General features: G+C 39.3%; 2 protein-coding genes across 4 annotated transcripts; both read left to right on the top strand.

The window, feature by feature from the left end:
* Positions 1 to 37,899: 37,899 nt before the first annotated feature.
* On the top strand, positions 37,900 to 63,174 carry API5 (apoptosis inhibitor 5). The gene is made up of 14 exons (XM_081936116.1): positions 37,900 to 38,129; positions 41,323 to 41,484; positions 41,864 to 41,957; positions 42,712 to 42,777; positions 43,397 to 43,548; positions 46,868 to 47,074; positions 49,409 to 49,513; positions 49,917 to 50,006; positions 50,413 to 50,594; positions 52,238 to 52,331; positions 58,403 to 58,459; positions 58,754 to 58,830; positions 59,640 to 59,776; positions 61,299 to 63,174. Exons 1-14 carry the CDS (start codon positions 38,061 to 38,063, stop codon positions 61,376 to 61,378), a joined length of 1,572 nt encoding a protein of 523 aa, XP_081792242.1. The 5' UTR covers positions 37,900 to 38,060; the 3' UTR covers positions 61,379 to 63,174.
* Positions 63,175 to 64,835: 1,661 nt separating this feature from the next.
* TTC17 (tetratricopeptide repeat domain 17) lies at positions 64,836 to 112,260 on the top strand. Of its 3 annotated transcripts, none has more exons than XM_081936113.1 (26): positions 64,836 to 65,253; positions 75,864 to 75,953; positions 76,636 to 76,805; positions 77,090 to 77,201; positions 79,178 to 79,309; positions 79,842 to 79,951; positions 80,987 to 81,131; positions 81,417 to 81,556; positions 81,909 to 82,069; positions 83,023 to 83,135; positions 84,384 to 84,530; positions 84,655 to 84,770; positions 85,126 to 85,300; positions 86,494 to 86,571; positions 88,769 to 88,993; positions 90,414 to 90,600; positions 96,272 to 96,442; positions 98,786 to 99,048; positions 99,462 to 99,627; positions 100,705 to 100,740; positions 100,856 to 100,976; positions 103,151 to 103,310; positions 104,036 to 104,119; positions 108,809 to 108,928; positions 109,664 to 109,807; positions 111,207 to 112,260. In XM_081936113.1, the coding sequence occupies exons 1-26, from the start codon at positions 65,092 to 65,094 to the stop codon at positions 111,336 to 111,338; spliced, it is 3,660 nt and encodes a 1,219-aa protein (XP_081792239.1). In that variant the 5' UTR covers positions 64,836 to 65,091; the 3' UTR covers positions 111,339 to 112,260. The 3 variants fall into 3 exon arrangements, with proteins under 3 accessions (XP_081792239.1, XP_081792240.1, XP_081792241.1); XM_081936115.1 differs by lacking the exon at positions 64,836 to 65,253 and adding an exon at positions 65,310 to 65,428; XM_081936114.1 differs by lacking the exon at positions 100,705 to 100,740.
* Positions 112,261 to 144,179: the final 31,919 nt, after the last annotated feature.

Here is a 144,179-nt window from a genome sequence, read left to right as displayed (position 1 = left end):
CATTATGAGACAATTTGCTTAGAAATAACCCATATAAATACTCCAACATAGGGAGGAAAGGAGGGAGGGAGGGAGGGAGGGAGGGAGGAAGGTTATTTTCATTATTATGTTTGAAATATGACAATCACATTACGTTGCAATATTTTCATTAAGCTGGTTCACTCAACAATTTTTAAGCCATTCAGGACAAGACTGTGGAACAAACATTACCAATTTAACTTCACTAAGTCCCACTTGTACCAATGGGCTGCATCAGTTGAAAAGTACAGTTACCCCTGGATAAGCAAAGGTCACTGAACCTGTAACAGCTGTGATAACAAAGCCATCTTCCTCATAATTAAGGATGGAAATTCCAAAATGTATTTCAGTCAGAGAACATTGGTGAGATCTGCCAAAATGGATTCCCTCATGTGTTAGATGAGCCTGAAAAAGAACTACTTCTGACAGTTGCATATTGAGTGGGATAGCTGAGGAGAAAAAAAAGATCTGAGGTTGAATAAATAAAAAAGCTCGCAATGGGGAAATTTATGTAACCAAGAATACTCTCAAGAACATTTGGCAGTTTTTGAGGAGGAGCCAACGTCGCAACAATACAGACGTGAGGCCTCGATGCTCCGAGACCGCAGCCAATTCTTTTGCCACTGGATGGTCCTATCGGACCTAAACCGTCCCGCAGAGATGGTGAACAAGAAAAATATGTCTTGCTGATCTCAGGGACATTGCAAAGTCCCTGATCGATCCAAGAGAAGTTCTTCAAGCCGGCAACAAAAAATCCAGCCATTAGGCTGATGAAGTCGGGGCGACTCCATAATGGAAGGATACGGAAAGAGAAAGTGTTTCCAGCTGGTGAGAAATTTTTACCGTTTTAAGAGAAACTGCCTATAAAAAAAACTTAAAGTTAATTTAAATTGGAGAACAGAAGAAATAAACAGCAGAATTAAGTTTGGAATGATTTTGGACAGTGGGTTATCTTACTTTTTAAATGCTACATTCATGGATGGAATTTATTCAGGCCTTTTAAAATGAATGGATTAAGTTTTCTTCTATTTTTTTCTTTCATTATTCTTTGAAACCTATGGACTAAAATTCTCCTTCTTCACTACTGCAGGTGTGTTTCCCCCTTTCGTCACTAAGTCATTCAAGAATTTGACTTTTTTAAACTTGGAATATAAAAAGGATACAAAAGGAAACAAAGAAAATTGTAACAACAGAGGGAAAGAAAAACACCAGTACTTGGAGACTGGAGGTTTGTGTATTGGAAACAAAACACTCTTACTTTCCTCACTGATTATTCTGACTTGGCACTTCAAGGTCTCACTGTTTGTTTATAGAGAGTGATAAGAAGAAAAGCATACAGATGTTCCTTTGAAGTATATCTTTAACAGACAAAAGTGAAAATAAGACCTTATTGTGAATTTATGCTTAATCTTGTAAAAACCTTCCAAGCCAAAGCATCAGTGTTTGTCAGCTGGAGATAATGGCACAATTTCAACATCAGAAAGAAACTTTAAGCCTGCAAAAGATATTCTTAGAAATTCAGAAATTATCAAACACATTTGAGAGGATGGAGAAGAAGTTGGAAGACTTAGAGCATCAAACAGTAAAATATGATGAAGAAGTTGGAGATGTTTATCAAGTGGAAAAAGTGGAGGTTAGAGTCCTAAAAACCGAACAAGAAAATGACCATAAAGAAATTAAATCCACCGATATCTATGGTGATTGGTTTGTTTCTGGAAATGGAAAGAGTGGAAGAAGAAGAAGAAAAAACAGAAGAAGAAAAAGCAAAAGAATTTATGAATTTAAAGAGATAAATTTTATTAGCAACATCATTGATAAAACTACTGACAATTAAAGATAAGCTGATTAAGGAAACAGAAGAAGGGCATCGAAATTACATGAGAGACTTAATACGTAATGAGTTGCTAAGAGGAGTCCATACAAATTTGATTAAGGAGATGATTAGAGGACTGATACCACAAAGGGCAGAAGATATGAGACTATTTTGCTACTGGAAAGATACAGGTTGATAGATGGAAGTGTACAATTTAAAAGTAGTTAAACTTAGTGAAATTTAGAGACAATAGATATAGTCAAACAAATAATTGATAATGATAATAATGTATACAATGTGTAGTGTTATGATAAATAATAATTTGATATGAATATTGAATGGTACCCTTGAAGGGAAGATTAGAAATCTTTTTGGTTATATATAAAGGCTAATAAAAAAGAACTAAGTTAAATTTAGTTAATTTTTGATTATTGGGGGGAAATGTTATGATACAGGATATAGTCAAATAAAGAAGGGATAATGATAACAACGTGTTTATATGTATGGGTTCAACATAAGGAAACTGGATGTAAATTGTAAACAGTGTGTCAGGCCTGTAGTTGTTTCTTTTAGGATCTTTGGCCTGCCACACTTTCTTATAATTTCCTATGTGTTTCATTAGTGTAGCAGTTGGGAGGGGGGAATAGAAAGGAGTAGAATTGTGGAATGTATTGTTGTCATTCTTTTATAGAAGCTCAAGGTCATCTTTTGTCTCCGCACCTCAACACCTGACCGGAAGCAGAGGGGTGTAGATGCCAGCGTGGAAGATGATGATTGGAACATGTAATGGATTATGGGGTGTGGGGATAGATCATGAACTTTCAACTGGGTGGAATTCCAGGAAGAACATTAGAGTTGGAATTCCATAGATGTGCTAACTTGCCTGTATGAATAAATTGGAACTTTAAGGATGATTCTGCCTTGGTCTCTGATTGATTTCATGCATGGTATTTAGAACATTGACATTATTCCAACTCTGCCTTTAAAATGAAAGAGCTAGCACCCCCCCCCTCACCCGGGGGGGGGGGGCTGGTGATGCGGGGTGCTGAATTCCCAACGCTGACCGGGACAGCATAAAATATCAGCGAAGAATTATGAGAAAGCTTTTGGAGATAAGAAGCTGAGAAAAACGCTTCTCTGTATACTTCAAAGGCAAAGGAATCCGCTTCAAGATTTATTGCATCTGGCAAGAGGACGGAGTGGGCTGGAAAAGACTTTTCTACACCCGGTTAGAAGTTGAAAGGAAAGGAGATTCAAGCCATCCCCATGAAGTCATCTCTGATGGGCTTCCCGGACCATCTCGGACAACTAAATGTGAGTGCATGCTCCCCCTCCTTCCCCCCAGCTTGGAAGCAAGGCTTGGAAAAAAACCCTGGAGTGGAGGTTTTGACTCCTTCCAGACAGCAATAAATGAAATGGCTTATTACCCTGCAACTGAGTGGGAGACAGATTCCCTATCAAAATGGGAATTTCAACCCAGCCAGCATCTTTCACTTGCCAGCCACAACTTGGGCTGCAACCAGTGAATGAAGCACCACCAGAATGGGTTTTCTTCCCAGAGTATGGATGGATAAGGTGCTACTGGGCAACTCCTTTGCCATCAACATGGGAAAATGCTCCAAGCCAGCAGAGGGCACCTACTTGGCCCATAACTCCTCCAAGCCAGTAGGAGGGTCCTTGGCACATAACCCCCCCTAGCCAGCCATCATTGGTTCAGCTGCAACCTGTGAAGCAGGCAACCCCGGGATGGGTCTTAACCCCAGGTCATGGATGGGAGGAATGCCAGTGGGCACCTGCCCTCCCTCAGCAGATGGCACCATGGCAGAAAACTGGGCAGTGGCCAACCGAAGGATTGACCTCCCCACCGGTTACAGTCTCCCCTGCAATGCCCCAAGAGGTTCTTACCCCACCTTCCTACAGAGAAGCAATCTCCACCACGGAAGAAGGGTTTACCAAGGGGGAAGCTGCAAGTTGGAGAGCAAGCCAATGTGATGAAACAGTTCCTAATGTTAGAGATGTAACTAGGTTCCATTCCTCAGGGGGGCCAATAAAATGCCACCATTGTTGTCAACTTGGCCACAGAGCGTCAGAGTGCTTGGCTCCAGCCCCAATGCCACAAACGTGTGCACCAACCACCACAGCAGTAAAGAGAGGGCCCCAGATGCCACCACAGAAGAGTCATCTGGGCCAACAACCTCTGGAAGAGGATCCCCAACTTAAGGTGACGAAGTGTCCTACCAAGGGGGAGGCCTCGGAAGAGGAAAAGGGCAAACAATCTCCGGAGGAAGATCCCCAACTTAAGGCAACAAAGAGTCCAACTAAGGGGGAGGCCTTGGAGGGGGAAAAGCCCAAACAACTGCTGGAAGAGGATCCCCAACTTAAGGTGACAAAAAGTCCTACCAAGGGGGAGGCCTCAGAGGAGGGAGTTGCTGAAGAACAAACGTGTGTACCAATCGCCACTGTGGTAAAGAGAGGGCCCCAGATGCCACCACAAAAGAGTCATCTGGGCCACCAACCTCTGGAAGAGGATCCCCAACTACAGGTGACAAAGAGTCCTACCAAGGGGGAGGCCTCGGAGGAGGAAAAGGGCCAGCCGTGGATGATTGAATCCAAGAGCCCTCAACCTGCAGCACCTGCAGCAGAGAGCCTTAACCGACCATGGGAAGAGGTCGCAATGGACTTCATCGTGGAACTCCCAGACAACAGTGGGAATAGAGTAATCTGGACAGTTATTGATTTGGTTTCTAAGCAGGCACACTTCATTGCTTGCTCAGGATTGCCATCCGCAAAGAAATTAGTGAAAATGTTTGTGAAACACATTTATCGCCTGCACAGAGTACCCAAGAGAATCATTTCAGACCGCGGAGTCCAGTTCACAGCCAAGTTCTGGAGAGAGGTCCTGAGATCCATTGGGTCCTCACAAGAAATGAGCTCAGAGGTTCATCCCAGCATGAACTGCGCAGCAGAGAGAGCCAATGCGGTGGTGGAACAATACATCCGGTGTTTTGTGGACTATCAACAAGACAACTGGTCGAACTTGCTACCCTTTGCCGAAGTGGCGTACAACAATGCGGTCCACAGCAGCACAGGATTAGCAGGTTTCCAGATTACCAGTGGTATGGAAATTGTTGCCACACCTGAGCTGCCGAGAGAACCACCCTCCTCCATGCCTTTGAATGAATGGATGGACACGCAAAAGAAAGGATGGGAGAATACGAAGAAGTCTCTAGCAATTGTGGCAGAAGCCTACAAGAAGCAAGCTGATCAATATCGCTCGCTCCAAAACCTCTTCCTTTTGCGGGACAAAGTTTTTGTACTACCAAATACATAAGATTAGGAATGCCTAGTAAGGAATTGGGTCCAAAATTTCTAGGTCCATTCCCAATAGTGAAGATAGTTAACCCAGTTACAGTTCAACTCAGTCTACCCAGAAGTCTAGGAGAAATTGACCCAGATTTTCATTGTAGCTTGTTGAAACCAGTAATTGGGTCTAGCATGAGAGCATCCACACAAGCTCAGACTTTTCCTATAGAAATAGAAGGGGAAACACAATCTGAGGTGGAAAATATTGTAGACTCCAGGCTGAATAGGGGTCGCTTACAGTATTTAGTGCATTGGAAGGGTTACCCTTGGTCTGAAGCTACTTGGGTGAACAGTGGGAACCTAAAAGTGGAGAAGTTAGTAAAGCAATTTCATGAGAAGTTTCCCGATAAGTCAAATGGTCCCCTTGGGGGGAGGAGTGGGGGTTAATTTTGTTATGTTAACTTTTATGTTATTCTCTTTTCAGGAAACGTTTTTCTTCTGAGGAGAGGCCGCCTGTCAGGCCTGTAGTTATGTTTCTTTTAGGATCTTTGGCCTGCCACACTTTCTTATAATTTCCTATGTGTTTCATTAGTATAGCAGTTGGGAGGGGGAATAGAAAGGAGTAGAATTGTGGAATGTATTGTTGTCATTCTTTTATAGAAGGTCAAAGTCATCTTTTGTCTCCGCACCTCTACACCTGAACGGAAGCAGAGGGGTGTAGATGCCAGCGTGGAAGATGATGATTGGAACATGTCCTTTCCTTTCCTTTATTTTGATTTTTATACCGCCCCCTCTCCCCAAAGGGACTCGTGATGGATTATGGGGTGTGGGGATAGATCATGAACTTTCAACTGGGTGAAATTCCAGGAAGAACATTAGAGTTGGAATTCCATAGACGTGCTAACATGCCTGTATGATTAAATTGGAACTTTAAGGATGATTCTGCCTTGGTCTTTGATTGATTTCATGCATGGTATTTAGAACGTTGACACAGTGATTTGGAAAGAAGGATTAGAAGTTTTCATTACTAAATATTATGGATGTTTAGCTAGAATAGGTCATAAGGATTCAGTGTTATTGGAGGATTTTAGAAATAGCAAATGAAATGCCAGTATGTGGTTATGTTTTAAATCTTGATATATTTTATGATGAAGGACGTTTAAATAATTGTAGTGAAATGAAAATGGAGGTATGATGATGGTAATATGTCTAAATATCTGAGTTAAAATACTTGAGTTAATATGAATTATGATTGATGACCGTGGAAGAGATGCACAAAAGTCTTTTGTAACCAACTGATACACTTTCTACAGTATGTAAAGAAGGAGGATTCTTTGTGTTGTGTTTCTTTTGAAAATTAAAAATGAAAAAAAAATTATTAAAAAAAGAACTTTTGGCAGTTTTTAAAAAATGTCTCTCTGAGAATTTACAATGCAAACCAAAGGGTATTGCTTATAAAGTTCTATATGAAGAAAATCCATGAACAAAATCAAATGTTTTTAACAAATATTTCAAAAAGAAAACCCACAGAAAACCTGATGGACTGAAATATAAAGCTAGACAATAAAAAGGAGTAGATTTATAGCGATCCATATGTTCCTAACTGTTGAAGTCTGGTCAGAGCAAGGAGGCAGAACACACAGCATTGTAAACGTAAAGGCTTTTATTCCTTCCATTAAAAAAACAGCGGCTGTGGCACCGACGGCTCCTATTATACAGGGAGCTGTCCAGCATTTCAGCCACTGACATCATTTCATTCTCCCGCCTTGGAGAATGGACCAGAGAGGGGAAAGGTATATGTCACAGCTCACTAATATTCAACACTAACCATTTCCATCATTTATTTTTATTTATTTATTAAACATTATTTTATGTCTGCCCAACTCACACAGGTGACTTGAGGCAGCTTGCAACATTAAAATCTACAACATAAAAGCCTACCCCCCATCCTTCACCGCCTCCATGGCAGCAACAACACAAGCGAATTAACCACTTGATCAGCTCCAACTGCATTCATAGTTCCCAGGTCTACTGACAAAACCACATCTTCAAGGCCTTCACATCTTCAGGGCCTTTTGAAAAAGTGACAAGGCGGGGGTCAAATCATATCTTGTGAGGAATAATGTGCCACAGACAAGAGGCCCTTTTTCATAGTCCCATCAGATTACAATCACTAATAGATGAGACCCACAACATACCTTCCTTTCCCCTTCCATGCTTTTCTTCAAATGAAAAAATAATAATTTTAACACATTTATATAGCTGTCTATCTCACAAATGTGTACAACAAAATACACCATAGAATAACCATGAAAGCACAATAAATATGCATAACAAGACCATGGGAACAAAATTAATACATAATAGAGCCATTTCATTAGATTTATATCCCACCTTTTTTCCGATGTTACTCAATGGTGTAAATTTGTGGTCCTACCTCTATTTTTTTCCCATTAACAACAATCCTGTGAGGTGGATTTAGCTGAGAAAAAATGATTGGTCCCAAATCACCTAGCTACCTTTCATGCCTAATGCAGGGCTAGAGGTCATTACCTCAGTTTTTAGCCAAGTCCTCAAACCACCACATCAAACTGTCAGTCTATGCTTAGTTACCTTTCCTTTTTCTCTTGAAACAAAAATATGATTCAATGGTAGTTGTATTTTTAAACAGGAGATATACATGTGGGAGTGCTGAAATATAAGCAATTAACAGCAACTGTAACATAAACCAGGAGAAGACGTTAGGCCATCAGAGTTATAGAGACATGGTTGACTCGCGGTATGATTACAATTAAAATAAAACAATTTCATAAGCATTTAAAGCAAAGCAATGTAATGCTGAAATCAGTTTCAAGCTGCAACTTTAGATTTTTTTCCAGTAACTCAAAAGAGTGAAAGAAATCAGGCAGATTTTGTTAGGCGTGAACAAACAAATCTACATGTGAAGAGTTCAATTAGCTACTTTATCACTCTTGCCTATTTCACAGGAGTCTTCCCAGACTGGCAGATAAGGTTCAATAGCATTCAAGAGGATCAAACCTTGCCCTCTTGTACCTACCTAAAGATTCCAGACTAATTCCCCACTTGACTTTTTCCCCTGACTCTCTCCAACAGATTTATGATATCAATGTTTCTGGGATGTTCATTCCTACAAACCATATCTGTTTAGAATTCATTTTAGAATAATTATTGAGTGTCCTTATTGATGTATACTAGTCCTTGACTATTTCTCCAGAGAAGGATGCAAAAATTCTCAGGGCCAAAAAATGTTCTTCCACAAATTCAAGAAAAAAAGATAAACATACAATGTGGAACTCTACCATTGGGCCTTGTATGGCACTGTTTGTCTTATCATTGAAAAACAGACAATTCCCATGTCCCTTTCTCTTATTGGTCATCTTAATCTTCACAGAATTTTGTTCCCTTTAATCATCTCTTTGGGCCTTTTTTTCTACCACTAATTAACTAAAATTGTCTTCATAACCAACTACTGAATCACACATCACAATGCACTTCTTAGCCGATGCGAAACCCTCTTCCTGGATATAATTATCTGGTAAAGAATGTCTCCTGGTGCACAATCTATTGAATTCAGCTTCATAATGCATATCCCTAGATTGAATAACACATTCAAAGTCATAGAACAAGGGTTCGGGTTTATAAATACTAAAGTAGAATTGTTTATTTTATAAGCTTGTTAATATAGACCTCATCATCCTCTGTTAATTGACATGTGAGGAACATCTGAAATTATATTTGTACTTTTGCTTCATTTTTTAGTTTAAAGTGGGGGGAAGAGGGAATGTAGGTGTGCATGTGTGACCTATCATTATCACACTCCATTTCTTTTTTAAAAATATTTTTTATTGTTTTATTTTCAAAACAAACACAACACATAAAATCTTTATTCTTTACATACTGTACAAAGTGTATCAGTTGGTTACAAAAGGCTTTCGTGCATCTCTTCCACAGTCATCAATCATAATTCATATTAACTCAAGTATTTTAACTCAGATATTTATACATGTTACCATCATCATACCTCCATTTTCATTTGACTATAATTGTTTAAACATCCTTCACCATAAAATATACCAAGATGTAATACATAACCACATACTGGCATTTCATTTACTATTTCTAAAATCCTCCAATAACACTGAATCCTTATGTCTTATTCTAGCTAAACATCCATAATATTTAGTAACAAAATTTTCTAAACCTCCTTTCAAAATCACTGTTTACAATTTACCTCCAGTTTCCTTATGTTGTATCCATACATATATATACGTTGTTATCATCATTCCTCCTTTATTTGACTATATCCTGTATCATAACATTTTCCCCCCTAATAATCAAGACTTACCTGAATCTAACTAAGTTCTTTTTTATTAACCTTTATATATAATCCAAAAGGATTTCTAATCTTCCTTTCATGGGTACCATTCAATATTCATATCCAATTATTACTTATCATAACACTACACATTGTATACATTATTATCATTATCAATTATTTATTTAACTATATCTATTGTCACTAAATTTCACTAAGTTTAACTAGCTTTACATTATACACTTCCATCTATCAACCTGTATCTTTCCAGTAGAAAAACAGTCTAATGTCTTCTGCCCTTTGTGGTGTCAGTCCTCTAATCATCTCCTTAATCAAATTTGTATGGACTCCTCTTAGCAACTCCCTGCTTATAAAATCTCTCATGTAATTTCGATGCCCTTCTTCTGTTTCCTTAATCAGCTTATCTTTAATTGTCAGTAGCATTATCAATGATGTTGCTAATAAAATTTCTCTCTTTAAATCCATAAATTCTTTTGTTTTTTCTTCTTCTGTGTCTTGCCATCTGGATAGAGTTCCCCTCCATTTAATTCCTCTTTCAGTATTCCACTTTTTCCATTTCCAGAAACAAACCAATCACCATAAATATCAGCAAATTTAATTTCTTTATATTCATTTTCCTCTTCGATTTTTCGGATTCTAACCTCCACTTTTTCCACTTGATAAACATCTCCAACTTCTTCATCATATTTTACTGTTAGATGCTCTAAGTCTTCCAACTTCTTCTCCGTCCTCTCAAATGTGTTTGATAATTTCTGAATTTCTAAGAATATCTTTTGCAGTCTTAAAGTTTTTTTCTGCTGTTGAAATTGTGCCATTATCTCCAGCTAACCAACACTGCTGCTCTAGCTTGGAAGGTTTTTACAAGATTAAGCATAGATTCACAATAACGTTTTGTTTCCACTTTTCTCTGGTTGAAGATATACTTCAAAGGGACATCTGTATGCTTTTCTTCTTATCATTCTCTGTAACAAGCAGTGAGACCTTGGAGTGCCAAGCCAGGATAATCAGTAAGAAAAGTAAAAGTGTTTCATTTCCAATACACAAATCTCCAGCCTCCGAGTAGCAGTGTTATTGTTGCAATTTTCTTTGTTTCTTTTTGTATCTTTTTGTATTTCAAGTTTTAAAAAAGGTTCTCCAATTTAAATTAACTTTAAGTTTTTTATAGGCAGTCTCTTTTAAAACGGTAAAAATTCCTCACCAGCTGGAAACACTTTCTCTTTCCATATCCTTCCATTTTGGAGCCACCCTGACTTCATCAGCCTTGACTGGATTTTTTGTCGCCGGCTTGAAGAACTTCTCTTGCATCGATCAGGGACTTTGCGATGTCCCTGAGATCAGCAAGACATATTCTTCCTGTTCACTGTCTCTGCGGGACGGTTTAGGTCCGATAGGACCACCCAGCGGCAAAAGAATTGGCTGCGGTCTCAGAGCATCGAGACTGCACGTCTGTATCATCGCGATGTTGCCTCCTCCTCTTCCCACACTCCATTCCTAAAGGAGTACCAATGGCAATGGTTGAACCAAACACTAATGAGTGAATAGCACTGACAGGGGGAAACAAAGATATAATGCTTTCATGATTTACTCAGCAAAACGTGAGGAATTGCTAATGTATTTCCGACCTGCTACCATGGAGAAAACCTTCAATCATATTGCCAGAATCCATGTTTGAACACAAATGGCTTACTCAATCACTTTTATTTATTTGTTCACTTAATATCAACAAAGCTTCATTAAGGAAACTATGAATCATTTGCATTCGCTTCATCAAATGTTCTGTAAGAACTCTCCACTGCTTTTTAGAACAGAATTGAACCAAGTTAAGTCATATAACAAAGGCTAAATCAGAACCAAGAAAATGAAGTCTACCTGATCTAACTTTCATCTATATACTAAATGCCACCGAAGCCACCACACCCCAATTTTTTTTTAAAAAATGGAGTAGTACTATTTTAAAAATTGCAAGTGAGAAGTCTTTTTGAACAATGGATATTTTGCTCTTCTAGTCACCTTATATCTCTTTCTTCAATTTTGTTCTCCAAATTACTCAATAAGGGTTGTAAGTCATATTTTGCATTAAAAAAATAACTGCTAGGTTAAATGTGGGACAAAAGATGGTGTATATCTTTACCCTGTTTTCTATCAGAACATGCCCTGCTACTCTTATTTTGATTTTTTTTTAAATTCAAGGTCTTAGTTAAGAGAATTGCAAAATCTATTTGTATTTGTGGCATTTATACATAATCCTAAAATGGCATTTGTTTGTTGAACAACTCTGGCTTGCATATAACATAAAGCCAAAATGTTTTGTGCATGATATTAAGCCAAAAGCAACTGTACTGTATCATTGTCTACAAAACAACTTACAGCCTGTTCCACGTGATTTGACTCTCCAGTAAATGAGTTTAAGATTCTAGCCTAAACTCCAATCCACATGTTTATTAAATATTCCACGGTTGCAAATAATTACTGAGGCAATCATAGCAGTCAACAGGTTGTTTAATCAATAGTAACAGCAGAACACAGAACAGAATCAAACATGCCTGGTTTGACAGCTATTTATATGGTAGCTGTCAAATCGGCAACCAATTAGAGCTTTGCCATTCTCCCACAGGAACGCCCATTCGCCTGAACCAATGGTGATGGCCTCTCGGCTTGACTAACACCTGGCAATCGTAACTCAGTACACAACAATGTTCACCTTAGAAACGCACATCAGCATTCAGTTTATATCATTATCAAATTAATTAAGCATTTCCCATCTTCTTTACCAAACAAGTAAAATCAAGAGAGGCTCATCAATATATATGCACTTCCCTAGGCAAACAGCAATGAAACAGTCTTGTTACTGCATCTGCACTCTATGTTGTTTTATGTACTTGAAAGTGAGGGAAGCCTCCCCTCCTAGAAGAATGAAATATTTTGACGAATATTTTAAAAGGGCAGATTATTATATTTCCAAAAGGGAGACATGGAGAAACATGGGGGGTTTTTTTGAGGCAGAAAGCAACCTCCACTTTCTTAAATAGCCCAAAGCAGATGTCAGCACTTAAGACGTAAAGAGCTTATTGAAAACTAGGTAGCTCTATTCATAGGAAAAGCAAATACTGCAGGCAGAAATCCATTCAAGACAGGATATTTTGAAACTCCCTGCAGCAAAGACTGAACAAAGGCAGAATGATAGGATTAGCCCTCACTCAAGATCCAACACAGGGCTAAGCCATTAAGCCACAATAAAATTGCATCACCCTCAGAGTACACCAAACTTCAACCAAACTTAGCTCAGTCAAACACCTAGGATTGGTACTTTGCCTATAGAGCCAGATATGACCTCTACATAACCCCTACATGGTCCCTACATAGAATAGTGTTCTTGCACAGGAACAGAAAGCTCAAATGCAAAGCTCAAAGGTCTAAAAATCCTTCACTCTCAACTCCATTTTGTCAGCTGCACGAGAATCATGTGCTTGGTGGTTCTGTTCATCATTAAATCTTCTTTACAGCCAGCCTCCATGTTTCCAGTGTCTTTGTCCCAGCTTGGAAATGAACCAGATGGATATTTCTTCCCACAAAAGTAAAAACTATTTAACAAAAGTTATAATTACCTAGATGGCATAAACTATCAATACATTAGGAGTGAGCATAATATATCATGCAACAGTGATAACATTGCATGTTGCAATATACTTTGGGGCTACCTTTCCCATGATAGTCTGAACCTGTTTTAGCATGGTAATTTTAATATACAACATTAGTCTCAAAATGCTCTGGTATAAAAATGATATTCTTAGTTGCTCACATCTGCCAGATAACCCTCCATGTGTTGTTGCAATGCTGTCCTTAGAACACCTGGTGTCTGTAATTGGGGGGGGAGATGTAACCCAGCTTCATTCTCTAAGAAAAATCAGCTCCTTTGGAAGTGATTGCCCTTGAAAGCCTTTACTATGTACTGGTTGAATCCCTACTGATAAACACAACTCCCGCAAAGAAACCTATGAGCTCTGGCTGCATGTGAGTTGTGAGTGTAAAGATCCAGCTAGCAAAGAAACAGCCAAAGGCCGAAATGGTTGAGATGTTTTTGCTACCAAAAAAAAAAAGTTTTTCTCATTAGTCTTTTCAGCTCTAGTGATGCGCTCTTCCTTATCCCCAGCACCTACTGTTTAACCTAGCCAATCCAGTAATCATTTCCAGTGGCCACCGATTAATGATGTTCAGCACATGAAATGGAATCAGAGATAACCAAAAGATGGAACACTAAACAAGAGTTGCCATAAGACACTAGGAGGCTCATAAGGAAAACCACATATTGCAAGGAAATATACATCCTTCCAGTATACTGTATAAAAAGGATTTTATTTTTCCCCAAAACTATTGGGAAAGATTGCCAAAGAGAGTTCTGTAAAGGCTTAAAATATATTTTAGCTGAAAGGAACAAATGGTTTGTGCATCATGACCACTGTCATTCTTACAAAAATGTTTTGCTTTGTTTTCGATACATGAAGCCAAAGTCTAGTTACTTTTGATATTCAACTTAACTACTGTCCCAAATGGAACAGTAATCATCCAATTTAACAAGTATTCATGTGTAGGGAAAATCCCCAGATCAGATTTTGAGGATAGTAGGGGATTATCAGAGAAAAAGAAGTGAGTTTTTTTGATATCAGTGACTGCCATCATTACTGTTTCATTTTGGAACAAAACATAGTTGCTTCCAAAATTCTAGATACCCTGCTCATATTGTATTTTTATTGATCCCAGTAAACAAAAAGCCTACTGTTACAGAAGCTTACAATCTCTACATGGTACAGAGCTACACATATTTTTCTACACATTGTTACAGCTTCAAAGTAAGAAGATAGTAAGCACAACAGATGCACATGTCAGAATAGCCTTCAGACCAATATTGTTATGCATTTTCCCCACTATTTTTTACCAAAATCTTGCAGCTCAAAAATATTTTTAAAGATTCCTTTACCCCAACAAAATATTCACCCAGTAATAATTGACACAATGAACTATTTCATGAGGTTTGGGGAGGGGGATCATTATAGGTGTAACAATATTTTGAAGGGTTCAATTTTATCCAAAACATTTGGCTTGCTACTTTTATATAACACATAACTGATCCCTGCATCAAGATTCTTCATATACTCTATAAAGCTGGAACACTGTATAGTTCTAATGCAGCCTCCTTTTGCACTGAGCTCTTGCTTAGCAGCGGTTCAGAAACAAAACATATTGTGGCTGCAAAATTCCTGCCAAATTACAGCAAGGTGATTTCTAACAAGGGAAAAAAAGCCTGTTGGTTGACAAGCAGCTACAAAAGATGTTGGGCTACTGAGTTCTTTCACATGCTGGTTCATTCCCACCCCCTTTCCATTGAATTGGACACTAATTGGACATTATGCTTTTAATTCCAAGCTATTTTGTAATTCTGTATTGTTTCAAAGCACTTAGGAATCCTGTTGCTTACTGAATTTGCAACATGTTTTTGTATTCATTTTTAGGGACAGACAACAGACAGCAGAGAATCTTGTCAACATTCTATTGGCAGGGCTTTCACTTAGACTTGACTGAAAAATTGTAAGGCTGCTCGGTGCCCTCAGAAGAGTGATTAGAAAACACAGAGTTTAGAATTTAGATAATCTACCTCCATTGTATATTAGAAATGGGTAGGTTTTTGGATTCAATCAACCAAGAACCTGCACCACTGCATTGTTGCTCAGGCAAGCTTCCTGCACACTTGACTCTGAAAAAGGATGACTTTCAGTATTGCAGAAAGATAATAAGTGCATACTCCCTGAATCAGAGTTGGTATTCAGCCGGTTCTGACTGGTTTTGGTGAACCGGTAACGGAAATTTTGAGTAGTTTGGAAAATCACCAAATACCACCTCTGGCTGACTCTGCCCCATCTATTCACTGCCTCCTGAGTCCTAGCTGATCAGCATCCCAGCTGATCTTCTTCTGTTGCCCTGCACAGGAGAATGGAGCTGGAAAGTAGGTTAGTAGAGTAGGAAGGGAATGGGGATTTTACAGTATCCTTGCCCTGGGGTAGGGTGGAAATAGAGATCATACAGTATCTTTCCCCTGCACGCCCATCAAGCCACACCCACCAAGCCACGCCATGCCCACAAAGCCAGTAGTAAAAAAAATTGAATTCCAGCACTGCCCTGAATCATATTCTCTAACGGCAACCAGAACTGCTGTACAGCTCTAATGTAGTTTATTCCCCACTATACACAGTGAATTAATTCTCCAAATGCCAATCAGTTACGGCCAAAATATTGCTATCTACATACAGGAATAAAAAAATCAAACTCAGAAGGCCCTAAGATTAGCAGAACTCCCCTCAAAAAGTTCATGAAGGGAACACTTCCGGTTCCGGCGGCTACGGCGATGGGCAAGGAGTTTGCCCGCTCCCGCTCTTCGGTGGGCTTCCCCCGCCTTCAGGGGGGCACAGGACGCCCCGAAGAGGCGCCCTGCCGAAGGAGCGGCTCGCGGAAGGCTCTGGCACCGGCGGCGGCTGGTGGGGGCTTTTCCGCTTTGCTCCAGGCACCGGGGAGCAGTTTTGGAGGACGCGCCTGCGTCTCGCCCCATGCCGATCGGAGAATGCAAAACTGAAGGAAGCAGCGGCGGTGCGGTGAGATGCTTCCTCTCTTCATCCCCTTACTTTTGAATTGATAGACTTTTCAGTAATTTTAAAAAGTTAACCTTTCGGATTTACTCTTTGAGGAGCGGCTAGAGGGGAGGGGGATTCCCCCCCCTTGGACAAGCGGCTTGTTAAAATTCTGCTCTCGCCCCCTGGGGAAGGAGGAGGGGGGAGAGCCAACTAACGATGCCTCACTCCAGTAAAAGTGCTTTTCATGGGACATAGATCCAGAACTTATTGATGACCTGAGAACTTTTTGAACTTTTAAAATTTTTTCTATGCCTCTGAGCCCAAAGCTGGCAGGGCAAGATGGCACACTTCCGTTGTCTTCATGAACTGTGAAACCTGACTCCACCTTTAAAATTCAGGCTTCCGGTCTTTGTCTCCGAGTCACCCAGAGGAATCTCTTGTGGATTGTTATTTCCTGAACTCTTTGGAGAAAAAACTTTCATCTATTGCTAGAGTGACTAAAGAAACTCCCACCTGTTTGGATCCTCTGCCTTCTGGACTCGCCTGCCTGCTCTACTTCTCCAGCTGCCCAGTTTCTACACTGACTGATCTCTTTGTTTTATAAACCATGTCTCCAAAAAGACCACCTCCTGGAAAACCTGGCTTTGCCACTTCTGCTCCAACATCTGCAACATCCAGTCCAGCCACACAGTCAAAGATAACAGAACTGATGCAACCTAAGACTACAGAGATAGACCTTCAACAAATGCTTCAACAAATTTTACAGGGCCAGGAGGAAATCAAGAAACAGCTAAGGGAAATGAAAGATGAAATTAAAGAGAATCAAGTTCAAATTTATAAGAACTCACAGAGACTGGACCTTGTGGAGGGTGGGGTGGTGGAGGCGAAAGGGGGGGGTAGAGGCTTTACAGAAGGGGAACAAAGAACTTGATATCCAACAAATGAAAACAGAGTTTGAGAGAATGTCCTTTTATCTTAGATTTCAAAATGTAATAGAAGCAGATGGGGAAAACATAAGGGACATTATGACTAATATTCTAGCTGAATACATACACAAAGATAAACAGCAGATGGAATGGGAGATAGATCTGGTCTATAGAGTGAATTCAGCATATGCCAGAACACACAATGTACCCAGGGAGGTTCATATTAAATTCCTTAGGAAACGCACAAGAGATGAAATTCTGGGTGTGCAAAGGGGGCAAACACTGACATACCATGACAGGGAGATAACCATTCTGAAGCAGATTCCCAAAAAAATTAGGGAGAAAAGGAAAAACTATTCGCAATTGGCGAATAAACTATACCAGAAGGGGGTGTGGTTTAGATGGTTGATGCCTGAAGGTATGCTGATATTCTGGGAGGAGACAAGAATCAGAATCAACACACCCATAGAGGCACAGCCCTTTATGGAAAAAAATAAAGCGAACCTAGAAAAAACAGAAGATACCACAATGGTCACACAGGACATGGGAGGGGCCGGAGCTCTGCTAGCGGGGGGTGAAGGGGCAACACCAAGAAAGCTCAGATCACAAAAATGAATAAGAAAACCACAATGTTATAAACAGACCGAAAGTAATAATGAAATTATATCTAGACTATATATCATAACTATATAAACTGATTGAAAATTATTTTTTCTAGAATTAATATGCTGATTTTTTATGATTATGTATTAATGTTTGATATTTAGATGTAACCTATGAGTTTGGAGGGAGGGGGCGTCTGCCACACTTGCAACTGCCAAAATTTGTAACCATTCCACTTACCCTTTTCCTTATAAATGTTTTAAAAAAACCAATAAAACTTTTTGAAAAAAAAAAAGTTCATGAAGGAATCTAGTGATAGCACTCTCAGCTGTGGAATGATAGCTGACCACATTCACCGGCTATGAAATGCTAACTGGCTGGCTGGCATCTTGAATAGGAGCATTCCACATTTCACAAAACCAGAATTGAGAAGACATCAATTTTCTCTGGAAAGAAAATGAAGAAACAGGACTCCCTAGTTAGCTGTTGCAAGAAGGTGATTGCATAGTCTGATGCAAGTAGCAACAGTGGTGCATTGGAGGATCTGCAAGAAACACATTTGCGTGCAAGCAAAAACTAGTGGGACCACAAAACAGACAAAATAATAAAAAGTGACAAAGCTAAAGTGCTCTGGGACTTCAGAATTCAAACATACAAGCACCTGCCACACAATACCACCCCAGACTTAACAACTGTCAATAAAAAAAGCAAAAAAATTTCCAGATAGTGGACTTGGCAATACCTGGAGATAGCAAAAAAGAAGAGAAAAAACTGGAGAAAATTATCTCTCTCAGTAGCTAATGTACATAATACTGTGACTAAGCCATACAGATGGTAACCTCTCTTCTGGGGTTCCAAAAAGCACTTAAAACATGACTCTAACCCCAAATCTTTGAATAACGTGTTTAGGTGTTTATGTTCTGCTTTATTTTAATGAGTATTTTTAGTTCAGGCCATTTGTTTTAATCTGGCATTATATTTTGAGTCTGTTGGAGTGGGCAGGTATAATGTATGTAATTAAATAAATAATGTCCTGGGCAGAGAGATTCAAAAGAGGCTTCTTATTTGAAAGCTAGTTAGATGTTAGGCCCGAATCGAAAAGCGAAGTACATGCCTCTTGCAGCTGTACTTTACACATCTAGAATGATGAGCAAAGGATAAGAAACAACAACAACAACAAAATAATAATAATAATTATATTATTATTATTATTATTATTATTATTATTATTATTATTATTATTATTATTATTATTATTATTATTATTATTTATTTATTTATTTATTTATTTATTTATTTATTAATTAAATTTCTAGCCCGCCCCCTCTCTGGGACGTCTTCTGTATTAACCACAAACAGTTAAAGCTGTTAAGTCCTTCCCAATCTTACCTTTCCCCCACCTGATTTCTTACTTTTCGATCCCATTTTCCTACCAATTTTATCTTGTTCTTCTGTTTTACTGCTCAGTTTTACTCTTAAACAAGAAAAGACGAGAGGAAGGTAAATAATAAAAGGGCATCAGAAAAGCAAACCGTGAAGTAAAGATGATTCTGCAACTTTCCCCCTGCAATCCCTTCAAACCAAATGCCAATTCACAGAGGAGCATGATGGTAAAATGCTGAGTTGAAACTAGTCTGATCCAACTTTGAAAAGTAGTTGGAGAAAATTGAACACATTTTGACACAGCTCTAGTAAAAGCAATCACAGATTTACTTCATTTCTTTGCTTGCCTTTCATGTGGACTTCCAGTTCAAAATAGATGTCCTAATGGCTTACAATTAAACATGGTACTAGACCTTCATTATCTCCTGTGAAAAATGACAGCACTACCATATCTATGTTTCTAAATTTGCATATGTTTTAGCATATACTTTTTACCTCTATACATTAACATAAGTACTAGGTGAAATGTTGACTTAAAGTTAACATTGACCATTTCCACCAAATTAAGTTTCCAATCTTAGCTTCTGTTTCTCCAAAGGGTTAAAAAAAAGACATAGAAAATGATCATTAAAAGCAAAAAGGAAAAATTATTATGTTTGGGGTTCTTTAACCTATGGAATGAATGAAAATATGGGAAGAAAAGTGTATTGTCTTGTCATATAGATGAAACCTAGGAATATCCAATAAAATTGAGAATAGGATACTCAGGGGAGATAAAAAGAAATACTTCTTCACACATGTATGTTTAAAGTAAGGAATTTGCCACCGTACTCTAAAAGATAGTGATGTTTATCAGCTTAGGAAGCTTTGAAATGTAGGTCTATCAGATCCAAAAGCAAGATGACCACTTTTAAGATTTAAGATTAGGATTATACCTCAAAGTTCTGAAGGATATGGCAGATGTGATCTCAGAACCATTGAACTATATCTTTCAAAGATCCTGGAGCACCAGGGAACTGCCAAAGGACTTAAAAAGAGTGATGTAGTTCCCATCTTCAAAAAAGGTAGCTTTATAAAAATGAAGAGTACTACTATCAATGGCTAAAAGTTATGATAGTATTATTTCAGGATCACAGGTATAGACTGTGTTTCGCTGAAAATAAGACCTATTACAATACAATACAATACAATACAATACAATACAATACAATACAATAAAATAGTAGAGTTGGAAGGGACCTTGGAGGTCTTCTAGTCCAACCCCCTGCCTAGGCAGGAAACCCTATACCGTTTCAGACAAATAGCTATCCAAAATCTTCTTAAAGACTTCCAGTGTTGGGGCATTCCCAACCTCTGGAGACAAGCAGTTCTCACTGTCAGGAAATTTCTCCTCAGTTCTAAGTTGCTTATCTCCTTGATTAGTTTCCACCCATTGCTTCTTGTTCTACCCTCAGGTGCTTTGGAGAATAGTTTGATTCCTTCTTCTTTGTGGCAACCTCTGAGATATTGGAACAATGCTATCATGTCTCCCCTAGCCCTTCTTTCTCTTAAGCTAAACATACCCAGTTCCTGCAACCGTTCTTCATACGTTTTAGTCTCCAGTCCCCTAATCATCTTTGTTGCTCTTCTCTGCACTCTTTCTAGAATCTCCACATCTTTTTTACATCGTGGCGACCAGAACTGAATGCAGTATTCCAAGTGTGGCCTTACCAAGGCATTATAAAGTGGTATTAACACTTCACGTGATCTTGATTCTATCCGTCTGTTGATGCAGCCTAGAACTGTGTTGGCTGTGTTGGCTTTTTTGGCAGCTGCTGCACACTGCTGGCTCATATTTAAATGGTTGTCCACTAGGACTCCAAGATCCCTTTCACAGTTACTACTACTGAGCAAGGTATCACCTATACTGTACCTGTGCATTCCATTTTTGTTGCCTAAATGTAGAACCTTACTCTTATTCTGAAAGTAAGCCCTAGCTTGATTTTACGTTTGCACCTAATATAAGCCTTACCCCCAAAATAAGCCCTAGTTAGGGCCCTGCCCACTCTGTCCCACCACCCAGTTGTACGAGGTGGGGCGAGACACATGAATAATAATCAAGATAGGGCAGAGGTGGCCATACACCCTGCATCTGCTTACCTTAGGGCCACAGCAGCAAAGCCACCCACGTCCTGACACATGCCGTTCTGCTGCCCGACTTCTTCTGTAGTCATTTGCAGCCAATCATGGCTGGAACCACATGGCACATCACGCTGGTGCCATTGCTTGTGGCAGGAGGCTACATGCCACATTGTGTCAGTGCCTCCGCTTGCAGCAGGATGCCATGTGCTGTGCTGCACTGGTGCCACTGCTTATGTGTGCAATGGTACAATACACCACACAGCCTCCTGCCACAAGTGGAGGCACCAGCGCAATGAACCACATAGCATCCTGCTACAAGTGGTGATACTGGCACAATGTGCAATGTGGCCTCTGGCCCTGTTAAATGGGTAAGACATTCATCCCTAACCCCAAAATAAAACCTGGTGCCTCTTTTGGAAATATGTATGTATGTATGTATGTATGTATGTATGTATGTATGTATGTATGTATATAAAAGACGGGGTCTTATACCCATTACAGTTGCTTGTCATGACTGTTATTAGCTGAAGCTTCTCACTAACAACCCCACCATTCCTGCTCTCTCCAATGAATTGTTAAGTGAGTGCAATGGTTGTTAAATGGAGCACAGGGAGTTCATGCCCACCTGCCCTGGCCCTCCCAAGGCTTCCGTTACCCTCCAAGGTGCTTTGTGGCCCACTTCCTGACCCTTGGGTCCCCACAAGCCTTTTCCCACTCCTACTGGCCCCCCCAAGGCCTTAGGCCTGATTCGTTCTCACCCCCCCAGGCCAAACACCCTCCTCCCCCCTTATCTTTTGAAGATGTCTCTGAGGTCTTCTAGAGTGCTCAGATTGATTGCATTATGCCCCATTTCTGGTTTTCGGTTTTCCAAGTAATAATTACATAAGTCTGATTCAACGTGATTCTTTTTATGTTATCCCTTGCAAAACAAAACAGCTGAGGAGGTGTAGTTTATATCCATAAAGTTATCTAAGTTGTAAGGAAGACTGAGACAACCACTTTCTATCCTACTGTTGATACTTTAATGAAATTCACAATTCCTCTAGAATTTCTTTAACTCAGAATTAAGCTATTATGAAAAACTATTACAGATAAACTACAATAAGAACTTCTCTCCCTCTCCCTCTTTCTCTCTTAACACACACACACTGAACTACAGCCTCACCATTTAATTTAGTAAATTCACATGAACCCACCTTGTGTAGGTAATGCTATAGTGTGACATAAAATTGTCCTGGAGTAACCACTGTACACAGGTGGTCCTCAATTTAAAATCACAATTGAGACCAGAATTTTTGGTCTTAAAGAAGCCAATTGTTAAGTAAGCCAAGCTCGATTTTAGGATCTTTCTTGCCACTGTTGTTAAGAGAATCATAGCAGTTGTTAACTGAACTGAGAAATCGTAAAGGGGGAATCCTTATTTCCCCACTGATTTTGCTTGCCAGAGAATAGATGGGAAAGTCACAAAGGGTGTTCATGTGGTTGCAGATATTGCAACCTTTAGAAATACATACTAGTTATTAAGGACCCAAATTTTGAACATGTGACCATGGAGATGCTATGATGGTTGTAAGTATGAGGACTGGTTGTAGGTTGCTTTTTTTTCAATGCCGTTGTAACTTTTAACGGTCACTGGTTGTAAGACAAGAACTACCTGTAGTTATGAACAAATATAAATTAGAAACGAAACAATGCATGCTTTGTTTTTAAGGAAAAATTGTAAATGCCACTAGGGACTATATTTAGGATATAGGGACTATATTTAGGATTATAAAGTCAATAAAAAGTATTGTACAATTTTATATTAAGGGTGGTACATTACATTTAACAAAATAAAGCATACAAAAACAATAAGTTGCCATTACAGAATCAAAATTTATTCTAAGATTCTGTCATTCCTTTCACACAGAACATTGTTGTGGAGCTGCCTACCAAGAAAAAAAGAACAGATTGACAAAATCTACCCACTTATAAAAAACATATTATAAAGCTAGCTGGTTTTGTAAAAATTGTCATATTATAATGCAAAGAAAAAAAAGAAGGGAAGCTAACACACAGAAATACCCTCAAATAAACTGTAACAATTAGCTAATTGTACTAAATTGTACAATCTAATGTTATAAAGTTGTGCAAAACAACCCATACAATTCATCAGTGCAGATTTGTTGATATTCTGAATAGTTTCTTATGGTTTCCCATTTATTCCTTTTTCTACCATAAGTCTTTCTCCCCTGCCAAGGATCAATTATAATTATAATTAGACTTTTCATAGGTTTTATGTTTGCCCTGCAGGTGTTATCCCCAGGAACTATCACCTCTCCTTTATATCCCCCTAGTAATTTGAATCAGGTTTTTCATATTACAGATATATCCCTTTTCCTAACTCATTCATCTCTGTAAATAAAGATCTGTTGGCTCCTTGATTGGGCATTTAATTAGAATTGCTAAAGGAGGTCACTACCTAGGAGATTAATTATCACAGAGGGAATTCAATCAATTGTTAGAATGACAGAGGAGGAAAAATAAGTCAGAGGAAGAGAATTGATATACCTCTGGTAACAGAAATATCAGGAAAACTCTTGAGCAGAAAAAAATGTTGTATTATTGGTATGAAGAACAAAAGAGAGCCCTAACATAAAAGAGACCCATATTAATAATTGTAAAGATTATTTGATGAGCACAACTGTCATCCTGTAAAAACCTTCTTCAGTTTTTTACTCTAGATACTGTATGTTGGACCCTACAACTCCAAGACAGCATCTGAGTTTGTTCTGTTAATTGGGTATCATGAGACTTGAGGTTTGTCAAATCTAGACAGCATCAAGTTGGAAAGACAGCAGCTTTTTAAATTGTTATTCTTTCTGATTTCTTTGAAGGGAACAGGCCACCATACTATATTTGGGTTAAATATGAAGTCAAATATTGTTTCTAATAATGCACTGATATTTAAGGATTATTGGTACCGCATTACAAGATAGCCTTAGCTTCTTATTCATTCCAAGTTTGGATAACCTTTTTTTTCATGCTATAGATATGCATCAATCTCTTTGGAGAAAAAAACCAGTATTTTGTGAGTATGTGTATTGAATGTCATCTGCTGGGCAAAGAAGGAACAACGTATCAGTAAAGAGTCCTATTTTAACCAAATAGTTTTGAGAGCCCAACGCCCAAACTAGCTAATCTAAATTCCTTGATTTAAGATTATATTTTCATTAAGTCGCAATGGCATTAATCCAGTTTAAATTCCATAGTTGTATCACAGAAATGGATAAATGCACTGTCTTGGAAATAAACTTTATTAAACCCAATATAAATTACTACTATGAAGCACACACAAGACGATGACTATTAACAGAAATCCGGAATAAATTGATAAATAAATAGCTCTAGTTTTTTAGGAATCAAATTTTGAATCTTCTTAGAGAAAAACCCAATGAAGGGATTCATTCAATGGATGTGCAGTCAATAATTGGTTGCATTAATCAAGAAGATAGGTAAACATAAGCAAAATATTACAGGCTGAGATATGAGTTTATATTGTGCCTTCACTCTGAATTTGGTCACATTCGTAGTATGAATAGCATATCTACAGAGAAAGTTAACAGCAGTTATTGGAAGCACTAGAGAGAAAAGGAACACAATTATTGTTTACAATGAGGCAAGTTGGCATAGCTAGAGCATATTTTATAAGCTCTACAATCTTGTGACTGACCACAATTATAGAATTATTGGAGTCATTTAACACATTTATTATGTAAATATGTGTTCCTAAGCATTAGTTAAAAATACAAGCCTACCATTTCTGCACTACCAAAAAAATCTGATCACTAGAAGGAAGAAATAGAGGTTTCTATATCTATTTGTTATCCTCTAGCAGTTGTTTGGATTTGTGCCCTACCAGAAGCCCTGTATCACAGTAATATTTCCTCCGTGCTGTTCCACAGCATTCAGCCAGAGAGAAATACAAAAGGAAGTTTTTAAAAGAAATACTGAGATGTGTACCCAGCTGGCATGTACAAATCTGTTCATGACAGCCAATCAGTTGATGGGCTTCAGCTTCATAGAGCACTTTATTAGAATATAAATTTCTAATTCAATCTGTGTCTTGATTACCGAAATAAACAAATTGTCAGGGTTCCAAGTAACATTAATGAAAGAAGACTCCGTGGCTTGAAGTTCTTCAAAGTTCCATTTTATTAGAGATGTCATCTGAAAGCTTCCAGTTTTCCCCACCCAAATGAAAGTCCAAGATCCTGCCCAGCACCAACATGTCCATCACATGCACCAATCAAGCACTGTCCCAACTGGAGATGCCTCCCAGTCACACCTCTCCAGGTGCAGAGCAAGATGTCCTTGACTCTCTGAGAAAGGAAAGTTATTATGACTATATATATTTCCCATACTCCATATAATCCCCCCTCTCATTTTCTCACAGCATTAAATGTGACAGTCCTGAAGGCCCAATGCAAAAGATGGCTTCCAGGCCTGACACAAATGCAATATTTAGGCAATTGAATTTATAAATTTTCACATTGGTGTTCTGTACTAACGCTGGAATATAATTCTGGAACTAGGGAGAGTGTAGCATTAAATCAGATACATCCAGGGGTGGGTTTCAAAATTTTTTAGAACCTATTCTGTAGGTGTGGCCTGTTTTGTGGGAGTGGCCCGGTGGTCATGTGATTGGGTGGGCGTGCTTGGTGGGCGTGTGACTGGGTGGGCGTGGCCAACTTGGAAAATGTGGTGAAACTCACTTAACAATGCTCTTGCTTAGCAACCAAAATTTTGACCTCAATTGTGGTCGTAAGTTCTCTTTCTTTCTTTCTTTCTTTCTTTCTTTCTTTCTTTCTTTTTTCTTTCTTTCTTTCTTTCTTTCCTTTTGTCTCTCTCCCCCTTTCTTTCTTTCTTCTCTCTCCCACTTCCTTTTTCTTTCTTTCTTTCTCTTTCTAAGTTTGTCTCTCTTTTTTCTCTCACTCTCCCTTCCTTCCTTCCTTCCTTCCTTTCTTGTGTGTATCTCTTCCTTTCTTGTGTGTATCTCTCCCCCTTCCTTCCTTCCTTCCTTCCTTTTGGAACGGGTTCCAAAAGGTACACTAAATTTCACGAACCGGTTCTGGCGTACCGGCGCAAACTGGGAGAAACCCACCCCGGATACATCCATACATTATTGAGTGACACCAGTAAAGCTCTACCAATTCTTATATACATCGCAAGGCATGCAAAATACCAAAGTGATATTAATATTAAAAAAGTAAAAACCTTTTGGAATGCTTTCAAATAGACAGATGTTCGCATGTGAGGCACACTTACTCTACACTTTTGCCACGTTCAATCCTTAATCAATTTCAACCCTATCTGGGATTGGCTTTGGAATCAATTTGATCAGCCTGGCTGATCACAGGACTGAATCCAGTGAAGGCTTTCCACAGAATCAGCCACCAGGGCTTTTAAAAGAAGGCTGGTGCAGAATCTTTGTTTGACTATTCCCTTCCCCACACAGATATGCACTTTGTTCTCACTACCATCCATGTCAGTGTTGTTTCACCATTGCATTGTCCACCAACAGCAATAACTAACCTGATGAATGTGGAGAAACATGAAATACTAGAATAACTTTTGCCATTATATGTAAAATATTTGTTTTGCTTTGAATGAAAAATATTGATCAATAATCCAATCATTTCAAATATGAAGTAATATTTCAGATGAAGCCTCCTCCATGTGGAGTCTAAGCAATTTTCCTCATTATGCTCTTTTTAAAAGACAAAGTAGTTCATTAGTAGGATACTTGGGTCAGGCAATACTTTTGTTCTGTTTGAATAAAGGAAGGAGACCATTTCTGCCTATTGCCCCTTTAGTCAATGTGTCCTTAGATCTGCTTCAGAGATTAGAGAACATCTGAAATAGAGCTGGAAGTGACTCCAAGGTGACAGAGAGTGGTAACTGGGTAAAGAAACCTCTGAAAGAAAACAACCAAGTTCAGAGAGCACCAAGGACTCCTCATTTCAATCAGTGGCGCAATCAGCCGGTTCTATCTGGTTCGGGCGAACCGGTAGCGGTGGCCGTGAGAGACTCCGCACATCTGACCAGAAGTCATCACGTGCTGTTTTTGACACTCTGCACATGCTCTCACATTTGCGAACTGGTAGCCAAGGTAAGTTTATTTCACCCGTCATTTCAACCCCAAGCTACAAACATTCTCCTTTATTGGTAAGATTGATCTCTTTTCTGACAGCAAGAGCAATACAAAAAGTCTGATCCAAACAAGTTCATTGCACAAAATTGCAGGATAATCAGTATTTGTTTGTGCAAATGTTTCTTACATGCCTTCTTTAGGCCACATAGCTCCTAATGCAAGAATCCAGGCGTGGTTGCCAAAAAGACCAAGAAGCTAATGAAAATGGAAAGAAAAATACCGGAAAAGCAGGGGGGGGCAACTATTTCCTCTCCTTAGACCTACTAATTGCAAGGAATATAAAACTATTTATATAACCTCTGTGTGTTCACGCCTTCTGGTTTTGACTTCTGGAAACTAGTACCTACAACTTTCTTGGCAAACTTTTTGAAAGGGATTTGCCTCCTTCCTAGGGTTAAGAGAGAGTGACTGGCCCAAGGTCACACAGCTGGTTTTGTGCCTATGGTGGCACTACATTTTCTCTATTTGTAGCTGGTACCTTAACCACTACATCAAACTGGTTCCCTTTATGCAATCATTCTGAAAAATCTAAACCTAATAAACAAATAAATATAAACAAACTTCTTTCCTATGTCATAGAATGTCTTTAATACAGTGCTTCTCAAATAGTGGGGCGGGCCCCCCAGGGGGGGCGCGAGGCTCCGTAAAGGGGGGCTCAGCTCAAATTATTTTATATATTTTTGTTTTGCAGGTTAAAGTTTTTTTTAATATTGTGTTCCTTTAAATCCTGTGCTCCTTTAAATCTTTTCTGCTACAGTTAATAAAGCTATTCTTTGTTGTAAATTGATCCACATTTCTTTCTTTTTTTATTCTCTTATACGTTAATAAGGATACAGTGTTATGCAGAGGTGTACTTATAACAATTTTATAGACAAATGATACTATTTACAGTTGCGCGGGGGGCGCGAAATGTTTTCTTCTTCCTAGGGGGGGCATGACAGAAAATAATTGAGAAGCACTGCTTTAATAGAATGAACCAAAATGTTCAAAAATATTAAATCCATTTGGAAAATTTGGATTTTTAAGCAACTATGAGAGGGAACCTATTATTGGATAAAAGGCATAAGATCAGCAGTCTCCTACCAGAGAGGACATGGACTTCATATTAACAACGTGGTTTCCTTGTTTGTGTAGTGCGTAAACTACTCCCGTGATGTATTCATTCAGTAGATCAAGAGAACTAAACCATGATTTCCCCAGTTATAAAATGTCAGTCATACCAGAATTCCCACTGGTAATTTATTTATTTTTTATTTATTTATTTGTCAAACATGTACAAGATAACAAGTGGTTTAGGTTTAGGTTTATTGGACTTATATGCCGCCCTTCTCCCAAAGGATTCAGGGTGGCGTACAACATAAAAACACATATTACAAAAGTTAAAAGAGATATTAAATACAATATCCAAAAAATCCAATAGCCATTTACAATGAGATTTAGAAATTAAATTAAAAATAATTAAAATTAATAATTTATTTTATTCAGGCCAGGCCGGCTTGCTGAAACAGTCAACTTTTTAGGGCCCACCGGAAGGACCAGAGGTTGGGGATTATACGAAGCTCCAGGGGCAGCTCATTCCAAAGGGAAGGCGCTCCCACAGAGAAGGCTCTCCCCCGGGGGTCGCCAGCCGACACTGCCTGGATGATGGCACCCTGAGGAGGCCAACTCTGTGGGATCGTACTGGACGATGGGAGGCTACCGGTGGCAGTAGGTGGTCTCGCAAGTACCCTGGGCCTAAGCCATGGAGCGCTTTAAAGATCATAATTAACACCTTGAATCGCACCCGAAAAACAACCGGCAGCCAGTGAAGGCCGCCTAAAAGGGGTGTAACATGGGAGCACCTGGGTACCCCCATGACAACCTGCGTGGCTGCATTCTGGACCAGCTGAAGCCCCCGGGTGCTCTTCAAGGGCAGCCCCCTGTAGAGAGCATTACAGTAGTCCAGCGAGAAAGGACAAGGGCGTGAGTGACTGTGCACAGGGCATCCCAATCCAGGAAGGGGCGCAACTGGTGTACCAGGCAAACCCGATAAAAGGCCCCGCTGGTCATAGCCATCAGGTGTTCTTCTAAACTAAGCGGCAAATCCAGGAGGACTCCCAGATTGCGGGCCCTCTCTGTGGGAGCTAAAATTTCTCCCCCTATCATCAAAGATGGTACAAGATGCACAAATCGGGATGATGGGAACCACAGCCACTCAAGTCTTGGATGGATTGAGCTTGAGTCTGTTCGTCCCCATCCAGATCTGTACAGCCTCCAGGCATCGGAACATCACGTCGAGGGCATCGTTTGGGTGGTTTGGAGTAGAGATGAAAAGTTGGGTATCATCAGCGTATTGATGATACCATACCCCAAAACCATGGATGATCTTGCCCAGCGGTTTCATGTATATGTTGAACAGGAGGGGTGAGAGAACTGACCCTTGGGGCACCCAAGTGAGGCGCCTCGGAGTCGATCTCCACCCTCCAGTCAACATGAACTGCGATCAATCTGACAAGTAGGAGGAAAACCACTGCAAAATGGTGCCCCCCCACTCCCAACCCCCCGAGTCGTCGCAGTAGGATACCATGGTCGATGGTATCGAAAGCCGCCAAGAAGTCTAATAGGACCAGGGAAGAGGAACAACCCCTGTCCCGGGCCCACCAGAGATCATCAACCAACGCGACCAATGCCGTCTCCATGCTGTACTCGGGCCTGAAACCCGACTGAAACAGATCCAGATAGGCAGCTTTGTCCAGGTACTGGGGAAGCTGACGTGCTACCACACTCTCAACAACCTTCGCTACAAAGCGAAGGTTGGAGACCGGACAATAGTTGGCTAAAGAGGCTGGGTCCAGGCGATGGGAAAGAACCCTTCTCTCAATGAAGTATTGGTAATCGCCTGGAGCCAGCCTCGTGTCACCTCCCGGGAAGCCAAAACTAACCAAGAGGGACACGGGTCCAGCACACAAGTGGCAGCACTGAGTCTCCCCATAATCCTGTCCATGCCCTCGGGAGTCACAGTGAGATAGGCTAAAACTTTGGTTCAGGCTAAATAGCTCTGATATTAAAGGCCTCGAATTCTGGCCAAGGCCATGTTCCTCCCCTTTGCTGGGAAGGAGTTGCTGAGATGACAAATGACTATTTTTATCTGCAGCAGTGCAGACTGACCCAGACGGATGTATCCTGTTGTTCACTTCTGCTTTCCTCCCCAAATGCAATAGTTAGAATGTGATAAGGTCTGCACAATTCTTGAGATGTGGGTAACTCCCTTTTCTTCTGTTATCGGTAACCAAATGTGTGTCGAGGCGTTTTCTAGTTCTTCTCAGGGCCATATATGTCAAATGTAACACCCAGTTAATGTACACGTAATTTGAAGTACATTGAAACGATTTGCTATGTTATGGCGGTTTGAACCTATGCATAATAAATTCCTTCCTGCACTGAAGAGCTCGGCCCAGTCCCTTCCTTTTCCTACAACAACAGGGTCAAACCCATCCCAGATAGTTTCCACAAGATTCATCCCCGTCGACTCGCCCAAATCTACCCAGAGTCCAAGCCTGTCCGAATCTGAGCAATTTTGTCCTGCAGATACTGAGCAAATTCCTCAGCCCTACCCTGCAAGGGGTCTTCTCCAGTTCCTTGATTAAGTAAGGAGTGGGTCACCCTAAACAGGGCAGCTGGGCAGTTATCTGCGGACACGATAAGAGCGGAAAAATGTTGCCATTTTGCCACTTTTATCACCACTAAGTAGGATTTAATATGAATTCTTACTAGTGTTCGGTCGGGTTCGGACCAGCTGGCCCTCCAATCACTTTCTAGGTGTCTTTTCTGGCGGTTCATCTCCCAGAGCTCCTCGGTAAACCAGGGAACTACCCGGGATTGGCACTGGGTCAGAGGCCGCAAAGGCACAACGCAATCCAAGGCCCCAGTGGCCGCCCTATCCCAGGCTTCCACTAGGGCTTTGGTCGAACTGTGAGCAAGGGATTCAGGAAAAGTCCCAAGCTCCATCAGGAACCTTTCAGGGTCCATCAGGCGCCTGTGGCGGAACCATCTAATCGGTTCCGCCTCCCTGCGGCGAGGGGTGGCAGTATGGAAGTCAAGTCTGATGAGGAAATGATCAGACCAAGACAAGGGTTGAATAGAAATATCCCCTAAATCTAGATCATTCATCCACTGCCCAGAGACAAAAATCAGGTCGAGCATGTGTCCCCTGTTAAAGGCAGCTTCGTCCAGGTACTGGGGAAGCGAAGGTTGGAGAACGGACAATAGTTGGCTAAAGAGGCTGGGTCCAGGCGGTGGGAAAGAACCCCTCTCTCAATGAAGCGTTGGTAATTGCCTGGAGCCAGCCTTGGTGTCACCTCCTCTCAGTGAATTAACTGAGTTAGGTCCATAGCCATCATGGAAGCTATGAACTCCCGAGCTGACTCGGATGTCTCACCAATGGAAGGCAGATTGAAATCCCCCAGGACCATCAGCCTGGGGAAATCAACCATCAATCTGGCTAACACACTTTAAATTTTAAATTATTTACTTAGCAGTACAGTTCTGTATATCTTTTTATCCTCCTCTTATTTATGTATCTATTTATGTATTTATGTATCTATCTATTTAATAATTTTAACTGTCTAAATTTTATAGTTACTTATGATGTATTTCTAATATGGACTGTACACCGCCCCAAGTCCCTTTCGGGAGAGGGGGCGGTCTATAAGCGCTAAGAAATAAATAAATAAATAAATAACACATTTAGCAGCTCCGGCAGGGCTGATGAAACTTAGAAGGGAGACAGGTACGTAACAAAAAGGCCCACCTGGACTCCAAGGCCACACTTCACAAAAAGGGATTCACACCCACCTATCTGAGGCACAGTGACCTCCTGAGGTCCAAGACTTTCCCTAATAACCACTGCCACCACCACCCTGCCCCTGCCCTGGGCTCTTGGTTGGTGAAATGCCCGGAAGCCTGATGGGCATAATTCAATGAGGGAACACCCCCCCTCATGGCCCAACCACGTCTCCGTAATGCACGGAGGGTCCGCTCTCCCCTCTTATATGAGGTCATAAATGAGGGGAGCCTTATGTACCATGGACCTGGCGTTAAGCGATACCAGCTGGAGACCCGGGTCTTGTAATCCCGAGCACCCAGGGGTGTGAAAGGGGCAATGAGCGTCAGAGTGCACAATCACTCTTAAACAGCAAACCCGCATCCCCTGGACATAATTTGGCCCTAGGCCCCCACCGTATCTGCTCCTCCCACATACAGTAGAGATGGCAAACCCCCCAATGGAATGGTTTAATGTCTCCCCCAGAATCCCAACCCTTTCCAGCACTCCCGACCTGCACCCATTAGTTAGCTCTGGACTGTATCCTGGCAGACTCCCGCCCAAGCTGTCTGAGCCATCCAAGTCAACTCACCCCCACTCCTTAAAATTTGATTTCAAAACCCCTGTAAAAAACCCCTAAGAAGCCTCTTCTTCGCATGCCACCTCTCGGGATCCCAAGATCCGTTATTAAGGAAGCATCTTGATAAGCAAGAAGGCCATCCCCAGGAAAGGGGGAGTTCCCAAAGGGAGTAAAGTACTGTCGCAGTACAATATAGAGGAGAGTGTGGCATCAACCAAAACGGAGTGATATCACAGGGAGATGGAACGGGGAGATGACATATCCACGGTGGGGGGGCAGCCGACAGTGTTCAAGGGGGTAGCAGGAGGCTTATGTCCATCATAGGCGTGGTCGATGTTGAAGACAATATGTAAGGGTAACGATCAGATATCAAAATCGCAGCAGATGATAAATTGCGGGTTGGTGAAGCGGCCAATGGTGGCAGCGGTGAGGACAGTGGTGGCAGCGGCGGCTGCTCCAATAACTCCAACAACTGAGCTCTGTCCATGCCAGCCCCACTCATATCCATTGCCAGGGCCGCACTCCATTAACCCAGTCCATAGTGTCACAAGGAGAAGGGCCAAATGGCCAAACAGCCCAGTACAGTGGCCTAGGCAACAGCGGTGATACCGGTTGGGGCCACAACACAGGAGCCCCCCCACTCCAACCACGCCCACGCCAACTACCGAAGCCATCTATACCCATGCCAGCCACCTCAGCCACTCCACCGCTAATCCAGTCTATCACGTCAATAAGCGGGGGGGAGCAACTGGGATAATACCATGGTGTGGACAGCGGCAGCGATGGTGGCAGAAACCTCAGGCAGGGAGCCCCGACGACGACCACACCCACGCTGGCAGCAGAAAAACGCTCGCCATTCTCCATTCACCGCCAACCATCCCGTTTCACTCACAACGTTCCGGTTACAGGGCAGGAAATTGCAGCTCAAGGGTACCCCCAAGATCCCAGGAAGTTCCCATAGCTGGACCTGGAAACGACAATGGGATAGGGTACCCCCTGCATACCCCGAGAAGGAAAATCATCTCCCCAAAGTTCTCCTCAAACACGACTCGACACCATCTTGGGCATGCGCAATAGCTATGAACATAAACATGAACAAAGGAAGTAAATACAGATAAATGGGGACAGTAAGACAGGAATGGTAGGCACACTGGGGGTGCTTTATGGCCCTCTTAAGAATGGGTTGAGGTCCACAGTAGACAGTTTGAGATTGAAGATTAATTTCTTATATCTAGAACAGGGGTATCAAACTTGCATCGTGATGGCAGCGTCACGTGACGTAACATGACTTTTTTTCACCCTTCGCTACATGGGGTGCGGGTGTGACCAGTGCATGACACATCCAGCCCACAGGCCGCGAGTTTGAGAGCCCTGATCTAGAAGAACCTTTCAACCATTATGCTGAAAAATGAGGGCAGGCTTTATATTGCCTCAACAATGGCTAGCTGATGCTAGAAGATCCTGTAGATCAGCAGTGAGGAGATGGCAGAGATCTTAACTAATGCACTGGAAGAAATCATCAGACATAATGGGGGTAGAATCAATTACATGATTATGGATTTCTGGCACAAAGAATCCGTCATGGCAGCCCTTTTACTCTTTCATTTTAGCCACATAATTCAGGCTCATCTCCAGTTCTGAATGAAATGCCCAGGTCCTTTATGAAGCAGAGAAAAGAAGTAAAAGGAAGCAAGGTAGTTGTTCATAATAGGCAACAATAGAGTAATTTTTTTATAACATGCAAAAAAAATTACTAGAGAAGTGCCTGAGAGATCTATTTAAGTCACTAATTTAGATAAAACCCAGCATAAGAAGTAAGATAGTTCAATAAAGGGCTTTCCTCTGATTAGAGAGAAACAGATGCAGCATATGTATCTGTACAACTTTGAAATTTCATTATGAATGCTTCAAGCCGAACAGTTCAAAAATACCCTGGGAATCGAGTATTATAAGCACTTTCACCAGCCATGGAATTGAAATGTTTTGCTCCTATTAGTGCCTTTCTTTTCATATGGCATAAATTGCAGGCTGTCATGGATTCCTACTGCCATCTTGTGGAAATTAAATGTGGCTGGTAAATGTTTTGTTTATTGATGAGAAAACCTTAAAAGTCAGCTTATGCCATAACCAGGGATATAACTGCCTCATTATAGCTCTGAATTCCCCAGATGCCTTATTTTGTTTCTCAAAGCCTTTAAGGTAAGAGCTGCCAGATCCAGCCTGGAGCAATCTAGGTGATTACTAGATAAAAACATTATCTCTTTGCTGCAATCTGGTGATTTCCACTAGCAGAGTTTAAGCAGAGCTCCTAAACGTTTGGAATGTTGAAGTCATAAAATACCATTTATTCCACCAGAGGGCAAATTATTGAGGCTGATTCCTCTTATTCCCTCTAGACCAGGGGTGTCAAACGTGCTACGAAACATTGTCCTCACATGACATATTGCAACTTTTTCCCCCTTCACTAAACCGGAGGTGGGCATGGCCAGTGTGTGACGCATCCAGCCCATGGACTGCGAGTTTGATACCCCTGCTCTAGACCTTCAAGATCATTTAAGATAGCCATGCTGGTTGAGGAATTTTGGAAATTGAAATCCACATATCTTCAAATTGCCAAGTTTGAAAAACACTGGTTTAAAGTGTTGGATTGGCAGAAGGGAGATTCAACAGCAATAGCACTTAGACTTATATACTGCTTCAGTGCTTTACAACCCTCTCTAAGCGGTTTACAGTCAGCATACTGTCCCCAACAATCTGGATCCTCATTTTATCCAACTCAGAAGGATGGAAGGCTGAGTCAACTTTGAGCCTGGGGAGACCTGCACTGCCAAACTGCTGGCCACCAGTGATCAGCAGAAGTAGCCTGCAGTACTGCACTCTAACCACTGTGCCACCACGTCAAGTTTATCTACATCTATGGAGGCCAATCATTCTTTCTTCCTAGCTTATTTCACAAGGATGTTGTGAATGCTTTCTACCACTGCTGTATACCCTTGGGGTTTTTTTCCCAGAGCTGCCATTGTTTTTATCATGTAAAAATCCCCTGGATTCAGGAGCAGTCCTGGAATTATGCTAGAGGTTGCCGTCTTGTTTTCTGCATATTCTCATCCTTTTTGTTTGAACTAAAAGAATCCAAAAAGAAATTGATATTTTCAAGTGGCACACAGATTTGAGAGGTACCAAGGGAAGAATCACCTATATATTTGATGCCCTAAGATATCACAACTGTAGTCTGTTCGTAGAGAATGCCCTTTCCATGCCCAATGAAACATAATTTTTCTTTACCTCTTTTAGATTTTTAAAAATGGATTTAATTCTTTTTCCCTATTAATTGCTCATCGGTTGTGGTTTTGGAGAGAGCACTTCAAGATATGTGTAACAGCATGCACACCCATGGGTGGTCATGTTGACCTGTGATTTGCTACAGGAAAATAACACATGGGTGAAACTGCATATATCAATCCAAATAGAGCTGGAAGGAATCTTGGAGGTCTTCTAGTCCATGGCTTCCCAACCCCCACGCTGTGGCCCATTACCAGGCTGTGGCCCACTCGAAACTGGGCCGCTAGAGAGATGGGCAAGGCATGCGCACGTGAAGCCCCACCTGCGTGAGCAGATGGCATTTGTGCGAAGCTCAATGAAGCTTTGTATGCAAGCGCCCTCTGCTCTACTGAATGGAGCTTCACACAAGAGCACAAGCGCCCTCCATTCATGCAGAAAGCTCCATTCGCTCAAGTGTAGGGTGCGCATGCCAGGTATTCATACAAATGGAGCGGTGGGCATGTGCGGGCACCTGCCACTCACATGCCTCCCCCCACACCGGGTTGGACTGCCAAGCTGGAAAGGTTGGGGACAACTATTCTAGTCCAACCCTTGTTCACGTAGGTGACCCTATACCCTTTCAAACAGGTAGCTGTCCAGTCTCTTCTTAAAAACCTAAAGTGATGAAGCACCTACAACTTCTGAAGGCAAGCTGTTCCATTGATTGATCTCAGTGTTAGAAAGTTTCTCCTTAATTTCAAGTTGCTTCTCTTCTTGATTAGTTTCCAATCATTGTTTCTTGTCTTGCCTTCTGGTGCTTTGGAAAATAAGTTGACCCCCCCTTTTTTTGTAGCAGCCCCTCAAATACAGGAATACTGGTATCATGTCACCCCTAGTCTTTGTATCAGACATCTTAGGGAAATACATAGCACAGCATTTGTGCATTGTCATTACTCTGACACAATGTTTATTGCAAACACCACTATGTGAGTGCTGTATATGTTGTCTGACCATCAGCACAGCTAACAAAGCACACAGACACAAGTAAATAACAAATAACAATACGTGTACAACAATAAAACTTATGCTAAAGTTTTTGCAGAAGACGAATACAACCCCTGATACAGAAAGTGTATTGAAACATTAAGATGATTCTATGATGGGGTAACCAGAACAAAGGGGACTTCTTCCAAAAGTTATATGGCAGGGTCCGTTTAAAAATAGACCATTAAAAAGGAGATAAAAGAGCAAAAGAAACAATTCACCCAAAATGCAAACCGGGAATTTAACCCCCGTATTATTATTATTTTAAAAAAAAACCTCAGTACCTTAGCATAAATAGAGAAATGTGTAGAAAGACACCATAACAATCCTATCAAAAACATCCACACAAAAGGACTTGGGAGTTTTCTTGACTTCCCGTGTTAGCCTTCTTGGTAGTCTTCCATCCAGAGACGGAAATAATGCAGAGCGATCTCTACGTTCATAAACTCTAAAGGGTATATATATATATATATATATATATATATATGTATGTATGTATGTATGTATGTATGTATGTATGTATGTATGTATGTATGTATGTATAGATAGATACACACACACACACACACACACACACACACACACACATATATACACGACGTGTATAAAATGAACAACGGCTCGGCTTATATCTTTTAAAGCGAGTTTTAGGGCTCTGGTTGGAATCGGGCAACGAGTAACGCTATCAGACGTCGTCCACAAACCCAACCATCAGCGATCACTCGCGTTGCTCCATGTGGCTAAAGCGGAATCACGTGCCCCGCTTCCGGACGCCGCCCCGCCGCACCCCATCCCACCCCACCAGCGGTACGGCTGTATTGTCACCTCCTCTACGACAGGGGCCGCTGTCGGTCGGGATGCGGGAAGCCTTGACCACCGGATGTTGCGTAGCTGTGCGCGGCCTGGCTTGGCGGTATCGCTGGCTCGGGTTTTGCGGTGTGGAGGAGGAGAGAGAGCGGTTGTGTTCGCCGCTGCAGCAAAGGGCGTCGGGGGTAAGGAGGGCGGCTAGCCGGAGGAGCAGACTCCGAGGAGGCACGATGCCCACCGTGGAGGAGCTCTACCGTAATTACGGCATCCTAGCCGACGCTAAGGACACCGCTCCGGAGGTGGGACGCCACTGGGGTTTTGTTTGGGTGGGGGAGGGGGTTGCCCCTGGGGCTTCGGGCTCTGGAAGGAAAGGGAAGCCCCCCGCCTCTCCTTTCAGTGTGGGTTTGGAAGCGGCCATCGCGGCGCGAAGGACCCGGTAGGCCGACCAAAGTCGCCGAAAGGCCTGGGGTTCCGTCCGTCCTCCGTGTTCGTTTTGTTTACCCCAGTCCAGCTTTCATTGCCAATTGACGAAGGTGAGCGCCTATGGAGGCTTATTCCCAGAGGCGGAAGCCGGTGGAGATTGCTGCTTTCGTTTCTCCCGCGCGCGAATGGATAGTAAACAGTAAGAGTTGGAAGGGACCTTGGAGACCATCTAGTCCAACCCCCTGCTTACGCTGGACGACTTGTACTAGGGATTCGAACCGGCGAATTGCCGACCTTTCTGATCAAGAAACTCACTTAGCAGTCTTAGCCACTGAGCCACCTAGTCATAGGATTCAAATTAAAAAATAAATAAACAAGCAGAAGCTGCCCAGTTTTGCATAAACGATGGTTGGCGGACCCTAAAATCCTCTCCTTCCCTCTCTGTCCCGGTGAGAAATTTGAGGAGTGGGGTGTCTCCGTCTTTTAAGATGTACTCTTCGCCCGACTCCCCTGAGGTAAAACGAAGCGACAGGCTTCTGGGATGCTCTTACTTCAGTCTGCCAACTGGAAGGTTTTGTAGACGGGATCCTGTGAAAATTGACTTTAAAAGTTCTGTGGGACTTTCTTTAGGCTGTGGTTTGTTTTGATCTTTTATAAGTGCTGCAGCATGGATCATTTCATTGAGAATATATGCTTTTTCCTAGGATAGTGATGGCGAACCTATGGCACGCGTTTCACAGGTGGCACGGGGAGCCAGCTGAGTTCACCCTTTTTTAAAGCCATTTTTTCACCCTCCCCAGGCTCCAGAGGCTTTATAGGAGCCTGGGGAGGGCGAAAAGACCCTCCCCGCCCCCCGAGGCCCTCCGGAGGCTTCATGAGCTTCCCTGATGCCTTCGGAGCGCTCAAAACGACCCTCCGAGCAAAACAGAAGTCACTTCCTGTTTGCTCAGAGGATCGTTTTGAGCCCTCCGAAGGCTTCAAGGACCTTTCGGAGGCTTCCCTGAAGCCTTCGGAAGGCTTAAAACGACCCTCCGAGCAAACTGGAAGTGGTTTCCGGTTTGCTCAGAGGGTCGTTTTGAGCGCTCCAAAGGCGTCAGGGAAGCCTCGGGACGGTCCCTGAAGCCTTCGGAGCGCTAAAAACGATCCTCTGAGCAGAGGGTCGTTTTGAGCACTCCAAAGGCTTCAGGGAACGTCCGGAGGCTTCCCTGACGCCTCCGGAGAGCGTCCGAGGGGGCGGGAGAGGCTTTTTTCGGCCTCCCCAGGCTCCTATAAAGCCTCTGGAGCCTGGGGAGGGCGAAAAAAGCATGTAAAAATGGGGAGGTCGCGCCTGTAGTGCATGCATGCACACGGGGGTCGCGCATTGCATTATGGGTGTGGCATGCTCGCACATGACCACCCTGCGCTCTCCCCACTTATGGCACGCGAGCCAAAAACGGTTTGCCATCGCTGTCCTAGGAAATTGTCACCTGTGTAATAAAATAGAATAGAATTCTTTATTGCCAAGTGTGATTGGACACACAAAGAATTTGTGTCTGGTGCATATGCTCTCAGTGTACATTAAGAAAAAATAAAATATAGTCATCAAGAATCAAGATACAACAAAGTGATAGTCATAGATTACTAATAAGCAATCAAATCATACTAGGAAACAAATAAAATTTCAATATTTACCTTTCTGTATGTTAATTAAGACAGGGAGTTGAGTGCTTTTTCTGTTGTAGTGGATAATGTAAAATGTCAATTTTTAAAACAAAAAAATGAAAGTGCTCATTCTTTTCCTTTGAAACATTTTCTTAAAATACATTGGGATATGATAAGGCGTCATATTAAAAAAAATCTGCCTCAAGAAATATTCAAAGCTCCTTTTCTGGCTGGCTGGTTCTTATACCATTGTATAAAATATCAAGCGTATTTTTCCTCAATTACCCTTTTTTGCAGGGTGAAACTTTTAATTTACAATTTCTAGAGAAGAGTTGCAGCAAAAAATGGTGTCACTGCATCTAATATTGCATCTAACAATTTGATATTGTCTTTAAGGAGTTACAGGCACACTGATTATGTAGCGTATATTACATAAACATTTTCTATATTGGATATGCATTATGAGATACAACAGAAGTCCCGTTTTTCTGTATTTCATTTCAGCCTTGTACTGTTCAGCATATTAGAAAGGAAAACTGTACAAGTAATGCATTTATATGGTAAGACGACCAGATCCCTACCCCACCCTGCACATTTGAAATGAATTGGCCTCTTTAGATTTACTGAAAATATAGTAACTATATGTTTTGTGTAATCTTCCCTTTTGGAACAGACATATTCTTACATTCAGGATCATTGGCCTTTCAGATGAATATAGTATAATAGATTTTTTTAAAGCATAGAATCTACTTAGTAGAGAAAATATGGTTAGGCACATACATATCACAACTGTTGCTATCGCCTTAATTAAAGCAACAGGATCCAAGGAGAAGATGAAAGTTCTTTAAGAATTTGCTAGTGCAGTATTAATTTCCATGTCTATGCTGAATTACATTTTGATTACTGTACAGCCCTAGTGTTAAAATACTTTCAGTCCTTTAACAGATAAAGCTTAGTGTTCAAAAGCTAAAATACATTAAGAATTGCTATCAGCTATAAAAGATGCTTAGCCTCATGAACTTCCAAAGAAAGGCCATTCTTAACTGTAGAAAGGCAGCAAACATTTTCTGGTTACTTGGTACATATGGAGGATGATAAAAACAGTGCTTGCAGAAAGATTGCAGTAAATTGCTTCCATAGGTATATTCATTATTTCATAGGCTAACACTTTAATATGCTAGCAGGAATGGGAGCTAGCATATTACACCTTTTGAATACAGTATCAAGAACCCTGTGCAGCAGAAGAGCACTCAATCATTACAAAATGTGATACTTTCAACATAATATGTCTCTGCTATGGTAAATGTAGGATAATCTGAATTTTTAATAGATAATTTGCTTATGAGAATTTTTTTCAGGCAAATGTACTTTTAATTTTTCATTGCTTGCTTAAGCTCTTCATTCTTAGAATTCTCTCTTCTTTTCTAGCACAAAGATGCTTATCAAGTTATCTTGGATGGTGTCAAAGGGGGTGCTAAGGAGAAGAGATTAGCAGCACAGTTTATTCCAAAATTCTTCAAACATTTCCCTGAGTTGGCAGATTCTGCTATAAATGCTCAGTTGGATCTTTGTGAAGATGAAGATGTTTCAGTAAGTGCCTTTTTCTTTACAAAAAAGGAAATGCTATTGGAATGTGAATTGATACAGTACCTGAAAATCACATTAGCAATACATTTTATGTGCCTATTTTAGTCATTCTGTGCAAGCAGTTGCAAAATCTTTTAAAGTTATGTTGATTGTTAATAATAGTCAATTCCATGTGCTATTATTTCTGCTGTTTTGCACAATTAAAATATATACAACAGTTGCTGAATTACGTCATAAATACTATAATATGCTAGTGTTGATTCATTAGAATCCTAACTATTGTTCATGCTGGATTTTATAGTGAGATGATACCGATGCTGAATCTTCTGTAATTGAACATATATTATCCAGTTGTTCCATGTGTGTCTTTTTTTGTTTATAGATCCGGCGCCAGGCAATCAAAGAATTACCTCAGTTTGCTATGGGTGATAACCTCCCTAGGGTAGCAGACATACTTACCCAGCTTCTGCAATCAGGTGAGAAAGATTATTGTATTAGTCTTAGTAAAGGGCATGGTTAAATATTCATTGCTATAGCTTTCTTGCTTCACCTTTCTTACTGTTTTCTTATCAGAAGTTGTACTATTATATTTTTGAAGAATTTTTCCCTTTATTCTTGTTATTTTTCACATTATTCCTGAGTATTGAAAATGTGGTATGAGAAATGGATGTCGTGATCTAAGAGATAGATGCTAATTTTGAGTCTTTATTGGCACTGCTAACACTACCTAATGGAGAAGAAACATTTTGATAGAAGACACTTTGCAGCTTCAAATTCTTTCTTAGTTATTACCTATGAAATATAATTATGTGATCACTAAAAGTCAACATCAACTTGATAGCATATAAGCAGTTGGGAAATTGTACTTTAGATACTGCTTTGGAAGTGTAAAAGCTAAAAACTGGCATTGATATCTGCTTACTTTTTAAATAATGATGCCTCCAAGTTAATTTTTATATTTCTGTCTGGTGCAAAATGAACCTTTTTCTTTTGTTCTTATTGTGGTCATATACTTTATATACTTGGTATATATCTGTATATGTAAGTTTATTGTAAATATTTAGCCAGAATCATCTTTCGCTGAATTTTGTATTTTCACTATCTTGGTTTCTTTGTAAGGGTTTTGCCTGGAACAGTTTATTGTGTGAAATTCTTTATTTCCTGAATTTCCAATATTTGGCACTATCTAGCTTAAAAGAATTCCTGATCCTTTGTTTTCTTTATTTTTAGATGATTCTGCAGAATTCAACTTGGTTAACAATGCTTTGCTTAGTATATTTAAGATGGATGCTAAAGGTAAAGGATGCGTTTGATACTAAAATATTTTATGTCATGTTTTTTAATATTTTGAAATAAAATAAAGGATTGAGTGTACTCTGTCGCATAAAATGGAATAATAATCAGAACAAAAGATGTTATGGCAACAATAACAAAATTGCATGCAAGGAAAAGAGTTCAATGCTCGCACTGTGATAGTTATTTAGAAATATAATGCAGATCAGTTAGAAAGTTATAAAAATCTTAAAGCTATATTTTCTATATTATTTCAATTTACATATAATGTAAGTTTAAATAATGAATTGCATCCAATTGGTATGTGTCAGCAATATTTATTTATTTATTTAAAATTTTTGTACGGCTGCCCACTTCAACAAAGGTGACTCGGGTGTTTACAAGAAAAGTCAACAGTTATTCTATTTCTCCTTTATTCCCCTTTTTAGAATCTGCTGAGCAGATTTAGGATAAAAGCGACGGGGCCAGGAAAGTAGTTAAAAAAGGGGAAACTTGCAAGGAGAGAATTCCTTACATAAGCAAGTGCCCTCTGATATTGTCAGATGTAGCCTTAAATGTTTAACGAAAAGATCAGTTCCTTTCAGTTATAAACAAACGAATTGGTGTCTTATCATTGTTTTAGGAACACTCGGTGGTTTGTTCAGTCAGATTCTCCAGGGAGAGGATATTGTGCGAGAAAGAGCCATTAAATTCCTCTCTACAAAACTCAAAGCACTGCCTGAAGATGTGCTCACAAAAGAAGTTGAGGAGCTAATACTGACAGAATCGAAGAAGGTGGATATATTAATCTTGTTAAATGATTGCAAAGATTTTATAAACAACATGAACTGTTGTACTTCATTTTGAGTAGAAAACAATGAAATTAACTATAGCCATTCTCAAAAACCAGTTGATGTTAATAATAATATTTTGGCATTGGTAAAGAGATGTTTTCTTTCCTGGATCATGACTCCTTACGCTCAGTTACTCAAGGCCTGGTCATCTCTCATCTAGACTATTGCAATGTGCTTTACATGGGGCTACCCTTGAAATCCATTCAGAAGCTTCAGCTGATGCAAAATGGGGCAACGAGAGCAGTCTTTGGTCCACATTACACTTCTGCTCCATGAACTTCACTATTGGTCTGCTTCTGATTACATTTCATTTGTTATGACCTTTAAAGTTCTTAATGGCAAACGTCCAGGTTACATGATGAACCAAATCCTGCTTACAACAAGCTAGGCCTTGTGCCAACAGAAAGGTCCTACTTTGGATCCCATCAGTCAAAGAACTCTTGACTATCAGGATCCAGAAGCGGCGCCTTCTCGGCTGCAGCACCCACCCTTTGGAATATCTTACCCTCTCAGGCAGAGGTGGGGAGCTATGGCCCCTTTAGCACTTGTGGACTTCCAGCTTCCAGAATCCCAGAGTCAGCACCTTCCTATTCTTCCACAAGAGCCCGAAGACTGCCAATTGGCCTGGGGACCAAATAGGGGACTTCCACATGTGGTGTTTGCTGGATTGATGGCAGACTCCAACCCCCCAACCCCTTGCTCTTTGCTCTGCTTACCTTGCAGTTTCCATATGAAATTCCATTGTTGCAGAACGGCATAATATAATAATTAAGCTTATGTTGATTATTTTACCACATCAAACGTGATATGTATGCTATGTTATCTAAAACTAATTTCAAACTCTTATCAAAATAAGACCTGACAAGTTTTTCTTACTGGTATTATAATTATACTTATAATTTCTTCCAAAGACGGAATTGCATGACTGCTCGTGTGTGTGTATTAAGTACCCATTGTTTCTGATGTTGTGCAAAATATTTCAATTTCATTATCCCCATTTTGTTGAATAACAGTCCAGGCCTTATTCTTACTGTAGCACAGTGCTTCTCAATTATTTTCTGTCATGCCCCCCCTAGGAAGAAGAAAACATTTCACGCCCCCCCCCTCCCCGCGCGACTGTAAATAGTATCATTTGTCTATAAAATTGTTATAAGTACACCTCTGCATAACATAGCACACCGGTCTTTCCTCGTCTCCCACCGTAGTCACATGCTTTCTTTCCTCTTTCCCTCTTACTTGTCTATCCTTCCTTCCACCCTCCCTTCCTCCTTCCCTTCCTTCCTGCCTCCCTTCCAGTTCCCTCCTTCCTCTTTCCCCCTGCCTGCCTGCCTTCTTTCCCTCCTGCTTATCTATGCTTTCTTCCTTCCTTGCACCTCCCTCCCTTCTGCCTGCCTGCCTTCTTTCCTCTTTCCCTATCCTCCTATCCTTCCTTTCTCCCTCCCTCCTTCCCTGCCTCCCTTCCAGTTCCATTCTTCCCTCCTTCCTTCTGCCTCCTTCCTGCCTGCTTGCCTTCTTTCCTCTTTCCCTCCGGCGTGTCTGCTTTTCTTTCCTTCCTTCCACCTCCCTTCTGCCCTCTTGCTTTCTTTCCTCTTTCCCTCTTACTTGTCTATCCTTCCTTCTACCCTCCCTTCCTCCTTCCCTTCCTTCCTGCCTCCCTTCCAGTTCCCTCCTTCCTCTTTCCCCCTGCCTGCCTGCCTTCTTTCCCTCCTGCTTATCTATGCTTTCTTCCTTCCTTGCACCTCCCTCCCTTCTGCCTGCCTGCCTTCTTTCCTCTTTCCCTATCCTATCCTTCCTTTCTCCCTCCCTCCTTCCCTGCCTCCCTTCCAGTTCCCTCCTTCCTCTTTCCCCCTGCCTGCCTGCCTTCTTTCCCTCCTGCTTATCTATGCTTTCTTCCTTCCTTGCACCTCCCTCCCTTCTGCCTGCTTGCCTTCTTTCCTCTTTCCCTCTTGCTTGTCTATCCTTACTCCCTCCTCCCCTTCTTCCCTCCCTCCCTGCCAGCAGCTCCTCCAGCATCCCAGCTGGAAGCAGCAGCACAACAGTCGCCGTTACCAGGGGCGAAGGGGTGGCGGTGGCAAGATCGGGCGACCGCCGCCCCTTTGTCCCTTCCCCAACAGCGGCTGTTGCACTTCCGCTTCCAGACGGAATGCTGGCGGTGGAGCTACTGGCGGGGAGGCGAGCTACGCGGTGGTGAAGACGGGCGGTCCCATGCTTCCCTCCCTCCCACCCCCGCCCGAGCAGGCTTCTTGCACAGCTCCAGCCCGCGGCTCCAATGAAAATCCACAGTCCGAAGTGCTGCCACTTCCAGGCGGGATATATTATGCCTCGCCCACGCCTTCGCCGCCGTTGCACCCAGATGGAAAGGGAGCCTTCGCGCCCCCCTTTATGGAGCCTCGCGCCCCCCCAGGGGGGCGCGCCCCACTATTTGAGAACCGCTGCTGTAGCAAGAGCATTCAGAGTGAAAACAAGACCATTCTGAGATCAGAACACTTTCAATAAGATGAAAATGACCTATCACAAGATCTTAAGGTTTAGAATTGAAAAACATTGGCACATTCTAGTTATTATAGCATTAGTTCCCATCTTAACAGTATTACAGATTTCACATTGAGACATTGTGTCAATATTTTTTTCTGTTTTGCTTAACATCTATTCGGAAAAAGAATTCTTTGAATTTGTCTGTTACTTTTGTGAGAGGCTTAAGCTCTCATAGGATCCTGTACCCAATAATTCATGTGAGTATTACAGTTCTTTGTAATACTAACACATTTTTCTCAGTTTGATTCCATGCAATTTTGAGTCTAGTTGATTCTCTTGATCATTAGCCTTTCATTAGAGGACAAAGTTGTTTTAGTCAATCCTAATAAAAATACTATTACCATAATTTAATACTACTGTTAAACAGTACAACAGTAGAATTACCTGCCTAAATGTAAGAACTTTGCTTGTTCGCAGTGTCTTTTGCAAATTGCTTTCTCATGTTCTAATGATACTGCTATCACCTGTAACCACTGTAATCAGACATTTAGTATGATATAACAAGAATATAATTAAAATTCAAATCTTTGCTTAGTTATTGAATGGACTTGGACGAAATTAACATATTATGTAAGAGTACTATTAGGCTAAATGAGCAGCTATTTAAATACTGTGTACATTGCAAGTAATTACAGAATCAGTTATTGGGTAAAGAAAAGGAATATGCAGATGTTTCCCTTTCAAGTGCTATGTCCTTTATTTCCTGTTTTCTTGCATTTCTTCAGGTGCTTGAGGACGTAACAGGGGAGGAGTTTGTCTTATTCATGAAGATACTATCTGGCTTAAAAAGCCTTCAGACAGTAAGTGGGAGGCAACAACTAGTTGAACTAGTGGCTGAACAGGCTGACCTTGAACAAACCTTCAATCCATCCGACCCTGATTGTGTGGACAGACTCTTACAGTGTACTCGCCAAGCAGTTCCACTGTTTTCTGTAAGTATTCATGTTAAGGAATATTGTGTCTTTCATGCCCAGTCTAAAAAAAACCTAATTAGCATGTTTGGAGTGAATGCAGGTAATCCTCACTTTAATAATCATTCGTTCACCAGCTCTTCAAAGTTATTCATGACCATTCCTCAACATTGTGACTGCCACAGCATCCCAGTGGTCACCATTTGGGTCCTTAGCAACTGGCTTGCAATTACAACAATCATAGCCTTCCAAAGTCACTTGATGGCATTTGCAACCTTCATTGCCAGCTTCCAATAAGCATAGTCAATGGGAAAGGCAGCAGGAGGTCACAAATGTCAATCATGCAATGTGCATAACAACTACGTTTAATGGCAGCAACCATAACTCTTAATTTGGTGTGGCCATGTCATGTCATGCTTTGCGATCACATATCTTAGAGACAGAAAAAATGTTAAATGGGGACTACCTGCATTCTATGAGGCAGGCCACAACTACATATACATTTCTTTGAAAATCATTTTTATCTTGATTTTGAACTCTTACTCCCCACCGCTAATCCAAAGGGGCTGACAGTAGAAAAGCAAAAATTCAATCTCAGTGCATTAAATAAGGATTTGTCACCGAAAGATGTAAAAGGGTACATGGGCCACAAAGTAGTAGACCTTTTCTACTAAGTGAAAAAATACAAAGTGAAAAGTGAAAAATATAATCAGTAAACAAAAATAAAAGATTCAAAATAGATTACGATTAAAGAAGAACGAATAACTACTCCTGGGATTGCCAAGACAGTAATTACTTTCTACTCTTGTGGCTACAGAACAGTAATTCTGTAACATAGTAGCAATTCTCCCAGATGAATAATGTTAAAATTGGACACTGCAGGTAAATGCGACCTGGTTAGCACGCGCCCAAAATTCAGTTTTGAACATGGAAGAGAATGACCGTCAGAATTTGGAATCTGGCTCATAAATATCCCCACTGTATGTGAGGATTACCAATAAATGCATTCCCATTGAAAAAGTTAAATGTGTAGTACTGTAATGTACCTATTCTTATAAATATTTTCCAGAGGGAGGGTCATATTGATAGTGTTTCTGAAAAGTCTTTTAATACTAAATATTTGCATATTACTCACTTTTGGAATATACTTACCCATTACTCTGCTTCCTCTTACATACAGTATTTATATGCATTTTATTAATTGTACCTGAACTAAAATGATTTATTCTTCAGTATTTTCATTAAAAATAGTTTCAATAAAATTCCTTATAGTTTTATGCAAGTAGCATACAACAGGTAAAAGAGAATTGGATGCATTCTTTTCTTTAAGGTTCAGCTTTCAACTTCAAAATGTCCTTTTTTTCCTTATACTGGTGTTTTTTTTTTACTTTATCAAAGTTTGAACTTTATTATAGATCTGTTATTTACTTTTATAGATGAGAATGAATGAAATGTCAGCCAGCACTTTGTCCCCTCCAAAATACTAATTCGCTTGAGTATGAATAAGTAGTTTACTTGTCGGTGATTTTTGCCTAGAGCCGTGATGGCGAACCTATGGCACGCGTGCCACAAGTGGCACGCGGAGCCATTTGTCAGGGCACGCGACGCGCTGCCCTGTCAGCTGGCCAGCGTGCATGCGCGCACTGGCCAGCTGAGTTCACCTTTTTAAAAGCTATTTTTTGCCCTCCCCAGGCTCCAGAGGCTTTATAGGAGCCTGGGGAGGGCGAAAAGAGCCTCCCCCCGCCCCCCCGGAGGCCCTCCGAAGGCTTCAGGGACTATCCGGAGGCTTCCCTGAAGCCTTCGGAACGCTTAAAACCACCCTCCGAGCAAACCGGAAGTGACTTCCGGGTTGCTCGGAGGGCAGTTTTAAGCATTCCGAAGGCTTCAGGGAAGCCTCCGGACGGTCCCTGAAGCCTCCGGAGGGCCTCTGGGGGGGGGGGGGAAGGCTCTTTTCACCCTCCCCAGGCTCCTATAAAGCCTCTGGACCCTGGGGAGGGCGAAAAAAGCATGTAAAAATGGGGGGTCGCGCATTGTGCGCGCATATGCACTGGGGTGTCGCGCGTTGCATTATGGGTGTGGCACGCCCGCACACGACCCCCCTGCGCTCGCCCCACTTGTGGCACGCGAGCCAAAAAAGGTTCGCCATCGCTGGCCTAGAGGGATGGTTAATAGTGCTACAACTGTGCGTAAACAGCACTGTGTGAAAATGAATTTCCCAAATGTTGAAGTTAATTCATTATCTCGAAAAATAAGGCCAGGCTTACCTGGTAATAGAGAATTGTAACAACCATATTGATACATTTTTCCCAGTGCTAATAATCTTGCAGTAATAATTGCTGTTCTGATTTGCCACAGAAAAATGTTCACTCTACAAGATTTGTGACTTACTTCTGTGAGCATGTGCTGCCAAATTTGAGTTCTCTGACCACTCCAGTTGAAGGCCTTGATATCCAATTAGAGGTAAGCAAATCTGAATATATCTGACATGACTAGGATTACAGTTATTCAGTGTATATATGAAATGAAGAAATGTAACAAATGCCTTTAAAGTTTTATTATCTTCAAAATCTTTCCAATACTTATATAAAATTCCATTTCATTCTGTACATTGCAGTGCAAAAATAAAAACCAAATTACTTCTTTCTAAATTTTTCAGTCTAGAATAATCTAGGTTATACTGCATTCAATAAGCAGGCCTTTTTTTTTTACAAATCAGTGTTTTTATCAGTTTCACTTATTTATGTCATAATCAAGTGAACAAGATTTGTTTTTCGGGTCTACTTTTCCTTAACATTGCCATTGTACAAAGTTATAAATCTTCATTTTTACTTCATTTTCTAAAGATAGAATTTATCTTTTTCAGGTACTAAAATTACTTGCTGAGATGAGTTCCTTTTGTGGGGACATGGAAAAATTAGAATCAAATCTAAAGAAACTTTTTGATAAATTACTGGTAAGTGTATTCATAATCTTAGAGATATTGTAAATGTTCAAAATTAAACTTAAATTTCTGATCGTTATTCCAAAGGTGCTTTTTTCAAGAGGCAACTGGACTTTTTGGGTTATTTTTTTTAAAATTGGAGATACTTGGTGTCGTATCCCTCCCCCTCTGTTGAGAGAGGGCTGTTCAATTTTGACATGGATGGCCTCTTTAATGCATTTGTGTACCAAAAAATTTGCTTAGTGAAGTTAGTTTTGTGCTCTTGAGTGGGAGAATGGAATAAAACAATAGCTCAATTTACAAATGAAAATGTCAGATAATGTTGGAAATAGCTCATTGTACATAATTTCTAATTTGAAATACATGAGAACTATTAGCTGAAAATAAATACCATATAACTTGTATTTCTACTTCTCAGGAATACATGCCACTTCCTCCAGAAGAAGCAGAGAATGGGGAGAATGCAGGCAATGAAGAGCCTAAGCTACAATTTAGCTATGTGGAATGCTTGTTATATAGCTTTCATCAACTAGGACGAAAACTTACAGATTTCCTAACAGCAAAGTTGAACACAGATAAAGTGAAAGACTTTAAAATCAGGTATTACTATGCAGGCTTTATTAGAATGAAAATAATATATCCAGGTTAAAAATGTGCTGCAAACAAATTATCCGTATTCATAACAGAATGGTCAAAGTATTTGAATGGGAAAGATAAAAAGAGAAACATTTTCTGTGCTACAATAAGTACAGTATATAGCCCAGAACTACAAATTACAATTTTAGATGTAATTGGTTTAATTGTGTTTTCTGAAGAATCAATCTTGTGATTTTACCTGTGAAGAAATGCTATTGAATTCTGAGGAAAAAATTAATGATTGTGGTTAAAATTATTCCATAAGCCTTTTCTCCACTGTAAGCTTGAGTATTGGTTTCATTTATCTCAGAATTAATTATCACACATTCTAGGTTTGGCTTTCTAAATATTGGCTAAATATTTGGGTTCTAAATAATACAAATGAAATACAATTTCTAGTTGTGAAAAAAATACACTTGTTCTATTTAGCACCCCTTAAATACTTAGCAAACTCAAAGCAATATCCAATAGATTTACTGCAAAGTATTGTCTGTATGTTCATGTCCCACATTTTTAGTCAAAATTGTACTGCAATTTAAGTGTTCTGGAATAATGCATGAGGACTGTCTTCCTAAATCTAGTTCCTGAACCTAATGCTGCTCTTATTAAGAGCAGGCAAAATTAATCAAGTGGAGATATAGTGGACTTTTTGGCATAAAGTCTTGGCTTTTGTCTCCACATAAAGAAATTGTAGCCAGCAGGTGAAGATATGATGTCAAAGTTGCTGTTAGAAAAAGTTTGTGTAGGTTTCTCAATGACACTGTACTTTTTTCTGGAAAGCTATTATTGCCCCATTATCTTTAGAATACTATTACTGTCTTAGTGACTTTTTATATTCCAAGTTAAATAGTTTGAGTTGTGAATGTCATAATATGATAATTTATGAGAAAAGCAAAAAGAAAAATCTATGGATTTGCTTCATCAAGGATATAAAAGGCACTTGCACATTCATACTGTTAGTAAATTAGTAGTCAATTGTTTCATTTGATTTATTCTTGTTTTCAATAAATATTCTAATTTAGGTGAGTCAGAGGGCAAAATAGCTGAGAATAACAGACTTTTGCCAGGTGGTGAACTAATAACATGTTCAATGTAGAGATTTGTGATTTACTGCTAAGCCATAATCAAAGGAACCTAATGGCTAGTTTCAACTGTTCCTTTCCAGTATTCATCCAGAATTGTATTAGACAAAGACAGAGGCTAATAAAAATACTTTATCCAAGTTCCCATGATAATTGCAGCCATTCTTGATTGTCCATCCAATATGCAGCAAAACGTTAGAATTTCAAAATCAGTGCTAAAATATTTCTAGGGTAAAATAATGAATGGCTGCACTATTATTCATAAAACTTCTACTTTTAATCAGCCAATTTTATTATTAAACAGCATTGGATTATAATAAAACTTCATTGTTTAAAATGTTGCGTGTATTTATATCTTTCTACATGTTTCCTACTACTACAAATTAGGTGTTCAGAAGTTTTTCTGACAGGCAATATAGGTTTCTTTTTAGGTGGTCAAGTTGGTTATTCTTTCCTAAGATTAAGAAGGCTGTTGGTTTCACCATATAGTCCTGCAGCTTTATATTAAATGCTTTTCTCTTCTAGATTACAGTATTTTGCTAGAGGACTTCAGGTTTATATCCGACAACTTCGTTTGGCGCTCCAAGGGAAAACAGGAGAAGCACTGAAGACAGAAGAGGTAAGTCTTTGAAAACTTTGACCTTAAATGAATTTAAGTTAAAGGTTCGGTTTTCATGTCAGTGTGCATTGTAAAGCCTGACAAACACTTGTGTCATTTTCAAGTTCTTGAGTATCCGGATCAGCCATCGCAATTTGTAAGCTCATGACAATATAAAAGGTATGATTTGTACACCCAATAACAGTGACTTGGTTCATAACACTAGTATGTGAATTTTTCTCTGTTTCCAAAAGTACTCCAAAAGTCTCTGCTCGCTAGAGAATCTTCTGTATAATAAGATATATTATAAAGTCTGGCCAAGAACATTGATGCAGATCAGGAGCCTGTCTTTCATTGATAAAAGAGTCACTCGGGACAGCAAGATGGGTGGCATATAAATTAAATAAATGAATGCACAACTGAACTGTGAATTGAACAAATCGGGATAATCAAGGTTAATCTTGGAGGAGGGAAGGATACAATTTTCCTGTTATCGTAGAGACAGCAGCCAGACTGGGTATGCTCCATCCATTAACCAATTGGACTGAGTCTATACTTATGATGTCATCGGGCCCTTGTAGCTCCTCCCCAGTTTCAGACTCAGTCCAACCTGGACTGGCTGAGAGAATTGATCTCCTCCTCCAAATTATTTAATTATATCTTTATTTGTTGAATTTTTCCAAAAAAAAATGTTGTTCCTTTAAATTGGTTCCTTAAATAATCCTTTATTCTACAAATTGGAGGGAAATTTGAAACTGATCTCTGGCTGCCTCTCCTCAGCCGTCTGATTGCCTACGGCCACGAGTTCGCTCAAGAAGCCTGCCTTGCAATCAGATCGGCCAGCTCACGAGCTACGGCTCCACGGCTGTTTCCCCGCGGCGCTCCTTGATTCTGGGCACTCGGGTGCGCGACCAGCCGTTTCGCGCGCAGCAGTTCCAGGCAAATCCAGAGGCCATTCTGCAGATCGCCTGATCACACTTAGTATCAGTGGCCATTTGCGGGTCAGAAAAGCCTGCGAAGATAGCGGCGACCATTTTGAGGCTCGGAGAAGCCTCAGAGAAAAAAAGTTGGCCATTTTGGACGCTTTAAATAAGGTGTGAACTCTACAGCAGCCGTTTGGAGTGCCCAGCAACGCACGATCACCCCAGATGGACCGGATCAGGAGCGCCTGGCCAGCAAAACGGGTGAGACCATTGCCTATCTTATTGGGGTGTTGATTTATGTTTGGGGAAATGGCTGATCCAGCTATGGATACGAATACGGGATTAGAGGAGGCAGGGCCATCGGGGGCAAAGAGCAGCAGGAAGAGGCAAGCCAAAGAGGCCCCTTCCTCAGGAGTAAACCCCAAGGTCTCTAAAGCGACAACAAGGGCAGAAGAGTGCAGGTGGAAGGCCCTTGAGAAATTTTAGAGGGTCCAAAAACAACAACATAGTCTAACTGCCCAGCTCTCCCTCCCTCCCTCCGAGGATCACCAAGTGGCATCCCCAGCTCCCATGGGCCCTGACCCCCTCCTAGCCTATTCAGAAGGGGAATTGTCTTCTTCAGAGTCTTCGTCTTCGATGGAACTTGACAACAAGAGGCAATTTCTGGCACATGGCCATAAGCATAAATCTTCTGCTGCAGCTCAGCAACCTGATCCCTCTGCCTCTACTTCTCAGGCCTCAATTGGAGGGGAGCAAGATAATCTACAGGACTCAGACCTGTCTGATGACGAGGTGGTCATCCCAAAATGCCCCTGCCTTTACCGGATTATTCAAAACTGATCGTTTCAAGTCCCTTCTACTTAAGGCCATTAAAGCTGCTAACTTATCATCTTCTGCTTCAGCTTCTACTTCACAGGATAAACTGGCAGAACCGGCTTCAACTGAGGGTCCCAGTACCCCATTCACTGAACCTACAGTGGAAAAAGAGGTGATCCCTGTTCCCAAGATACTCCTGAACATCCAGAAGCAGTGGGAGTCTCCAGGCATGAGCCCACAGCCGACCAACCTTGACAAACGTCTGTACAACATTGCACCAGACCTCACCAAGTTCTTCGAGACTCCCCCAGTGGAGGGGGAGTTGCAGCCCTGTCTTCACCTAATGTGGTCTCTGGAGTCCCTGAGGAGGTTCTCAAACCTGAGGAGAAAAGGTCAGATCAAACCTTAGTCAAAAACTATCAGGCTGGGGCCTGGGCTGTTAAGGGCCTCTATGGCCACTTCGTTTTTCTCCAGGGCGGCCCTGGTTTGGATTGAACAGCTTCAGGAGCGTATCGCTCCTACTGATAATAGATCACATAGGGATCTCAACAAGATCAGGGCAGCGTTGAATTTGCGGCTGATTCTTCCCTTAATGCAGCTAAATTCACTTCTAAAGCCATGGCCTCTTCGGTCACGGCCAGGCATCTGCTTTGGCTCAAGCCATGGCATGCGGATGTCCATACCAAGTGGTGCCTAGCAGCCTCCCCATTCAGTGGCACCCAATTATTTGGTACACCCTTAGACCCGTACCTCACGGAATCTAAAGACAAGCAGAAGGTCCTTTCATCCATCTACAAGAAACAGGACAGTCGGCCCGCTCCCTTCTATAGGAGGTCGCCCTTTCGATCAGTGGACGGGAGACCTTCCTTCCCCCGTCCTCAATGCCAATCCTACACTCTCAGACAGGAATCTCACCAGGACAGGTCCAATAGAAACGCACAGCGTTTCCCCTTCAAGAAATCTTACCGTGGAGGAGGCAACCACCATTTTTCACGTAGGAAATGACTACCTGGACTCTCTTCCGATCGGAGGCCGCCTGGCATTTTTTGCCCACTGCTGGGAGGAGACCACAACAGACAATTGGGTACTCAAAACTGTCAAATTTGGTCTCATATTAGAATTCCTCTCCATCCCCCAGGAACACTTCGTGCCATGCCCAGTCTCTCCGTGTCCTCACAAGAGGGCACTGATGGAACAGGCCATTCAGCACCTGTTGGAGATCCGGGCCATCCAACCGGTTCCTCCCCATCAGGAAGGGCAGGGTTTTTATTCCCGTCTGTTTGTGTACTGAAGAATTCCGGGGGATGGAGAGCAATTTTAGATCTAAAAACATTGAACCGCTACATTGTCTATCGGCGGTTCAAAATGCATTCTCTGCACACCATCCTCCAGGCGATCAGAAAAGGCGACTTCCTCACGTCGGTAGACTTGACCGAAGCTTACCTTCATATCCCCACCTTCATAGACCACCGAAAATATCTCCGCTTCTCCTATGGGGGGAGGCACTTCCAGTACCAAGCTCTTCTGTTCGGTCTATCCTCTGCCCCCAGGGTATTCACAAAAGTACTGGTAGCACTGGCCACCCACATCAGGTCATCCCCAGGTCATCTCTGTTACCTGGATGACATCCTCTTGTTGTCCAGGTCTCCGATTCAGGCAGAAAGAGATCTCGCCCTCACCAGTCACACCTTGCGGAATCACAGGTTCGAGGTGAATCTCAAAAAGAGTCACCTCGTTCCCAGCACTCGCCTTCTGCACCTCAGGGTCTTGATAGACACCATGGCGGAGAGGGTGTTCCTATCCAACGACTGCATTCTCAATCTGAGGGAACTTGTCAGGAAGGTGCTACGTCTACGCAAGGCATTCCTTCTTCTTCTCTCCCAAGTCTTGGGCAAGATGGCATCCTGCTTCGGGAGTCCGACCTGTTGTGCCCAGTGGGCGGAATCTCACCTGTCATCTCTCAGGGCAGAACACATCTCAGGGTCTCCAATGTCCAAGCAGACTGGCTGAGCCGGACAACAATAGATCAGGCGGACTGGAACATCCATCCGAACCTCTTCCATCGCCTGACACGACGATTCGGCCTCCCAGTCCTAGACCTGTTCGCAACGGCAGACAACCACCAGGTACCCAGGTATTACTCGAGGTTCATGGAGCCTATGGCAGAAGGAGTAGACGCTCTCAGATGCCAGTGGCCCAGGGGTCTCCTGTACGCATTTCCTCCCCTTCCCCTCATTCAGAGGGTAATTCAAAAAATGCTGGAGCAGGAGGCAGAACTGTTGCTGCTAGCGCCGAATTGGCCACACCGGCCTTGGTATGCCGACCTAGTGACTCTGTCAATCTTCACCCCCATGGCACACCCCACGGTCTCCTGTCTCTACACCAAGGGTCAGCTTGTCATCCCGACCCCCAGTGGCTGCAATTAACCGCATGGCAATTGAGCAGCAAGCCTTAACAGCCGATAACATCTCCCTCAACGTCATTGCTACCATTCAGGAATCACGCAGAAGCTCTACTGACCGCATTTATGCACCATGTGGCGGACTTTTGCTCTGTGGTGTTCCAACCAGACTGTTGACCACTTAAGGCATCCATTCCGCAGATATTGGACTTCCTGCAGAGGGGGCTTGATCAGGGACTTACCCCTAACACGCTATGCCGACAGGTGGCTGCTCTGGCCTCTGTTCTGGATGGCCTGACATCTGAACATCTGCCTTCTCACCCCTTGATCCGGAGATTTCTTAAAACATTTCGCAGCTCCATTATGAACAAAGCTAGGGAAAATGGCACCTTTAACAAAGTTAATTCTTGAAACATTCATAATTCTCCGTGGAGCGTCCAACCTGCGTCTCCCTGCCATACACAGATATCCGACTTGGGACTTGCTTCGTGTCCTAGAGGCTTTGACGTCCGCACTCTTTGAACCTATGAGATCCACTTCTTTGAAACTGTTGTCCTTTAAAATGCTGTTTTTGGTGGCTGTAACCGCAGCCAGACATATTCCTGATTTGGCTGCTCTTTCAGTCAGGCATGACTTGTGCGTGTTCCATCCAGACCGAGTTGTCTTAAGACTGGACCCGACATTCATACAGAAGGTCAATAGCTGTTTCCACCAAGGTCAGGAATTGACCTTACCTGATTTCTGTCCATCTCCCCATCACGAGAGGAGCGCAAGTGGCACACTCTTGACGTATGTCGTGCCCTCAAGATCCACATCGACTGCACCGCCTCGTTCTGCCACTCGGAAGCTCTCTTCATCTCCTTTCGCCAGGCCTCCTTGGGTACCAAGGCTTCATCGTCTAGTCTGGGGCGCTGGATAAGAGCCTGTATTAAACTGTTTTATGAACTTCAATCCATACAGTTCCCTGCAAACATTACAGCTCACTCTACACGCAGCGCTGCGATATCTTGGTCCACTCAAGCCACTTTGGAAGAAGTCCGCCGGGCGGCCACCTGGGCGTCTCCCACAGTCTTCATACATCATTACAAGTTGGACAAGTATGCGTCGGCTGACGCGGCCTTTGGGCGCAGGGTGCTGCAACAAGTGCTTGTGCCCTAACAGACCGTTTTTACAATTTCCCACCCTAGTGGACAGCCCAGTCTTTGGTACGTCCCAGTCTGGCTGTTGTCTCTACAATAACAGGAAAATGGGCATTGGTCCTTACCTGATACGCTCATTTTCTGGTAGAGTAGAGAGAGCAGCCAGCACCGCCCTAGTATGGGTCACGTGAGGGAATTCCTTGTGTGGAGGAGAGAGATACAGTGACTGTGGACTTTCACTTTTTGCTCACAATTCTCACTTGAGTCTAGAGTTTTCCTTCATCTGAAACTGGGGAGGAGCCACAAGGGCCTGATGACATCATAAGTGTAGACTCAGTCCAATTGGTTAATGAACAGAGCATACCCAGTCTGACTGCTGTCTCCACTCTACGAGAAAATGAGTGTATCAGGTAAGGACCAACGCTCATTTTGTTGATTTTACCATCGTAGCATCTGTGGAGAATCTTCCAGAGTACAGCAGTGTGTTGTTTACTTAGTTTTATCATTTCAAGAAATTCAATCAATTTCAAGAGCTACTATAAAGGTTTCAAATAGCAAGTTTCTTAACACAATAATTTTTGTAGCTTTTAGATAGCCATATCATAATTACATATTAGTTGCAGATTATTAACATGGTTTTTCAAGGCTTCTGTGAATATGAAAGCTTCCAACTAGAATAAAGTATACTATTCCTATTGAGAAATAATTAATACCTTCAGTGCCAAAAATTGGACTGGGGAAAATGGCAGAGGATATTTCAGTGTTTAAATCATATAGGTGTATGATTTAACAAATAGTCTTTTTTTTTTGCAGAATAAAATTAAAGTGGTTGCACTAAAAATAACAAACAATATCAACGTTTTAATTAAGGTAAGTGTTAAATTGTGGGACAAAAATATTGACAAGTCTATTTGTCATTCTATTTGGGCAATATGCAAAGCTTGTGTCAAGTATAATATTTATGTCTTTGAAAACAACATAAGAAGAAAATGAGGTTGTTACATTTTTTTTGAGATTGAGAAATTTTCATCATTCTGAAATATATAAGACCTTCAGAAATTAAATGTGCTTCTTTTTAAAATGAGACTTTTCTAGAAAAGTTTTTCATAATTCAAGAAATGTGATTTCAGAAAATTCAAAACAGACTTCTCATTTTGCTTCTAGGATCTTTTCCACATTCCTCCTTCATATAAGAGTACAGTTACACTCTCCTGGAAACCTGTACAGAAGTCTGAAGTTGGGTAAGAAAACTGTGAATGTTCCAATCTTTTTTTTTGCAGTCCAAAGAATCTTACTGTCTTTCATTATGCTTTTTATGAGCAGAGAAAAAGATACCAAAAATGATGAAATGAACTAACTTTTGTGCAAGGTGATCAGTCCAGTGTGTTGGTGTAACATATGGGTGGCAACTTGTAAATGCAACATTGAAACCCAATGGGAAGGCATCGGGAGATGTTCTGTGTTTTTGTAATGTTGCTGGGTAGGAACAAAAGTGTTCAGACTTTTTAGGAACTATGGGATATGGAGATCTGTAGGAAGCAAATTGCCTATTCCTATACTTCAAACGATCCCGGATCATGCCTTCAGATTTTGGTCCATTTTTCAAGGGTTTCTGTGGAAACAGTTTGTCTCCCAAAGACAATCTATTCTATTCCAGGTTTATTTTTATGAAAGAAAAATAATGCCATTCAAATTCAACAATTTTGCAAAATAGAAGAAACATTAATTACACCAGAACTGCCTTTTATTTTAAAGTAAACCTGCTACTATATTGATTTTACATCTTCTAAAATAATTTTATTTCCAAAGAAACCTGGTAATGTAGCCCCTTTCTCTCAGCACTAGGAAGGAGGCAATGGCAAACTGTTTATGGAACAACCTTGCCAAGAAAACTTCAGGGACTTGTCCAGGCAGTGACAAAGAATCAAATATGATTCAACCAAAAAAGAAACTTTTTCACTGTCATTGACATATTCCAAAATTGAACATTAAGAATCTTTCAATTTTTTACTTGTCTTCTAATTATATTGGCCCTGACTTTTTTTTAAAGGCAAAAACGAGCCAGTGAAGATACATCTTCAGACTTACCAGCAAAAAAGTCCCAAGCTGGCCCCAAAAGAGATGCTAGGCAGATTTACAATCCACCCAGTGGGAAATATAGTAGTAACCTGGGTAATTTTTCATATGGTGAGTATTACAAGCTTAATACTATTACAATTCTGTCTAATTTGAGAACAATGTCTTTTTTCCTTTGTATCCTTTTTAGGATTATGTATCCTCTTAGCTCTTGAAGGCATTCCAATATTTCATTTTAAATGTTAAAAGTCTAAGACAAGATAATACTACCTATGTATCTGTATTATGTAATTTAGGAAAATATTGGTGTAGGTCAGTGCTTCTCAAATAGTGGGGCGCACCCCCCCAGGGGGGCGCGAGGCTCCATAAAGGGGGGCTCGTTTGATCGGAGCGGGCGCTCCGGTGCGTCTCCTCTGCCCGCTTTTGTTCCGCCCTGGCGGCAGGGATTGCCCGTCAGGATCGCTGAGCCCGCCCGCGTCTCTCTTCCCTCAGCCGCCCCTTCTCTTTCTCCTTCTTCCGACCGGCCCTCACAGTCTCGACTCAAGCCTATCCATCTTGGGCAGCCACAACAAGGCGACTGCTCCTCCCGCGGCCAGCGGCGGTGCCCATTTATCAGGCCTCCGACCCGGAACCTTTATCGGCCGCTGGAGCCATACGGGAACTGGATCTAGTGCCGGCTAAATGGGTGGGGAGTAAGGCGGGGCCCCGGCGGAGAGAAGCAAAACCCGGGCTTCAAGGATGCGTCTCTGTCTGGAGAGTTTCCAAGGCTCCGTGGTAAGGAAAGGCGAGAGTTTCCAAAGCTTAGAGCTGTGTTGTTTCTAGAAATCACTGCGTGCAGGATATATATGTGTGTGTTTGTGTGTGTATACATGCACATACAAGTGTCATTTCTTCAGTGTTATCACAGAAGTGAGTATACCCCTTAACATTTTGTAAATATTTAAGTATACTTAAGTATACTTAAATATTTACAAAATGTTAAGGAGTGTACTCCTGTGATACTCTATATAGGGGGCGCGCGAAATGTTTTCTTCTTCCTAGAGGGGGCATGAAAGAAAATAATTGAGAAGCACTGGTGTAGGTAGTCCTCAACTTACAACCAGTTGCTTAGTGACTGTTTGCAGTTAAAATGGACCTCTCCAGGGCTACTTACGATCTTATAAAATTATTTTGATTAGACTAAAAATAGATTATAGAGATAATATAAATATAAATGATAATAATAAGAATTTATCTTATCCCGTACATATAATTGCTATAAAAGAAAATCAGAAGGAACTTACTTATAATCATTTTTTATCTTTTCTTTGGTTTCTGCACTTTTCTCTTTGCTCTTCTTTTTTCCTCTTTTTATTTCGGTTATCTGGTATTCTTGGTCTGGTTAACTGTCAGCATTGCACTTCCTATTAAACAACTACATTTAAAAATATTCAACACAAACCCATATTTAGCGGAGGGGGGGTTAACTATTTAGAAAACCCTTTGTAAAATACTACCGTTACTTTAATTTCATACAATGGTATTAAGAATAGTTATGATCATTAGTTGACTTCCAGAAATAGGAAATTACACTGTTCTATGTCAAACAATTTAAATGCACTGGGGCGTAACTTTTTATTTTCTTTGATTTCAGAGCAGAGAGGTGGTTTCCGTGGTGGACGAGGAAGAGGATGGGGTGGACGTGGTAATCGCAGTCGTGGAAGAATCTACTGAAAGCATTTCCAAAGCCATTATTATATTTATGGCTAAAGCATCTTTAGAATTTGAAGGATTGTCTGTAGGGGGCGACGTTGTCTAAAAGACTTGCCTTCTGCAAAAGACTGGTTTAAATGTTCTTACACCTTTGTATGTATGATCTACTTTTCTAATGGACAATAGACTCAGTGAAACAACAACTGTATTTTTGGATGTTTAACAGCTGGTATTTTGAGTTTGTGTTTGTTTTTAAAGCGTCTTCAAGATTTATTCAGGAAAAAGCATGGGTGTTCAAGCTGAAGCTGCTCCGTACAGATGTTACATTCATCTAGAAATGTGGCTTATAATACAAAGTGGACTCTGTATAATAATAAAATACTAGATAATGGATGGAAATATTGTAATTGAAATGAGTAGGAACTTCTCTTCAAACTGAATCATATTTCCACATCGGAAAGAATTATATTGCAAAAGAGAAGTACTATAAACCGCCAAAGGCATGGTTTGTTGACTGAATTCTTCGATTTTTAAAGCGTGCAACAAGATAACATGTTATCTTAAACCAATCCAATCATTTCTGAAGAAATGTGTTAATTTTAACATTTGGCTCTTCTCCATATATGGTTATACAGTGTATGTGTTGCAAATTGATTTTTAAAAGTTCTATATAAATATGTACAGGCGCACACACAAAATCCAGTGAAAAATAAAATCAATCCAGGGAAGTTGAATCCTATAGCAAATATTAGAGTGGCTACTTAGTAATCTGATCCCTGTTAAATTAAGATGCTTTTTTGGCCTTTAGCAGCTGTTTCTTTTCAAGACAGTTAAATTAGTGTTTTAAAATAAGTAAAATTGCAACAGCTTATTTGTACTTTGTTTTTTTTTAAAAAAACACAAACATCTTGGTAATTCTTCCAAAATAAAAAGCTCTTTATGATAAGACATCTTCAAACCATTATTTAAAACATTGTACTGTATCAGATGCAATTGCTTCAGTGTTTGACATTAACTTTGAGAATTTTTCCGAGTTTTCTTTTTGGACTGAACATTGTAAGGTGCAGATGACAGTATAAATGTCAGAAAGGAGTAAAAACATTGAAATCAATCCAGCTAGAGCTGGATTTAAAGAACTGCAAATTCCTTCTTATCTTAGACCCAAGCCCTTTTTACCATTTTGGAAGACATAACAGAGTCAAATTATTTGTACATAGACATTTCTGACAACTTGTAATGTGTATTAGCTAAAATTAGTTTATAAAATGGACAGAGATGCATTTCTTGGTAACTACAGATTTCTCTCATTCATTCTTTTCCAATATAGAGATGTTGAGCAAAATGATTGAGGGCAAAATGTAGATCTGCTCTACATTTGTTGTACTCATGTTATAAAGGAAGTGATTTTAAAATTTCCAAGTTGCATTGAAAAAAAGATTCTAATTTGGAGGGGTAATTTGTGTCTCTCATTAAGCTATTATACTAAAAATTGATCAATTCAAACCACAAATAGTGGATTAGATTTTGAAGCATTTTCTATTAATTCATTCTATTGCTTATTTGGACTGTCAGTTTTTAGAAACCTAGCTTTTATGGAAGTTTAACTACTTTTACTACATATAGTTTTGGGAGGGGGCTGTGTTGAGTAATAGGTTGACAATATAGTTCTCGGAAATAATGTGCAAATTGTCAATTAGAAATAGCTCTCATTTTGTGTTATAAATGCAGTGAATTATTTTGGAGACACCCTTTAACCACTTTTTATTTGTAAAATTTCCTTTATTATTTTGCAATAAATCCATTTTGTAATTTTGTTAGTGATTTGTGGCTGTTTATTTTTTAATGATACTGATAAGCCATGCAGAACAAATTATGAAGCCCTTGATCTCTGAATTTTCAGAATAGTATAAATGTTAGCAGTGTTTAGGTTTCTTATGGAACGTGACCATGTAAAAATACAACTTATTCAGAAACAAGCATACCTGGGTGTTTCAGCTATTGTTATTGAATTCTTAAAACATTTCGCAGCTCCATTATGAACAAAGCTAGGGAAAATGGCACCTTTAACAAAGTTAATTCTTGAAACATTCATAATTTCCAACTGACAAGCAGAAGCAACTAATTTTCTTCACACAATCTACCTCTTGACAAGCTAGTTAATATGTGATTGTATGTCACGGATTGGACCAGTATCTCCTCAACTGGAATTTGTATTTGGTTCCTGTAGTCAACTGCTATTTACCATAAATCTGGTCAAAACCTGGACCGCAATATATGGTAAGGGAGATGAATCTATAAGTACAAAGGAATTAGAATAGAGCTAAAGGGACTTTGAAGTTTAGTCCAGCCTCCTGGTCAAGCAGAACTGTCCTATACTATCTCAGATAAGTGACTGTCCAGTCTCTTCTTAAAAACCTTCCGTAATGAAGCACTCAACTTCTGAAGCATGCTATTCCATAACTGGTTAATTGTCCTTAAAGGTAAAGGTTCCCTTCCCGACTCTAGGGGGCAGTGTTCATGTTTCACAGCCGAAGAGCCAGAGCTGTCCGAAGATGTCTCCATGGTCATGTGGCTGGCATGACTAAACACTGAAGGCTGCTGCCTTCCCACCAAAAGTGGTTCCTAATTTTTCTACTTGCATTTTTACATATTTTCAAACTGCTAGGTTGGCAGAAGCTGGGAGAAGAAACGGGAGCTCACTCCTTAGGCGGTGCTAGGGATTAGAACCTTTCTGATCGACAAGCTCAGCATCTTAGCCACTGAGCCACCGTGTCCCGCAATCATTGTCCTTACTGTTGATTTTTCTCCTTAATTCCAGGTTGCTTCTCGCTTTGATTAGTTTCCAGCCATTGATACTTGTTTTGCCCTTCGGTGCTTTGGAGAATAATTTGACCCCCCCTCTTCTTTGTGGCAGCCCCTCAAACACTAGAATGCTGCTATCATGTCACTCCTAATTCTTTTCTTTAGACTAGCCAATCCCAAAACCTGCAGTGGTTCTTCATATGGCTCAGTCTCCAGGAAAGAAACAACATTCCTCCAGGGGGGAAAAACAATTTAAAAGAGGAATTGGGCAGGATTTCCGTTTTCAAAACAATCCTTTTGTTTCCAAAACGGCGCTTTTGTTCAAGCAGCTGCCCAATCATCACTCGCAGTCCGAAAAGAGGCCAACTTCTTTGGCTGAGCCAAGAGTGACTGCGCGTTTTCAAGCTCTGCAGGGCAGGTGCAACGCCGGAGTAACTTCCCCTTCCCTCCGCCAAAAGGGGCGTGGAACCTCGTTCGGCTGACGGCGCCACAGAGCTCCGGATTGGCTGCTGCCTGAGAGCTGCACGTGGAACCGCAGGACGGGCGACGAAAACAAGCAACAGGCCGCGCCTTCTCCCTTGGAGGCCACGCCCTCTTTTGCCACATTCTTCCTCCCGCCTCCGGTACCCCTGTAGAGATAATTACAAAAAAAAAATCAAGAGTCGCCTTCCTACCGCCATTCTACAAGTTAAACAGAGCACTCGCTCTGCATTTTTTCATCCCCGCGTCAAACAGAATTCAGACATATCCACCACCTATCCATCCACCCAATTTCGCGTCGTTCGAACTCTTCCTTTAAAAAAAATAACCTTTTCTTTCTTCTTCTTATGATGTAAGACAGAGCGCTAGAGCTAGACGCATTTTCTTCTCCAAAATGGCGAGTTGAGCGCTTCCGGTTCCGGGCAAGTCGGGCAAGGCTAAGGTTGTGGAAGATGGCGGTTTCAGCAGGAGCGTCCGGATGGAGTGGCCGAAGGCTGGCGTGCGCCTCCCTGCGCTCGTTCTTCGGCCTCTTTTTGCTGCTGGGCTTGGCGACTCATCCAGGCGCCGCCACCACGCACTGGGTAGTCACCGAAGACGGCAAGATCCAACAGCAGGTGAGAGAGAAATGGGGGGGGGGGGGGTTCAGGTCGACGCGAAGAAGGTCCCCGTGAAAACATTTGTCCCTTCCTCTTCCCGTTCTTCTCGGGCCGGTGGGAAGAGCCGAGGGCTGCGCGGTTTCCCTAACTAGGAAAAGCCTAGCCGGGTCAGCTTCCCCTCTAGAGTTGCCTGGTAGGTCGGTCGGTAGGTAAGGGCTTGCTCCTTGAGAAGGACAGCTGAACCTGAGGAGAGAGTTCCGAGACGAAAGTTTTTTCTCTTTGCGATTCAAAATACCCTGGAGGGTATATTTTCTCTCTTTCTCCGTGTTTTTTTTTAAGTTCTCGAAAGAAAGAAGGCTTGCCCAGCTTTTCTGTGAACAGTTTGGCTGAGTCCACCAAGGCAAGGCGTCCGCCGTTTCCCCACACGGGCCAGTGTGAATTCACAAGGGAGGGACGATGAAATCAACGCGCATCTCCCCTCTTGCGTGTGGTTGTCCGAGAATAAGCTGCTCGTACGCGTGAAGGTTTTGTTTGGCCATTGAGATACGGGTGGCTCTTATTGGGACAGGGGGAGGGAAAACACAGAACTCCCCCCCTTTTTTTTTCTTTTTCTTTTTGGTAAATGCAAAAAGCTAGAAAATTAATTTTTCCGTATTAGAAAACTCTGGACCCTTAATAATTTGCTGCTTTTATGTGTGGCGTTGTCTACTTCTAATGATTTGATTTGCCTCAATTGCTTTCCCGTTATTTCAAAAGAAAGAAATGGCTAAATCTTTTTCTTTGGTACTCTCTCTTTACTTGGTACCCACAACTGCCATTTTATTGCTCATTCAAGTCACCTAAGAACATCTTTGCAGAGTTTTTCAGTCTTTCTTTGCTGAATTAGACTGGCTAATTGCAAATGCAAACCTTTAGTAATAGAAAGCTAACATTGAAAGGGGGGGGGAACCATCTAGCAATACTAGTTTGCAGTTGCATCTCTGGGAATTTTACTACTTGGCTCTTACTATGCATTTTTATTATTTATTACTTTGCTTAAAAGTTTTATTATTTGAAAGCCTTAATCAAAACACGAGTTTTACATGAAAAGACAACTCTGATAGGGGAGGGTAAATTAAACATTATTATATTCTCAGCTGTTCTCCATTTAATGACAAATTGTCCATGAGAAAAGCTACACTCGCCACATAAAGTTTACATCTCTCATTTTCCTGCCTATATATGGCAATGAGAAGCTGTTGGTGGTGAATAAAGTTTCAAATGCTGCTTTCTGTTCTCATTGCAATGAACCAGATGCCTATGTAATCTAATACAAGATTGACATCTCTTTGCAAAAGCCATTCTAATTCATTGTTTTTTAAAAAATCTTCTAGGTTCAAGAATAATTTCTGATACACTAATTAGATTGAACACTGTATTTTCTCAGATTTTTGACTGTTTCATTCAGATGATTCAGTGGGCAGCATTGTCAACTTTACCTTTGTCCCTTTCATTCCATTTGCTATTTAGTGCCAGTAAAATTCAGCAAAAGATGGAGATTCTTAACAGGGTTTCAAGAGTACAAAGTCCCATTTTGTCACACAGGGACAGAACAATGCTCTTTGGTGTTTACTGTTATGAATGCACCAAACCAGATTGCTTTGTCATTTTTAAAATAAATTCAATCAATAATAGTTCAGATAATAACCATCAAATGACATTTGGTCCTTAACAAGAAATGATCTATAACATATATTCTTTATTCCCTAATGTCCTTGTATCTTTTTGTCATACTGCACATGTACTATAGGGCTTTTTAAAAGAAATTGAGAAATATATTTAGAATAGTATTGTAATAGGTCAATCCTATGAACAATATCTATGAAAATTTGTGAAATTATTTAATATAATTTGTCCCTTGAAGAGAATTCTATATTTTCTTTTTCTCCCATGTTTCTATTCTCTCTCTCCACCATCTGTTTTTTGCCTTTGCTCAGATTCAATAATACAAAAGAACCAACACAAATATTTCAATTTGTATATTAGATATACATTAGCTGTTGAGTTAATAGAGCTACAGCTGATGATCTAATATTTCATATTAGGTAACCCACACCTTAAGGAAAAATTATATTTTTAAAAATTGTTGCCTTAATTAATCAGTTTGTGCTGGAGAGAACACAAGGGACACAGTATTTTAGTCCAGATCACTGACTATTGTTTTAGACTTTTCTTTTTACAGTGAAACATACTGATCAATTATTATGAAGAAATCTACCTCTTCTGAAAAATTACATTTAATTAAGCAATTACTAGATGACATATAAATGCTGATACACATGGGTAACTCTATTTCATTGATGCAGATAATTAGATATATAATATAAAACTAATGCCATTACAACTTTTTCTCCATTCTTCACATGTTGAATGTTTGCCAGCAGAAGGGACCATTATTGTCCAATGAAAAAGTGCTTGTATCTAGGTTTTGCATTGTGGTGTTTATGAGCATTAATGGGTTTGTGGACATTTGGGGGGGGGGGGGGGTTATCACCTGTTCCTATTCAGATGAATTTAATTTTAAATAAAATTTACAATTGTGCTGCAAAGGATTCCCCCTTATAACCTTATTTATTTCCAGCAATACCCCTATAGGCATTAGAAGGCAGTAACATTGATGGGTGGTAGTATTTCATTGTTTTGTTTGTAATGCATTTATATTCAATGTTGAACTCAACTCCTAGTGACTATATGTATATTTTCTTTACAATGATATAATGCTATTAATCTCTTCAAGAAAAATGGAGCTATGAAGGGAACATTTTGTGCAAAGATGGGCAGGATAAAGGACCAAAATGGCAGGGATCTAACAAAAGCAGAAAAGATTAAGAAGAGGTGGCAAAATTGCACAGAAGAACTATACAGGAACAAATTTAATGTTCCTGATAACCATGATGGGGTGGTCTCTGACCTCTAGCCAGACATCCTGGAATGTCAAATGGGCCTTAGGAAGTCTGAGCAACAACAAAGCTAGTGGAGGTGACAGTATTCTAGCTGAGCTATTCAAAATCTTGAAAGGTGATGCAGTAAAAGTGCTACACTCAATTTGCCTGCAAATTTGGAAAACTCAACAGTGGCCACAGGATTGGAAAAGGTTACTTTACATTCCAATTCCAAAGAAGGGCAATGTCAAAGAATGTTCAAACTACCACATCATTGCACTCATTTCACATGCTTGCAAAGTTATGCTCAAAATCCTGCAAGCTAGGCTCTAGTAGAATGTAAACCGAGAACTACAAGAAGTACAGGCAGGATTTTGAAGAGGCAGAGGAACTAGAGGTCAAATTGCCAACATACCCTGGATCATGGAGAAAGCTAGGGAGTTCCAGAAAAACATCTACTTCTGCTTCATTGATTATGCTAAAGCCTTTGATTGTATGGATCACAACAAATTGTGGCAGGTTCTTAAAGTGATAGGAGTACCATACCATCTTACTTATACGCGGGTCAAGAAGCAGTAGTGAGACCTGGATGTGGAACCACTGATTGGTTCAAAATTGAGAAAGGAGTTTAACAAGGCTGTATACTGTCACCCTGCCTTATATGCAGAGCACATCATTAGAAAGGCGGGCTAAATGAACCACAAATTGGAATTAAGATTGCCAGGAGAAATACCAACAACCTCAGATATGCAGATGATACCACTCTAATGGCAGAAAGTGAAGAGGAACTAAAGAGCCTCTTGATATGGATGAAAGATGAGAGGGCAAAAGTTGGCTTGAAACTTAACATTAATAAAACTTAAGATCATGACATCCGGTCTCTCAATTCCTGGCAAATAGATGGGGAAGAACTGGAGGTAGTGACAGATTTTATTTTCCTGGGCTCCAAGATCACCGCAGATGGGGACTACAGCCAAGAAATTAAAAGACACTTGCTCCTGGGGAGGAAAGTTATGGCAAATCTAGACAGCATACTAAAAAGCAGAGACATCACAATGCCAACAAAAGTGTGTATAGTCAATGCTATGGTTTTCCCAGTTGCAATGTATGGTTGTGAAAGTTGGACCATAAGGAAGGCTGAGTGCCAACTCAAATACTTTGACCATCCAATGAGAAGGAAGGACTCACTGGAGAAGAGCCTAATGCTAGGAAAGATTGAGGGCAAAAGAAAAAGGGGATGACAGAGAATGAGGTGGCTGGATGGAGTCACTGAAACAGTCAGTGTGAGCTTAAACGGACTCTGAGGGATGGTAGAGGACACAACGACTAACAATAACAAATGGTATTATATTTTTATAGAACTTATTTTTTGTAATTCTTAATATTTTCTTATGATCTTCAACCCAAATAGTAACATGTTATCCTGTTTAGTTTTATCAAAGCCAGACAAGGTCATAGGGAACAGTTTTTCCCATTGTTGCATTTAGTTTGTAAATGAACAGACTTTTCCCTGGCAGCCATTTTCTTTTAGCACCCAAATAGCTTATTATATAAAATTATTAGAGATTTTTTAATCTATCTGATCTAGGTGTTTTTCTTCTGTTGTTCCTTTTATGTTTTTTTTAGACTTAACAAATCTTTGGTGGTTGTTCCTTTTTGTTAAAAAAACATTTTCTTTACACTGCAACTTTTCTCAATATAATCTTTCTATTGATTAATGGACTAATTTCCAAAATTCTCAGGAAATGCCATGATTGTTCATTAATTCTGAAACTCAAAAACTGGGATAGATAAAATCCATTTTATTATACATAATAGATACATGTGTAAACTTGGAAAGTTTAGTTACTTTTAAAATTCATGGTTGAATATAGAAAGCCAGAAGTTTAGTCTGGTCACAGCTTTCCTACTTGCTTATCAGTAACTCCAATCATTGTACTTATGTTTCCAAATTTGTTACTTTCCAGTGAAAGGAATTTTTGCTGACATTTTAAAACACATAGGATAAAAGTATTCAACCATTTTTTAGAAAATGCAAATCTGCAACAAATTCTATTTTAATTTGAAAAATAATTAATTCAAACTGCAACCCATTAAAAAGAGAGAGAAAGACACCAGTAAAATTGAGGTAAAAACTGGGGAGGATCCAATTTGGAAACTTATATGAAGATGAGAATATTCAAAAAGTTGTCTGTCAACCTGGATCTAGGCCAAAGATAATAAAAAGGGCCCAAAGTAGATACCCACAGCCCCAGAAAACATTGGGATGACTTTTCCTGACCGCTCTGGATAACATTACAATGCTGTTTAGCAATTTTAAATTGTAGCTCTTGAGAAATTTCAGTCCTTTAAGAACTCTGGTAAGGAAAAACATAATCATCAGTCTCCTCCACAATAAGTATAGTGTTGGCAGACTCTGTTTGCCTCAGGGTCTTAAGGCCAGTGCAGAGGGGTGGAGTTTTGTTTGGTACTTGACCAGGAAGTATTAGGAGCAGAGGCTTGGTGGAGTTGAGGAGAATTCATCTGACTGTCAGTCTGCTTAAGCTTTTCCAAGAAGCACAGCTAATATAGTTTATTGCAAATTTCAAAGGAACGTATGTTGGTGAAATAAGATTGGCTTCCTCCAGGAGATGTTTGCAAGCAGCATTTTCTGATCAGATGCTGTCCTCAGAAGCAACGGTGCAAGTCCTTTTTCCTGCATAGAGTGTTTTTGTTGTTTGTAATAATAATAAATAATAATAATGCATTTTTGAATGTTCAGTTGGTTGAGTTTCATGTTTAATGAATAAAGTATATCATAATATTTAATTTGAACTATAGTTTGAATGACATGTTGGAAAAGCAACACTTGATTGGATTAATATATGTTTTAGAATATTGATAAAGTTAAGATAAGGATTACCCTTAAAATGTATCTTTAGAGATATGTTAGGCATTCCACAATTTATAGTTTTAATACCCAAATTGTGTCTTAGTACTTAAATTTATATTTATGTCTTTTGATGGTCTTTTCCAGAATCAGGATGAGAGAAATTACCTGTTAATAGTTCAAATTTATACTGATGTCCAGGTTTTTTTTTAACATGTACAGAAAAGGGGGCTACTTTACAATAGTTATCACACTATAATAATCTTAATCCTATAAACAGTTTTATTTAGGGAAGAAAAGATTTTGTGCTCCATTTGGTATGGTGCAGTTCAATTTAAGTCATATAATGTTTTAATATTCAGTTAGGAATATGGCTGAATTGGACTTGCTGTGGTATCTTGAATATACAAGTAATATGTATTAAATTATACACACCTTGACTTAGATTTTTCTTCCAATTAAGCACAGAATAGATCATAAGCTTAATATTACATAGAATAGCTACAGAACTTGCAATAAGAAAATGAGCAGCCTTTAAAGCTGTGCAACTACTTGTTTCTTCATCATCATACAAAAAGGGATCTATATTTTCATTCAAAGTTTAGTTGAAATGGTTGAAGATCCAACAAGAATATCAAATTTATTTTCATTACATCATGTACACATGCATCTTTACCCAGAACATGTTAAGATTTAGGCCTTCTGACTATAGTCATTAGTTTTTGGCAGTTCACTCACAAGGTGGATTTTATAGATTGAGTACAGTCATTTTTTAAATGTTGCTTAGGGACACAATAATGAGTTATGTCTGTTGTGTTTAAACATAAAGTAGAGATGATTGGATTTCTACTATGCAGGGATAGGGAAATGAATCTAGTTTTATGTAGTTTGTATAAATTATAACGCAATAATAATATTTCAATTTTAGTGGGAAATTAGCTGAATTCCCCCCATCTTACCTTGCTTTGAAAGTTACCTAAACTATTGATGTCTCTGCTATGGTTTTGGTAGCTAATGATTCTGTTTTTATCTGGATTCTAAATATCTTAAAAGTAATGTTGCAATATATAGTTCTTTTGAAAAATGGGTATTGGCAGAGGTTTTTGAATTTCAGTGAATATAGTATCCAACATTCATTGAAAGTTAGCAACTTCAGGCTAAGCTACTGCTATTTAATCCAACATTTTCTCTTTGGAAAATAAATAATATTTTCTTATATCTATATCTATCTATATCAGTATCTAATATATGTGTGTGTGTGTACACACACACACACACCAGTGGTGGGTTCCGGATCCTGTTATCACCAGTATGGTGCAACGGGGCCTGACAGCCACCACGCACACGTGCATGCGTCCTTACCTCCTGCAATGCTCCACGATGCTCCAGCTGCTTGGCGGAGCATCGTGCAGGTGCCGTATGCTGCATGTGCATTCGCAGATGGCCCGTTTCCTTCAAATACAGGTAAGGAACGAGGGAGGGTGGGTGGGGCCTCCGGAGCACCGTACCGGAACGGTACCAGGTGCTCCCGACAGGCACCGATACGCCCATACCAGAGCGTACCCCCTGCAACCCACCACACACACACACTGTTTCCCCAAAAATAAGACCTCCCTGGATAATAAGCCCAATCGGGCTTTTGAGCACATCCGCTAAAATAAGCCCTCCCTGAAAATATTGCAATACAGCAGCAGCCATGAGGTAACCACACTCGCTGCCTCCTGCACCTCAAAAATAATAAGACCTCCCCCAAAATAAGGCCAAATGCTTATTTTGGGGGTCAAAGTAAAATAAGACCCTGTCTTATTTTCGGGAAAACACGGCATATATAAATTGGTGTGTGTGTGTGTGTGTGTGTGTGTGTGTGTGTGTGTGTGTGTGTTCGTGGTCATTCCAGCATAACTCTGGAACGCTTCAAGCAATTTCGACCAAAGTCATGACTTACTCGGATGACTTACTCTCTGGAAACAAATACTGTGGGAGTAAAACACCCCTCGGAGTGTGCGTTCACACACACAGCCTGTTGTGCCTTCAAATGGCTTATACAGTACTGCCATAACATGGCTTCTACAGTGCAGTAGTGTTGCCATGGTAATGGCTTCACAATACTCCACAAGGGAGTTCCCTCTGGTAAGGGGGCAAAAACCAACATTAGAAATTGCATTTGATCCGGACATTTTCCTCCTATAAATAAATACCTGAACAACGCCAGCTTATTAGCTACTATTTATAATATGTAATTTGGGTTGAAAGTAAGGAAGATACGGATAAAATTCTGAAAGCTCAGTAATATATATAATACAAAAGAAAATCTAGAAAAAAAGTTATGTTAAATTTATGCCTCTTTAATGCTACAAATATATAGATTTGAGAGTGACTGTTGGGTTAGCTGAAAATATGCTAATTTCCCTCCCTTGTTCTCTATGGAAGTCTCCAATTCCTTGTTCTATAGCTGAACTATTATTTTCTCATACTTTTCTCCCTCAGCTATACTATCTATAATGTTAAAGTAGTGGATTCTGTTTCTTCATATGAACTTCACAGTTTATAGTCATGAAATGCTTTCCCTTCTAAATATGCATTACCAAACGATCTTTACACTGTTTCTTCAGGACCTTGGTCAGCTCACTTATTAAAAAAGCAATAGGAAGGCACTGCAGCTGAAGTTGTATTCCCTTGACTTAAGTTTAACCCATGTGGATTGTTTGTTTGTTCCCAAACCATGTTCTCATCAGTCTTTTGTCTTCAAAATAATTGTTTTTTTTTTCCATTTTATTTTTCTTGTTTCCTGTTAGGTTACTTTTAGGTTTCATTCCGCTTCTACACTCACCTGTTTATTGGCTTTTAATCTATTCATGTAATTTTTCCTTCGTGTATATAGTCACTTTAGGACTAACTTAATTACTGCTTTTTAGAAAAACCTCTTCAGTTTTCCATCCTGTTGTGTAAAAACATTGTTCTGTCTCTGAAGTGTTAATAGCTTGTCCAAAATGCTGTATCATAATTGTAAATGCAGGACTTGCAGAATTTCTAGTGGTATTTAAAAATCAGAAATTAGATGCCTCTGAAACTAGACTTTTTTTTCTGTTGTGTACCCATTAATTATTTTTTTCTAAACATTTAATTTCTCACACAATTAAAGCTTTTGAATCCATTGTAGGGTTTCTTTTTTTATTTTTAATGGAACTTATAATACAATACAAAACAATTGCAGAGTTGGAAGGGACCTTGGAGGTCTTCTAGTCCAACGCCCTGCCTAGGCAGGAAACCCTATACCATTCCAGACAAATGGCTATCCAACATCTTCTTAAAGACTTCCAGTGTTGGGGCATTCACAACTTATGGAAGCAAGCTGTCCCACTGATTAATTGTTCTAACTGTCAGGAAATTTCTCCTCAGTTCTAAGTTGCTTCTCTCCTTGATTAGTTTCCACCCATTGCTACTTGTTCTACCCTCAGGTGCCTTGGAGAATAGTTTGAGTCCCTCTTCTTTGTGGCAACCCCTGAGATATTGGAACACTGCTATCATGTCTCCTCTAGTCCTTCTTTTCATTAAACTAGACAGACCCAGTTCCTGCAACCATTCTTCATATGTTTTAGTCTCCAGACCCTTAATCATCTTTGTTGCTCTTCTCTACACTCTTTCTAGAGTCTCCACATCTTTTCTACATCGTGGTGACCAAAACTGAATTTACTTCTGAGTATTTATAATAAAGGTTCACAATCTGCAGCCAAGGAGCTCCATTTTTTGCTGCTTCCCGAGCACTTCTGAACTGGGTAGACCCAAAGTTCTGGCTTTGGGAATGATATTAGCCAGTAAATGGGAGCCAGAAACTCTGGAGAATTTTAAGTCACCTGTTCCATCTCTTAAAATTAAAAAAAATCTGACCTTTTTTTCTGTCTATAGTGCATTCAAATGAGAATTCAGCCTTTCTGCTGACATTTGAAACTGTCTCTTCAGAGCCAACTGAGCTAGTTCAGTTTTATTTGTGAACAAATACTTTTGTTCTAGTCATTGACCAGAAAAATACACATTTTTGTGACAGATAGATTCCATTTGATTATTGAAGTATAAATAAGTGTTGAATGTGGTACTTAAAGTATCACTGCGAAGAGAGTGGGGGGGGGGGGAAACTAGTGTTATCTAGCTTTAAAAGTATTTTAAATCTTTTAGATGAGCTTCTCACTTGTTTGTATTTTTCTTTTGTTATTAATGGCCATTGAATAGTATTCTCTATTATGCAGTATAATTTTTTTCTCTGCTTTTGAATAACAGGGCAATTAAGGAAATATTGATCATAACATAGTTTACATTATTTGAAATTGTTTTCCCTCTTTCCAGAATATTCTCTAAAGATCTGTTAATATGAATTTTAGTTTTTCTTTTCTATTGTCTAGACAGCAGCATGATATAGTTACCATTTTGCATTTTATTTGTTCACTTGTTATTTTTTCTAGTTTGTAACAATGGCAAAAAGATGCAAGAAATAAGGAATGTGTGTTTCCTAGTTTCAGAATCATAACCCTATGTAGCTTAAATTATAATTCTTTGTTAGGTCCAGAACTGTGGTTAATCCCAATTTTCTAACTAGGAATGTAAAATGTATCAAAATTGAACGTGCCATATCTTTTTCAGCCAAATAGGAACCATCCTTAAATTTAAAAAAGCTTAAATAACAAAGATGTGAAGTCCAAATCCAAAAAATAAGTAGTATTTGATACAGGTCCATGTAGTTCACAGTGTGATTTAGTAGGCTAGAGTAGTTTATTCAGAAGGATGCAAGAAAGTCAGCTTGAAGGAAGAAATCATAACAGTGGTTATTTTGGATTGTTTTGCAGGTTGACTCACCAATGAATTTGAAACATCCTCATGATTTAGTAATATTAATGAGACAAGAAACAACTGTTAACTACCTCAAAGAGCTGGAGGTGAGATTGGTGTAATGATTTTATTACCAAAATCTACTTTTTGGCAAACAAAAGTAGGAAACAATAATTTTCTTTGTCAATATGAATTTGTAGTCTTAAAAATATTGAGTCTGGAAGTTTTAGCCTCAGTTCTACATTTTTAGTAGTGTACAATTACTACTACTATGTTACTACTATGTTACTATGCATGTCCTTTTTGAGAGTTTAACTGAACACTTTGGACTATAGTTGTAAAATAAGTTAGGGGTGGGTGGTTGTTGACCTTTACAGTTAAGATTCTTCCTTGTGCCCATGTACCAAATAAGCAGAAAGTTACATTTAAAAAACAATAAGCCAATTCAATTGCTGGTTTTTGATGTATGGTTTAGGTGCAAAATATCTTAATTTTTAGCAGAATTATATTTGGCAATTTTTTCTTTAAAAAAATAATAAAGTGAGCCTAAGACTTTATACTTCCATTTTAACTCTTGTAATCCTAACTGTTCCCAGTCTCAAAAACAGGCAGATAAGTTTCAGATCATTAGCTACTAGTAATATCTCTGTGCATGAGGTTAAGGAACAAGAGATAATTGCCATGTCACTTTCATAGAAACATAAATGAGTATGTATTTTGGTGATATTTGTATTTTGAACAATGCATTTTATTTTATTATATTTTGGATTTTGTTTTGTTTTTTTGTAGAAACAATTAGTAGCTCAGAAGATCCATATTGAGGAGAATGAAGACAGAGATACAGGATTGGAACAAAGGCATAATAAAGAAGATCCTGATTGTATTAAAGCAAAGGTGCCCTTGGGGGATTTGGATCTTTATGATGGCACATATATCACCTTAGAGAGCAAAGACATCAGGTACTAAGAGAGATAATTGTACCAAACAAAATATAGAAAAGCTGTAATTTTAGAAGGGAAGGGGATATAACAATTCCTAGATGGTAACAAGCTGCTTGGATAATTAGTTATGTTAATTACAACTGTCTTGGAAGAATGAAAAGTGAAGTGATATAGAAAAATATGTTTTAGTAGTTATATTTGGCAGTATTCCTACATGGCTTTTCCTAATTAGTATTTTGTAATTTATTTCATTGCACCAAAACTGTTATTTATTTATTTATTTATTTATTCTTATGCTTTAGTCCTGAAGATTATGTAGACACAAAGTCTCCTTTACCTCTAGACCTAGAAGAACCAGAATGTACTAAAATTTTAGATCTACCATACAGCATTCATGCATTTCAGCATTTACGAGTAAGTAATTGGTTATATTAGTATTTGAAATACTGCAGACTAAAAACTTTACAGTGGTGTTATTAGCACAGTAAAAAAGAATTCGGAAATCACAAGCTGTTTTGATGCCGCAGATCTTTAATTCTCTTTAATTTTTTTAAACAACTATACCTATTTTTTTCTATTGTGTTTTATTTTCAATCTCATCTTGGGTTTTTGTATGCTTATAAACACTCCTGTGTATAAACACAGTTAACTTTATAGCCTTCTGAATTATTGAAGGAGCAATTCATTCATGTAGAATAATAAGCCTGAATTCTAAGGATTTTCTAGTTTGAAACATGATTTCCTTTGAACCATGATTCTATGTAAATGAACTCAGTTGCCTAATATCATTAGGTATTTAGCACGTCAAGCCAGGGCTATTCTTTTCCATGCCTTTTGTATGCCTTGTACTTCATTTCTGCAATTGAGTATTTCAGTTCAATAAGAAAATTCTGGCAAAGTGCATGCAAAAGTGCCTGTGTGTGAGAGCATGAACATTTTAGGATCTGTATAGAAAACCATTTTGGCAAAGAAATCATAATTTGATGTGGACAACTATAGATTTTCTAGTTGTTGTGCCTGTCATATTATGTCCACTTAAACTAGTTAAGGTCACTGGATCTTACTTCTGAGTAGATATGCATTGCACCTATCATTTCAAAGATTTGTAAATTACATTTCAGATAGATTCACCCCTACCAAGGCAACTAATTTTCAAGCATAATAAAAATAATTACCCCATAAACTCTTTTTAAGCAGCAACATAAAAAGCTCAAAAGCTCCAACATCTTAAACCAATGCAGACCAACATCTTAAACCAATGGTAAATATATTTAAAATGCTTTTAAAGTTCTTCAATAAAGCTATGTATTGTTTTTCAAGTTGTAGCACTAATAGTTGCATGTGGTTACTTTTCATGGTGTTTTTGAAAAATATTACAAATGATCATTTAAAACAGCTATAGGTAGACCTCGAACTGGGAACATTCCTTCAGCAACTGAAGTTATGACAGCTCTAAACAAATGATGGTTACAACTGGTCCTCGGATACCAACCATCACAGCATCCCTGCGATCACATGATCGTGATCTGAACTCTTGGCAACTAGTTCACTCTTATGACTTGTTGGAGTGCAACATGATCACCCTTTGTGACATTCCCTGCTAGATTCTCAGGTGTATTCCCTGATAGGGAAGTCAGCAAGTTGCTGGGTAAATCTCTTCTACCTGAACACCTTTTCCAAGCACTCTGCACTCACACTATGGTGGCTAGTCATGCACCCCTGCGTACTCTTTCTGACCTCCATTTGGCCTCTTGTACACTCTGTTGCGCACCCTAATTTCCACTATACATCCTCTCATGCAGTGCCTTGTGCACTCTCCTGTGCACCATCCACAACTCTCTCCTGCACCTCCTCATTTCCATGCCAACCCAGCAGTAGCAGTTTATCTGCCTGCCAGTCTGGGGCTTGGAACATCCTGCTGTCTGACTTTTTTTTGTCATAAGCTACTATATTTTTTGTTGGAGTGCAGGCAGGTAAAATAAATATGGTAAAATAATAACCAATTTCTATTGAATGGTATTGCTTGGTTTATTGGGTGTTTTTTATATACAAAAATGTTCACCTATATTATCTTGATGTCAACCGGATACTTCTTACGTTATTAATGAGAATTGCACACATCAAAATGAAACCTATTATACTTGAGAAATATTATATATGCACAGTTATGCCAAAGCACAGTGTGGTGGCTCAGTGGTTAAGAGGGTGGGTTTGTCGGCTGGAAAGCCAGTAGCCTGGGCTCAAGACTCAAGTGCTACATGACAGAGTCAGCTCCTGTCCTCGCCCCAGCTCCTACCAACCTAGCAGTTTGAAAATATGGAAGTAAATAAATAGGTACCTCTACAGTGGGAAGGTGACAACACTCTGCCTCTTTTTCTCTTTTCATCTAGGGTATTCAAGAAAGAGTTAATCTTTCTGCACCCTTGTTACCTAAAGAAGATCCTGTATTGAATTACCTATCAAGACGATTAGGAGGAAGCATAGAAGAGATAGGACATCGCATATATGAAGGTCTCTTGAAGGTATTAATGCAGTCACTACTTTGGCTGTCCTGTCTAAATCAGCATCATCTAGATGTAGCTTTTCAAGCCTGGGCAGCCTGAGGCCTGATTCATCTTTCTGTGATCCTAAATGTCCCTTTTGACCATGACTGCTGAAAACTGACAGTACAATTTCTCATCATTTTGAGATGGGAAATTTATGAAGAGAATGGAATTACTGTTATAACAAGGCATATCCCAGTTATAAAATAAGTCTTCCCACAAAGCCTAACATATTTGTGTATATGATATAATTCCTTCCAGTTTGCAGTTGTCATTCTCCTCACAAAGTGCAGCTTCCAAAAATTTACTTACTCTCTTTTAAAGGCCTGATGCAATACATACAACAGTATGGTATCTAAAAAGTATCTGGGGGAAAAAATAAAGTTTTTCCAACAAAGTTATAGTTATATATACAAAGATCATAAACACGGAGTGATGTTTAAAATCTGCTTGGGCCCATATTTAGATAAAAGAACATCATTTCTTTCCACGTTTATTATTCCTTTTACAGAATTCATCATCTTGGGTGTTATACAATATGGCTTCCTTCTATTGGAGAATAAAGAATGACCCGTATCAAGTAGTAGAATGTGCAATGCGAGCTCTCCATTTTTCTACAAGGTAAGATACACATGGGGAAGTGATAGATAGACTTTACTAGGAACATAATGAACATATAATATGCAAATTAAGTGAATTGATTGTGGTTTTCATATCACTTAGGATTGATAGGAAACGCAGTTATGTGGGCTCTCATGCATTAACGTATCATGATTATATTAATTATTAAATCAATGATTTAATTTCTGAAATACAATATGAATGGGGAAACTGAGAATTTCAGGGTTAATGAACTGATTATATATACTATTACTGTTTGCCCTTGTTCAGTTTCAGTTAGAGAAAACAAATATCAAGATCCTAGAGGAAATGTGTAATATAAATTGATCAATGAATAAATACAACATTTAGTACATTTAAGTAGTATTGCTTCATCTGTGTAATACATTGGCGCAATCATTTTGAATTAGCTACTTCTGATGTACAGTAATGCTATCAGTTATTTTGAACCAAATTATTAAATATAAATTTCACAAGATGCTATCTCATTACTCAAAATAATGTCTTACAAAGCAGCTGAAAGTACAGTCCTACTAATTTTAAAATGTTTCCTAGGCTAGAACGTAAATGAATGTAATTATAACTTTCTTTACTCTGCCTGTAGGGTAATTTTTTTTATTAAAGTTATTATTATAACTCAGATAGATACAAACAAACATACAAAGATTCATTCAGACTTAAATTTTCATTCTACTATTAATTGGAAATGTTAGCTATATTGTTGCCTTCTTAGCATTAGGTTAAACTAGTAGTCCTATCTACAAAATATCTGCTCTTCGATCCATGTGCTTAAAGTTACTCTTTGGATAGCAAACTAGATGCAATTTACAATTTGAAATAAATCCTTCATATTGGGTTGGGCCACCAGTTTATCAAGCCCTGTGTATAGTTAACATTATCAATTTGAATGAAATGCATTTCTCCATAGTTTCATACTACTACTTACTTCTGTTTTATATATTAGAAATCTGTTAGCTATTTAGAAGAATCAAAAACCAATAATTATAATTATTATTTGTTTCTTTTCTCTTTCAGGCATAATAAAGATGTTGCATTGATAAATCTGGCGAATGTATTACACAGAGCGCATTTCTCTGCTGATGCAGCTATCGTAGTCCATGCTGCTCTGGATTACAGTGATGTCTTCACCAGCTATTATACTTTAGGAAACATATATGCAGTAAATAAGACTTTAATTTCAGTTCTCTCTTGAATAATAATATTGCATTATTTTACTCTGTTGCAAATTATTCTGACTTAAGCTAGTAGATCATTTATTATCCTATTAGGGAAGGGGAACAGGAATTTCACTGAACTAATAATACAGTAACCATAACTGTATCTCCAATACAGTCATATGATGAAATTACTAATTAAGATAAACATTGAAGTTCCATAACTGATCTGTCTATTATAACTTTTATTTCAGCTGACAAATCTTTTTTCCTTCTCAATCTTTTTTCAGATGCTTGGAGAATACAACCACTCAGTTTTATGTTATGATCATGCTTTACAGGCCAAGCCAGGGTTTGAGCAAGCAATTAAAAGGAAGCATGCTGTCCTATGCCAGCAAAAGCTTGAGCAGAAACTTGAAGCTCAACATAGGTAGGCCTTTCTTCATTCTATAGTCATCAGAGGAAAACTAATGGGTTTATGCACTTACATCATATTTAACTATTCTTGTATCAGTTATATATTGTGATTTAAAATATGATTAAAGTAATGTATAACCTTATTTTTTTAAAAAATAATTTAAAATTCATTTTTGTTTCTTGGTTTCCTTTCCCTTTTAACATTGTTATTTTTTGAGGTAATAATAATAAAATTAATACAAAATGGGAAACTAGTGTACATTTGGGTCTAGTAACAACAGTCTAAAACAATACATCAAAATTAGTACTAAAGTTCATTTAAATTTAAAGCAAGCTGAATGGAATTTTCTCTGATGTTTTTCAAGATCACTTCAGCGAACATTAAATGAATTGAAGGAATATCAGAAGCAACATGACCATTACTTGAGACAGCAGGAAATCTTAGAAAAGCACAAACTAATTCAGGAAGAGCAGATCCTGAGAAATATTATCCATGAAACACAGATGGCAAAAGAGGCACAATTAGGTATCTGTTTATATAACAAATGTTCTCAAAGAAACATGCAAGCCAAATAGGCACCCATATCTATTGTCTAAAGAATTCCATTCTGCTTCAGAAAAGCAAGGTTTCTATGTTCAAATACACATTAAGCAGAGTATTTTCCAGGTAAATGTTAGCATGATTTTAAAAATTAGTTATTGCTAAGTTCAGGTTTATTTTATCAAAGTCAGCATTTCTTTATGGATAAACATTTCTAGAAATGTGAAGGCTTTCAGAATCTCATTTCAAGCATTAAGTACTTGTATTCTTCCCAGAAAGCCACCGTCAAGGCTGACTCGTAATACACCTCTACTCACAGTTTGACAACAGAAACGAAGGGAGGGAGGAGGAGAATGCTTGGAATGTATTGGGAGATGAGGAATCTATGTGAGCTGTTTGCGGCCTGAAAAGATCCTGATATTTCAAGGCCGTATGATGGGAACCTTCCAAAGGCGCAGACTGTTTTCTCAAAATAAAAAGAATGTGTTGGATTGGTCGACAATGGACATTGAGTGGCCCACATGGGGAAAAGAGGAAATTGCATGAAAAGCTCACAGTTAGTTTTGCTTCTTCTGTGCCTGTATGGATCTATCAGTAAAGTTATACTCTTAGTAAAATAATTTCCCAGGAGTTTCTTTTGCTGCATATGCCAAAGGGACAGTTGACAGCTACCTTGCAAGGTCAAGGGAATAGCAACATTCCCTAAACTGATTTTCTTCTGAAATAGGTAACTACATTGTACAAAAGACAGAGGTGTGCACATCTCTCTAAAATTTCTATAGACTTGCAAAATGGGAGCTCTCTGAATTATTTAAAGAGTTCCAGAAAAACCTAAACTATGTTGCAGTTTTTTGTCCTGTAGCTCATTATAGCTGTTGTCAAACAGATATTTCTAAATATTCTATCTGTCCATCTATGCATGTTTATGTATCTTGCAGGAAACCATCAGATTTGTCGTTTAGGCAATCAGCAGCACAGCTTGCATTGCCAGTGGGACCAACCAGTCCGTTATCACCGTGGCGACATGTTTGAAAATGTTGAATATGTTGAGGTTTGTCTACACTGAATTTGTATTTGTTACCCATGATTTGTAAAGGTGAACAAAAGTCATCATGAGATGCCTAAAAAAAAGGGAGGTGTGTTAATCTGTTTCCATGAAGTAGCTAGGCTTTTAAACAAAATTTAGGAGTGCCAATGTCTAACCTGCTCCCTAAAATTCTATTTGGACTCTCAGTTCCATCTTCTACTAGATTCCTGAACACTGCAAACGTACATTTGAATCTGATGGAATTATACCAGAGTATGATTTAATGTGATCTTAATCTCTGTTAGAAAAATAATCTTTTCTAGTTCTCAATTCTTTATGTCCAAATGAAGCATGTTGACATTCTTTTTGGAACTAGTGGCTTTTTCAGAGTCTTCTGACATAAACTTCCTCTTTCCACAAAAAATATATTGCCAAGTGCCTTTAACTCATGGAAAAATGGAGATTCTTCAGTACCATGACGTGACGTAGGCATTTTTCTTTCCATAACACTACCACGCCTTCCTACCATTCCATTTTTGAAATACAAAATTGAATACTATTAATATTTATTGAATATGGCTTTAAAACAATTAAGAGAAAAATCACTTTTAATAAAAACAGTTCTTACAGTTAAAAATCATCATTCTCCTGTACATATCAATGTCCTATTTAATGTTAAATTTGATTACTTCAACTCCAAATTATGGAATGGGGAATTCTATATCGTTCAGATTGTATTGTGATGCCCTATAGTTCTTTTAAGTAAGTAATAAATAAATTCCCTATTCTTTAATGCTATCAATTGCCTAGAAGAGTTTCTTTTTTAGCACTTTAACATTTCTATGTTAGCACTTATCTGCCTCTCCTTCTTAGGGCGTCAGAAGCAAATTCTGTGCCTGATTGAAGAAAGAAGTGTTGGAGAAGGTTATCTGCTCCTAGATCCACAACCCTCTACCTGACATATGTTCCCTTGTTTGCTTGAATATACATAATATTATTTTTAAAAAGTATTGCTTTCAATTTCTGTTACATTCAACATTTTCAGGAAATGTAAAAATTGTGATATATGTAGCTAAGGAATTTCTTGCATCTTAAGCAATTCAAGAGCAACCCCAAAAATCATATGTATTATTTAGTTTAGATGTTTTGTGAATGTTCCCGAATTTCCAAGTAAAATTGGGTATAATTAAATTATTTTTGTAAGAAAGTTTTTTAATGTCTTTGAGGTGTAATTTCTATCCTTCATTCTCATTCCTGTATTGCTGTTTGCAGTTTGGTGGTGATTCTTCAATTGCTACAATGGCATCTGTGAATTCTGAACTTCAAGTCAACAGCAGTGACTTCAGCCATTCCTTGGAGTCGTCGCCTTGGGTTCATTCTGTATTCTCATTATGGGGTTTGGAAGCTGATGATTATAGGGTAAATGACATTTAAGTAAAAAAAATTGCTCCCTGTTTTATTGTATCATATTCTAAAAGATTTACCTAACATCAAATAAGTGATGATTAACAAAATCACGTTATATATTTTTTCCTTTGATTAGGATAAGCAGAATATTATGTGGCCTAAAAGATCAGATTGTGTAAAATCTTATCCAGCTATCCCTTCTCCAGAGGAATTACCAACTTATATCCTGCACCCAGAAAACAGGGATCAAAGGTAAAAATAATGCATTTTATCTGCTTCTTTGTTGTACTTGAAGCAGTTTATATTTCATAGTTTAAAACATCTTAACGTAATAATGCACAAACTGCACTATAAAATAAACAGTTGTGAAATTATGAATCTTCATCAATTATGAAACGCTGTCTTAATAATTACATAGATTTTATGATTGTTTTCAATTTGCCATTAATTATATGACCTCATGGGAGAGGTCAAACTGCTCTCTTGACTATTTGTAATTAAAAGTTCTGCCTCTACTAGTTTCCCCACATGGATTTAACTATGCTGTCTGGGATTATTACTCTGCAGTCTGAATCATGTGGTTATTCTACTGTGTTTTCATTATTAGAATTCATTCATTACTTGGCAATCCAGGAGAAGATCTCACGCAGACAGAATTTAATGAGCCAGATTGTTCTTCCATTACTGATATTCCTAATAGTGACTCTGTGTATTTCTGGATCAAAGAACTAAACAGCCATCTAGATTTAACAGAAAAGATGCCAGATGATTATGCAAAGCAAGTAAGTTTATTCATTGTAAACATGGGTTAGTTTGTTAGCATGCACATTGTTCATGTTTTATAAATAGATACTCCCCATAGTAAATCTTCCCCATGTAAAATTCAAATTTAGAAACATGAATATTAAAAAAATGAAGCTATTACAAGATTTGTCTTTTAGTTGATAATAATAATCCACATTGTAATTTCCCTGTTTTCAAGATGATTTTGTATGCTTGTCAGTTTTCAACTGTTGCATGATACATGCAACTATTGAAACATGTCCCATATTTAAAAAGATCATAATAAACTATGAACCAAAGGTAATTTACACTTTGTATTACCATGTTTCCCCGAAAACAAGACTGGGTCTTATTTTCTTTTGACCCCCGAAATAAATGCTTAGCCTTATTTGCGGGGAGGTCTTATTATTTTTGAGGTGCAGGAGGCGGCGAGCGTGGTCACCTTATGGCTGCTGCTGTATTGCAATATTTTTAGGGGAGGGCTTATTTTAGTGCATGCGCTTAAAAACCCAATTGAGCTTATTATCCAGAGAGATCTTATTTTCAGGGAAACAGGGTACTATAAAGTATAATGTTTTAAACTTTGCTTATGGTTAAGAGATTGATTGGGAACAATGAAACCCTTTATTTGAAACACCTTTACTCAACTTTAATGCTATGTTGCCCTCACCCACCAATCAGTGATGGTAGTCTTCTAATATTAAAATACTTTACATTATGAAATAATTATCATTTCATATTCTGCCTGTCTATTCACCATGAGAAATAGATGTAACTAAAGTTTTGGGGGAGGATAAGGCATGGAATAAATGTTGCATTGGGCATGAGAGAAGGCAAAATATATATTGTGCAATATTTGATTTGTACCCCATTTTAATTGATGTTTTTACAACCACATGTAATATATAGCTAAGGAGAAAAACAAACAATATAAAATAAAAGATCTATATAACCATTGCAGAGTCTCTGCCATACTGCCAGACCTCAGGATCAGTGACAAAGCTATTTTTTAAGTCCACGTGAAAGGCTGACAGAGGCAAGACCAATATAATCTCTGGAGGAATAATGTTCCAAAGAGCTAGCACCACAGCATTTAATATTTTCAATTAGTCCTGTCTTTTATACAAAATCTTATTTTTTTTCTTCAATAAAAGCTTTTTATATTTTCTGTTTAAAACAATTTTTCGTGCAGATCTTATATTCTCGTGTCAACAATCAGTCAGTTACACAGCAACAAATAGGATCACTCATCTATCATGCCATTTTAAAGGTGAGTTCCATTCTTTATAAGAAAGCCTTGGGGTTGGTTTGTTTTTTGGATGGTGTGATTTATTGCTATGTAAAGCTCCTTGTAAAAGCAGTACAGAATATTGATTACTAACTTAGTAGTAATTGCAAGAATGTTTATGCCAAACAATTAATACTACTTTTATGATCTGAACTTCAAGCCCACAAAATGTACTTCTGTTTAATATACTTCAGTCTTATCATTTTCCTTGCCTTCTGAGCTTTTCCAGCTCTGTTTTTACATCTGTTTCAAGTAAGGGTCATAATGTATACAATGCTCCAGATTCTGATATATAATAGATATATGTTAGTTTTATTCAGTTTTAGTTTCTGTCCCCTGCATGGAATATACACCCACTGCATACTGAACTGTTGTTTTCATTGATGTATTTATTATCTTTTTTTATCCTAGTTAGGTACAAATATCTGAAATCCCCTCTATATGTACAGTATGTATGTGAGATTAAAGAACTTTGTGCATCAGAGCAAATTTTGCACTAATATGGATATGTTACATTTATTTAAATTGAACCTTATTTATTGTTTAATACCCAGTTTAAAAGGGAGATTCTGAATCACAATCACCTCAGGTTTTCATACATTACCATAAATTATGAGCAAGTTAAAAAGCATAATCCAAGCATAGATTCTAAAGAGCACTGTTCCTGATTTCCACTTTTAACCGGTTAATAATTCATAAAATAACAGTCCTGTTATTCCATAACTGCAAAATTTGCTGAAAACTTCATCAGATACGTTTTGAAATTGCAGCTGTATTGTGTCAACAGGATAAGCTTCATCCACATATCTGGTGATATATTCAAAAACTTCTTGGAGTTTGTTGAGGCTTTATAAATACTTATAAAATACCGTATAGTTATATGCAGTGTGATTTAAGATAAAATAATATTAAATAGCTGAGGAATGACTATGCCTGGCCCTATAAGGTATTAGAATAAGTAAGACATAGCAGAATGGGTTTTTTATTTATATGCTACTCCATCTTATGAACTCTAATCTTGACTCTTAAAAATTATAAAATTATAAATCCTAAAGAGATCTATGTACATAGATACTTTTATCATTGTAATGTGAGCTATTTGATTAAAAAATACTGACTTAAGGGATATTAAAGTTAAACCTGGATTTAAAAAGCTATTCAATTTATACTCTGCCTTTTTTACTTAACAGGGCATTCAAAATAACTGATAATTAATTGGATTTGAATGCACTGCTTCATAGTAGAACAGGATTTTTTAAAATTTATATAAGTCAATCAAAACTGAGGGAGATTACCATTGTACTTTCAAACCAGAAGTCAGGGATGCTGTACTAGTGGGTTACTCCACTGAGCAAGAAGTTGGAGTGCCACGATTACTTCTGGATTCTTAAATTATGCAAAGATTTTGGGTTATGACCATGTTTAGCCTTTAATTGGCATGATATTTTTGCTCAAAAATATTGTGCTGGCAAAGGCAAGATTTAAATGTTATCATACTTAATTTGCCATTAAAATTAAGTGTAACTAATATGATATTAAAATGTCAATTTAATAGCAACCTTAGGCCGATTGTAGAAGCTGGAATCAAAATATTCAGGCGCTACACGTAGCTGTGGAGTCCCATCACTATCGTTATAGATGATAGGAGAAAAGGTTATTTTTGTTTTCTCACTTCACTAAAAGAGTTTTTCAAGAATGCAAAGAAAAGAAACTGAATGTGGAAAAAAGGGTTACACTTATTTGAGAAATGCAAGTCATACTGTTCCATTCAATTCTAGATTTGACCTGTTTTACAAATAAGTTTTGTTAAAATCCAGCTTGTTTACAATTCATTATTGTAGAATTAAACATATCTCTCTTCTTAGTTTTTATCTTAAGTTTTGCCATTTTTCATGTTATATTTATAAATGCTACTTTTAGTGTAAGGAAAATCCCAAACCTATTGCTTTAGTCTTACTCTGGAAAGCAAGGAAAAGCCCCATTCCTTCTAACAAAGGAATTTTGATTGTATATGCAACTTGTTTTTGTAAGCATGACATTTTGTTAATTAATGGAAATGTTTTAGACGTGTATGTGCAGCTAGATTGACAAAGGGTAAATACTGCAACTAACAGAGTGAAATTAATAAGGAGGATGTTTCCTCTTTTTCTTTTTTCTTTTTTTTTCCATCGATTTTTAGGCAAGGGAACCTTTATGGCTAGTACTCAATGAAGCTAGCCTTTATTGGCGTGCACTTGGAAATGGCACCTTTGCCTTTACCTGTTTACGAAAAGCATTTAACTTGACCCCTCATGAATTTCAAGATATTCCTTTAGTCAACTTAGCAAACCTTCTCATTCATTATGGCCTTCACCTAGATGCCAGCAAGCTTCTTCACAAAGCTTTAGCCATCAATGATTCTGAGGTAAGTGATTTTTCTCAGAGGAGAAAAGCAAAATTTCCTGTCTCCACTTTTGCTCTTTCATAAGAGTTTCAAATGGAAATATGGAAGTACTCCTTTTATTCAAACTTTGAAAAGCAGGTATTTGCACTACAGGTATTTCTCCCCTCCCCTACCTTACGACCATTTATTTAGCTAATTTTCACAAGAACAAATTTATCCAGAAAGAGTATTTACATTAGAAATTCAAAACGAGGCCTCTGTAGCCATGTGACTTGCATTCAGTCACTGCTTCAGGGGCAGCCATTTTGAATTCTGTAACTTCCCTTTGCCATTCGGGGTTACAATATGCAATTTCCTAAAGCCGGCAGGGTTGTTTTTTCCCCTGGTCATATGGCCAAACAAGATCCGGTGATTTTGCAGCCAGCACCGAGTTTGTTTTTGGTTTTTTGAGTTTAGCAAGGTCGTTTTTTTTAATGCGACTCAAGCCGAGAGTTCTGTAAATTCCCCACCCCACACCCTGTGCAGCTACCTGGAGACATTTGAGCTGACTAGTAGCTAGTTATTTCTTTTTAAAAAAGCAATTGCAAGTGGAGAGCTCTGGGAATTGCCTTGGAGGCAATTTAGTTCCTGAGCTAAAGCAGCACCCGAAACAGTTGATGGGCAGCCAGCAACAGCAGGGAAAGCCTGTCCATTCAGTAAAGGGTGGCAGTGATCAATTAGCAAATTGTAGGACAGTCAGATCTTGGTTCATTTAACGACCCATTTGAATCAATTAATGAATTTTATTTTAATCTGATTCATTTGATGATTTTTTTTGACTTACGGACCTTATGGGCAGGCTTCATTAGACCTTGAGGACTACCTGTATTTTGTACTAGGAAATGAATGTTTGCATGAATGTTACTTCTTATCTAGTGTAAACCAGGAAAACTATGAAAAATAAAGTTTAAATACATAACATGAAAATAGCTATTTTCTAATTTTGGCTTTTCCCTTGTCCAGAAGGTTTCGGATTCCCTAGAAGGATTAGAATTAAAGATGGTTTATGAGCTGTACTTAGGATCCAAGGAATATATTTAATAACAACTAGATGGATAACCTCACTGTAGTACAGAGAATGTCTTTGTTTTCTTGTCATCCTATTAGTTTGCCACTCAATATGTTTAGTCTTTATTTGAAATTAAAGTTGTGTTAATATAAGAATGTATATAGCCTAAACTATTTTGTTTTAAAAAAAGAATATCCAAGAAAGTAATTACTGTAAAAAATCCAGTTCTTTTTATCACTTAGCAGTAGAAGAGTTTTTAAAAGATTGCGGTTTTTTTTTCTTGAATTTCTTGGAAAAATTAAAGCTACTGTACATAATTAGCATATGCAAGTGAAATTCTGGCCTTTTCTCCCATGTGTCTATATTGAGAAAAGTTTGTTTTTCTCCTTTTAGCCTCTGACCTTTTTGAGCTTAGGAAATGCCTACTTGGCTCTGAAGAATGTCACTGGGGCTTTACAGGTTTTCAGAAATGCTCTAGATATTGCCACCAAATGTCTTGAGTGTGAGAGGAACCTGAAGCTGATCCGTTGTTTGCAGTTCTATCCATTTCTGTACAACATCACGTCTTCCACCTGCAGTGGTAAGCTACTATTGAAAATATTCCCAAATTAATATCCTAACAGTGTAATGCTCAGTAACATTTTTCCCATAGTTTCTATAGTTCTGTTTGGTCACTATGTTTGCCCAATGTTTCTCAACCTTAGCAACTTTAAAATGTGTGGACTTCAATTCCCAGAATTCCTCATATAGAATGACTGGGAGGAGAAATTCTGGGCTTTGAAATCCACTCCTCATAAAATTGCTATGGTTGAGAAATACAGTATTAAGCAAAGCAATAGCTCCTGCAGATTTTTTTTTTCATTAAAATTTCATTAAGAATAATTGTTTCTCTTTTTTTCATCTTGGCTATTTCCAATTTCAGTAACTCTGCACACTTTCTGATTAGATCATGCTAGATATTACCCAGATACTCTTTCCAGAATGTTGCCTCTATTTAGGACCGTTAATAATGTTTTCATTTTTATTTAAAAGATGCTAGAATTTGTGTAGCATTCCTGCAGCATTCATGTATACTCCTGTAGAGGAACAAAGAGAAAATCCAGTATTATTTTTGTTGACTACAGGATATCATGTATTAAATATAGATAATATATTAAACCATGTTCTTTGGCATCTGCAATACATTTTGAAGTTTTAGTTTCCAAACCAAATAGTGAAAAACCTAAAATAAATGTGTCTCCGTGCATACTTGTTCCTTAATACTTTGCTTTATAATTTTTATGTCATGCCCTAATTCCCAAAATGCATGCATGCACACACATTTAATCAAAACAGTCATTCAAATTTGAGTAAAAGGCATGCTGAAACCATATTATTATTATTATTATTTTAAAATAATATGCTTGGGCCCCAGTTTATTATAAAATTACGTTTTTTAAGGACCTAAAACTAAATTGCAGTGTCGTTGGGATTTGCTTGTCATATTCTTGATAAGTACTGAACTTAAAATCTGACTACCTAAGAATCTGGGTTTAAAACTGAAACATTTCAGGATTGAAGGAGTAGGACGAGAACTTCTTTGCGTATACAGTTGCTTATTCTTTTCTACTACTTTTCTATACTACTTCCATTCTCCATTAACTATCTACTTCCTTTCTTCTTATTACTTTAAATGTTAGCAAAATATTTCCAGTTCTTGGACTAAAAACAGAAAATACACATAACACTACAATACATCATATGGGTATTTACAGCTTAAACCCTAATATTTCATCCATTTCCAGTTTGCTAAATGCAGATTCCTCTATTTAAAAAATGTGAAATGGCAGTTTTGGCTAAAGAACTCTGCAGTTAAAATCTGCATAACTATTAGGATATGTGCCTTTTTATGCTAGATTTCTTGTATATTTTGGAAGCAATAGCCTATTATTATATTTTACATACTTAAACAAAACCTGGGGTGATAAGAACTATAGCTTTCTTTTTTTTAAAGCTGTTTTCATTTGTACAATTATTAACAGCAGGACAGGTATTAAGATAAATGTTTCTGATAGGAGCATTGCCAATTTTGTACTGATTTGTTTTCATGTGGATTATACTTCTGACCTTTATTAATAATTTTGTCCTCATAAATATTCAAGAACTAACTGTAGATTTATAACTTACAGATCAATTTATAATTGATCTATAACTGTAGATAAATAATCAAGCTTGTGTAATATATGTTGTTCCCCCTGTTGCTTTTCTTATGCTCTGTGACTGCTGGGGCAGTAACTTTGTGCTGGGCTCAGGCATCCCTTCAATCCTGTCATAATGTTGAACAGTAACTGAACGAATGGTTGTAAGTCAAGGACTACCTGTATTCAAAAATTATCTCACACTGCAGAATAAATATTATGATACTTTAAGGAAAATAATGCTTAAAATTAAAGAAAATATACACAAGTGAGTTTTTCCATAAAGAATGTTCTGTATTATTCATAAGACACTGAATAATAACTAAAAATATGAAATATTAATACTACTGTTGGATAAGTGTGTTTTTCCCTCGTTGTTTCATTGTGGCAGCAATGTGATGGCTAACCTTTTTGTCATCATGTGCTGAAAGCACACACGTGCACCCATAATGAAATGCATTTGCGCGCGCCCCGCATTCCCTTCTGTGCATGCGCTTGGACCCCACACATGCGCACACCTTCTCCCCATGTGAGACCCAAAAACCAGCTGGCCAGAGAGAGGCACACATGCATGCACATTGGAACTGAGCTAGGCGACAGCTGGTATGCCTGCAGAGGGCTCTGCGTGCCACCTGTGGTACGCATGCCATAAGTTCACCATCATGATCTTAGGACCATAGTTAACCTAATAATGATTTCTATTTTCCTTTTTCAGGATTTAAAATAGCATATATGATTTATTAGGATACTATAATGCTACATTCCAGCTAAAATTATATTACACTGAAATGAACAGAACAAGTTAATAATTATTATCTTATGTCACGTTGATTTTAGTTGGAGTAAAGCATGACTAAAAAATTCTAACCTGTTACAAAAAATTGTTTCATGAAAAAGTAAAATAACTTTACTTTTACTATAAATTAGTAAACTAAATTGTCCTCTGCTTTTGTTGCTTATTTTAATGATCAGTAACCAGAATTCATTTCTATAAAGAATTTTCTACCTGTATTTATTTAGGAAGTCAGATGTGAATAATTATTCCTACAGCTGACTTTTGCAGAATAATAAATTATGAGAAAAAAATAATATGAAATAAGATATTAAAACTACAGTTTAGATTACAAAAGTTTGCCAACTTTAAGCTGTCACCATTCAGTATTTATTCTCCTTTGTCTTTTAAAGGACATTGGGTTATTTTGGAGGCATTAATTGAAATTCAGGACACAATACTACTTATTATTCTGTTCTATATGTAGCTTCAACATAACCTGAGAAGCCTTGCAATTAGCTATTTATAGCCTTTCTGCTGATGATGTTCATAATTTAAATTTAGAAAACCATCTTCCATGTTGGGCCTCATTTTCAGATAATGTTGAGAACATACTATGATCTCTGTCCACGTCACAAAAAGAAAAATCCTGTTCTATCCAATAATGCAAGAAGAAAGATAGGTGCAACTAATTAGGTTGCCAATTTAACAATTTCTAATGGTCAAAAGGATGTTTTTAAAGAGATTGTGATATTGTTATCCATCCCAATACATTCTTAGAGGAGCAGAGAAAAGGTTTGTGGTCATATGCCCCATTTGTGTCATATTGTCTCTAATTTTCTTTTTATTATTTATGATACAACTTAAATTACATTTATGAAACATAAAGTGCAACGTCTAGGGATCGCCCTTATGCTATTGTTAAATGTTGAGTTTTCGTGTATTCTCTTGCTATTGCTTTAATATAATTCAAAATAAATATTTTATAACTAAAAATAAATAAAAAGTATCATGAGACGTGCAATTGTTATGCTAAAATTGTGGATAAAGCTAAATTGGATAGGGATGAAAGAGTAGAGGAAGAAGAAGTCCCACCATCTAAGCAGAAGACCAGATGTAAAGTTGTGGAGCGCACTTTAACTTTCTGCTGAAAACATTGTGAATCAATGTTTATTAGTGTGCCTGCTTACTGGCATAAATGTGGCAATTTCTGTGGAATAGAGAAGAGCTGAGCTTGGCTTATAAAACAAATTGAAATGGAAGATTTATCAAATATTCTAAGCCCAAATTCTAAGATTTATAAAATAACAAAATCCATGTAGGGAAGGATTTTAAATAACCTTCAGTGATAGAGTATTTGTGGCATAAATCATTGTATTATGTAGCTTCCTTTCGACTATCTTTGATTTCCTAGTTAGCCTGGATCAACTATTGGCTGTTCAAATAAGCATGTTTGTTAGTTGAAGACTGAACTAACTATCAGAGATTTATTATAGTTTCCAAAGTTTATACAGTGCATCTCAAGTTCATTCTTTTTACTGGTTTCATTCACTCATTCTTACTGTAAACTATCAAGTATCTATTAACAAAACCCCACAAAAATTAACGTAGATTCAGTTCAAATATGCTATATTTTGACATTATCTTTTTTTACGTGAAAAACACTTGTACACTTTTGCAACGATGTTGATATAAGCAGCTCATCTAATTTGTTTCCTATAAGATGCTTTTCTATCTCTACATTTTATTCCTAATGTTACATTTTTACAAAACTACTATGATTTGCTAAGCATTCTACAGAGCTACAATAAATCCTGTGGTCTCTTTACAATGTAATGGACATTCTACACAAGAAAAAGAAAGATCGGATTATTCCCTGTTTAATGTGATGAGACGCTGCAATTGTCATAAATGCATGCCTTGGTCACAAAGTTATTTTTCCACCACTGCTATAACTGGGAGCAGTTGTTGTACAAGGAAGTCAGTAGGCAAGGATTTTAGCAGGCAGAGCTGGAATTTGGGGGAAGAGGAGGTATTTGTTATTAATTTAATTGCGGTGATATGTAAAAGAAGACATAGCAATAGCACTTAGACTTATATACTGCTTCACAGTGCTTTACGGCCCTCTCTAACCAGTTTACAGAGTTAACATAATGCCCCCAACATTCTGGATCCTTATTTTACTGATCTCAGAAGGATGGAAAGCTGAGACAATTAAACTGCCGGCAGTCGGCAGAATTAGTCTGCAATATTGCATTCTAACCACCGCACCACCACAACTCACATGTCTTTAACTGTTTATCTGCCAAGAAATGGCAGAAAATCATACCTCTAGTTCATGATTTCCATCCAACATTAGGCAGCATGATTTATACGGGTGCAAAAAATAAAAAGTTGCTCTGCAATTTCTAGAATCTCTAGTAACTGCCAAAAAAGAGAAGATTTAGCAACTACATGTGGCTATGGGTTGTTTATCCCCATTGTCATAGAAAGCTGACAGTACCTGTGCTACGTCTTACCAGTATTCTTTTCCACAAACATGTTCATATGAGCCTCACATACAATGCCTCTTGAAGTAAGTGCTTAAAAGTGCCGTCAGATTGTCAGGAGAGACATATTATGGGTCTTGTGTCTCAAGATATTGTATATATTCTGACGGGACCCAGTATAGTCTTTTCTGCCACAGCATCTTTAAAATGTTGTCATAAAAATGATTGGATTTGATTATACCATATCCCTTAATTAAACTTTTGCATAAACTATCAGATGCTCCTTTTGTTCTATAACTAAATGGAGGCAAAGATAGTAAACAGCATATTAAAGTGGAATTTTAATTTAGCGTATAAATATTAGATCTTGTTTTAATTTTAGTTTTGCATAATGTATTATCTAATATATATGGTATCTCAAAAGTTTTCCAGATTTTACATTTTTCCAGAGATGGGTATGCCATCCTCCTGAAATGCTATTTGACTTGTAATGGAGTTCAGCCATGACTATTAATGAGGAAGGGGAAAATATTTGCCTTTTCCCTGTAAGATTTCCTAGGTATGCTGTGGTATCATGTCAATACCATGGGAAGCTGTCATTGTGCTCTTAGCATGATAAAGATGTTAAACCACCAAGGAATCTATCCAAACAGTGTTGTAGGTTGACATCCATTAATCTCACAGCATTGTATATATTCATTCTTCCCTTTAGGCCTTTTACTTCTGTATATCAATAATTCAAGAGATGTAGCAAGTGGTTTGCCCTGAGGGAATCCTGTCTATAACCTCTCTTTTTCTGTGCATATCTCACAGGTTACTGTCATGAGAAGAGTCAAGATGACAACCATGCTAAGCAGAAGTACTTTAACCCACAGGATTATGATATCATATTAATAGAAGAAACTCTTAAAACGGCTGCTGAAGATGATTTGACAGATCAGGTTCATGGTTCAGCAGAGGATTCATCCTCTTTGACTTTAGAAAGTAAGTGAATATCAGAACCAATATAACCTTTAGGCAAAGGCAGCTATGTCTGGCAGTGGAGTTTTAGTGACTTAAAAATACATCAAATGCATTTAATATTTGTACATTTAGTGCTCATAAGAAATCTTGCTAAACTTTCTGCTTCTGGTATAAAATAACTTGACCAGGTGATCCAGGTCCTAAAAGGTTCATATAAGTTTAAATTCACAGAGACCTAGACCACTGACTATTTGTCAGAGTAACTCTGCAACACCTATACATAGTTCTGGCCAAATTAGATTGCATACTAGGATGAATAGGAACAGTACAAAACATTTTTCAAATTGTACTGAATTATTTACATTTTTTATCATTAAAACATTTGCATATCGTAGGTCAAACCACTAAACTAGTGTCTCATCTAAAACAGACTGCAAGGGGATTCTGTGATGGCAGTGTGTTAGAAAAGGTTACGTACAGGACCTACTCTTGAGTTTTGCAACATATAATTAGTAGATTATATAGTGCATTGGAGCACAGATGTAAATCATAAAGCGTCTGTCTGTCTTCCCAGGATAGCATGTTCTGAAGCACCTTTTGGAAATTGAATCTAAAGTACTGCATAGCCATGATTTGGAATATATCCTATTCTAACTAGTTTTAACTAAAGCCAAAGAGTTATACAGGCAACTGAGTAATGTTTTATTATGTTTTATTATGAAATCAAAGAGGTATTTCTGAATTAATGTTTTTAACTGAAAAGCAAGGGCATGAGAGGAACTGATAGGTGAACAAGGCACATTAATTTTAACACAATCATTTCTTGACTACAGAAGCCGAAAACTGCCTATGCCATTCCCTTCCCCATTAGCGAATCAAGACAAATGAGCAAGGTGCACTTTCTGTAACTGCCAGCTCACACTGAGCCATTCATATTGCCCTTAATGTTGTCTTTGGCCTCAGTGAAGATGGCAGGTCCATACAAATCCTTTCCCTTTTATGCCAGCAGGAAATCTACTGTGAACAATTCTGGTGTGTAATCCCATTCACTTTTATATCTTACTGAAATGTTCTAGTTTCTGGAATTGCTGTTCTCTTCAAATAATGAAAACATACTGTATTTCATTAAATTTCAAAAGAGAAGTGTATAGCTGCTTCAGATATATTTTTGCCTTTTGGGTGATTTCAGTATGGATATATTTTAGGAAACCCTGCACAAGAGAACAAGATCTTGAAAAGCGATTGAATACATTTTAATACACTTTACCTTCTGACCTCTTCAGATGGTATGTTGATAAAAGTTATCTCTCTTCCATACACGCATGCGTACACACTCACACTTGTATTCCAGTTTAGCATCCAATAAGTTGGTGACACTATATTAGAAATGTTGAATATAAAAACATACTCAGAAGAACAGTATTATGCAAAGTGCTTCAAAACAAGTTTTGAGAATTGGAAAGAGATTGTTCTTAACAGTCCAAGAAAATAGATCATTTTCACCCATGTTTTCTAGGCATGGCAATAGGTGATGTTTGTTTAAATTATATCTTTGTATTTAAAAAAAAATAAACAATGTAGTAAGGATTCGGAATTGACTAGAATGTATGTTGGCATATTCTCTGTGAGGATGTAACTGGTCTAAAAAGCAGAGAGAAATAGCTTAAGATAAGATAATGTTCTGTTGAGCTTTGAGTGAGTAAGTGATTGATACCAAATCAGTGTCAACTCCTAGTAATCATATAGATTTTCTCTATGATTATCTGTCACTAACCTGGTCCTTTAGTTCTTCCAACAGTATACGAACCACACTATAACTGATTCCGTCCACTTTGTTGCTGATCATCCTCTTCTTTTCCTTCCTCTTTTCCCAACAGTAGAACTTTTTCCAGAGAGTTAGAACTTCTCATAATGTGTTAATTATACCTAGTCATTTTTGTTTGCGAGAATTCTGGGTTGATCTGTTTGTTTTCTTGATAGTCCATAGCATTTTCAGTCTTCTCCAATGTCAAAATTCAAAAGCATCAATATCCTTTCTGTCTTGTTTCTTCATAGTCCACTGCAACCTTCAGTACACATACATTCATCACTATAAAATAAGCTATTTTGTTTTTTGCCTTTTTAAAAATATATTTATTTAATAGACCAATAATGAGTTTTTCAGGATAAGAAAAACCCTTTACAATGCAAATGGACTTACTTAAAAATAAGTATTGAGGCTTGATAAGAGTGTAACATGCTTTTCTAGATAATCATTTGATTTTGAACTAGCAGAATTGTCACACTTCTTTAGCATAGCACTTGAACATAAAATAACTTTTGAACAAAACTTTTGAATATGTTTTGTTGATTCTGCTGTCATAGGTACTGTTATTGCAGAAAACAATGACTCAGAAGAAATAGAAAACTTGGGAGATGCTCAGATGTCTGAGGAGATGCTAGCATTAGTGGATGAGTTTGAAAACTCCTGGCCCCTTGAAGCTTTTGAAGGGGCACTGGAAGTAAAAGGCCATCGGATGGACTTGCAAGGGATCCGTGTCCTCAAGAAAGGTTCTCAAGATGGACTTTCCAGCTCCTGTTTGGGAGATTGTGGAGAGGATGATGGTGATGATGGTGAAACTGAATGGGTAAGGACTCTTAATATCTGGCTAAAGGAATAAAATTCGTATTATTATAATCTTAAAGAGAGTATCTATAAAATGATGTACCATTAGTATAGGTCACCAGAGAAATTTTGTGGAATGTATAAAGGCACTTCAAATTTATACTAAAAATGGACAACAAGAAGGCACATTTTCTCAAATTTTTCTGAGGAACCTTCCCTACTGAATTCTGAGCTAAACAAATTATTGTTATATGCTTATGTTTGTATGTTTGATGTATTAAGATGTGAGCAGAATTAGAGTAACCAAAATTATCAAGAAACTGTCTGGCAATTGTCCTTGAAAATCAACTTAGTCTGAAAGGAATCAGCTCATTCTTATCAGCATGCCTGATGTTTTTAGTTCTGTTACCTTCACCATTTTTTTACTTTTGACAGATCACATTTCAAGTAAAACGTGTAAAGAAACACAAACCAGAAAATATAGACCCACAAGAATCTGCTGGAAGAAATGTAGAGGAAGGAGTAGTTGGAGAAAATGAAAACCTTTACCAAATGGCATTGGAAATCCGTGGGCCAAAAATACCTTCCCCTGGGCCACCTGGTAATATGCTTTCTTTTCTAAGAACAAGACGGATTCTTTTTCAGAACATCAGGATACACTTGATACACACATTAAATAGGTTGTGATAAAAGCACACTGTACACATTGTGCAGTAAAATCCTGTGCATATTCATTCATAGATATATTCCAGAACATGCAAAGGGCTTACCAACTATATGTGTCTAGCTTTGCAACCTTGGGCTTTTTGACAAAGAAAAAAAGCAAAATGCTCTCCTGGGAGGAAACTGCAGCATTTTGTTATAAACAGTATTTATTTTTCTATGATGCGGTGCAAATTTTCCAAATACTTATTTTTCAGAGTATAAGATGCACCAAGATTTTGAAGAGATAATTTTTTTAAAAAAAAAAAGTTTTTACAATCTGCAGATCTCCCAAATCCTCTGCATGCCTCATTTTTTGTGAAAAACGGGGCATGCAGTGAGTTTGAGAGGCCTGCAAAGTGCTCCTGGAAGCTTGGGAAGTGGGGCAAAAACAGCCCATTTTTGGTAAAAAAAAACGGCATGCATAGGCTTTGGGAGGCTTGTAGAGTGCTCCTGGGAGCTGGGGGGGCAAAAAAACCAGCCTGTTTTTTGCTCGTTTTTGTCCTCCCCAGCCCCCAGGAGCACTTTGCAGGCCTCCCAAAGGCTATGCACGTTCATTTCTGCAAAGGGGGTGAGGTTTCAGGAGGCCAAAAAATGCTGTATTCAGTGTATAAGATGCACCCGGATTTTCACCGTCTTTTTGCGGGGCGAAAGGTGCGTCTTATACTCTGAATATTACGGTAGCCAAAATAAAAATAATGTCCATTAAATTAGCCATAATGAAATTGTAATTGAAGTTCTTCAGGTTTAACAGATAATAGTGCATTTAACTGAAAAAAAAGGACAGTTTGATATAATCGATGAACCAAATTATTTTGGTGCCATTTTGGCAGGACCAAGTCCCACCCAGAATGTTCAGACATATTTTTTAGACACAAGATGTTTGCTTTTAGTATAAAGCAAAGCACATGTTTGTTTCTTTCACGTGCATAAAATGCAGCCTTTTAAAATGCTTTTCTATTTGTTTGGTTCACAGTCAATACCTATTCTTTTGCTCCTGATATGATATCAGGTAATTTGTACTATTCAAATAATTGAACTTCCCATTATATACATATATAGAAAAATAATTTTAAAAATGGAAATGGTTCTTCTTTTTTTCAAAATATTATCTTGCTTCTTTGCAGGAAGAAAGAAAGACTATCGCAGCTTGGGCTGGCCAAGTCCTGATGAGTGTATTAAGTTCCGCAGGATGGATCTTACTACTGTAGCCAGCACATGGCTAGCTGTTTCTGCTAAAAATATTGAGTGAGTATTTTTGCTATAAACAAAATTAGGTCAGTACATAACTGGGACAGATATGTATAGCTTAAAATATTCATCTTAATGGGCTGGTACACCACATTGTGGCTGTATTATATTCTTTCACTTATTTGATAATGCTGCTATTGGAGCTAATAATCTATAGAGGTCTGAGCTTCTGTGAGTGTCTTTGTTTTAATATCAGACAGGTCATCTCCAGCATTATGCACTGTCTTGCAGAATATCATGACTTATTTCTTAATGGCTTCAGAAATGAGGAAGTTAAGGGTGAGCAGTAATTTAATCAAGTTATGTCCAAAACAAAGTCTGAACATTTACAGGAATCAGTGACATGCGGTGAGGTTTATGGCTGGTGAGGCTGGTGACGTCATCAAATTATCACCATGAAGGGAGGACTGTGACAACTTTGATCTTTGCAAGCATGCAAGCAAAATGCCCCAGGATTACGGTAGTGGGGACAGCAACTCCTTCTGCTGCACTGTGGAGAAGAGCCACAGGAAGGAGGAGAATGGGACCACATTTGCAGGAGGCTCCTCAGCGCCAGCCTCAGATCAGTGCGAGCCACGGTCCCCTTCCCCTGCACATGTAGTCCCATTCCTCTCCTTCCTATGGCTCTTCTCCGCAGCGCAGTGGAAGGAGTTGCTGTCCCCGCCACCGTGATCTTGTGGTATTTTGCTTGCACGCGCAAGAAAGAGATGAAAGAGAAAAGGGGAGAATTTTTCTTTTCTTTTCATGATGAGAGCGGTGAGGCTCTGCCTCCCCTGACTGCACGTCACTGACAGGAATCTCTCCAAATGAGACAAAAAATATCAAGTAAGATTATAAAATTTGCAAGGTGATGCAGAAGGGATGCAGGAGGAATTGTTATTTCACATCTATTTTGAATCAGTTATGACAACCCAAGAAAATATAGTTTAGGTTTATGTTTGATGCTGCTTTAAACCCGAGTCTCTCAGCCCAGAATATCAGGCTTAAACAACAAGTCAATTAGCCCATTCCTGTCACAACCAATGGATCAACACTTGGTTGATCTGAAAAAAAAACCTGTCCCTGCACTTCCAGGAAAAAAAAAACCACAAGGTCTGTAATTAACCATGATTTCTGTATTAGGCTGTGATTGGCTTCTAACTTTGGCCTAAGATTAAGTATTACCATCATTGTCCAGTGCCTCAGGTTTCATACAGTCCTGTTTTAATATGAAGTCCCTGAGGCATCTGTAAAGCATGCAACCAAATATTATCAGTATGCTGATGCCACTCAGTTATATATTTCAGCTCCAGGGGTAACAGGAGATGTGTCCCAATAGGCTAAATCTCAAACCTAACAATACAGAAGTTCTTGGATACGAAGGCCCACTAACTTCTGATTAGATCAGATTTATCATCTTCGACTCTGCACTGGCTTATGTTTCCTATGCAGAGTTAGTCCATAACTTAGCAGTCATAGGGAGCTGCCCGGAGTCAAAAATGTGTGGATTTCTCTTTTAACTGACATCTATTGGGAGGAGAGAGGGTAATGTTCTGCTCAACTAGCATTTATTGTTTGCTTTCTTAATTTGTTTTATCTACAGGTAAGCATTTATATATATTATCATTAAATTTGGTGGGTAAATGCAAAAATGGCATTCCCCAGATGGCATCTGTAGAACCATATTAGGAAGCTGCCTCTGGTGGAATTCAGTTTTTAAATCAGGTATGCCTTTCTACTAAAATATGCTAGACGTTTGTGGAGGAAGCATTTGGCCATAGCTAAACAGCATTCAATGTTCTTGGTATTTGAAGGGGAAATTTGATTACCAGAAAAACCCAAGGCTAGCTTAGGAAGTGGAAACTCTACAGAAACAAATTCATGTATAGCAGTCTTTCCCTTCCCTCTCCCTTAACAGTTCACTTTTAGGAAAACCTTTCATTGTTTTCTTCCTCTAGTATAATTTCAGAATAAGGTAAGAAAACACAGTACTGGAGTTAATCACATGCTGTTCACGTACACTTTTTTGTGTAAAGGAATATTCCAATATGATAGAAACATTAGAAAATATTTTGCAAAACGTGAGTTGGCTTCTGAAATAAATCTCAGTTCGAATTGGTTTCATATATTCATTTAGATATGTAGACATATTTGTTTCCTTTAATATCTTAACAATTCTCTGTCTCTTGTAGCATCACAGAGCACATTGATTTTGCCACTCCCCTGCAAGAGCCCGCCATGGAGCCTCTCTGCAATGCCAACCTGCCCGCCAGCATGCATACATTGGATCACCTCCATGGTGTTGCCAATCGAGCCAGTCTTCATTACTTGGGAGAGAGTCAACTGAAAGAGGTAAGGTTGTGCTCTCATATGGGCTTGGGGTCGATCTAAAAACCGCATGCTTAGATCAGACTCACTTGAAATCAGTATTATTTGATTTCAAAGTACATCCATACGAAGTTTGGCTGATAGGAAGCTACAAGTCTTTTTCTAGATAAATGTTCACAATGGTTAACAGTTTCTCAATTCTGCACCACTAGTTGCTCACAAGCATGTACGCATGTGATGTTTGGAAAATCAGATTGCATCCTCAGATTTCAAGGAACAAATATTTGTTTAACTTTCCTATTTTTAGGCATTAAATCTATGACTTTGGAGAATTTAGTTTGTACAGAACAACATTATACTGGGCAAGTGAGGAAAGAATCAAATTATTTTGTGAATAACGTATCTATAAAAATGGGTACCCAAAATTAGACAAAGATGTATTACCTAATTTGTGAAAAACTCACCATGTTTAATTGATTTTATCATGCAATCTGCTCATGAATTTCTTAAAGTTTTCTAATTTGAGGATTCCAGATTTGTAAATCTTAATCATTGAACTAAAGCATTCTTAAAAGATTTTTATATGCATAGATTTGAAAGTATTAATTTAACTATGCATATTAATTGCAGAATAGAAAACTGCAAGAATACTGGACTCAGCCTTTCAGAAGGAAAGAGATTGTATCTCTTTCTGTCAAGCCAATTTGATATAAATTATATCAGAATGTTTATTTTTTCTTGATTCACAGGTACTGCAGAATCTTGGAAAAGATCGCTATCCACCACAGTCTTTAGAACAAGTTGGTACTCGAATAGCCAAAGTACTTGAAAAGGTAGCTGCATGCATTTGAATTAACACAGGTTTAGGATTTCTTAGTTTAGTTCAATGATAGCTGTGGTTGTGATATGTAGGATTATCTAAACCAGTGACGTGCGGTGAGGTTTATGGCTGGTGAGGCTGGTGACATCATTAGCGCGAGCCGCGGTCCCCTTCATATTGACTCAGGAAGGCGGGAAATGGGACCACGTGTGCAAGAGGTTGAAGCTGCCTCAGCCTCCTGCACACATGGTCCCATTCCCCTCCTTCCTGACTCCTGAGTCAACATGAAGGGGACCACGGAGCGCGCTCCGCAGGACCGCGGCTCATGCTCCGCGGTCCCCTTCATGTTGACTCAGGAAGGCGGGGAATGGGACCACGAGTGCAGGAGGGAGGCTGAGGCTAGAGGAGCCTCCTGCACACGTGGTCCCATTCCCGGACCACGTGTGCAGAAGGCTTCTCAGCGCCTTTTCCCTTTTTTTATTTTCATGATGAGAGCAGTGAGGCTCTGCCTCCCCTGACCGCACGTCCCTAATCTAAACATTAGCCATCCCTCAAAATAGTAAATTCCAAGTATGTTCCGATTACAGTTCCCCAAATTGCCAAAATAAGAGCCAAGATGTCTACACATGTAAAGAGAACAAACTTGGGAAAGGCTGATTTCTACCTATCAAATTAGAACTGATCCATCTTCCTGCTTATTTGCTAATTAGAAAAAAAAAGTATCTGGACGCAAGATCAAAACCATTCAGAGTGCAATATCGCCTGTTTTGGGCCTGGAAGGCCTTCTGCATCCACTTGGAAGTCAAAACAGGATGCAGGGGCACCGTACAAGGCCCCAAAATGCAATGCATGCATGGCAGAGACTGAAAGGCCAGCCGGAGGAACGCATGGTGGAGCTAGGCTGGGGTTACGGCTGGTGTGCCCACAGAAAAGGCTCTGCGTGCCACCTGTGGCACATGTGCCATAGGTTCGCCATCACAGTCTTAGATTATGCCTGTGCAACATGTGAAGGACTACATTGATAATTTGAGAATAATTGTGGGCTGCCAAGAAAAATTGGATCTTTTTGGTGATCAGCTGTTTGGTGGTGAGCTGGTTTGCTCACCAGCAGCAGTGCTGGAGCTAATGGCATTGGTGAGAACAGGAGGCATTGGTGGATTTACCAACCTGACTTTCAAGGCAGCAGCAATGGTGAATTTATTGAATTTTTTTTAAAAAAACCAGCAGGCAACACAAGCCTGCTTAACAGGCTGGCTTAGAAGTCCTAGGAACCCTGAGATGTAGAGGGTACCAATTCAAATAGTGAACTGGCTAAGAGCACTGTAGTCATCGGAGAGCCTCAATTCTCCTGATTTTTTTCTTGATAATAATAGGAATGGCTGTCAGTGAAGTGAAAGAATGAATGAACTCCCATCTGGAATATTTTTTGTGGGTGTACAAAATATTGCAGAGTTGTAACTTCAGATTCTGAAAGAGAGTATATCTACCTCGCTGAGATCTAGACCAAGGAGCCAATGAATAGGACAGGGATAATGTGGTAGCTGATCAATTTCCTGATATCAATCTGAAAACGTTGAAGCCTGTATTTTTAACTGGAAGTCTGATCATATTTCCATTTCTATTTTGGTTGCTAAAACCACTGGAGAATTAAATAGAAATTGACTCTCGGTGTTGTGTGAACTGAAGCATGCCATTCGTTTTGGCTAAATGATTTGAAGATCATGTTTATGGAGCTAAGCAGCAGCATCCAGACCGCTAGTCCTAATAGTGGGCGTTGACCATCAATTGTTTTCATAAATACAGAAGGCAGGGTGCAGTGTTCCAGGATCCCATCAGCCTCCAGAAATGCCCATGAAAGTACTGATGGTTTCAGAATCAAGTCATTACTTTAGAGCTGGGCAATCAGGCATTTGCATTCTGACAAGTAATATCAAGTGCTGGCTAAATATTGTACCTGGGATTGGGTCTAGCTGAGCAGTTGTGGCTCCCCAGTCTTGAAATACCTCTAGACCAGATGCAGCCTGTTTCTTGCCATAGGGCGTATATGACCCAATGCCCTTGGCCCTCTTTTTTTTCTGGAAATAAATGAGATCTTCTTGTTGCATTGGTTCTAAGAGATATGTTGCATCCAGTGCTCAACTGCTCAGCTAAACCCAATCCCAGGTAAAATATTTAACCAGCACTTGTTATAAGGATCTAGGTTCCTGATTTGGGGTCTTAAAGAAAGATTGTATCTAAATGAGATCTGGACAACAACTGTCTCAATTTTAAAGTATCCATATGCTGGTATCAGTAGATCAGGTTGTACAAGGAGGAAAGACATTCCACTCAAGTCAATTCATCCAGGATCTCATCTTCAAATCCTTTCTGGGAATAATCTATCAGAGCTACCTCATTCCATTCCAGGTCTTGTGCTAAGAGCCTGGTGTCATTTATATAATCCGCTATTGACCGGCTTCCCTTATTTAACTCTAATACTCCCATTTGCTATAATTGATTTTGTAAGTCTTCAAACATCATCTTGAAATGCTTGACAGATTTGTCATAATTAAACTACTATTAGAGTTGCAGATTGGTAGTTCATTTTACAGCTCAGCCAAAGAATAAGGTGGTAACAACACCAGCTTTAACCTGGTCTGTGAGAAAGTCTTCAGGGCATTATAGCATGGTGCTGGAGGCACATAAATTCTGTGAGAAGCTGTATATTCAGTAGTTGAATTTCAACTTGTAATTCCTCCGTTTCAGTGACTGAAGTTAAAGGAGTCAAACTCCTTTGATTTGGAGGTAGCAAACTGTCTGTTTTGTGCTGTCAATTACACAACTAGCTTCTATTACAATCATAAATCTTTCACCAAAGTAATAAAAAGCTTTCAGCATAGAAAACAGGCATAAGAGCTTGTTTGGAGTATGTTAAAAGTCTCAAAGCAATTCAAACAACCATCTAGTTTTTTAGGGAGATCATCAGTTCTTTGTCCTGAAAAGAATACCAATATACTAGTGTCAATCCCAAGCTCCCTATCTGCCTTGCAGCCCATCATTATCTAACTACTTTCAAGATACTCCATTGGAGAAAGGCTCCCAGAACACTTGGATTCTTAACCTCCCTTAGAACCTTCAGGGATTTCCTGCTTTTATTTATCAGTCTGTCTACCTATTATGTACCATGTTTTTCAGACTATAAGACGCACTCCCTCCCCCCCCAAAAAATGGGTGGAAATGTCCATGCGTTTTATAGAGTGAGTGTTGCTGAAGCCCTGCTCACCCCACCCACCAGCCCGCATCCTTCGGTCTTTGCCTTCTTGCAGCAAACAGCCTGGTCAGCTTCAGCACAGCCTGATTTAACACAAGCAGTGATTGGCGGTTGGATGAGCCTCCCGGAATACCACCGATCAGCTCTTCCAGACTGCGGGTATCCACGCCGCCCATCAGCAGCACTGCCACCTATCATCTCCGTGCACCCCATTTTTGGCCTACACATGCTCCATTCCAGGCGGCAGGAATAGGCAGTGGTGATCCCTGCCACTGGAACAGGCTGAAAACGGTACGTAGAGGCGGTGATATGTGGCAGCAGATGGGCGGCGACAGCAGCACCGATGGGCGGAGAAATTCTCACAGCCTGGAGCAGCTGATCGTGGTATTCCAGGAGGTAGAACCAACCGCCAATCATCTGATCGTGCTAAATCAGGCTGTGCTGAAGCTGACCAGGCAAGGAGGCAAATTGCTGGGAAGCAGAGGTAGATTTTTTTTCGTGTTTTCCTCCACAAAAGCTAGGTACGTCTTGTAGTCCGGAGCGTTTTATAGTTCAAAAAATATGTCAATTCTTATTCTTCAAAGCAAAGCATCGTTTTCCAGTACCATCACTATTTTTTCAAATAAAATTTATTAGAAAGTAAAAGTTTCAGGTGAATTATTTTTGTTATGAAATGTGTAAAAAGCAGAGTACAAGTACAGAACATCCTATAGGCTAGATTGGGACAGCCAATAGAGGGGATGTCTTTCCAGTGAACTATGTTTATGTCTGTGTTTATGGAATATGCAGATTTATTGATATTGGTCTGTTGTCTGTTTTGTGCTTTGGTTTTTCAGTGAGCAGCATGTGTGTCTCACCTTCCTCTTTGGTGTAGCTGGATGTTTTTCAATATATTCATTTCTTTGAGGATTGGCTACTTGCCTCTTGTGAAATGGTGTTTTGTTGTGTTTGGTGCGGGAAAATATGTCTTGCTATTTGGGTTCAGAACTCCACCTTTGCTTTGTATTGAAGTTCTTGAGAGAAGTTACTTTATCGTCACCAGTTTGCATTTTACCATAGCGGTATTTTTGATTGATTGGATGAGCAAGCTCTAGTACTTCAGGAACCATTCTGTGAGAGTGGCGTCACTATAGTGTCAACACTCCAAATATACCCACTAGTTCAAAAACAGATTCTTAATGAATTGGTTTTTAGCCACCACAAAGTGGCAGTATTTCTCTGTTCAGCAAAAATCAAAGTTTTTATCTTGAAATTAAAATTAAATTGCTTGTAACCGTAATAAAGTTCGACATACATCCTCCGACAGTATGGCTCCCTATACAAAGTGTACCTTGCTAAGAGAGAAGTGTTCTGAGTTTCTAGATATTTGAATAAGACTGGAATGGTAGTGAAAAATAGTGAAAGCGTGAAACAAATGGTGACAGTTTCCTTCTTTCTTGTGTTTTATGGCAGAATCAAACTTCTTGGATCCTTTCCAGCATGGCAGCTCTTTACTGGAGAGTAAAAGGTCAAGGGAAGAAAGCCATTGATTGCCTGCGGCAAGCCTTGCATCACACGCCATATTACATGAAGGTGGGTGTAATAAATGATACTGGAGGCAATATGTCTGTGATTACATTTTTCATTTTATGTTTAGCAATATATGTGCTTTCACTGATTTTAAGAATTTCAGAACGACGCCCATATAAATTATTTATGAAATAGACAACTGTATATGGTCTGTCCTCAGTACTTTGATAAAATATATAAATGAGAATGGGAGTGCAGAGATACTTCATTCACAAAAGCAGGGTAGTTTTCTGGCGGTTCTATTTCTGCACCAAATAAAAAAGTAACCATAGGAATTCAAAGTGCAAATTGGAGCTGAATGCATTGCAGTGGGGAAGGGGCAGACCTCTGCAAGTGAATATCCAATCTTAGCCTGTGTTTCAGGCTTACAATAGAATAGACAGAACAATTTTTGAATGAACTATAATCCTACTTCCTTAACAAGATGGAACAAGTTTAAGATCTATCTATTATGGAGAAATGAATTGATTTTTAAGTGTCATTTTAAAAAAAAGATGTATCCTTGTATGTTCATTGATTTAATTGATTGATATTAATTGCAGATTTGTTTCTGTAGGCACTTTGTTGATTAAATAAGGCAGGAGAACCTTTGCATGAAACAGCTGACTTTTCTCCTTTATTGATCAAAATCTGTGTATCAGGAACATAAATACACTGTGCTAATTCTTTAAATACTTGTTATTTTAAATAACTTGATTAAAAAAAATTACCTCTCGCTGGATTTGTTCTACTTTTCAGGATGTCCCTCTCATAAGTTTAGCAAACATCTTCCACAATGCAAAGCTTTGGAATGATGCTATCATTGTGGCTACAATGGCAGTCGAAATCGCCCCACATTTTGTCGTCAATCATTTCACTTTGGCTAATGTTTATGTAGCAATGGTGAGTAAATAATTGCTAAATTCTGAATCATGTCTTTTTTATAGCATCTTTAGTCTCAGTGATAGAGTTACACAAATTCTCAACTTGCAGAGAATCCCCATATGCTATGCAGTCTCTTAGAATAAAGAATCAAATTACTGGCATTTATAATCATGCTCCTCTTAATGTGTTTTATGTGGCTGAGCCACAATCTTGGCAGCATTGGCTTGTCTATAATTCCTGGAGCAATGATAGACATAATCTTCTGCCTTCATCAATCAGCACTGTTTCTAAAGGATATATGCCTCTTCCTTTGCCATAGGGAATATGGGAAAGGAATGCTGGTTTCAATCCTGATTGAACCAGGTTCATCCCAGTTTCAGCCCATCAGATTGTGATACAAATTGGTTCAGATGCATGACCAAGGAGCATTGAAAGCTACACCTGTTGTGCTACTTTTGTACCCTGAGGCATCTTGAGCTTTGCAGGGTCTGCCTCAGTGGACACAGCCTTCTCCATTCATAAAGCCATAATATTGATTCCCAGAGGCAGGCAGAAAAATAGTCTTGCCATCATTGGCTTCATTCATAGAGAACAAAATGAAGAATTAGCTACCTATTTGTAACTGCAGTTCTTCTGGTGGTCATCTGTGAATTCACATAACCTCACAATCTTAGTTTTATAATTGTTTTTCTGTCCCTTGGTTTTGTCATTGTTATTTTGAAATGGGAAGGAAGAAGGACCCACATCTGTCTGTATAAATGTGCGGCAATAGGACCCCCATCAAAAGTACTTTAACTGTGGAATATTCAAGTAGCACTAATGTGCAAATGGAGAACCTATTAGGTGCACATTCACGGATGCCTACTAAAACTAGGTATGGGTCAGTAGATATTTCTTCCCAGTTTGGGAATAATAATAAATAGGGTTTAATTTAACTGAGAAAATGGAAGTTTAAGAAAGTGTAAGTGTATACAGTTTTTGACCAAGAAAAGGGAGAACAAATATTTACGCTCAAGAGCTAAACAAGTTTGTTCACTAGCTCTAAGTTATAACATAATGACTAATTAGCCATATTGGGCTGTTGGAAGACAGACAGAATATGTTTCTAATAAAGTAATGAGTATTAATATTTGCACAGGTGTGGCCTAAACCTTTCAGTAACAATATTATATTTTGCAGTTGAACCTTTACAGCAGTGATGGCGAACCTTTTTGGCACCGAGTGACAGGGAAAAATATTTTTAAAAATAAAATCTTGTTTGTAATGTTCATTTATCTGGGCTTAATATTGCAATACTTGAAGATACGTTAAGATTCAGCCCTCTATCCCTAATAACTTAACAGAGTATGGTAAATATACCATTGTAAGATATAAGTTACTTTGAATGCTGATCATTTTGGATCTTGGATTTCTACAGGAGGAGTTTGAGAAGGCAATGCGATGGTATGAATCTACACTGAAGCTTCAGCCTGAATTTGCACCAGCAAAGAATCGAATTCGTGCCATTCAGTGTCATTTACTCATGAAAAATGAAAGACATTCTCCTTAAATATTACAATCTTCTTCCCTTTTTTCCCCAAGAAAACAAAATTATTGTTCATTAATAGACTTGAAATGAAGTGAGCTAATAGAAATTGGAAAACACTATTTCTAGTAAGAATTGGAGGTTGGTTGTATTATTCAGAAGCAAGAATATCTTTGGAGAAACTATAGTAAACGCTATACCAGACAATTGTATAAATAAATATTGAGCCCCGACAACTTCCATGTGCCTATGTCCCAAACATCATTAGATTTTCCACAATATTTGATTGGATGCCAGCATAAAATTTAACCTGCTTCTTGTCTTAACACGTCTATGAAAATGCAAAGCACTTCATTGCACCAGACACTATATGTAAGAGGAAGGCATAATTAGCTTGTCATCCATCAGGAGCTCATATTCTACTTCTTCATCCAGTCCATACTTTAGTATTACCAAGTCAGAGAAAGCTACTGAGATAATGCAGGAGATTGCAAATCATTTTAGTACATTTTGAGAACAAGCAGCCTTCTATCTATTGTTGCTTTTACTGGGGGGTGGGGGTGGGGGAATAGTGAAAACAACATTGTGTGAAATCATTTATATTATGGTTTACAAGGAAAGAAAGAAAAATAAAGAAATGTAATTTCAAAGGTTTCTTTTAATCCATTATATATTAGAAGCCCTTTGCAGCCTTTAGCCTATCTTTACTCATTCTTTTACCCAACTGAGTGTAAACTGCAAATGTTAAAGGCATACGCACACATGTTCTTTCTCTGTATGTCTAAACACTTAAGCGAGAAGAGGGCATGTTAGCAAATAGGACAAGTGGTCTGTTTCTTAATCAGCATCCAGTTTGGTCAACAAAGGACCAAATTGCAGATTTCATTGTTGAATCAACAAGGGCACAAAACATGAAGCAAAAATAAACAATTATTAATAAACAGAATTTTGATTCCTCTCTTTTTTATGGTGATATTTATGTTACATGATACACTAGTACCTTAGCCCAAATTTCCACATTCCATGACCTTTATTAGATAAGATCTTTGCTTATACATGTAGAATCATCCCTTGATTTATTACATGATAAAATATCTAAAATTTCATTTGAAAGAAGGCAGCTACAGAGTTTCTTTTTAAAAAATAGTATTTATTAAATTTTCCAACATATAAAACACAAATTTACACCTATAACAGCTTTTCCATATCAGTATCTATATCTTTCATAACAATCCTATGTACAAAAATTCTAACTACAGAGTTATTTTAAGGAGAAAAGTAGTTGGTAGAGTTTCAGCTTTGCTATTATAGTTTATTTGCTCTACAAGAGAGAGTCAGGGGTCTTGTTACTAAACCCATTAAGATGATTTGTTTAGTTCTAGCTGAACACAAGGCATGACTGGGCAGTTGTGATTTGTATATTAAATCATGGTTAAGCCACAGTTAAGCACAATATATGAATCCAGGCAGATACTCTGTTAACTCACCATCAATAGTTCCATTGCTTTTCCATTTCTAGAACAACTTGACTAAAATCAGTTAATTCAAATTCATAGCAAAATTTTCTGTAGACAGAGTTGTAAGGAAAAGCTGTGTATTTCTCTTATAGCCAAATTGTATTGCACTGGTAAAATTTGGAAGCTAGATTTGGTACTCTTCATTTGAGTTGAATTAAGATGGATTAATTTGAATCCAGTATTTGCTTTTTACTCAGTCCAAGATTTTTTCAATGACAGTGATTCAAATACAGTTTGATAAGAACCTGTTAAAAATTTTAATTGAGATATCTCAATATCTGGCATACTGTGTCTTCCTTAGCAGTTGTTGCAATCAAGTTTAAAATACTGACATTCTTTACTGTCAATTTATATACTTCAGAGCTGTTTTAAAATGTGAAAATGTGGTATTGCCTAATCCAGTGTATAAATGTACATGTTTCATCTTTAATATCTAGAGCAGGAAAATTACATAACTCTCGGTTTTAAATAAAATATGAGAAGAACTGTAAATAAACTGTGGGGAGAGTACTGGACTTAATGCAAGATATAACAAAAGATGAAGGGATGAGTTATAAGTTTATTTCCATACATAAGTGGAATATGCACATGTACTGTATCTTGCAGAGGAGAAATCAATGTTATTATGCTTTATGGTTGTTTGTATACATACACACACATACAGTGCATTAATATATTAGTATTTCTGAATATCTTCATGAAAAATTATATTGCTAATTTGCAGCTATTCCTTGAAGTCTTTCTAACCAACATGCCTCCTTTAAAACAATGAAAAATTGAGGTATCTATATGCAAAATAGCAACATAAAACATGAAAATATATATTTCATGTGACATGAAGCTAACCTCTTTACAACAATCCAGATACTACATGTTGTATATAAACTTTGATCTTCAAATATTTTTCAAGGCCAGTTGTGTATAAAAGACACTGAACGCAAGGAAAAAGAAACAAAGATTTAACTGAAATTTGGAAGGAAACTTGAATATAATGATGGGCAACAAATAATTATTTATGAAAGTAACTGCTCTATTTGTCTCCATCAGTACACTGGAATATGAAATATGTAAGAGAAACATTGTAAGAGTCCAGTATCATTTTTCCAGAAAAAAATCATTCTTACATTCACTTTCATGAGTAATGAGACTCCTAAAAAATTAGATCAACCTAACAATGCAATAATACAGAAACACATCTTCATAAACCAGTTTCTAGTTAATAAGATTTTCAGAAACCCTGAATGCATTCTCACTCTCCCAACTACTCTTCCCTCCATCAGTTAAACTGTTGAACAACAGATTGTGATGAAAATAGCTGCCGACACATCTGGAATCCTCCAGGTGGCAGCTTGAATCCATATTTAGCATCACTTTTTCTAAGACCCTAAAAATAGATACTCCTGCATAAAACAGGATGGGCAGTTCCCTTACCTCCAGTAGCTAAATATAGGAGAATGCTTTTACTTACTTGAATGAAAACCAGAAAAAGGTGTATCTATTTCATTTTCATACATATATGTATGCCATTTTGTGATTATTTCTTTGTTTTGATTTTTAAGCAGGGGTGAGCAGAGTTCCTCAGGGCTGGAGTAGATGAAAAAAGCTATTTTCTTCCTGCCAAATACCTCTTTTTCTCTTTGTCTTTTTGACACTATGCAGCAGGCATGGGAAATGGGAAAGGTATCTCATATTAAAAATCTAAACTTAATCCTCAAAGGATTTTGAAAGTAGGCCATGGACTGCCTGCAGCCTTAGAATCACAGGTTGTCCATTCCACATCTCTGCTTCACTAATGCATTCTGAATTTACAAACAAGTGCAAACCCAGAATATCTTACACGAGTTGTTGGCTATAATTAATTTGTGATATTCATGGAATCTTTAGGTACACAAGATGTACCTAGTGAGGCCTCAAGTATGTCATGATCCACTAGAAGCTGGCAGTGATCATTAATTTAACTGGTCATTCCTTTTGTTCCTCTCGATGTGAGTTTCCTTGCTATACTGTACAGCTGTAGGCAACTTTAATGCTTAACTAAACATAAAGGATATGTCAATGTGCTCACCTTTTCTATTTCATGAATCCTTTCCTTGGTAAATTTAAATGGACTTTTCAGAGAGATATTTCAGAGTTTTAGTGCAATTAGCTGATCCACAAATTAAATCAACTATAGCTTTAAGAATAAAAAATGTCAGCCTTTTTTAAAGGATTGATCTGGTCCTTTTTGAAAAGAAGACACTAATGAATACGAGAAAGAACAGTCCAGTGAATATTAAACTCATTATTTCTTATACACCGTCTTAGAATTAAGCAGATGATTGCAAAGAAATTTGAGATACCCAAAATTTGAGATTTTTTAAAAAATCAGCCACAGAAGAAACTCCAATATTAATAAATGACATGTTGTAGAAAGAACTGTAAATCCGCTGAATCATACCATTTTGCAGTGGAAACATTAACAGAAAAGAATTGCCCTATGAATATCTTTGTCCTAGCTTTGTCCAACGTTGAACAGATTTCATCCATCTACGTTCATGGCTAATGACAAGGATCTAAGGGAACTGGAGTCCAAAGTACCAGATTATCTATTCCTAAACACTGTCATGCAGATATTTTTACACCATTACATGCCTATTGAATGTTTAGGTCTGATCCTTAATGTCATCGGAGTCTTTTTTTTACAACATCACCACTCTACAACTCCTCAATTAAATCAAGTAAAATTAATATTTGGGATACACAGGAAATTAGACATTTATATGATATGTTCATTAAAAGCATATTTATTTTTCTCCTTTGAATTAAAAAATGTTACTCCCTCCTCCCCCACCCCACCCCCAGAGTGATATTTTTCAAGCTTTGATAAAAACTAGATTAACATAGACCCTGGAAGATAAAGAAGATTTTCTCCCTAGTGCATTTTATTGGGAGTGGGGTGGGGGGGGTAATATTAAAAAAAAAGAATTACCAACCGCAAAGAAATTTTAACGACAAAAAAAAAAGGAACAAGAAATTTTCAATCCAGGCTAAGTGCTGCACAGGCAGAAACCTTGCTCTGACGTACATGAAAACCCTGCCAGGATTAACTCCTTCATGCCCATGAAAGCCAGGCTCTTCACAGTATTTGTCTTACCATGAGCTTCATACTCTTTCCATTAGAGGTCATGCAGTTTTATTTAATTCTGCTATCACATTACATGTAGATATTGGAGACAAACATTTGTACACAGCATTAATGGGTTAGAAAATCTTTGTCCACCCATTGATTCTTTTTTGCAGGTGGTACACAGAAGTCCATTAATTACAAAACAGGACAGAGATTTCCTTTCTGAAATTGATATCCTCAGTAGCAATTATTTTTCTTATCGCCTTTATCTGGCAGCCGGAACAAGCATAGGCATCTTTCATTTAAAATTTCAAAGCAACTGATAAAAATGCTGTCAAGGGAGGCTTATATTCTCAAAGTTTTTTATTCTCCAAAGAAGACTAGCAGGATGAAAAACTCTTTGCAGATGGGACAGCTGCAGGCTATGAACTGAATACAGAGACCACATCTCTCTCTATCTACTAGTTGCTCCCTCCTACAAAATTGCAGTACAGATTTCCAGAATTGTCTTTGTGATGGAATAGAAAAAAACAGGACAGGAATGGAAGATCATGAACAATACTTAAACTGCCTTCTACAAGATCCTACATGAAGCTCTCTGGGATAATTTCAAATATCTTTGGGTTCCAAAAAATAAACCTCAATTTGGCTAAATATGGCCTGTCTCCTGAAGTCCTTTTCCAATGTAATAACATCCAGATGAATTTAAATTGTATCACCTAGTCAGTAGTGGATTACAGCTCACTGGTGCCCTAAGCACTGACAAATCTTGGTGGCCCCTCCTTTGTACATACTGTACAAATCTTCATTGTATTTTTTCTTTCTCAACTTTGTGGTGCCCCCTTTGGGCTGGTTCCCTAAGCACCTGCTTACTCTGCTTAATGGTTAATATACTACTGCACCTAGTACTCCAGGTAGGATGCCAGCTAAGAATTCCAGTTGTAATCCCAGCAAATCCAGAAAACACTAGTTGATGATGATATTTTTTTAAAATAAAAAGCACGGATTTTTTTTTTGCTATGACTATGTTCTGACTAGAGGTCTTCACGGCATTACGCAGAAAGGCAAGCAGAAATAGCATCATTTCCTACGCCACACAACAGTATTTGGTGTACCTGACATTACAAAAGGAAACACAGGGGGATGGCATTCTGAATTATATCTCAGGCCATCTGTATGAGGTATGATTGTATTTTTCCACATTGCAATTGTGGGAAGCCACTGGAGTTTAGTCATGATTTTTAAAAACCTGTTGCTTAGGGCAATGCCTGAAGCCAAACTGTGTATCGTAGTTTCATCCATTAGGCAGGCTAACTATGCCACTCCCAAAGATTTCCTTCTCCAACCATAAAAGACTTGATACCTTCTTCCCATCCTGTGGGGTTTGTTTAAGATTATAATTATCATTATTGACTTACACTAGCCCAGACTATTCAAATCTAAGATGAACTGCGGACCTAGATATTCACAATTCAAAGTATCATTTTTAAAAATCATCATATTATTGAATGATATATTGTAACATGTTTATCAGAAGTCCCTCAGCAAAAGACTATACAATACCTGAGCCAAGAACCTTAAGAATCCTGCTATAATCCTGGTACTGCTGCTATGACCATATTATTAAAGATTCTCCTTAACTGATTACGTCCAACAATGATCATCTTCATTTGTTAATTGTGAAAATGAAAAATTTGATACCTGGTAACCTAATGCTAAAATCTTGTAATTCTCTAGTTTACAAAAAGCCGAGAGTATACTCAGCAGCCTAATTAAATTGTAGCCAATGATGTTTTCCAATGCTACCAACACCTGCCAACTAATCCTGTGTGTCCAGTAACATGACTCATTTTGCATCTTTGTGAAAATAATAAAATGGGAATAGAAATTTGAGTTAATTATACTAGATAGAAAAGCAACTTATGGTCAAAACTAAGGGCCTCTCATGAACATTTGTAGAACTCATAAATGTTTGCTATTGGCCTTAAGGAAAAATAAAATACCTCAATTATCAGGAATTGCATCCTCATATTTTTCCAGTTCTGCCCAGTATTGCATGTTTACTTCATCTGTATTTTACCTGCAATTATTTGAAATGGGAGTGATTATTTTGTGACCAGGTATCAAATTGCTTTGGTGTGTATGGAGATTGTCAATCATCCAGGAGATGGTTGCCTCAAAGGTGCTTTTCCAAAAGGCAACTGGGTTTTCCTGATTTTTTTCCTTGAAAAAATATTTCGCTTCTCATCCACGAGGCTTCTTCAGTTCTCTTCAAGGAAAAAAAAACCGAGATAATCCAATTGTCTTTTGGAAAAGCATCTTTGAGACAATTGTTTTAATGGTTAAATGAAAGAGGGCAGCACAGATCATAGGGCCAACAGAACTGGTAGGCCAGCAAGTCTGGCAAGATGGCAGGGTGGGGGGAGTGTAGGACAGCGAGATGGCTGGGGCTTTGCACTGGGGGTGCTGGGGTGGCTGGGGTCACGGTGCAGAGCCTGACAGTATTCCTCAGAAGAAGCAGTGCTGGGCCTGAAGTAGAAGCCCAGAGGTGGTAGTAACTGGTTGAGACTGCTGAAGACCCAAGGCTTTTACTTCAGCCTCTGATTCACCACTGCCACCAAAGAGCACTAATGTGCAGAAGTATGGGGATAGATACTGTATAGGTAGATGGAGGGAGTAGAATCATCACTGATTGCAAATGCATCCAGACTGCCACCCCAGCACCCCCCAAATTTTGGTCACATGACCGCAGATCCATAACTCAAAATCCATAACGCAGATCCATAACTCAAAGTAAAAAGTATTCGATAAATTGGGAAACAAAATGAGATTTTAAAAATGGAAGAAGGATACAGTATATAACAAAAACAGACTATTAGGGACTAACCCAAATCTGTCATGATGGGAGTCAAGATGGCTAAAGTTAAGAATGAAAAGAGGCTTGCAGTGAATATCAAAATGTAACAGGAAAAAAATGGTTATTTTGATATTTGTAGAAGAAAAAGAAATTCAAGGAAATGGTCAGTCTACTAGTTGTAGAAGGTGACAAGATAGTGATGGGAAACAGAGACAAGACTGAATGCTTCAAATTCTGACTTTGTACCTGTCTTTTCACAAAAAGCCCATCTTGTTGGAAGACTCATCATGGGAAACAGAAGAGAAATCCAGGTCATAATAAGTAAAAAAAAGAGGGGACATAACATCTAGCTGTTTTGAATTAATTCAAATTTCCAGGACAATGTAGATTCCATCCCAGGGTATTAAAAATAGTGGCGGATGCGATATTTGAAATACAGGGAAAGATTGGTGAACAACTAATGTAGTTTCAATATTTTTTAAAAGCTGGAAGAGAGTTGGGAAACCCAGGATGACCTAGGAATACACAAGATAAAAGAGCCTTATTGGCTTGACATTGGTACCTGGAAAATCCCAGAAAATGTCATCAAGCAACTGCAAGCATTAGAAAGGAATTTTTAATTACAGATATAGATCAGCATTACAAATAAAAACATTAAAAACAACAATAGAAAAAAATAAAAATAAAACACAAACAGAATAATATATTGCAATTTGTGTGGATTTAGAAAGGAACAAATTAGGATTTGTTAAAAAAGTTGTGCCCAACTTATTTTACTGCTTTTTTTTACAGTGACTAATTTACTAGTTCAAAGAAATGCTATGAGTGGGAGTTAAACTCAGTAATTTGATAAAGTTGACCATAGCTAGTGGTGGGTTCCTACCGGTTCGGACCGGTTCAGCCAAACCGGTAGTGGTTTAGCGGCCTGGGTCACTGGAACCAGCAGCATCCCAGGCCTGCCACGCCCCTGAACTGGTTCTCTGGGTGACTCCATAGGTACCGCCATCTTGTTTTTTTCTTCTGCGCATGCACAGAACAATTTTTATTGTACTGTGCATGCGCACAAAGTGCCCACAAGCGAACCGGCAGTAGTGACTATTGGAACCCATCCCTTCTTAATGGAATGGAACAATGTGGGATAGATGGTTCCACTATCAGATGGATGTTGGTTCTTGTTTAAGAACAATAACCATCACCTGGTCCTTAATAAATCTATTGGGAAGGGGGAGATTTGTTGTGGGGTATTGAGAGTTCTGTGATGGGCTTAATAATGTTCAAAATGTTGATAAATATCTCAAATGAGACAGAAAGGATGCTCATCATATTTGCAGAAAACATTGCTGACAGCAGCTGTTCCAGGCCTTTGAAATGCCACATCAAAAAAAGTCAGGGTTTACTCCTTTTTTGGTATCCTTCCTACAAAACGGCCAGATTCCTTTCTGAATTCTGGGGTGTCCTAATGTAATAATTTACCAGAATGCAAGAAATGTATATAGGATAGTAAATAAGCTGCAGCCAAGGAATCTACTAGATAAACAACAACAAAACAAATCAAGATAGCTACCGTGACCACACAATCAAAGCCTCCCCCCTTTTTTATATGAATGCAATATATGAAAAAAATTTTTTTTACAGATTTTGACTACATGGTTACAATTGTAATCTCGACTTTTTGGACAGACACCCACAGGACACCTGTGTCTGGTTGGTACCATCTGTTCACAGTGCTGTCTGGGGTAACCAAGATGGTCAGTCTAAAGCACGGGTTTCAAATTTGCGGCATCATATTGCCGTTACATCCCCTTTGCAGAGCTGGGATGGGTGTGGCCTGTATATGATGCATCCAGCCCGCGGACCTCCAGTTTGAGTCACTCTAAAGAGATGTTGGGATATGGGCACCATTACAAATATGACACTGGGCTAATCACAAGTAAAGGATGTTTATTTTAAGAAACAAAATAAAGTGAGTACTTGAAAGTAATACATACATACATACATACATACATACATACATACATACATACATACATACATACATACATGCCGAGATATAGGCATAGATCTACATATAAGAGTTATGTATCATTAACAGCACACAAACTAAGAAATAGAGGAACAGAAAATGTAAACAAAGGTAAAACTACTCGACTGCGTAAAGGAACACTGAAAAGAAATAACATGCTCCCGAGACATCTGCCTGTAGTTTCCTGCCAATGTTTCCCTATCAGTTCCAGTGCTCCCCATCAGTTAGGAAATCCTTGTTATTCTTAGAAATTGAAATCAACTGACAGAGAAAAGAGTCCTTTCATTGGAAAAAGATTTTTTCTAAGAGCTATAGCATCCTAGACATCAACCTAACAAGCAAGCTTCTTTATCCACTACATTATGGCATGTAAATGGATTTGGGTTGTGATTTGGAGATGGACATGCTGTTTTTCTTGTGTATTCCTAATGGATTATTAGATTTCAATTATCCATTTTTATTGTTACTGCCTTAATGTCATTTCACAAAATGATGATGTGTCCAAAGTATGATCATTTGAACCTATTGTTTGTGCTTCAAGTGATAGATCTGGGTTGATTTCTTTGATGAATCACTGGTTTCCTTGGCTCTCCAGTCCTATTTCAGAGGAGGGTTATCAACTAGTGCTGGTTATTGAGGGTTCTTTCTCCAATTTTAAAATCACAACTCAACTTTTCCCAATACAATCTATACATAAAAAAATGATCTCATTTTAGAATCATAGAATCATATGGCTGGAAGGGATCTTGAAAATCTTCTAGTCCCACCCTGCCCAAGGCAGGAGATTTTATTGCATCTTGGACAAATGCTCTTTACTCTTCTTGAATCCCACCAGTAATAGTTCACTCACAACTCCAGGAGGGAAGCTGTTCCATTGATTAATTGTTCTCTGTCAGGAAATTTCTCCTTCGTTCCAGATTGGATCTCCCTTTAATAAGCTTCTACCCATTGCTTCTTGTCCTGTCCTTAATGCTCTGGACCCCTTGCTCCCTTGCTCCAGATCTTTAAGTACCAGAAAATAGCTATCACGTCACTCCTAATCCTTCTCTTCCTCAGGCTAGACATAATAGTTCCCTTAATTGTTCATCATATCATTTAGCCTCTGGACCCCTTACCATTTTGTTGTTCTTTTCTGCATTCTTTCTAGGGTGTCAATGTATTTGTATTGTATTGTATCATTTGTACTGTGGCAACCAGAACTGGATGCAGTATTTCAAATTTGGCATTATTAGTGCTTTAATTTAACTTAGTTGAGATCAAGGATTTTGTAACAAAACAGTTTAAGAGAAGCACAAGACAAAACATCTAAAATCCATACATTACTCAGAAAAATGTCTCACTCATTGTACGTGAGTGGACCTCTATAGGTTAGTTTTAAAGGAACAGAAGACATAGCTTGTAGTATGACACAAAGTAACTTAACTGCTAGTGGCTATTAGATAGCACTCATAATTCCAAGCTCAGTCTTGATGGCCAAAATGACTATGGAGAACCAGCGTGCTTTGAAAATACACTTTTTTCTGCTTTTCATGATTGTTTTAAATATAAGAATGTGTGGTTAAGTTCATGCTTCCAAGTGAATATCAAAAATGAACTCATAAGTCTATTACATGTCTTTTCCACAGGCATTTTCGTGAATAATAAAAAGTACAAGATTTCCCTTCATATTACACTAACATTGACATCACTGATGTCAATGACACAGTGGATGATGGGTGGGTTGATGAGGAAAGAAATACCCATATTTTCAGAGTTCACGAAATTGATGGGCATTCTGCCATAGTAACTTTAATCATGTTTGCCACATTGTTTCTCAAAGCTTCAGCATCATCCTTGAACCTATTTCTAATATCTTTCTATATATCTCTAAAATCACAGAATGGCCAACATAGAAAGTTGTACGTTTCTGATCACCAAATGCTTCAATGGCACTAGCTGGTAGTTCGTGACACTTATACACCCACGTACGTACTCTATGTCACCAAGTAAAGCAATGGATGCACATGGAGAGAGAACTTAATTCTCCCAGATAATATACTGAAGCTTGATCTTGGGGAAACTAAAATTCCTGCAGCAGAAAAACTACAGCATGCAAAGGCATCTAGAGGAAAGATTTATTTGCAATGAAGTAGCTGCTACAGATTTTAATTCACAAACCAGACATCCTTGGAAGTGTATCCTATGGGTGCCGTGTTTCATTCTAGGCATAATTCCCCTTGCCCTCACTCTCAAATTGAATATATTTACCAAAAATCAAAGCAACCTGGAGCGTTGCATATATCAAAATAGCATGGTGTGTGCGTACCTATGGCTACACACCTATTTCTCAAAGCATACTTAAGGATATGTATTTTAAAAGCTTCCATAAATTCCCTTGAAACAAACTGGACTTGCTTCCAAATAAATTAGGATGCTCCTTTCCAAATGCAGCCAGAGTCTCTATAAATGAAATGCATGAAACTGCAAAGTCGAAGGTAATTACTATCCAGATTTCAAAATATTTGTTCTCTCTCCAGCCTTGTCTTTTATCTCTCAGGCTTCTACACGTCACTACAGCAACATCCATAGCTCCAGCGAGGTCTGCCTCACTGAATGTGCTCTGCTGTTATTAATGGAAGGAAGCACTGTTACACCTTCTTCTAAATATAGGCAATCTGTGTGTGCCTAATGACTACAATGTGAGAACTGAGAGGGACCAAAATATTGACATCCACTAGGTGTACATAATTTGTTTTCCTTCCCGCTCTCTTCCGAGGCATTATCTAAACCTTCATGGAAAATCTGTTATTATTTCACAGGAGCAATCTGCAAACTGTTATTTAGATGTGAACCTGTTAGATGGAGTTTCCTCTGTTTGTTTTCCCATGCTCTAGCCAAGCCGTGTCAATGAGAAAGCATTTGCTGAGCTATTTTTAACTTCCTCCTTCCTTCCTTTTCTGTCTCTCTGCAAGGAGCTGCACCTTTTCATCAACACTGCAGGAAAATGGCATCGGGAGCCCAGGGGTGGAGGAGTCTTCTGGGGACACAGTTTTCCTAATGTACAATATGGGAAGAGAAGAGAGGGTTGAGGATCAACCACGCCCGATAAAAGGAAACAGACAGAATGGGGCAGCAGGCCTCTTGCCATTGGCAAGAGAAATGATAAAGAATCAGGGAAGAGAGAAAATCTGGGCAGGAAACAGAACAGAAGGAAACACAATGACCTGGTATTAAAGAGAAAATGTGAAAGCAGGGGATAATTCCAAGTTTATTCAAACATTGTCTTCAGTGAGTGTTTCTCTGCTCTCTCTCCACTTCATTCATCAGTATGCCTTTCCATGACCCTGATCCCATAACACCCAATCAGCAAGAATCCTACTCTACTAGTGAGGCTGCAGTGATATTGGCAAAGCACAATCACACTAAGTTATCCTTTTGGAACACAAAGTCCCCACCCATTTTCTCCAGGAACAGCCAAGTATTCTATAAGCCCATGTAATGATAGGACTTTTAACAGGAGTCAGAAAACAAATGCAGACATAATGGCACATGCGCCATCACATCAGGATGCAATGTAAGTAGCTAGGTCATAACATTTGTCCATCATTGCATGTGTCATCCTTTCCCTTCTTTCTTCTCTTCCCTGTGGATGCCTAGGTATGGATTCAAAGACAAAAAACAAAAATGTGTTGGAGCATGTAGAGTTGTACGCATGAAGCCTGTCTACAATTCTTTGAAGCAGCAGCATCCCTTCCTGGGAGTTGCATGGCTCACTTTTGTATCATCTTTGGAAAAGGTGCCATTGGTTTAAGAAACTGCAAGTAGATGGTGATGAATCTCTCCGCATGCTCCAGAGTACCCTTTACCCTTGGAAACAATGCATGTATCACCAGGCCTTTCACAATTATTCAAGGAGACAGCAGTTGGTGTTTGGAATGTTATGTACTGTGCTGCCAGGGCTTGGCAATGGATTCTGGAATGCAGAGGCTTACTTTTTCATCCATTCTTCCTCTCCAGATCCCCCCCCCCCCCGAAGATTAAGTAAGAAAACTGAGTGGCTTTTAGTACTAGCATGAAACCAGTGGCTGGGTATAATTTAACCTTCTGCAAGACTAGATCTATTTTGGGCTAAACCAAATCTTGAGTTGATTTGATTGGACCAATGATCCAAAATTCATTTATACATTCTTCAACGCATTATTTCCCCATCTCCACTGCTTCCTAGGAATATGATGATTTATATGAGTCTCCCAGAACAAGATATATTCTGAAGAGAGATCATACATATAACATAGAATAACAAGATTGGAAGAATATTTGGAGATCTTGTAGTCCAACCTTCTGCTGGGGCAAAAGACCCTATAATACCATTCTAGACAAATTGTTGTCCAAACTCTGCTTGAAAACCTCCATTGATGGACAACTTCTGGAGGGAACTGATTGACTGTTCTCACTGTCAGGAAATTTTTACCTAGTTCTAGGTTAGATCTTGTCTTAATGACCTTCCACCCATTATTTCTTGCCTTCAGGTGCTATGGCGACTAAGTCAGCCCCTTCTTTGTGTCAGTCCTTCAAGTACTGGGAGACTGTGATCATGTCACCCCTAGTCCTTCTCTTCATTAGAATAGTTCCCTTAACTGTTCTTCATATGGTTTAACCTCCACTCCCCGAATCATCTTTGCTGCTCTTCTGTGCAGTCTTTCTAGGGCCTCAGCATCTTTTTTGTATTGTGGCAACCAAAATTGGACACAGTATTCCTCTTCAATGCAGTATAAACTAGAGTTAGAGTACTAACTCTTCACATGACCTAAATACTATCTGTCTGATACTAACCTGCTTTTCTGGCAGTTGCAGCAACATATGGCTTATACTTAAATGGTGGTCCATTAGGATATCTAGATCAGGTTCTGGTCTATTCTCCCTTTAATAAGGGCCTTCTTCCCAGTTTGAAATCGTAATTATAAATTGCCTATGGTCTGATTATATACATGGTACATGTAGTGGAAAGGCAGATCCCCACCAGATATACCTTTATGTTAGTACCATTATTTTGGAGTCATTCAGGTTTTGTGTTTTTTAATAAACAAAGGACAAATGTCTCTGTACATTTGTCAAAGAAAATCTTTACTGCACTCTGCAAAGATCAAGGTGATAAACACAAAAATACAACCTGCATATGCCCCATCTATTTTGTGTCCCAGCTACCAAATAGACCATCTGCCACCATCAAGTAATGGCCCAGTTTTTTGCAGCACAAATTTCAATTCTGTCCTGTGTAATAAAAGCCATGAAAATTCATTGAGCACATATGTTAAGCAAAGTGAGCATAGGAAATGGGTCTCTGAAGTCCACATAGTTTTCTCATATGGACAGTAGTATATGTATGAACATATAAGAACTGTAAGAGATAATCGGGCTGAGCTCAAGGGAGGGGGCAAGCATGTCATCAGTTTGGAGTCCTTTCATACTCACAAGAGATCTAAGTCCAGCCCACCTTGAATTCCATTGGCTCTTATCTACCACCAATTTGCTTTGGCCCTTAATAGTTCAGATTCTTGTTATCATTCAATAAACCTGTAATCATTGAACTGCCTTGCTCCCTGATTTCTTGTGTCTGACAAGAATGTCATTAGTCTTCTAGTGCACAACTGCTTATCATTGACTGGTCTTATGGGTTTGAGACCTTTCTTAGACTTTCTGCTAAAAATGACTTTCTTTAAATGCCAGCTTTCAGACATAACAGCTTGAGACAAACCTTGGAACTCCTTCTACTGTTTTACTTCTTTTTTGTTTGATATTTTTTTTTATTTTTGAATAAACACAAACAGACAAAACACAACAAACACCACAAAAATATCTTCCATTACTAATTATAGTGTGTGTCAATTGGTTACAAAGAGCTTTCGTGCATCCCTTCCATAATCATCACCTACAATTCATATCAAGTTATATGTTTTAAATCAAATATATTTATATATATTACTATCATCATACCTCAATCTTCATATGACTGATTGTTTTTACTTCCCTTTATATAAAATATTCCAAAATTTAAAGCAAAACCACATGATGGCATTCCATTATCTATTTTCAATATCATCCAGCAACATTACATCTTGATGACACTTTCTAAATAAAAAATTAATTATGTTTAATAAAGTTTCTAGATCCCCTTTCTTAATCACTGTTTACAATTTATATCCAATTTCCCTTTTATCATGTCAATACAAATATTACATTATTATCATTATCAATCATTTATTTAACAACATCCGTCATCATGGCACAGGACCTAGCTATTTGCGGGATCGTATCCTGCCCCATACATCCCTGCGACCAATTCGCTCTCACAGGGAGGGACTTCTCCGGGTGCCGTCCACCAAGCAATGCCAGAGGGCGGCGCCGAGGGGCAGGGCCTTCTCTGTGATGAGCCCAGCCCTCTGGAATGACCTCCCCCCCGACATCAGGACAACAACCGATCTCCGCTCCTTCCGCATGAAACTCAAGACCCACCTGTTCCGACTAGCCGGCCTGGCTTGAATTATAGCTATTCTAATCCCTCTGGATCCAATTTTAAATTAGGTTTGACTCTGGGTGTTTTAATTGTTTTTTAATTGCTTTTTTGCTGTTTTAATTAATTGATTATTTATTTATTGTGTGTGTATAATGCTTTTTGTATATCTCCTCCTTGTCATTGTCATTATTTGTTATGTAGTAAATTGTACGCCGCCCGGAGTCCCTTGGTGGAGAGGGTGCGGCATATAAAAATGATTAATAAATAAATAAATAATAAATCATTTCATTTTTATTTTTGGTCTTAGTTTAACTAAATTTAACTTACTCTTTTTTTTTAATATTATAAGCTTTTATATATAACAGTTTCTAAACTTCCTTTCATGATCACCATTTAGAATTTATACCAAATTTCCTCTTATCAAACCAATACATATGTGTACATTGTTATTATTATCAATTATTTATCTAACTATATCCATTATCACTTCATTTTTAACATAATGCTCTAATTTTAACTAAATTTGACTAATATTTTATTATTAGTTTTCATATGTCAACCTGTGTCTTTCCAGTAATAGTGCAGTCTTATGTCTTTTGCCATTTGTGGAATTAGTCTTCTGGTTATTTCCTGAATCAAATTTGTATCGGCTTCTCTTCGCAACTTGTTGCTTTTTGCATATCTTGTAAAATCTCGAGACTGTCCGCTTCTTTAATCAGCTTATCTTTGGTTATCAATAGTACTTTTGTCAAAGTTTCTCTCCATGGATTCATCAATTCTTCTCTTTTTTCTTCTTCTAAACCTTGAAATCTGGGGTAGAGCTCCTTTTATCTTCCCTTTCCATGTTCCACTCTTTCCATCTCCAACCACACTCAGTTCACTGTCAGTATCCACAATTATCTTGCCTCTTTGTTCATTTTTCCCTTGGGCTTTTAGGACTCTAACGTCCACTTTTTCCATTTGCTGGATATCTTCAATTTTTCCATCAAATTTTACTGCATTACAATCTATATTTTTCAATCTCTGCTCAATTCTCTCTGTTGTTTCTAATTTTTGAATTTCAAACATAATCTGTTGTAATGTTATGGTTTCTTTTTGGTGTTGTGCCATACTTCCAACTAGTAAACACTGCCACTCTAGTTTCAAAATAAAATTTTGTTTTCACTTCACTCCAGCTGCCACAGAAGCATCCAAAGAGCACCTGTGTAAACAACCCGTGCTCTTCTCCTTATCTCTTCTGTAAACAAGCTGAAGCCTTTGAAGTGCAAAGTCAAAAGATCAAAGAGAAAAAAGAGAAAGCAATATTTCCAGGACTCAGCCTCCAACCTCCAAGTGGCAGTGTAACTTCTTTTCCCTCTGATGTTACTACCCTCTTTTATTCCTTTTATATCTTCTTTATATTCCAGGCTTAAAAGAAACAAAATTCTTAAATGGAGCAAAATAAAGAGAAAAAACCCCTCCAAACCAATATTATAAAAATAAAGAAAAAGATTTAATCCATAGGTAAAAAAAGAAATAGAAGAAAAACCAATACTTTCACTTTAAAAAGTAGGAAATACTTGCAAAACCTCCGTCCATAAACAAACAAACAAAAAGGATAACACACTGTCCAATATAGCTTAATAGCTTAATTTCACCGCTTATTTTTCTTTTCTTTCCAAGTTTAATTTAGCTTTGATTTTTTGGGGGCAGTCTCTTTTATAACAATAAAATTTCCTCACCAGATGGACACACTTTCTTTCCGCTTTCCTCCCGTTGCGGAGCTGTCCCAACTTCAGCAGCTTTTGGCTGCGTTTCTGTCACCGGCAAGAAGAGATTCTCTTGGATCAGTCAGGGACTTTGTGATGGCCCTGAGATCAGCAAGACATACTCTTTCCTGTCACCGTCTCTTCGGGATGGTTTAGGTCCAAAAGGACTGTCTAGTGGCAAAAGTATCAACTGCGATCTCGGCGCTCTGAGATCGCACGTTGTGTCATTGGGATGTCAGCTCCTGTCCTTTGTTACTTCTTTTTAAGATTAATACCCACTCATTCATAAAAGTCACCAAGTACATAGCAAAATAATCTTTTAAAAATAAACTTACAAACCTACCTGCTACAAAATCAGAGTGAAGAAATCGGGAAAGAATGGTTTATTGTTACAATTTCACACCAGATTTCCATTTAATAACACCATAACTACACACATATTGGATTTACACTTTGCGCTAAGACATTGTTTCCTAAATTTTAGTTGCTGAATAAACTGTGTGTGTGTGTGTGTCTGACTTCATGGAACAAAGACAAGACCAAGCCATATAGGACTGTCCTTAATCAAACAAATCAATCCATTTGCAAGTTACGCAATTGATCATGATTGCCACAGCAACTTGCCATTTCCAAATAAAACTCATGAATGGCCTGTAGCCAAGACTAACTTGATATAGGTACATTTAACTGCAGCATATCAAATAACAGTGCTGCTTATTCCATTCACTAGTTATTTCATTATGCTTTTGATCAGTGTTTTGCTTAGATGGTTTGTTTGTCAGATTATACTAGTTAGCTATATTGATTGACTGGTCCCTATGCTTTCTCAGCATCTTGAAAACATTACCCTCCTTACACTGATGCAAATCTCACCCAGCGCCTGGGATTTGTCCTCAGCACAGGTTACCCAGAGGGTATGGATACATGGACAGCCCAAGGTATTTTCCTGCCTGAACCACGGACTAGATGATGCACAAATGGTCATTCCCCTATATAAAGATCAACTGAATTGGCAACTGAATCTAACCTGTATTGCATCTATGAGCAACCTTAGAAGTGCAGCCCATGTAGAAAACTGCTACCATTACCCCAGCTGGCATTGCCCCATTACAAACAAGCTGCCATTGCTTGTGCCTACTATCAGCATCTACTGCCAAAAGTCTCTACTGGAAGAACCAGGCCTCCCTATTTTTCATATGGAGAGAAAAGAATAGGAACTTGCTGTTCTTTACAATGAACAGAGCCATACTGGCTTTGTACTGTTTTGATTTGCTAGGTTTTAAAATCTGTAATGATCTCCATAGGCTTCCAAAAGATTATCAGATGGAAGATCCTTTCACTCTCTGGTTTCAGTGATCCATCAGAAACAGGGTCACATCCAGTATGGAGGCAAAAGTTACTAGTAAGGCAGCATCAATGGGGCAGACCCTTCTTAAAGAGCCATAAGCCTCCTACAGAAAATGGCAAAATGAATGTGTACTATTAACTGTGGTACCTGAAAATCCAGACCACCAGTAGATGGCAGCAAAAAGAGCTTTCTAGATACCTCTAGGTCAGGGGTCTCAAACTGGATTTCTTCAAGAGTAGTTCTCCTCTGTGGGTGGGGAGGGGGAGAGACTGGACAGACACCTCCTGAAGCACTCTGCCAGCCAAAATAAGTGTAGTACAAGCTTTGATTGTCTCCACTATAACCCAGTGAGTTACGTTGGCCTGAAAGAGAGTGACTGGCCCGAAGTCAGCTTCCAAATTTAAATGCTTTAAATCACTACATCATATTAGAAGGCGATTCTAATCACATCTCTATTTCTTTTCCCTTTGGTTGTCATGTTTTGCAGACATTCCTCAGGATGCTGCTATATCCTTCTTGTTTTAACAGTGGCCCCATGTAGCATTCATTTATTGTCCGAAATCAGTATTGTAAACCTTGACAACTTTTGTTTGCAGAATTCCTCAGCCAGCAGACCATTACATTGCCTATTTCCTGCCCTTCCTCATTCAATGAATGCAGAATTTGAACTTCTGGGTGCTCTGTGGAGAGACAGCCTGTGGCCCATAGGCAATATGCTGCCAGTCTGCACCAGTTCGAGCGAATGGGTAGTGGCGGCAGTGCGAGGCTCCACCCTCCCACCCTGATGTCAAGTTTCTGTGCATGCTCAGATGTGCGTGCTCCCGCTACCAAACCATAGTGGAGAGAATAGAATACCATTTACTGCTATGGCCATTTGCTCACAGTGATTTTACAGCATCACTCAGCCATCACTGAAGTGACCCAAAAGCCTCGTTACTTTTACTTTAGATGGTTGGGTGACCCTTAGAAGCTCTATCTTGCTTAAGGCTGACCAATATAGTCTGAGCAAGCACCCCAATTTCTCAAGTGTTAATGTAAGCATTTTGTTTGTTGGTTTTGACATTCCTCTTGGGGGGGGATGAAATTTTATATATATATATATATATATATATATATATGGAGAAGGGCTGAAAAATACTGGGGTGTCTGTCTGTATTTCCTTCATATAAATATATATATAACATAGAAGAGCTGAAAAATCCTTCAGGAATTACACACAAGACACCCCAGCATTTTTCAGCCCTTCTCCGTTATTTAGCACTCGGCTATAGTGAGATAAAAGGTTCAGAAACAAAACGAATACTGTACTATTTTCGCTTTGAAAGGATGGCTTTTAAACCAGCAGGGTTTCTTTTGTTTCCGCAATTCACCACGGATCAGAACCCCCCTCCCAAAAGCTTCTAGACTTGGGATTCTCTCCTTTCTCCACCAACACGAAAACCTCAAAGGCACCGTTTTGCATTGGACACCCGGCTTTCCTATTCAACAGGGCGGGTGGGAGGTTTTGGGGGGTTTTTTCGTTCAGGCGACGGGTTTCTAGAACGCCGCAGTGAAGCGGAGAAGTCGGCGGAGGACCCACCTCTGCTGCTGCTTCTGCTGTTGCCGCCGCGGCCGGCGGGCGGGCGAGGAATTCTGCCGGGCCCCCGCGCTGCAGGCTGGCTCGAGCTGGCACCGAGCAGAGGGGGGAGGCGGCCAGATGGGAAGCCGGGGAGGGGGAGGGGCCGCGCTGGAGGCAACCGCGGGGGGGGGGGGAGCGAGACACCTACGCAACCAGCGAGCGAAGAGGAGATCCTTGGATGCAAACACAGGCGTCCTCCTCATCGCTCCCCCCCCCCCCGCAGCCCCAGCTCCTCACATGCCCGTGATTCATTTCCACATGCCGTACACGTGACATGCTAATTCAGGACTACTACACAATTCCGAGGCGGCGGCAGTTGGAGAAGCAGCGAGCCAGAGGCATTGCGAGAGAGCTGCAGCTTGGCGTGGAGGAAAAAAAAAACGGGGGAAGGGTGGAGGGGGGGCGCCGCAAAAGGGGGGGAAAGCGGGAAAAATAGGGGTACATTTAATCGCGCCTGCAGCATCCCTCTAATGTCCGCACCCTCTCTTTTTTTTTTTCGCCTGAGCGCCTCCACCCGCCGCTCACCCTTTCTGGGGACACGGGGTGACGGCAGACCCAGGCGCCGCTCGCCCACGCTTCCCAAGCAGCCGCAGGAGGGGCTGCAGAAGGCGGGGCCAGCGGCCGCCCTCTTCTGTCCTTCTCCGGAGTTAGGCACTGAGGGAAGGGTTGGGGCTATATTTAAACACAAAACAAACGCACGATCTTTATTCGCCAGGGAGGGAGGGAGGGAGGTTAACTACGCGAACTACGTTTGCTGTTTTTCCTTTCTTTTCCTCCACCGCCACCACCCTTCCCTCCCCTCCGCCAAGCCTAGCGGGGACTGCAATCCTCTGCACGCTTCCTTTGAAGTCAGCTCCTGGTACCTCCGTGGGATTTGCCTGCGGAGTAAACACGCCTGGAATTGGACTGAAGCGATAGAAACCGGAATATCTTCGGTCGTGTGCGCCATTTTAACCACGCGTCTGAAAAAAGGGGGAACTCCCTCGGTGGTGGAAGAAACTGCGGTCATCCCGGCTTCGCTGTTCTTGCGAAACCTGAGGGATCCGCGCGTTTCGCGGATGGTGCACCAGGGAACGGAATGAACTAGGAATTTGTAGGGGTTGCCATATAGGAAAGAAATATCGATGTATTTTTCAAGGTTTCCACACACACCATGTCACTTGCAGGAAGCCCCCTTCCTGCCCCCCCCATCCTAGGAAACAAACTATTTTGGGGAATATTAAGAGAGGTTGCCACACATATTATATTTTCCCAAAGGAGAAATGTGTTCTTAAAGGCAGAAAGCAGCCACAGTCTTCCTGCATAGTAAAACAGCCTTCAGCAGATGCCTGAAGTCTTTAAGAAATAGGGTTTTTTTGTACTCATTAAGAAATCTGGGCCAATCTATTCACAAGCAAATCACCTTCAGCTCCAGCTGATGGGATTAAAATTTATATTTCCCCCCACCCAAATTCTAATATCAGGACATGACCTTTAGGACATAGTATGATTAACCCACCATCATTAGACTAGCAAAAGGCACATTGCACAACCCCCTGCAGCGTCTCAGAAACCTATAAAACCATCCGTTCCATGCCTGGGTTGACCAAGAGATCAACCACCCCAGAAACATGCTTCTGTCAATGAAGTTTCTGGAATCCAAATAAACCTTTCCTTGCAGCCAGTTGGCCTCCATTTTTACTTCCAGTGCCTTTCTCCCGGCTCAGAACTGGACCAGATTTTTCTTCCAGCAGTTTGATAACTGCAAAATCTTGTGAGACAAAAGCCTTCCTTAAGGTAGTCCCTTGGAAGAAGCCACACATTGGCAGCCTAGTGCTTTTAAATGGCTTCTGTTCGTTCCTGTAACTTGCCAGCACATCAGTTGAGTTCTTGCATGCTGACTAAGCATGTTTTTAAGCATAGTCGGTTGATTTACAAATCAAGATGAGTGTTCACTTAACATACTAAATCAAAACCACATTATGGTTTAGTGAACTCAGCATTAGATGTAATAGTCCCCCTCTCCCCAGATTAAAATATTTTTTATTCTTATGTTGAAAGAAATATCCTTCTGGGTTCGGCTCCAACTGGGGGAAAAGACACTGGAGACATGAAGGCTGCTTGGAAAGATGGTTTATTAGTGGACAGGACCACATGGCTTGAGTCCTGAACAGAAAAGGTGATCACATGCTTCAATGTTGGTGGAGAAGAAGAGAAGGGAGGAAGAGAAGCTGAGTCCCTGGTTTTATGCCCTCTCTGGCCTTTGATCTTGAGCTTGTATTCTGATTGGTTGTCAGACTCCCATTGGGCCATGCAGGGGCAACTCTAGGCTGCGTTTTGAATCCAGGTTTGGTTGAGTTCTCAGATGCCATGTGGGGAGTTGGATAAAGGGCCAATATTATCATGCCTTAATCCAGTGGTTCTCAATTATTTTCTGTCATGCCCCCCTAGGAAGAAGAAAACATTTCGCGCCCCCCGCGCGACTGTAAATAGTATCATTTGTCTATAAAATTGTTATAAGTACACCTCTGCATAACACTGTATCCTTGTCAATCCATGATGGATCCCAATAAGGATGGTTACCCCTTGCGATGATGTCCAGCCACCAAACTCCCATATTTTGCGAAGTGGATAATGGACTACAAAGAGAAAATATGGTTTTAGGGCTTGAAAGCTACGGAGAAGAAAGGAAGGCCAACCCATCAAAAGGATGGAGAGCTGAAGAAGGATTATTACAATGTCCCTTTCTCTTACCTTCCTGTCTCCTTCCCCCACCCTACCCTATTCCAACAAAAACATTATAAAAATATTTATTTCCCATTTCTTGCCAGCCCTAGCAAAGAGGTTGGCCTTTCCTAATGGCCTCCTACCCAAGCCCTCCTTGGCCCAGCTTCCCCGCAGCCCACAAAGCTTCCCGGTTTGGGTGTGGGGGGCAAGGGAAATCCCAATGCGGCAGCCGCGATGTTCCGGACGGAGCGATTCCTGGGTTTGTATTTGCGAGCTCCGAAGCGAGCGCTCCTCCGGGGCAGAGGCAGGCAGGCAAGCAGGCGGGGCGTGCGCTGGGGCGGCTCGGCCACCGGGCGTGGCCAAAGCGGTCCCCGAGAGGCTTGTTTGCTCGGCCAGCAGGGCGGAGGCAGAGGGGCGGACCCCCGTTTCCCGGTGGCTTTCGTGCTCTCCCCCCGACCCGGCGAGGAAGAGGAGCCGATGGGACCCGCCATTGCCACCTTCGCCGCCAGTTAGCTCAGAGGAGACGCGAGTGAGGCCACAAAGACCTCTTTGTGCACCGGCGGCCGCGGCCCCCTCGTTTGCACCCAGATGGAAAGGGAGCCTTCGTGCCTCCCTTTATGGAGCCTCGCGCCCCCCCTGGGGGGCGCGCCCCACTATTTGAGAACCACTGCCTTAATCCCATCCCCCTGGAACTGAAGGGGAGAACTCTATTATGTAAAGGGACTGTCTTGGGCACCTTAATAGCCCATTGACAAAGTGGGTGGAGGCAGGAAACTACAAGGAGCTATTCTCTCTCTAAACATGTTTCTTCCTTTTCACATCCAGGAAAATGTAATATTCTGCCTTTTCAATATTTCCTAGGATATTTCATTTTTCTGGGAGAGGGCTGGGTGATAACTTTCCACAATCGCATAATAAAAAGAGGCAGGATAGAATATTTTTTCCCAAAGAAGAAATGGAGAAAAATCAAGGCAGAAAGCAGTCTTCTTGCCATAGGAAAACAGCCTCAAGCAGAAGCTTGAAGAGGCTGGTGTTTTGGAATGGAGATTTTGTATCCCTTCAGAAAGACTGCGCCAATCTATTCATAAGCAAAGAGACTCCAAATTAACACAATTAGGCAAGCCAACTCACAAAATTAGCTGAGACAAACATCTAGGGCAGTGATGGTCGCAGGGAAATGCACGCTCTGGGAAAGCTTAACTTCTGTGTTTTAGCGCGCATGCGCGCCCATCAATCAGTTGCCTGGCGCACATGCTCAGATCGGTTTTCGGCACTACTGCGCATGCATGGGGACCATGCTCTGGAAAAGGTGAACTTCCGGGTTTTGGCATGCATGTGCGCTCAACAACTAGCTGGCCAGCGCGCATGCATACACCAGTTTTGGGCACTGCTGCACGCATGCACATGTGTGCCAGAAACGTGGAAGACAGGTAAGGCCGCACGTGCTGGGCAACATGAATTCACATGCCACTTTGGGCACACGTGCCATGGATTCGCCATCACGACCTAGGTTTTGCATTCCCCCTTTTGCCTGTAGAGCCAGCCATGACCCCATAGGAATCTGGCAACAGCCATTAAAATATTAAAGGACACATTCTTACACAGGGAGAGACATCTCAATCACAAAGTCCCAAAGAATGTATAAAAGCCCACATATCTGAACCCCGTTTTGTCATTGTGGTTATCACCCAGCCCTCTCCCAGAAAAATGAAATATCCTAGGAAATATTGAAAAGGCAGAATATTATATTTTCCTGGATGTGAAAAAGGGAGAAACACATTTTAAACACAAAGTAAATTCCTGCAGCTTCCTGCCCATCCACACTTTGTCAATGGGCCATTAAGAAGGCCAAGCTAGTCCACTTTACATAATAAAGAGTTCTCCCCTTCATCTCCAGGGGGATGGGATTAAGGCATGATAATATTGGCACTTTACTCAACTGACCACATGGCATCTGAGAACTCTGAGAATTCAACCAAACCTGGACCCAGCCTAGAGAGTTGCCCCTGCATGGGCCCATGTGAGTCTGACAACCAATCAGAATACATTTCTTACACAGGAACAGGAAACAGAGAGGTGGGACTGAACAGGTTATAAAAAGCCTAACAAGCCCCTCCCTCGGCCCTTCTCTTCTTCTCCACCAACATTGAAGCATGTGATCACCTTTTCTGTTCAGGACTCAAGCCATGTGGTCCTGTCCATTAAAACCATCTTTCCAAGCAGCCTTCATGTCTCCAGTGTCTTTTTCCCCACTTGGAGCCGAACCCAGAAGGACATTTCTTCCTACAGTCAGCCAATCCAGAAACATGCTGTTGTCACTGAAGTTTCTGGCATCCAAATAAATAGACCTAAAATGGCCAGCCTCCATTTTATTTCCAGCATCTTTCTCCTGGCTTGAAACCAGACCGGATTTTTATTCCATTAGTAGATTTCCCACCAAGTATGATGCAGACATTATACTAAGTGCCTTCTTAGTATAATTTTACTATTCCATGATACTTCCATCTTTATATTTTATAACTATAAATGGAGCTCTCTCTTAGCACTAATTCTAAATGAAATTAACAAGACCACTTTAGAATAAACGAGGTAGTTTTCCTAAATACATCCCTTCTATTCGAAACAAATTATTAATTCCCCAAATAATTCTGAATACTATTTAATATTCACTGCTAATATGTTCTAGTGCCGTGATGGTGAACCTATGGCACATGTGCAACAGGTGGCACAAGGAGCCATATTTGCTGGCATATATACAGCCCTCAGCTCTGGCGCACATACACGCACTGGCCAGCTGGTGTTCTGCCTTCTGGAGGACTGGAGGAGGCCATTTTCTCCCTCCCCAGGCTTCAGGAAAGCCTCTGGAGCTTGGGGAGGGCGAAAAATGGGCCAATGAGCCAATCAGAAGTTTGAACTTCCAGTTGGCCCCTTCGGCCTGTTTTTCATCCTCCCCATGCCTCGGGGGCTTTCCTGAAGCCCAGGAAGGGCAAATACCGGCCCAAAGGGCAAACCGGAAGTATGGGAACGAACTTCCAGTTGACCGTTGGGCCGTTTTTCATCCTCCCCAGGCTTCAGAGAAGCCTGCAGAGCCTGGGGAGGATGAAAAACAGGCCCAACGGGTCAACTAGAAGTTCAGGAACAAACATTCAGTTGACTAGTTGGGCCTGTTTTTTGCCTTCCCCAGGCTCCGGAGGCTTTCCTGAAGCCTGGGGAGGGCAAAAACAGCCTTCCCCAGCCCTCCCGGGGGAGGTCATTTTCAGTCTGCCCAGGCTTCAGAAAAGCCTCTGAGTCCTGGGGTGGGCAAAAACTCCCCCCACCCACGTGGGGAGTTGTGCACGCATGCGGAGTGAGGGTTATGCGCGCATGTGCAGTGGGCTGGAAATGCTTGCACACACAATTTTGGCACACCTTTAGAAAAAGGTTGGCCATCCCTGGACTAGTGGAATGATTTTAGGAAATTCCTAGGAGTGCCAGGTAAAGAATCTCTCTTTTTTTCTGGCTGAAGCTTATCAACAGAAAGACATCGCATTGACAATAGGGGCATTTTTCATCAATGCCATGGTTCTCCTTAATTGTAACATGGTTGTAAAAGCTGGAGCTTCAGGAAGGCTGACTAGAGAAAAATTGATGCCTTGGGTTTGTCATGCTGGAGAAGAAGAAATATTTCTATAACAGTAATGATGAAAATGAAATTAAATGTCATGAACACCTAATGCAAAAGTAAGAGTCACTGGAGAAGAACATGATACTTGGAAAAATCAAAGGCATAAAAAAGGAGGACATTGAAGATAAGGTGGATAGATACTATTACTGACACAAGACTGAACTTACAAACGCAAGTAGTTATGGGCAAGCAATCTTGCCATTGCATCACAAAGAGTTAGGCATGATTAAATGACTGAATAACAGTGTTTGTCAGCGATGTTTTTTCTTTAGAAAGTTAATATTGCACAGTCCACCTGGAACTATAGCAGTCAGCAAAAAAGTAACCAAAACCAATACCAAACTTTCTCTTCCTAATCCATAACTATAGTACCCAAGCTTACCATCTGAAGAAATTGTCCATCCATCTCAAAGGTTTCATGAGCCTTTAGGAAAAAAAATGATGTAAAATTTAAAAATCACAGTGGTTCTGCCCTCTCCCCCTCAGCTTATAATTGGGTTTCCAACAAGATAAAGGACAAACTCAACTATGGATAACAAGAAACGTTTCTGTAGGCCCATCCTTGAGTTAGTAAAAACACTATAATAGCATATCATTTGCTGTCCCAATTGCCGATTCCTATCCCACTTTGATTGCATCTTTCCCAGTCACTTGATATCCCTACAGGACAATGCCTATCAGAGGTTTTAAATCCCGAGGTTTGCCCTTGGATAATATTGGAATAAAGGGAAACACTAGTTTGATATCAGAGCACATAAAAACATTAAGCCTGTCTAATTCACGGTCTAGGGACAAGATGAAGTGAGGATGCTTTGCTTTCCAAGGACTTGGCATATCACAGGAATCCATTGTGATTCCTTCGTTCCAAAAATCTAAATTATCCTTTCTGAAACCATACATGTAACTAGCTGTTACCTTCAGGATTATTTTTCACTTCTTGCAGTGTAACTTTTGGAAGTACTGATGTAAAAAGCTATTGTGTTCTGAATTCCTTCACCTGAGGAACAATCTCACCCAGGGGTGATATCCACTTACTTTTGCTACCGGTTCGGTAGCAATGTGAGCGTCCTCGCTTCGGTCATACGCATCACCTCCGCATATGTGCAGAGCATCAAAATGACATCCGGGCGGGTGGACAGAGCCTGCTACTGAGCGCACCTGCAAAGGTAAGTGAACAGCGGGGGGGGGGGAATCTGCTGTGCCACGCAATTTAGGAAATCCTCCTTTCTAGCTAATATAAATCGTGCAGCACAGCTGATTGACGGAAAAATTAGTTTACCTGAACCGGTAGCATTTTTTTACTACAAGTTCGGGCGAACCGGTCCGAACTGGAACATTTCACCTCTGATCTCACCGCAATAAGACTACCACCCCTCCACTCCAGCAGAAGGGACCTTGAAGTAAACCCTGTTGGCCAAGGATTCCAGCTGGCAGAGTCAAGGAGAAGCCTTTCCACTGAGCCATTGGCCCTATGTGATATTGGAAGTAAAAATGGCTTCCATTCTTCTGGAAGGGTATCAAAACCTGGTTTTGCTTGTTGACTTACCTCAAGGGGAGTCCGCACCGCTGGAAATGGTTGATAGTGTAAGAAGATCTCATCTCCAGGTTGTGTGTTTTATATAGTGTTGTAATTTTAATTATTCCTGATTCTTTGCACCTGACGCATGATATCAAATGACATTTAATGCTCATATGTAAGTTTTCATTCAACACATCTGCACAGATCAGCCATGGCTCATCTGGCTGATCTGTGCAGATGTGTATCCCCACCCTCCACCCCACTTGCCAAACATCATAGGTCTGTCTGTTCATTTACTTGGGGTGCATGTGGTCTTTAAACTGGGTTTCATCTAGGAAGACAGAAGAAAAGATATGTTACTATGTGTTGTGGTTAGGTGCAAGTAGAGAAAGCCTATATATATTTATAATTGTATCGTTTACCAATTCTGTCTTCCCAGCCAATGGCTATGAAAATTTAGGAACAAACATATATCTGAACTAACAAGTTAAAAGTGACAGCACTGTCAACATTCAGAATTGCTACTTATCTTTTTGCCAGTTTCAGTCCTTAGTTAAACTTTATCACATTTCCAGAATAGCCATGTGTGGCAGATGTTCTGACTGTGGTCTTTGTGGGTGTTGTGTCTCTTCCATTTAAACTTAGGTTGTGAGGAGTGTAAGAAAATTTCTAGAAGACATTAGGTACCTGAAGTATCATTGGTGATTACTTTGATCTCTGTGGTTGTATAATTGAAGAGTGGTGGCACCATTTTGTATATTGTTTGTATTTGTAGTGATGATATACACTGAAAACACGCCCTTACCTCCCCCTCCCCATTAAATGGACAGGATGCCATCATTATTATCAACAGAGTCCCAATTGGTGAACACTTACAAAGTGTTTCTGCAATTTCTAAGCCATTTTATGTTATGATTTTTCTTCTGTATACAGTGAGTATTTTGTACCATATTATAAAATCATTAAACTTGTGCAAATAATCAACATTGTTTTCATTTGCCAAATGCAAGGATTCAGTCTTAAAGCTCATGTTCATAAATTATTTTAGCCACAATAAGTAGACCATGAAATGTGATTTAAACATAGTACCAAATTCATCAGATTTGATCATCTTTGCTAAGCAAATATAAAATGCGAATGTCCGGTGGGCTTCTCATGGGGGGCCGGATCATGAAAGAGGCAGAGGCTACTTTCTCGGGATGAGGAGCCCAGATCTGACTCCGTGGCTCTCTTTTATTGGTTTCAATAGGGTGGGTGGATACATATTCATAAACAAGAAAACTACGTAATGAAAAGATACAATTTCATGTATGGAAAACTTCACATGTACATATATCATTGATTAGACAGTCAGAGATATCACCGTGACAGTAAGGGATGGAATGTTTATCTATGAGCCCCTTTTTATGGGGGCCATAAATAAAAATGTTGTTTCGAGAAATTCCTTAGTGCCCTTGTTTACATCACACTCAGAAGTGTTAGACTTCATGGCACCAAATAAACAATTAATCCCACATATATCAGAAGATCTACAACAATAAAATTATAATTGACTGTTAGAATCACGATTGTATGTAAAGAAGTCCAATGTTATCATGAAACTATAGTATAGACAGTCCTCACTTAACAATCCTAATTGGACTGATCCACCACTAAGTGAAGCAGTCACTGAGTAAAAATCACATGATTGCAACTGTGATTTCTGGTTGGAAAGAGACAAGACAAAAATCCTCATTTAGTGACCACAATTGGGGCTGGTAGTTAAGCAAACCAGTTGGTAAATGAAACCATGACTGTGCTTTTGATCTTACTTCAGCCTTCCTTTACTTTACAGATCCACAAAGATCATACATGCAAGGGTTGATTATAAAGTTATTTTTTCATCGCCATCATAATAGTAAACAGATGCTTGAAAAACAAGCACTACCTATACAGCCTTTGTATGATCTGCAAGTTTGATCCTAAATTATAACTTTTTGCTGATCCAAACTGATTTCCCTCAATGCGGCAGCTACATTTGACTGAGCCCAGGGCAATAACTTGGTCCTCTGGTTAGTTTGCTAGGTAACAACAGCAGTTTTAGTCACATAATGATTGAGATGTTATTCTCCACATCACTTAAATTGTATGGAAGAAAGGCACTGTGCAACCTCTCGGTACTTAGACTGCTGCTGCATCGTTGCCCTCTTTGCATGTTTATGCTGTCCGGATTCTTCCCATTAGATCCCTCCTGGGTGATAGGAAATAACAAAGAAAATAAGACAGGGGAGTGTTTTGAAAAAAATTCATAGCAATAGCCAGAACTGTAGGTTATGATTGTAATGACAAATTGGTTTCTACGTTTTTCAGCTACATAAAGATAGCTACCGTATTTTTTGGAGTATAAGACACACCGGAGTATAAGACGCACCAAGGTTTTGAAGAGGCAATTTTTTTTAAAAAAAGTTTTTGCACTCTGCAGACCTCCCAAAAACGGCCCATTTTTCTCAAAAATGGGCCCATTTTTCTTCAAAAAAAAGAGGCATAAATAGCCTTTAGGAGGCTTGTAGAGTGCTCCTGGAGGCACAAGCAAAAAAAGGCCCATTCTGTGTCAAAAAAGAGCATGCATAGCCTTTAGGAGCCTTGCAGTGTGCTCCTGGGGTCTGGGGGGTGCAAAAGTGATCAAAAAACAGCTCACTTTTTGCTCAATTCTGCCCTCCCCAGCCCCCAGGAGCACTCTGCAAGGCTTGTAAAGGCTATGCACGGCCATTTTGTGAAGGGGATGGGGGTTTGGGAGGCAAAAAATGCTGTATTCAGTGTATAAGATGCACCCAGATTTTTAACCTCTTTTTTGAGGGAAAAAGGTGCATCTTATACTCTGGTAATCAATACACAAGGCAAATTGGGGGGGGGGGGTACAAGATGATCTTGCAGTGAACCTTTATCACACTGTCTTGGGCAAATAACCATTCAATGATAGAAAGTAGAAAATAAAGATACATGTGACATACTCTATATGGATAGTCCTTGGTTAACAACAGTAATTTGAGTTTCTGTTGCTAAGTTATGTGGTTGTAACATCACATGAATGCATCACTTAATGACAGAAATTCCAGAAATCCCCATTGTTGTCATTAAGTATTGAGAGTCATTAAGGAAGAACCTGCTTCTGACTTCCTGCCAGCTCCACAACTAAGGAAGTTAATGGGGAAGCCATCAGGAAGTCACAAGTCCCAGATGACTTACAAGCAGATGAGTAAGCAAGTGGCTGCTGCAATGTAATGCAAGCACTGCTGGGCATGAGGTGGGTGCTTCAGAGGGCAGAGGGTGCTGCAGCCTGGTGCAAGGATGTCAAAGATGGGGGATGGGAGGGCACACAGACTTGTGGTAAGCCTACAGAGAAGATCAAAGATGATGATCATGGGACACTGAATCTATCCTAGGTATAAGCCAGTTGCCAAGCTCCCAGATCATAATCACGTGACCCAGGAGGGGTGGGGGGGGGTTGCTGGGCTGGCCAGAACTTTGAGGACCAGTTATACATATCATTCATGGGGCACTTCTGTAACTTTGAACAATCACAGAACTAGTGGTCATTAACCAAGGACTACCTATTTGGTTCAGTATGTCAAGGGTTTGAAAATCTGGAGCCATAGAAGTTCAAGTCATTTACCAAAAAATAAAATAAAAATTTGGTGACATTTGTCTCTGCCACCATTAGTAAATGGCCATATGGTGATATGAGAATACCTTTTACATTCCAATTGCAGTTCAGGACAACAATTGTTGTACATTCACTAGCAAAACAATAACAACAACAGAATAATAACAACACGCTCAAGATACCCCAAAAGATATCCAGTAAAAGCATGACAGCCTTTAGCAAAGAGTTTGTGCTTCCTTTAGCAATTGCGTTTAGGTGGCAAATATCTGAATCTGATTTCACAACCCTTTATTCTGGTAAACATTGTTATCTTCTGCCTGTATAATATGAAGCAGTATGAAAATACAATACCTACAGAACAGGCTTTATCAACCTAACATTCTCCAAATGTGTTGGATTGCAATTCCAAACATCCCCAGCCAAAATCTTCATTGGCTGCATTGCCTGTGAAAGCTGAATTGGGGAGTCCACCAGTCTGGAGATTACCACTCTCTGGAAAAGACCAACATAGAAATGTTTTCTCTCTTGCTGGAGCATCTCCCTCATTCAAGCTCACTAACCAAGAGATCAACATTTGTTTCCTTTGATAAGGAGTACTTTAAGGGGAAGGGAGATCAAAGAAT

This window comes from Natrix helvetica, assembly GCF_964273705.1.
Source record: "Natrix helvetica genome assembly, chromosome: 1".
Taxonomy (NCBI): domain Eukaryota; kingdom Metazoa; phylum Chordata; class Lepidosauria; order Squamata; family Natricidae; genus Natrix; species Natrix helvetica.
This window is presented reverse-complemented; position numbering and strand designations above follow the sequence as displayed.

Coding starts and splice junctions, on each gene's coding strand:
- API5 (XM_081936116.1), top strand. CDS start 38,061: ATGCCCACCGTGGAGGAGCTCTACCGTAATTACGGCATCCTAGCCGAC. Junction 38,130..41,322: donor CTAAGGACACCGCTCCGGAG/GTGGGACGCCAC, acceptor CTTCTTTTCTAG/CACAAAGATGCTTATCAAGT. Junction 50,007..50,412: donor AACTTTTTGATAAATTACTG/GTAAGTGTATTC, acceptor TCTACTTCTCAG/GAATACATGCCACTTCCTCC.
- TTC17 (XM_081936113.1), top strand. CDS start 65,092: ATGGCGGTTTCAGCAGGAGCGTCCGGATGGAGTGGCCGAAGGCTGGCG. Junction 84,531..84,654: donor TGGAAGCTGATGATTATAGG/GTAAATGACATT, acceptor TCCTTTGATTAG/GATAAGCAGAATATTATGTG. Junction 96,443..98,785: donor ATCCTCTTTGACTTTAGAAA/GTAAGTGAATAT, acceptor CTGCTGTCATAG/GTACTGTTATTGCAGAAAAC.